Source organism: Leopardus geoffroyi, chromosome D1 (assembly GCF_018350155.1).
Source record: "Leopardus geoffroyi isolate Oge1 chromosome D1, O.geoffroyi_Oge1_pat1.0, whole genome shotgun sequence".
NCBI lineage: Eukaryota > Metazoa > Chordata > Mammalia > Carnivora > Felidae > Leopardus > Leopardus geoffroyi.
The window spans coordinates 86,764,057-86,908,235 of NC_059329.1; the positions used below are offsets into that span (position 1 = coordinate 86,764,057).

The 144,179-nt window shown below is 43.4% G+C and overlaps 1 protein-coding gene and 2 long non-coding RNA genes across 9 annotated transcripts in view; 2 read left to right on the forward strand and 1 right to left on the reverse strand.

Moving 5' to 3' along the window:
• Positions 1–7,137: 7,137 nt before the first annotated feature.
• On the reverse strand, positions 7,138–57,648 carry WT1 (WT1 transcription factor). Of its 7 annotated transcripts, none has more exons than XM_045484880.1 (10): positions 53,063–53,368; positions 51,157–51,279; positions 50,585–50,687; positions 40,108–40,185; positions 38,976–39,026; positions 18,570–18,666; positions 15,471–15,621; positions 11,675–11,764; positions 10,995–11,078; positions 7,138–8,526 (listed from the first exon to the last, which is right to left on the reverse strand). In XM_045484880.1, the coding sequence occupies exons 1-10, from the start codon at positions 53,070–53,072 to the stop codon at positions 8,405–8,407; spliced, it is 909 nt and encodes a 302-aa protein (XP_045340836.1). In that variant the 5' UTR covers positions 53,073–53,368; the 3' UTR covers positions 7,138–8,404. The 7 variants fall into 7 exon arrangements, with proteins under 7 accessions (XP_045340836.1, XP_045340835.1, XP_045340834.1 ...); XM_045484879.1 differs by having other exon boundaries at positions 10,986–11,078; positions 53,063–53,262; XM_045484878.1 differs by lacking the exon at positions 53,063–53,368 and adding an exon at positions 51,501–51,756 and having other exon boundaries at positions 10,986–11,078.
• A 227-nt stretch (positions 57,649–57,875) lies between these two features.
• Positions 57,876–118,529, forward strand: LOC123601546. The gene is made up of 4 exons (XR_006714155.1): positions 57,876–58,219; positions 87,627–87,774; positions 106,879–106,928; positions 116,333–118,529. It is a non-coding gene; the product is annotated as an uncharacterized LOC123601546 (long non-coding RNA).
• A 24,485-nt stretch (positions 118,530–143,014) lies between these two features.
• LOC123601547 overlaps positions 143,015–144,179 on the forward strand; it is a 9,784-nt gene continuing 8,619 nt past the window's right edge. The window contains exon 1 of the long non-coding RNA XR_006714156.1: positions 143,015–144,179. This exon is cut by the window's right edge and continues 699 nt beyond it. This is a non-coding gene — a long non-coding RNA (uncharacterized LOC123601547).

A 144,179-nucleotide genomic window follows, 5' to 3' on the forward strand; every position in this document is an offset into this window, starting at 1 on the left:
GTTTCTGGCGACTGGGGCAGCCGATGGTCAGATAAACCAGCGAAGGTTTCTGTTTCATCCAGGTTTGGTGGCATCATGCAGATGACCATAACTGGAGAGACGAATCTACTATTATGGATTAAACACACACACGCCATAAATTCATCTCAGAACCCAGCACCAGAAGTTTTTAATCACTGCTGCTTTGGGTCAGTGGAGCCACCGTTCTGCTCGTTTGGGGCGCCTCGCCAAGTCATGCAGCCAGCAACTTAACTCAGGAGGCAAGTTATCTGCTAACAGGCCTGCAAACTGAGACCTAACTGAGACCTGAGACCTCCTGACTGACTCCCAAACGGCCTGCCAACCGGGACCCGTGGAATTCCCAGTTTCCTGACACCGTCCCCCCTGGAGGCACACTCCCAGGGAAAAAGCTGCACCTGTGCTAAGTCTTCTGAATGCTTTTTCCCTCTCGTCTGGGAAGTTGGACCAGCAGGAGGCACTCTGATGGGTTCGGAGAGGACCTTTACGAGAAGGAGGCCGTAGGACACCCGATGAGGGTGGGTCCCTGCCACTCCCACCTGACAACACCCTCCTTCTCTGAGGTGACTGACAGGCGGGGAAGTGAACTTGTATCCCCAGTCCCTTCAATCTACTGACTTGGGCAGGTCAAAGGAGGAAGATGGAGACAACTGTGTGACAAGAGGAGTTTGGCCAGCTTCGCCCAGTGCAACCCACCTCCTTCTGTGCCATGGGGCAGGACCCTGGCCCACCGGCAGGGGGCGGAGGGGTACCCAGAGCCTGTTTGAGGCACAGCCAGAGACCTGGCTGCCCTTGACGGAGGGTACGTGGGCTAAGCATCCCCTTCCATCTTCTGGACAAGCCCTGGAAGTGAACAATTTTGTTATGAGTGGACACTCTGAGGTTAAGAAGGTGTTTGCTGTCTCACGGGTGTGATGGCAGGGCCTGTGCTCTTAGTGGCTATGTCACACGGCTGGGAGGTTCCTGCCTCCTGGAGGACGTGCTCACCCCATGGCCTGCTTCCACAGTCCTCATCCTTTGCTCTGGGCTTTTCTAGGCTGCTCTCGTCAGAGGGGAATGGAGGAGGGACTGGCCAGTGGCTGGATCAGCAAACAGAACCACGGTGTTGCCACTAGTGTTGGAGGTTGGAATGGGGGAATCTTTCAAAATTCACATTTCTTCAGCTGCTTCCCCTGGGGCCTGGGGGTCCCTGTCTAAAAGTGGTGGCAGCTTGTCTCCAGAGGGCAGCATCACAACACAAGTTGTGTTACCCACCCACTGAATTCAAAGGCATCTTTATCAAGAAGTCTCGGAGAAGAGGTAAATCCTGCTTCACTCAGCCTACCGCTGGGATGCAGGCAGATGCTGACCCATGCGGTCCCACGTGGTTATCTTCCCCCATGAGATCTCCGTAAGCTCTGACCAGGGATCGCCATGCCTTCCTCCTCTGCTAAAGGAACAGTTTGCGAGGGTGGGGGCTGGAAGTAAAGCTGTGCCCAAATTGAGTGATAAAGGCCACTGACATGGGTCATTATATTTTTAGACCTCAGAAAAATTGGGACAGGAGACATCTGTGACAGGCTCCCTGGCCCTCTTCACTTGGAGAGTAAGGACCCAACGACATCTTAGAAAAATGGAGGATGCCTGATGCTGAGACCAGGGAAGAGTCCTCTCTGTGGGACACATCCCCAAGATTCCCCCTCACCCACAATCACGAGACGCGACAGCTTCCTCCTCAGCCTGTTCCCTCTGACATGCAGCTCCTTGGGAAAGCAGGATGCTGCTTTTTAAAAGTACTCATTGACCTTGAACTTTAAAATGTATTTCTCAATTTTCCCCTTTTATCACTGTCCGGCTAGCATTATGCTATGTCATTTCTTAAGTTCCGGTATTTAATATAAAATACTGAATGAAAACATATTTTACAAAACAGCTCTACAATCGGATATGTGGGGAGAGAACACTTTGCCAATCGTTCCTAGCCTTTCTCTGGGCACTTGACAAACATTCCCGGTATCCAAACAAGCAGGCAAGGTATTGCTGTTGTTCCTCCGGTTTGTGGGGCCAACAGGCCCTGAGACAGGAGAATAAATATGGTACAATGCAGGCGTTAAGAGTCAGAGTTGGGGGGGACTGGGTGATTCAGTTGGTTAAGCGTCCAACTTTGGCTCAAGTCATGATCTCACGGTTTGTGAGTTCGAGCCCCACGTTGGGCTCTGTGCTGACAGCTCAGAGCCTGGAGCCTGCTTTGGATTCTGTGTCTTTCTCTCTGCCCCTCCTCCACTAATGCTCTCGCTCTCTCTCTCCCTCTCTCTCAAAAATGAATAAACATTAAAAAAAAAAAAAAAGAATCAGAATTGGGGGCGCCTGGGTGGCTCAGTCGGTTAAGCGTACAACTCTTGGTTTCAGCTCAGGTCATGATCTCATGGTTCATGAGTTCCAGCCCTGCATCAGGCTCTGTGCTGACAGTGCATAGCCTGCTTGGGATTCTGTCTCCTCTCTCTGCCCCTTCCCTGCTCACTCTCTCTCACTCTCTCTCTCTAATGTTTCTAAACATCAGCAAAAAAATAACTTTTTTAAAACGAGAGAGTTGGGTTAGAATCTCAACTCTGCCATATACAAGGTGTATGACCCCCAGTAACATACTTTCTAGAACCTCAGGTTCTTCATCTGTAAAATGGGAACATTCTCAATAGGAAAATGTGGACTAGTCCACACACAAAGGTCCGATAAATGGCATACATTATTAGCACTTGCATGTTAGCACGTGAGCATCTCCCATGTGGGAGAGCCCGGGTGTGTGTTAACAGAGCTGGCGTAGGTTCACATGGGGGTCAGGCCCTGTCAGACAGAAGTCCCTTCTTCCCGTCAGACCTCCCTGACATCCGCACTTCATCCCTCATCTGTCTCATCTTTCTTCCCAGAGTTTTCTGCCTCCCTCTTTCCATCTCTCCTTCTTCTTTCTCCTGGAGTCCAGCTGCCTCCTCAGTGGCCCTCAGAAGCCCTGCCTTGTCAGGCAATCCTTCTTACCCAGTGTCAACATCACCAATGCTCCTGGGACGCTTCGAGGGGAAAAGCCTCTTGTTTCAACCAACACACCCTCTGCATTTATCTCAGCCCCATCTCCCCCGGACCAGCCTTCAATCTCCCCTGCTCCACAAAAATATCTTGTTATCTCTTAAACTTGCATTTGCTAATTTCGTCTGCCTTAGCTGCTTCCATCAGCAATCTCTCCGTCTGAGACTTCCACTCATACCTGGATGAGTTTCAGTCTGACACAAAAGGCACCGACTCTCCAGAGTCTTAAGTTTTCAGCAGTGTGTTCTCTTCTATTCCTGAAAACCAACCTTTTCCAGGACCTGACTACACTGGCTGGGCTGTCTGCTGGCTGTCTGCTGGCTGGGCTGGTGGGTTTTTACCCCCTTCCTGTGCTGTCTGGCTCTCTCATTCCTTCTCAAGGCCAGTTCAAGAACTAACAGAATCAGGGGGTTGCTTGAAAAATGGAGAAAAGCCCAGAGGCCTCCACTAAAGCAGCTACTTTCTCAGTGCAAGAAATCAGACCAGGTGTGCTCTTCATCATCATAATCATTTAAATGTATTTATTAAGCTTTTTGGGGCGCCTGGGTGGCTCAGTCGGTTGAGCGTCCGACTTCGGCTCAGGTCATGATCTCTTGGTTTGTGAGTTTGAGCCCCGCACCGGGTTCTGTGCTGATAGCTCAGAGCCTGGAGCCTGCTTTGGATTCTGTGTCTCCCTCTCTCTCTGCCCCTCCCCCACTCATGCTCTGTCTCTCTGTCAAAAATAAATAAACATTAAAAAAATGTATTTATTAAGCTTTATACAGACTTCAATCACCCAATATATAAAATACTCTTTAGAAGCAAAGACCTAAATGAAAAGGACCAACACCTTTATATTTCCTTAGGGATTTGTCTGGTTTACTGGAGAAGCTTACTTTCCTTTATGCACTTACCTGTGAGAAATTCTTTTTCTTAATGTTTATTTCTTTTTGGCGCGGGGTGGGGGAGGGGCAGAGAGATTGGGAGACAGAGAAGCTGAAGCAGGCTCCACAGTGCCAGACCAGAGCCGGTTGCGGGGCTCAAACTCATGAACCCGTAAGATCACGACCTGAACCGAAGTTGGACACCTAACCAACTGAGCCACCCAGGCGCCCCTACCTGTGAGAAATTCTTAGAAGCCACCCTGTCTGCTGCGAAGCTTTGAAGAAAAACACCCCCAGTTGAGAACCACTGTTCCCCTCACACACACACCTCTCCCTGACACACCTATTGGTCCAAGACCAGAAGTGCAAATGTCCTGCAGGGAAGATAGTGTTCTAGAAGCCACTGCCTTTGCTTGTTGGTACCCAAGATGCTAAACAAGCGGTTCCTGGTAGGAGCAGGACATGGGGAATTCCTGCCTGCCAGCGAGGCTGGCCTCTCCAAAGCCACAGAATTCCATTTACAAGTGTCAGGGAGGTCGAGGCCTGCTGATGGGATGGGGACTGAGCAAAGTACAAGGGCTGGATGTGCAGGTGTGACCACAGGGCATACCTCACCTCACCGAGGGTGGCCTCCCTGCTTGTGGGAGGCCACCAACAGAAGATGGGGAGACTGTGTTGGAAAACAAGCTTCTCCGTGGACGGATTCACCAGGGCTAACACATGCAGTTCTTCTGGCCACGTTCAGGATGAACGCCCCCGCCCTCAGCCCCATGGGCCACCGCAGCACAGCCCTGGGCCATCTTCCCTGCCTGCTCTCTCAGGGCTGGAAAGGCTCAGTGTGGTCCCACGACTGGCAGGTGCAAATCTCATCAGTCACCGTTCAGCAAGTATTCATGGAGCCCACTCTTTAGGTCCTTGCTACATAAAGGGCGGCCCACAGCCCAGCTGGGAGCTTGGGAGAAATGAAGACTCTCAGGCCCTCAGATTCCTTCCAAATCTCAGCGTGCCCCTTAGCAACTCTGCAGGTAACACGTGTGGTCACTTAAGGCTGCAAAGGCCTTCATTAAGTAACATGGAAGGGGAGATTTTTTCCTCCAGAAGTTCACACTCTGGGAAGATAGGATTTAAAGATAGGAAACAATGCAGCAGAGTGCAAGTCAACATCATCAAGCGTGATTTGGTGGACATAAAACATCAAGTCCTGCCTCAGCCACTTGCTGTCACCAAGCCTCAGCTTCCTCGCCCGTTAAGTGGCAATAATACTTGCCCCGTCTACCTTACAGATTGTCCCAGGTGGGAAAGTGCTACACCCACATAAGGTACTATTTAATGTTCCATTCTTAGAGTGCTACACAAGTTCAGAGATGAGAGCGCTGAAGATGTCTGGAACAGTCTGGGAAGATCTGGCAAAGAGGAAGGGGGCCTTTAAGACACTGAACCACATACTGAACTAGACACTACAGTAACGCAAGATGGAAAAATGCACATTGTGACAAGTGCACCTAACAGAGCCTCTAGCCGGAGCCGCAGAGAGCTCCCACTGACCAACTTTCACCAGCTTTCATCCTCACAGTTGACTGATGGTCAACTCCGTGGCTCTCAGAAGCACAAAGTCAGGGCCACCCAGTGCTTTGCAAAAGACACAAAGCTAGATGTCTCTGTGGGGATGCTGGCAAGAGCCCTATTGCTGCAAATCTTAACCCTGGTTGGGAGTATATGAAAATGGATTCGTCATTTTGCAGAGCTGTGAAGATGGCTGGATAGTGTGAGAGGACGGCCTGGGTAGGGGGAGGTAAAGGAAATTAGCAGGTGAGTGCTTGGGTAATAGTTTTCCTAGGTAATGCTTATTAAGACTTTGCTATATTGTAGATGTTTTCTTTTCTTTCTGTTTTTAAAAATATATTTATTTATTTATTTATTTTGAGAGAGTGTAAGCGCACAAGTGGGGTAGGGGCAGAGAGAGAAGGAGAGAGAGAATCCCAAGCAGGCTCCACACTGTCGGTACAGAGCCCAACTCGGGGCTCAGTCTCACACACTGTGAAATCATGACCTGAGCCAAAATCAAGAATCGGATGCCCAACCCAATGAGACACCCAGGTGCCCCTCTTCTACTTTTTTAAATTTCATCTTCACAACAATCCTATCAGGCAGGGGAATCTTTTGCCCCCATCTTACAGATGAGGAAAGCTTTCCCAGCTTTCCAAAGCCCATGACCTTAACTGCAAGCTAAACCACTAGGGCAGTGTGAGAATCTCTGGTCTTCCTCCTGCAGTTGAAACAATGTGGCTTTGCTTTTGTTGTGAAACCTGGCTCGCTCTGACTTGCTGACGTTTGCCATGCTTGTCCTGAGCTTCTCCAGAGAAATGCTGTCTTCTGGCAGGAAAAGATAAAAACGGCTGATACAAATGAGTCACCATACTCGCTATAATTAACAGTGATGCAAGAGCCAGATGCAAACGTAGAGGGGCCTCAGGACCTGACTTTTAGGCGGCCCAAGCTTTGAGCTGCTGAAAAGTCTTTGCTGTCTGCTCAAGATACATTTTAAATGAAGAAATGAAACCTGGATGCATGCAAACTCCAAGCTAATGGAGCTGAGAGGGGCAGCGCCAAATTAATCTCCTTATTTACAACTGAAAACCCGTACACTAGAACCAGAAAGGGAGTTTATAGATAATGTATAATGTATAATGTGCTTTTACACTTGGCTGCCCTGGAAAGTCTAAGCAGTTTTCAACCTGCTGAGCTAATTTATGGCAACTACAGCTGGAAACTCCGTTGTGCTAGGTGTCCAACCTATAGCCTCCTGGTTGCAGTATATACCAGAAAGTCCTGGAAAATTCTGGAAAGTGAACTTTCCAGAAAAGGCCAGTATCATTAGCATCCCTCTTTTGCTGACTTGGAATAAAAAGTGATATAATAATAACCTGATTAAAATAAACCCTCAAACACACTTCCGACCATGCCATCCACAAACCCATCTGACTGCAGCTTGAGCATGATCACTTTTTGGTGCTGGCTGCTTCCAGAATGGATAATTGCCTCCTGAGGTTTGACAGAGAGAAACAGATAATAGTCAGGACCAGGATAGACTACACTAGTGCTCGTGATTGTCCATGTCAGTAGCATCTTCTTACCTGTTTAAGACCATCTCAACTGTCCTTAAGATTTGAACACAATACAGCCGATACAGTCTTGCCACTTTCCTTTTGAATAGACTTTAATTAATTGAGAGCGAAGTGAAAAATGCAGGTTACATTTTTAGTGTTATCATTGATACGTTGTAAGATCAACACCAAAACAGTGATGCATCTAACATTTATACATTTCCTAACTTCAGTTGTCAAAGAGCAAATCATTATCAGTATTTTTATTTACACAATAAGTTCAAGCAACAGTAAATAACAAACACCTTCGTTTGCACACACACATACACACACACGCACACATACACACACCCAACCACCTTTAAACAATGGATTTCCTCACACCAGTCTCATTTTTTTCACATACACCGGTAGACTCAAAGTTATCAGTGGAGATCCTGGACCAGCCCTATTTTCTTTCAGAGTCACTTTAATTTTTACAACTTGAAGCCACATAACCAGCGTGGTCGGTACACTCAAAGGACACCCCAAATGATAATAATGAATTCCACTTTTTTTGTGTGAGGAAATATGTACATCTCTGAAGATGCATAGGATTACCGCTCAAAAAAGTCAAAAATAAACAAAACCAAAATCTCAGATCTTCAAGCACAGTCTCTTAACAGCATTGTGCTAATGTTAACATTGTATTAACTGAACGGAAAAATTCTTTTAGGTTTCTCTACAGAGGTACTGGTTAGTTCGGATTCTTTTCTCAGCTGCTTGAAACACACGAAATTTTTAAAGTTGCATGGTAGTCCTACATCCTGCCTTCCAGGTTAGCGGCCTGCCTAACCTCCGGAATGTCGGACGGGACTCACCCCCGGTGCCTTGCTCTCTGATTTATTTCTTGCTGTTAGTAAATGGAAACCATGACAAAGTTTACATTAGCAGACACATACACATGCCCTGGCCTATAAATATTCTATGATGGAAAATGGTACAATGACTCCATTCCTAGTGAAAAGAGCGTAAAAGGAGAAGAAGAGGGCGGGGGGGGGGGGGGGGACATTATCAACAATGGCTCTTCTTACAGTGAAAATCCAGACCAAATGGCAGAGATGGGCTTTTAACTAACTGGACATTGTTAGCCACTTCTCCAGGGCCTTCGAGCTGACTAAAAGCAGGCAAAGCAGAGCCCAACTCCTCCGGGCAAACCTGGTAGGATCCAGTGGTACAGGCATCTTGTCTTGGAAGCTGGATGAAGATCACCTGCCATTTCCTTCTTAGAGAGGTGAGTGTGGAGGAACTTTAAAGTCAGATTGGAAAGCAGTTCACACACTGTCCTGCCTGGGCCACAGAACTGTCCCCGGGTCGGACCCCTCAAAGCGCCAGCTGGAGTTTGGTCATGTTTCTCTGGTGCATGTTGTGATGGCGGACTAGTTCGTCTGACCGGGCAAACTTTTTCTGACAACTGGGCCACCGACAGCTGAAGGGCTTTTCACCTGTTGACACAATTGCCAGTCAGAGACACTTGCAGCGGAGAGACTGGGCACAAGTTCAACTATCAAAGGCCCGAGTTAAATTATCCCAAGACACCCACTCCTGATTCCCTCTAGCTCTTTCCCTAGGCTAACAAATCGGGCTCATTTCATAGGCAGCCTTGAAACGGCAGCACCTCTGGGCCGTTAAGGATTAAAAAAACTGTAAAAATTATAAAATATTATTCAGTCAGAAGACTGGGGAAATGGCAGAGAAGGAATGAGTCTTGTTAATGAAAGTGTCTGGGCAATTCATATGTCATCAAGGGGGAGAAACATTTGTTTCGGCCTCTGCTATTAGGCCATTTTGGGAATTGTGTAAATGCTTCCCCTCCACTGCCTCTTCAGGGAATTGAGCTCATCTGGGCTGCAGGGGCTCAGGATCATTACTCTGGATACTAACGGATCGATTGCCATCCAATAACAGAGCTATGACTGTAACTTTACTGTGTCTGTCTGTGTAGATATTCTGAATGGGCTGGGTATTTTAAAATAAATCCCTGACACCAGTTTGCAGGATATTTGCTTCTTTAACATTAAAGTGTTACTCAGAGTATAATCCCTATCATAGTTTTAAGATTCTTAACAAGATTGCCAAAAGATTGAGACTTTTCCATCTAAGGAGCTCTCAGAAGTTCCTTCCAAGCTTCATTCTGGATAGGGAGGATAATGAGGGCCTTAAATTAAATATGCCCAGCCTTGTGCTAGGCATCATCTATATACATTATTTCATGTATTCCTTGCAACAGCCCTGTAACAGAAACATCGGTATCCCCACTCCAGATATGAAGCTGGACATCTGGTGAGGGCAGACCCAAGCAGGACTTAAATCCAGGTCTGTCTATTCCAAGGTTCATGCACTTTGCAGTATCCCACCTCCCAGACCTGGCCATAATGGAAATAGAGCTGTGGCTTTATCCTAAGTAAAAATACTACAGGAGCCTATCTCTGGTCCACTAGGGAGATCTTTCCAGTTTGCCTCTCCTATGAGAACTATTGTTTGGGACAAGCACCAAGAAATGTCCCGGGGGAGGCACTGTCCCAGCGTCAGGACTGGGGGCTGATCAAATACAGGGTGAAACAGTCTGCCAGAGACACAGGTCATTTTGCACACATGCAGATATGCACAGGGTTCAGTGGATGGAATGGGGAAGTGGGGCAGAAGGGGCAGGGTACAAGGGACGATAAGTTTCTCACCAAATTATGAGGCTTGGGACTAAGGAAAAGAAGCAATACCAAAGGCACCTGAGTAGGGCAAAATTTATGCCCATCCCACCAACTCGGGGGCACAGATGCCTTGAGTCTGTAAATGCAGCCTATTTGGGCTGAGAATCTGGGACTCATGATCTCACGTTTTCCTTCGCCTCCCACTCACTGTTCCTCTGCTCTTCCTGATCTAGCCCCTGCCCCTCCACCCGACCTCCAGCCAGGCTGTCAAAGGTTATCTCCTAATAGACACATCCCAACCCTTTCTCTTGTTGGTCAGTTACGCTCCTCCATCTCTCAATGCCATTCAGCTTTGCTGACATTGACTCTCTTCCTGATTTCTATATTCCCTGGGCTGTGAGATGAACCCAGGCTCTTTCTCCAACAAAGAAGGCTGTGGGATATTGTGGGACTGGGAGCAGACAGAATTGGGTTTGCTACTTACTAGCTTTGGGACTGTAAACAAGTCATTTCATGACTATGTGCCTCAGTCTCCTGATCTGGAAAATGGGGATAAAACATGCCTACCCTCCTCTTCTTACAAGGATGTTGCAAAAATACAGTGAGATAACCCTAAGCCTTGGCCCTCCTCCCAAATTTAGAAAACACATAACAAAGATGGAGCTATTTTCATTATGAATCACACCCGTCTTGTGGAAAAGCAAAAACTTTCAGCAGCCAGGGAATAAATGTCTTCTTCCCCTCTCTATACCAGTAGAAAGGAAATAGCAGCCATATGCTGATACAAGTCTGGCAGAAACCATGACTGCTCCTGGGACATTAACTTTTAGCACAGCAAGGATTCAGGTCTCTGAAAATTGTGTCATGAAATGTGAGCTCTCCAAAGAATAAATATCTGGCTTGGAAGAACTTCTGCTGTTTTTCTGTAAAGTTGATTATCCTATCAAACTGAGTAATGCAATGTGATGTGACAGAAAACTGGGCTACTTCAACTCTTCCTTTTGTTCTGGGCGCTCAGTAATAAGTTCTTTTCACATCTCCCTTTTGCTAGTAGTTCCCACCCCACCTCTTCTGAAACAATGTTATTATTTAAAGACAGCCATGCATTGTTCTTCCTCTCAACTGCCTCTAAACCTGCTCAGAACTTCTCCACTAGACTTTTCCAATCTCTCTCTCATCACAAACAACTTCATTCAACAGTATTTTTTTTTTTAAAAAAAATAATGAAAAATAAATGTGAAGAAAAGTTTACGCACTTGTTTTACCTGTATGAGTCCTGGTGTGGGTCTTCAGGTGGTCAGACCGGGAGAACTTTCGCTGACAAGTTTTACACTGGAATGGTTTCACACCTAAACGGACAGAGAAGGTCTAGCCGCAGCCCTAACAATGTGGGAGCATAACGAGGCCCACAAGGCCTGCTTCCTGGTGGCCCGAAGAGCCGGGCATTTCCAGCCACCTGTGATGTCTGTCTCACCCTCAGATTTCCCCAAGTCCCCAGGCCTAGCATGAAACCACCTGATTCTGCAACAGTAATCCTTGAAGACCTGCTTGTGTTTTGGGAACAACTAGTCCTTAACCACAAACGTCCAGCTTCTCACCAACGTCCCAGCTGTGTCCGAGACTGAAAAAGTGAATCACACACTATAAATTGGATTATGCTCTCCACCACCCTGCTCTTTACCGCTGCTCAACGTGTCATCAGCAGATGGCTGGTGGGATCCCACTGTTCCGCGGTTTGCTGGAGAAATGTGGGATGTTTCCTTTTCTTTCTTTCTTTCTTTTTTTTAAGAACAGGAAAATCCCCAGATATTTGAGGGGGAGGGAATTATTGGAAAAACTAAACAAATGGCTAACCCTCTCCCATCCATATTCAACAACAAAGAGAATCACAAAAGCAGCTGAAACCCAGAACATACTACCAGCAAGGAGAAGTGAGCCTACAAACCTGTGTGTCTCCTTTGGTGTCTTTTGAGCTGGTCTGAACGAGAAAACCTTCGCTCACAGTCCTTGAAGTCACATTGGTATGGTTTCTCACCTTGGGGAAGACACACATTCCATTTGAAAATGACACTGGAGATGGGGATGTCATTAAAGGCTACTTCTCCTCAGGGGACTGAAGGGATCCCAAAATGCCTAAGGCACTTGATGGACCTTGCTAGCGTGGTGAGGCCAACGGCAATGTGAAGCTAAAGGCCCACCTGTACTAAGCCGGGTGTAGAATGGGGAACCGGTTGATTGAGGATGGTCCCTAACCTGCAAGTTACAAGTGGACAGGAGCTCGGGTTCTGAAGTCTGACACTAGGGTCACATCCAGCTCTGACACTTAAAGCTCTGGGTGAGGGGCTATTTCCTTATTGAGAAATGGGGCTGATAATCTGACAGCTTCAAAGGATTTATGAGCAGATTAAACAAGACCATCCAGGGGCGCCTGGGTGGCTCAGTCAGTTAAGCGTCCGACTTCGGCTCAGGTCATGATCTCGCGGTTCGTGAGTTCAAGCCCCGAGTCAGGCTCTGTGCTGATGGCTCAGAGCCTGGAGCCTGTTTCAGATTCTGTGTCTCCCTCTCTCTCTGACCCTCCCCCATTCGTGCTCTGTCTCTCTCTGCCTCAAAAATAAATAAATGTTAAAAAAAATTAAAAAAAAAAACAAAAAAAAACCAAGACCATCCACATAAAGAGCTTAGCCCAGAGCACTGCTAAAAATAAATAAATAAATAAATAAAAATAAAAATTAAATTAAATTAAATTAAATACTGGTAGAGAATCTTTAGATCAATAATAAACCAAAAAAGTGTTAACTCCTAAACGGAGTTGGAGACAGAATTCTGGAATGGATATGCCTTGGAGCTGGCCTCATGAAATAAGTGTTTTATGTTTTATGGCCTAAAGATTTGGTGCTCTCCACTACTGACTTCTCATTCCTGAATCAAGCACAAAAAGCCCCATGGTTGTGAGACACCCAAGTTAAACCAGGAGCCAAAGCATTTAGAAAGATTCTGGTATCCCTTTATCCGAGAGACATCAGTAGTGGGATTACACAACCTTCTGCCTCAGAATGCAGAAGCCCCACCCCTGTCCTTGCTAGAGAAGGTTCAGCCAAATACTGGGAACTAAGCCCCATGAGTGCACTGAGCGACCTTGGGCCTTCCCACCTTCTTATGAGAATTCTGAGTCACCAGTGTTCTGGGATGGAGAGCAAGCTATCCCAGGACCAGTCAGTCTTTCTGTTGCAGGGCAGTCCTTAGTTGCCTTTCAGGCCTCATAACTTCCTCTATTCCCCCTGATTAGTCTGCATTCCTGCTATCCCAGAGCTCACCCTTCCCCAAATCTGCCTTGCACTTTGCTGACCCCAACCGCCATTTGTCCCTATCTCCATCCACGTTCCCACCCATCAAAAAGTCTGCCGTACATCCCTCTCTAATGCCCCTTGTTTCCTCTTCAATGCCTTCTTGGAAATTTCATGTTCAGATTGAAAGCCCTTCCTTCCCTCAGTACAGAATTGATCATAGAACACCTAACGTGGGAGGCTACGTCCAGGGCTGCCTTTCACCGTGGGCTGGAAAATCCTGAGGGCAAGAGCCTCCCGTTAACTTTGTATTTACATCTGGCCTGGTGCCTTATACTTCAACAACACTACTCAGTCTAGTATCTTTTCCCTGCCTTTCTGCTTCTGCTCCTTCTTGACTTCCTCTACCGTACCCTACCAACCCTCTGATGGTCAGCTTAAGCCCTTCCTCCTTCTGGGATGACTTTAGCTCAAATCAGCAACTCTCCTCAAGTTCCTCCAGCCTCTGTTCTAGTACATTATCCTATGCTCTCTTCATCTCTTTTCATTTGTGTGTAGCCTAGCTCCAAAACAGACTCTAAACTTTTGAGAAGGGAGTTTGTGACTTGGGAGTTAAAAGGCATGAGTTTGGGTCCTGCTTCCACTATATCCTACCCACCTGATAACTGTTCTGGTGTGTGAGGATTAAATGAAATAATGCATGTGGAGAGTCTGGCACATAAAAAGTATTTAATACAGAAGTACTTAACATTGTTACATATAGATAAGATGGCATTCTTTCAAGAAAAGGGCTGCAGGACTGTTAAATACCAGGCTGCTGTCCTGTCTTCTGCAAAGAAGAGCTTCTTAGAGCCTCAGGTGGCTCTGAGGGTCTTGGTTAGCTTGTCCACTGCTTTCCCTTCACACAGACATCTCCCCTTTACTGCTTGCTAAGTGTCTCTTCCCCATTAAAGGTTTCAACAACCATATTGCCTTCAATGCATTCTCTTGCATTTCTCCAGTCACAATTTTACTCTATCATTTTCCTTATAACTTTAACAGATACTTTTCAAATGATCATATTGGGGGAAACATGTAAAAATATAACATCCCTAGTTCTCTCACCTTTAGCCTCAAAGCATGTGGTCTACTGAGTGCGAACTCACTCTCTTCTTCAGCTTCCCCAAAGCAAAATAAGCAGTAATAACAAAACAGTAAGGGTAGTTGTAACAATGAAGCTGTCCTTCCAGTTATGGGGAAAAAATGACACCAACCCCCCTGCAGGAAAGGCTGTGTTCCACACTCTTGCCCTGCAGCCGACACTCAACCACACTCCCGTCCAGTGCCCACAAGGCCAACAGCAAACATCGGTGATCAATAATAAAACCACATCCAAGATGGCCAAGAACCAGACGAGGCCAATTCTCTTCCCTAGAGGGAGGCAAATCCCTTGACCTGTGGGAAAACCCAGCCTTCCTTGACACATCATCAAAAATCATGTTTGTTTTTTTTTTTAAGATTGAAAACAAAAATTAACCCTACAAATCCATTTTCCTATTCCTATCTGGTTGGTTATTACTAATCAAGCAGTTAAAAGTTTTTCTTTGGACCATCTCTCCTTAAGTCTTATGATGACCTTGCCCATCAATCCCTCAAACTGTCTTATTACCAAACTCCCAGAATAGGTCCTCTCTCTTTAGAGAGCCTAATAGAGAACCTCTCTCTTTAACAAAACAACAGTGACACTATTGTTTATTCAGGCCATTGACATAGCGTACTATACTACGTGCTTCATATCTAATGCCTTTAACCCAATTTTATTTTCAAAGATAATCTAGTTTGGGGGCACCTGGGTAGCTCAGTTGGTTAAGCATCCGACTTCAGCTCAGGTCATGATCTCTTGGTTTGTGAGTTTGAGCCCCGCGTTGGGCTCTGTGCTGACAGCTCAGAGCCTGGAGCCTGCTTCAGATTCTGTGTCTCCCTCTCTCTCTGACCCTCCCCCGCTCACACTCTGTCTCTCCTTCTCTCAAAAATAAATAAACATTAGAAAAAATTTTTTAAAGTTAACCTAGTCTTAAAAATTATATAAGGTAGGCATTGTCATTTCCATCTTCCACAAGGCAAAATGAGGACCAAATGCTCAATGTCTCACCATTTGGTCGTGTAGCCTGAATTCAAAGACAAGTAAGTCTCTTTAGTTCTGTGGAATTCTCTTTCCATCACTCTGCTCAGCCCTTCCTGAAGACAATTTACTGACTTTTTTATTAAAGGATGGACAGTCAGGATGCAAAATGCCCCTGCAACCTTTTTTTTTTTTTTTTTTTTTTATCACCTTGGCCAGACCTTTCAAAGCACTGCCTACTGTCAATCCAAGAAATCTCCTGTGTCCTTAGAGGTGTGACAGCCAGGAGTAGGAGCTCCTGAACCACCCTTGCCCAAAGGCCACCAGAAACGAGGCTGGACAGCGGACACACTTACCAGTGTGCTTCCGGCTGTGCATCTGTAAGTGTGACAGCTTAAAATATCTCTTATTGCAGCCTGGGTAAGCACACATGAAGGGGCGTTTCTCACTGGTCTCTGATGCCGACCGGACAAGAGTCGGGGCAACTCCGGGCACACGTCGCACATCCTGTAGGCAGAGTGTAAGAGAAATGGAGGCTTTAAGCCACATGTGAACATTCGTGTCAGTCCTGAGGGAAAGTGAGCTTGAGATTAAACCTGAGGAAGGGATGGCAGATATTAAAACCTAAAACCACTCCCATGCATACCCCAGATGCCCACAGCAAGCATCACTAACGGGTGACAGAGAAGGACATTCTACAATGCAATACTTCAACGTCATCACTATTGATCAATCAGAATCAGTACTTCATCTGTCTGTTTGGGGACGCTGATCCAGAGGATCTGGCAAAGAAATGCTGGTGCTACAAAAGCTCCCAATCCATCCCATCCCTCAGCTTCTCCACTTGAGGCAGTGAGGTCTGGAAGTCCAAAGTCCCAGGTTCTATTCTACTTCCTCCCATTTGGACACATGGCCACATGACCTCAGGCCCCACCTGCAACAGGTAGGGAAGTCCTTATTAGAGAGAAATATGGGATACTAAATGAACCCCAAGCTGACCACACTTTCCATGTGGGAGTAAATGACAAGGAAGGAGGAGCCCCTGAGATTTGAGGGTTCTCTTTGTGAAGGGGCTAAAACCACCAAAGGCCAATGGTGTAGCCAGTGTAAACATTTAGTAATACCACCAGAAAACACTGTCTGCCTTCTGTGCACTTTACATGTCCTTCATTGTTTATTCCCTTGATCTTGTGGCAGTGGGTAGGTGAATGGTCAGTCCTTCATGACAAGGTGCTAAAAGGACATAGTGAGGCAAATTTTTCCTGCTCTCAGGATCCATGACCCCTAGACAGGAGCAGTGGGAGTGCCCCAGGGGCCACTGAATCCTCCTCACTCTCTTACAGATGTGCAAAAGTCAAGACCAAAGAACACATCTACGTTTCAAGACCTGGAACTGCCTCCGAGCTTAACCCATCCCCTGCTCTGTGCATTTCCCACACTATGCTTATGTTTTAGTTTCTATTTCACACTGCCTTGCACTGTGAGAGCTTCTTTTTTGAAGGAAAAGTACTTAGTGACATACAACTTTGCTGTTGACAGGCCACAGTGTCTCAAGGCAAATGGTGGCGTAAATTTAAGTGGTGAGCCGGCTACGTTTGAATGGTAGACTCTAGGAGAAAATGAGTCGGTAGTGAAACAGCACCTGTGAGATCTGGAGTCTATCAGCAGCCATGACAGCGAGTCTGACAAACCGGGCTTTGTGGAAAGAAAGACAAATGGAGCTTCCTTCACTTCCTTTAATTCAATCTAGATGCAGCGCACACAGCACTGGGATATAAAACTGAGTTGTCAATGTCAGTCAAGGGTCCCGGCGGAGGATTCCAGTGGTATTTGTTGAAGGAGAGACTGGGATGACTCTTCCCATACTTCCATCAGATTTCCGTATTTCTGCAATCCTCGGCTTTATTCTCATCCCTGGAAGGTTTGGGCTGAGGGCACATGCTGTTCTGTCACCATGATGCTTCTGGAAACATCAGTCAGAACATCTCACTGCTACCTGCCCCACACGTCATGTGGGGACCTGGGTCACACACAACTTTTTTCTAGAGTACTGACTATGCTAGTGAAGTATAACCACAGTTACTCATGTTACAGCCACGGACTCACAAGTGAAAGCCACACACGCAAACCCTTGGTCACTGCGTGTGGTTCTGACCTCCCCAAAGAGGCTCTGCTGAGGTGGCCTTCCATTGACTTCCCCGAATTCTCCAGAATGTTTACCTTTTTACTTTTCTTTCCTCACTCTCCTTGGAGACCCCTCTCCTCCAAACTGTTCACAGCCCCGTTTCCCTAAGCAATGCAACGTGGTAGTTAAAAACAGGGGCTCTGGAGTCAGGCGAAGCTTGCTTTATAAGTAGTTATGTGACTGTGGACAAGCCACTCATCTCTGGCCTTCAGTCTCCTCATCCATAAAGTGGAGATAATAATACCTACCTCGTAGAGGTGCACTAAGGATTAAATGGAAAAAGAAAGTTTAAGTATAGAACCTTAAATGCCTACTGCTAAGCGGCAGAAGTGAGTCTGAACTGTGTGATTCCAACTATATGACATTTGGGGGAAAGGTGAAACTACAGACACAATGAGAAGATCAGTGGCTGTCCGGGGGAGGGGAAGAAGGGGGGACGGATGAGTAGGTAGAACATAGACATTTTTATTTTTAGGCAGTGAAACTATTCTGTGCAATAATGTAACGGTAGACCCGTGACATGACACATTTAACAAAACCCATGGAACCACACAGCAAAAAGTCAACCCTAGTGTAAACTATGGACTTTCATTAACAATAACACACCAATACTGGCTCATCAATTGTAACAAGTGTACCACACCAATGCAAGATATTAACAATAGGGAAGATTGTGGGGGAGGGTGGGGATGAGGGAGAACATGGGAACTCTGTACTTTCTGCACAATTTTTCCTTAAACCTAAAACTGCTCCAAAAATTACATCTATTAAGACAAAAAGCCCATTACAAAAGTCAGCACAATGCCTGGCACATAGAAAGGGGGCAGCACCAACAGAGTGGGCGCCATTACCATCATTATGGTTAGTAGAACACTCGGCAAGACAGAGCCTACCTTTCGGCACTTTACAATGCAGACCAATTCAAGGGTCTGACTTGGGAAGTCAGGAGTCCAGGTCATTAGTTACAAGAGCCACAAGCCCACCTGGAGGAGTGAATTAAGCAGTGAAGGGGGAAGGGACGGGACTCTGCCAGAAGCATCTTGGTCTGAGTCAGGGAGATGACCGCGTTCACAATGACCTGTGGACAGGAGGCTGCCCTCTCTGCCCAGTGGGAGAGGAGAGGTCTTTATTGTCAGAGGAGCCTATAATTAAGAACAGACTTACCAGGGCCAAATGGCCATCAGCAAGCAAGTGAAAGGCTGCTGAGAAGGAAAAGAGGCATTGACGTCCCCTTCCAGCCAGCCCCCTTCCCCTCGACCCGAGTTCTCACCTGAATGCCCCTAAAGACGCCATGAGTGTGTATTCTGTACTGGGCACCGCAGAGGATGGGCGTGGTGTGGTTATCACTCTCATACCCTGTGCCGTGGCTGCAAACACAAAGAGGGAAGAACAAGTCTCAGGTCGGTCCACAGGCACCCTTTAGAAATGAGCGTCTGCAGCAGAAGAATGTTTTTAAAAAGCTCACAGGACAACAGCCATTGGTTTTTGCGTCCTTCGCTGCTCTGGAAGCAGGGCTTTGTGAAGGGCAGGGGGCTGTTCAACCCTTGCATTACCACCACGCGGCCCTCCCTTGTGCTCAGGGAGGCCATCTGTGTCTATGCCTCTCAGACAAGCTGGGAAAAGTCACAATGGCTTTCATCCCCAGCAAGTTGTTTACCATCTAGCCAGCAGAACAGACAGCTGCGAGTGTCTCCGGAATGAGCAGATACCTCAAGTTTCACATTAAGTTCAATGGATTTTTGTTGGCACCTCGTGACTCAGTTTTTACCAGATAGCCCCAAGAAAGTGATGACACAGAAGAAATGTCACATTCTCAGAAGTGGGGATTACACATCAGTGACCCTTCTCCACTTAACGGACAGATAAGTTTTCCAGATCAACTTAACTCTTTGCAGCCAACCCGTGCCGTAAGCGGACACTGGATAATCTTCCCTAGCATTAGATTGCCTAGTCCTCCAGTTGGTGCTCAGGCTAATCCTGGCCTTCCAGCAAGGGCTGAGGGATGTGGAACATTGAAATGAACAACTTGAGAGAAGCGAATACTCTGAAAGTATTCTCTCCTTTAGGTCAAAGCTGGTATCTGTTCCGCAGTTATTTTACTTCCAAATGAGGCAGAGTAAAGATTCTTATCTACATGGGCAGGACATTATAATCACATCTAGAATCACCACAAGGAGCTTCTATGAAACATCTCTGTGAAATGGTGCAGCTGCTTTGGAAAACATCTGGCAGTTACTCAAAAGATTAGACATAAAGTTACAATTTGACCCAGAAATTCCACTTCTAGGTACATTCCCAGGAGACATGAAAACATGTATCTACACATAAACATGTACACATTGTGTATTAGCAGTATGATTCATAATAGCCAAAAGATGGAATCAACCCAAATGTCTCTCAGCTGATGAATGGATGAACGTAGTATATTCCTAAACTGGAATATTATTTGGCAATAAAAAGGTGGGAAGTACTGATACGTGATAATGTGGACAAGCCCTGAAAACACACTAAGTGAAAGGAGCCAGCCACAAAGGGCACACCTATTGTGTGCATCCATTTAAATTTTTTAAAAATTTTTTGATTTATTTTTGAGACAGAGAGAGACCGAGCATGAGCAGGGGAGGGGCAGAGAGAGCGGGAGACACAGAATCCGAAGCAGGCTCCAGGCTCTGAGCTGTCAGCACAGAGCCCGACACAGGGCTCAAACCCACAAACCAAGAGATCATGACCTGGGCCAAAGTTGGACGCTCAACCGACTGAGCCACCCAGGCGCCCCAGTGTGTGCATCCATTTAAACAAAATGTCCAGAATAGGCAAATTTATAGAGACAGAAAGTGGTTTGGTGATTGGCTGCCTAGGACTGGGGAAGCTGAGGGAAATGGGAGAGTGATTGCCGAAAATGTCCTAGAACTGTGGGAGCGGTTGTACAACTCTGTGAATATACTAAAAACCACTGATGTCTCTACTCCAAACGAGTGGACTGTATGGTATGTGGAATTTATAAAGCTGCTTTACAAAATTAGCTTGGGGAATAATGAGGTCCATGCACAGTCTTTTTCCCCCCAAGCCGCCAGGTGTAATTAACTCGCTGTCAGGGCTGAGAGCCTCCACCCTCTGCCTGTGTTACTCTAGGGATGCCAGGGGTCCCAGTGTGGGAGGCAGGCAGCTTGGCTGATCAGCCCACTCCATCTGAGAGTGTGGGGAAAACCTGGGGCTGGCTCAACTCCCACTTCCAAGGCCGGGGCGGGGGGCGGGGGGCCGGGTGGGGGGAGGTGAGGAACTCCTGGAGAGAAAGGGTGTTTGCCAGGATGACTGACATGGTCCGCACATCCCGCAGCCACAGCAGCTGTGGAATTTCATGTTTCATTCTGGCTCCAAGCTTTTTAGAAAGAATTGCCTGTCTCCCTTGCATAGATAGTGAGAGCAGTTTCAGGAACTGGGTAGCAGTTTACAGTTATACTATAAAAGCAGTGGGGATGTAAGAACTGAGCACAGTGGTGATGTGGTAGCAGAAAGAGGACAGGACAAGAACGATGTGGCCAGAACATTTTGCCTTGAAGGCCATGAAGACATACTGCGTCTGTGTGGCTTCATCATCTGTATGGAGCCAAAATGTGACTTACACATTTTCTGGGGCTGAGGGCTCTCTAGGGACACAATAGAAATCTGAATTATTTTTTAAATTTTTTTTTTTCAACGTTTATTTATTTTTGGGACAGAGAGAGACAGAGCATGAACGGGGGAGGGGCAGAGAGAGAGGGAGACACAGAATCAGAAACAGGCTCCAGGCTCTGAGCCATCAGCCCAGAGCCTGATGCGGGGCTCGAACTCACAGACCGCGAGATTGTGACCTGGCTGAAGTCGGACGCTTAACCGACTGCGCCACCCAGGCGCCCTGAATTATTTTTAAGTTCTGCTATCAAAGAGGAAGAATTAGGAATCTGTTGTCTTAGCAGCTGATCTCTGGATGTTACTTGGGTTCCTGGAGGGTGTGAGAAATAGATTTTCCTCAAAATGCTTGTTCCAGGAAATGAAGTGCTATACTACTCAAAGGTAACCTCATAGCCAGATATAAGCCAACACACCCAAGAAGCAACCAGAGAGGTGCCTGGGTGGCTCAGTCGGTAAAGTACCCAACTGTTAATTTCAGTTCAGGTCATGATCTCACGTTTGTGGATTCGAGCCCCGTCCCGCATTGGGCTCCAGGCTGACAGCACAGAGCCCCTCTTGGGATTCTCTATCTCTGCCCCTCCCCCACTTGCACACTCCCTCTCTCTCTCTCTCAAAAATAAATAAATAAACTTAAGGGGGAAAAAAAAAAAAAGAAGCAACCAGAAACAAGACTCTACCTGCCAAATAAACCCCTAGGTTCTTCTATCAAGTCCATGAAGTCCATGAATAAAAACTACAGCTGGGTCCTGCCTACTGGGTTTGTCCAGAAGACAAACACATCAATGTAATTCCACATTGTGGAAACCCTACAAAGCTCTTCCCAGTGTGGTCTGCCCAGAACACTAAGTATAATCCACAGGTATTTACTATGGTGACAACTCTCTCTAGATAAGTAAAGGAAATCAGGTCAGTGGTCTTGGGACTGTATACTAACAGAGGGAGAAACCGTATCTACTCCAACCCTCATTTCAAAGCCCTTCTAGCTCATCAACAGTTGCACAACACGACTGGTGGCGAATTTTTAAAGAATCCCATTCCATTTGGGGAGTGCTTTAATTGTGAAGAAAGGCCTTTCTGAGCCAAGCAGACATCTGCCGCCTCCTTTCTGTCTTCTGGAGAACCACAGCGTCAGTGTTTTACAGCCAACCCTGCGTGTCTCCTCTGCTCTGTGGTAAACTTGGCCTTGAAAACAGACCAGCTTGCCCCTCTCTGTATCCTCTCAGCTGGGTGACTGAAGTTAAGGCACAGAGTCCATAATGTCCCATAAGATGGATGGAATCTAACTCCTCTTCCACATGACAGTCCTTCAAATATTTGAAGACAGCTTTCCAGGGTACAGAGCTGGGGTTCTCTCAATGATCATAACAAACTGGTATCTAATTCCTTTAGTGTCTGTATCATCCACCTCTTGATTCCCTTCCTTTTGTAACGTCTCTCTCAAAGCATGGGCTTAAAATGGATCCCAGTGCCCCCAGAAGAGTGGGGAAGGAGGACCATCCATAAACACAAAAAGTTTAAGAATTATGAAAATAACATAAATGCGTAAGGCCAGAGAGTACATGCCTCAGCCAAAGAGATTCCATTGCAAATTTCTGAAAATCAGTATGCTAGTCAAACACAACACAATCAATGCGTTGGGCCCATAGGCTATCCGGACTCAATGAACGCATCTAAGGGGACATCGCTTCTAGCACTCAGGTCACAGTGGTCTTCCCCCCTCAAACAGAATCCTCATCATCCACAACAGCAAGAACTGCAAGTAAGGCACATGTCTCCAACCTTGAGCTTGAAGACATGATTTTTTTTAATCCAGTTCAAAACTACACAGTTATCCTTCAAATTCCATTTTATTTCTTTTAGGAAGTCATTTCCAACTGTTGAAATCTTTTTGACTCAATTTGGCTTCCAAAACATTGACTTTCCATCCCATTTCATATTTCCGCTACCTTTGAAAAATCACCTTTTCTGTGTTTCCACTTAAAAAAAAAAAAGGATCGGGGTTCCTTGGTGGCTCAGTCAGTTAAGCATCTGACTTCGGCTCAGGTCATGATCTCACAGCTTGTGAGTTCAAGTCCCACGTCAAGCTCTGAGCTGACAGCTCAGAGCCTGGAGTCTGCTTTGGATTCTTTGTCTCCCTCTCTCTGCCCCTTCCCAGCTCACACTCTGTGTTTCTCTCTCTCTCTCAAAAATAAATAAACATTAAATTATTTTTTAATTAAAAAAAAGGATCTTCCTTATTGTTGTGGGGAACTATTATATTTACAATATATATACTATACTTGTTCTCTGGTATTCAGGAAATGGTAAGATTGTAAAAGGTCTGTCCATGCAGCAACCTGAGGGAAGCCATCACAGAGAATCTAGTCATTTGGATGGGCAAATGTCATCAGTGGGAGTTAATCTGAGGCAGAAATGGAACAGTCACCACCATTAAGACCCAGCCGGTAGCTTAGATGGTCAGGTAACGCCAAGCTTTTCCCTGAGAGAATTAGCCTTAAAAAGTTCCAGTGACTAAGCCGTAAATGAACTAAATAGGAGTGAGGGTAGGGTTCTTAGAGGTCTGGAGCCATAAAGCCTTCCAAGAAGAGCAAGGAGCTATCTGCCTAAGTGAAGAGATTTCTGGAGCCGAAGATGCACCTTCCAAATAAAGCATTCACAAAGCCCTGGATAGTATGGGGTAAAAATTTATCGGGACTTGGAGACAAGAATGTTATCATTCATGGAGCAACTCCAGAGTGGAGAGTGAATCCCACCAGATCAAGCAATCGAGAGACCCAAATCTCTCATAGGGTAGAAATATATGCAGTGGCTAGACCTCCCCTCCAACCCAGACAGTGAGGAAGAAAGTAAGAACTCTGCTCTACCAGCCGAGGACTGGCAATCATACGAACCCAGTGTTTTCAGATATTTCCATTCTCCAGAAAGTCAGAAACCAAGATCTTTATGTGAGATCGTTTCAGTGTCAAATTCTGGCAAATAATTGAGATTTTACAGAATCACTGTCAGGTCAGACAAAAGATCTCTGGCCTCAGGGCCACCTGAGGTTTGCCACCTCAGCTTTAAAGGTTGTGCAGGAAGTTTAAGCTGCAAAATGGAAAATTCTGTCTTGATTTTGTTCTCTCCTTCCATATGGCAACAAAGTAGGGGTGGGGATGCACCTGATTCTTGAAAAACTGAGCACCAAAACCTTCCAAACCCTTGAAAGTGTGAAAAGATGCTACACCTATACAGCAAGCTTGACCAGTGCCACGATGGCAAAATCCAGAAGCACTCGTCATCTACAGGTATCAGCGGTTTACCTCTAAACTTCACTGGCCCACTTGCAAGTAGCTTTAAGCACTGGAGCTATAGACAGAAGACTGTAAATTCTAGTGTATCAGTTTCCTACAGCTGCTATAACAAATTATCACAAATCTGGGGTCTTGAAACACAAATTTACTCCCTTACAATTCTGCAGATCAGAAGTCTAAAATCAGCCTCGATGTCCTAAAGGCAAGATGTGGGCAGGGCTATTTTCTTCTAGAGGCTGAGGGGAAAAATCTCTTTCCTGGTCTTTCCTAGTTTCTAGAAATTACCTGCATTCCTTGGTGTCTTCCTCACATCACTCTGACCTCTTGCTTCCTTTGTCACATCTCTAACAACTCCTCTGTAGCCAAATCTCCCTTCTGTCTTCTTCTTATAAGGACACTTAATTCCATTTGGAGCCAACCCAGATAATTCAGTATAATCTCCCCCATCTCAAGGTCCTTAACTTTATCCCACCTGCACAGTCATTTGTGCTACAAAAGGTATCATTCATAAGTTCCAGGAATCAGGACTTAGATATCTTTGGGGGTTCATTATTCAACCTACCATACCAAGGGAATCAGACTTACTCAGTTTCTTACAGATAGATACATTTGAAAGAGCTCAGTTAATCTGGATCCTTTATCTCCAGATGAATCTAGATGACTAGTCCTGAAGAAAAACATCACCTCCCCATCAGACTAGGTGAATGAAACTAGGTAAATAAAGCACAGTGCTTGGCACATGGTATGCCCTCGGTAAATGTTTGCTATTACTTACTAGTAAGATCTGCATTTTGCAGCAAAAAATATTGAGATTTAAGAAGACATTGAATTATCTGCCCAAAGTCAGACAGATGGCAAGTGGCAGAGATGGGGCCTGAATGCAGGACAGCCCAGCTCTTCTTCCTTCAAAACTAGCTAGACAATTCTGGTGGTATAACCCCATCCTGGGTTCACGTCTATCATCATGACACTGGACTAATTCCCAGCTCTTTTCTCCAGTGGTATAAATGAAATCAGGCATGCTGAAGGCTTAAAAATGTTGTGGGAGTGGGTAAGATAAGAGAAGGGGAGCAGTGAGGAGGAACAAGTTTAAGATAGTCAGTCTTCAGTACACTCCAGCTTCTGCTCTGAGGCACTATTTTTATTATGGTATAAAGAAAGCACAAAGCTAACTACAATGGAAACGGCCTGCTTATATGTGACAGAGCAACCAAAACTGAGCACAATTGTTACAAAGAAAATTCTTTCCACATAACTGGGAAAGTACACTGAGCAGGAACAGTTATCAGTAGAGCATATACCTCGTGACTTTATTCTTGGAGGAGGTGTGGACTGTACATTTTCCTAAACAGCTTTAAAATGCATAAAAATGCATCCTGAGAAATTCTGCTTTTCCTAGACAGCTTTAAAGTATGTAAACATGTGTCCTTAGAAAGTTTACAAAAAGAGAAAAATGTCCCTCATAGAACACAAATTATGAACCCTCTTCATGCTAAAAACCTATACATTGAGGTTTGGCCCAGAAAAAAACGTAATGTTAGAAGAGTAGCTTCTTTAGAAATGATTAATTTTGATATTCCACAGGCACAAGGAGATTAATAAAAAGGAATTGAGGTTTTACAGATGAAGAAAACCAGAGCTGCCCTGAAATCCCTTATCAACAGAAGAGGTTTAAAAAAAAGGGGGGGGGGGGAGGAAAGAAAGAAAAGAGACTTTTGAAGGTAATTAACATTTGATATAAATATTCAAAAAGGGGAGACCTCCACCTGTGACTTCTCTCTTCCACCTCTAGTCCTTGGCCAGGTAGGCATCCCCCTATCTTCACCTCTGTCTTCTCACCTCTGCAAAGTTAATCAGGTTGAAGGAAAGCACCTGGGAAAACTTCAAACTCCTGCATATCCAGAAAATTGAATTTACCCATCAATCTCTGGTCTCTGTCCGTCCTTGATACTCAGGCTTATATACAAGATGCTTAAATGCGTGATTCTTTTTGGTGTTGAAAATCAACTTTGCTGCAAGCCTTGAGAACCATCACCCCTGTCCCATGTGCCACTTTTGAGGGAAAAGAGCACTGGAACCATGTTCAAAAAGTGTGCGTCTTTAAAGGTTAGACACAAGAGATAAGGCTAAACACACCAGTTTAAATTACTCTTGCTAAGAAAAAGAAGAAAGAAAAGAGCCCAAATCTAATCAGGCCTCTAGATCTAACTACTTTTTTATATAGGAAATACAGGGGATGGAGGTCTAAAGTTAAAAAACTGTAAAAGAAAGCAATCTGCTGAATCCAGGTTGTGAGATATTTTACCAGCCAACTGACCAGCTATCTCCAACATATCAATACCAGGAGGAGGGAAAAAAAAAAAAAAAAAAAAAAAAAAAAGAGGAGGTGGGAGGTGGGGGTGAGAAGGACAGTTACAGCATAAAAGAAACTTAAGGGAGGACAACCAAAGAAATAAAACCAAGCCCAAAGAAACAATAAGCCTGTGCACAAATGCTCAGCATTCACAAGGACACACCATGCACAGAGATAGTTGGGACTTGAACTAGAGGACTCAAACTAGAGGACTCAGAGCTGAAAGAACAGGAACTTCACCTAGGAAGCCTAAGTGGTCACACCAGAATGCTTACGTTTAAAAGCTTCACTGATTGAAAACCTAATTTCCCTGTAGCCAGGGTAATTTCAAAATTCGCTTTCACATCCACTTATAAGATGTGACTTGAGAAGATGAATACATATTGAATTCTCTTTCTGCACATAGTCAGAGGTGGTGGCAATGAAGCACAACCACCTCTAGCTCAGCGTGAGTGCTTTTTTATTCTCTGCCTGGATGTGATGTGCTAAGGGCAATATTTAAATAAAATTCTGCGCAAACATCATCAGCAATGCCATCTAGCCAATCTCTTTCTTCAAGTAATTTCACCTTTTATAGGGGGAATCTAACAAATCAATTGGTCAAAGGATTATTCTGTTCCTGCAAACATAATGGGAAAGAGCAAGCAATGCAGATTCTTTTATGAATCCAGCACTGAAAGTAGAACCTAAAAATAAAACAACTAAGTTAAAGTTGATTGAGTTAAAAAAAAAAAAAAAGGGAATGTCCACAATCTGGTGAATCATGGGTATATAATTTCCTCTGAAGTATAGTCTACAGAAAACAATCAGCTATTTTTTTTTCTTGAAAAATTTGTCTTCCTCCTCCCTTCAGGTGTTTCATTTCAGATCTCAAGAATAAGATGCAACAATAGCCAAATGATGGAAAGAGCCTAAATGTCCATCAACTGATGAATGGATAAAGAAGTTGTGGTTTATATACACAATGGAATACTACTTGGCAATGAGAAAGAATGAAATATGGCCTTTTGTAGCAACGTGGATGGAACTGGAGAGTGTTATGCTAAGTGAAATAAGTCATACAGAGAAAGACAGATACCATATGTTTTCACTCTTATGTGGATCCTGAGAAACTTGACAGAGGACCATGGGGGAGGGGGAGGGGGAAAAAAGGTTAGAAAGGGAGGGGGCCAAACCATAAGAGACTCTTAAAAACTGAGAACAAACTGAGGGTTGGTTGGGGGTGGAAGGGAGGGGAAAGTGGGTGATGGGCACTGAGGAGGGCACCTGTTGGGATGAGCATTGGGTGTTGTATCGAAACCAATTTGACAATAAATGTCATATTAAAAAAAATAAAATATAAGTTGTATGTATCAGATACAAAAAAGAATAAGATGCATTTTTGACTTTTAATGAAAACATAATATAGTTTGTGTCACTATTTTAATGGGTTTTTTGGGTTTTTTTGTTTTTTTTTGAGAGAGAGTGTGAGCATGAACAGGGGAGGGGCAGAGGGGTGGGGGGGGGGTGTGCTGACAGCAGAGAGCCTGATGTGGGACCCGAACTCACAAACTGTGAGATCATGAGCTGAGCTGAAGTCGGATGCTTAACCAACTAAGCCCCATAGATGCCCCTATGTGGTCTCACTTTTAGTTGGAAAGTATACTATAGTAATTCTAACTATTACACCTTTTAATGAGCACTTTTCCCATGAGCATTAGAAAGAAGGCTTCTCCTCTGCACATCCTTCATTTTATTTTCTATCCAGGTCTCAAACATCCCTATGGTATCCAGCTTCACATGTTATCTGGAAGGGAGGAGGACTCACCCCACTTTTATTAACTTTGTTTTAATTCTCTGTTGAGTATCTCTTGTTCTGCCCACTCCACATCCATCCCACTTTCCTCTGGAAACAGGGCCCTTTTCCTTTCTAGGAAACCATCCTTCTCTTCTAATCCTCCCCTCTGGCTCCAGGAGTGAGGACATGCTCAGGACCTGGCCAATCAGACCAGTGCATTCTCTAGCCACATGACCCAACCCAGGCCATTTAGAAACTTCCCTGGGTCTTTTGCTGGAAAAGAACCAATAGAGAGCTTTCTCCTTTTGAGGCTGTAATTGCCAAAAACCAGAGCTATTTTTGCCACAATGGAGAGAGCCTGTCTGAGAAGGCAGCCAGCACAGAAAACAGTAGAGATAAGAGACAAGGAAACCATGTCCTAATGACACCATCTGAGACCCTGAATCCAGACATGGGAGTTTTAAAATACAATACAGCAAGGGGTGCCTGGGTGGCTCAGTCGGTAAAGTATCTGACTTCGACTCAGGTCATGATCTCCTGGTTCGTGGGTTTGAGCCCCATGTCCATGCGGAGCCTGCTTGGGATTCTCTGTCCCTGTCTTTCTGCCGCTCCCCAGCTCTCTCTCCCTCTCTTTCAAAATAGAATAATCAACTTAAAAAAAAAATAAAAATACAGGGGTGACTGGGTGGCTCAGTTGGTTAGGCGACCAACTTCGGCTCAGGTCATGATCTCACAGTTCGTGGGTTCAAGCCCTGCATCAGGCTCTGTGCTGACGGCTCAGAGCCTAGAGCCTGCTTCAGATTCTGTGTCTCCCCCTCTCTCTGCCCTTCCTCTGCTCACGCTCTGTGTCTCTCTCTCAATAATAAACGTTAAAAAATAGATAAATAAAAATACAATATAGTAAGCTGCCAAATTTAAATTTTTCCTTTATCGATGCCAGTTACAACTGGGATTCTGCCACCTGCTATAGAAAAAGTCTTGGTTTGGGGCACCTGGGTGACTCAGTCGGTTGGGCATCCGACTTCGGCTCAGGTCATGATCTCGTGGTCCGTGAGTTCAAGCCCCGTGTCGGGCTCTGTGCTGGCAGCTCAGAGCCTGGAGCCTGCTTCTGATTCTGTGTCTCCCTCTCTCTGACCCTCCCCCTCTCACACTGTCTCACTCTCTCTCAAAAATAAATAAACATTGGGGCGCCTGGGTGGCGCAGTCGGTTAAGCGTCCGACTTCAGCCAGGTCACGATCTTGCGGTCCGTGAGTTCGAGCCCCGCATCAGGCTCTGGGCTGATGGCTTGGAGCCTGGAGCCTGTTTCCGATTCTGTGTCTCCCTCTCTCTCTGCCCCTCCCCCGTTCATGCTCTGTCTCTCTCTGTCCCAAAAATAAATAAACGTTGAAAAAAATTTTTAAAAAATAAATAAACATTAAAAAAAAAAAAAGAAAAAGTCTTGATTCATACATAATCTAGCAGTTATCTAAAAGTAATTGGATTTATTTTTTCAGCAAATTTCTTAGACCATGGTATCTATAAATGAGTAATGGTCCCTTCAAAGTGTTACCTTTTGGAAGATGCCTACTTGTTCCAAACATGTTATCATTACTAAAACCTAAGTTGTATTCCTCTTTTGAAAGTTCCTTTATAGTTCTGGCTCCTAGGTCTTCACTTCCCATGCAATCCTGTCATCAGCCGCTATTTAACAGGGGACACAGGCTGAGTGGTTAACAGCCTGACAACAACACTTGTATAAATCAGCCCTTATGAACCAACAAGCTTTCCTCACCACTTGAAATGGTACACAAACCTCCTTCAACTGAACTTTTCCCTCTTATTTAACACTCAGAGCAGAGCTAAGAGATATTTTACATATTTAAATCCAGTTTCTCACAACTTTTTGGAGAGAACACAGTCCAAAAACGCCAAAGTTTTCCTGGGCCCTACCACTCAGAAGGGTATTTTTAGGTGGGACTTACATTCCTACTTCAACACACACAAACACAGGAACTACATTTTCACAGACCACCTTATTCAGACCATATAATAAATAACTGATCTCTCCTTACATCGAGGTGATCGTTCATCAGAATCCCAATTTCATCTAACTCACTGGGTTTACCATTCTCAATGCTTTGGCTCTACGGCCAGAAATTGCCGCTAGGGTGTCCCAGATCCACACAAGAGACAAACCCAACAGGAAAAGATGGAACAGGATCTTTTCAGCCTAGATTCCTAAAGGCTCTTACCCAGCTAGCTTACATGCCCTTGAATCTGAAAAATTTACTCAACTGTGCTCAATTACTTAAAAAAAATTATCCTCCCTAAAACCCTAGGATTAAGCACAGGGCTCTTAAGACTAGATGTCCCCTGGGGTGCTTAGGTGGCTCAGTTAAGTGTCCAGCTCATGATCTCAAGGTTCATGAGTTACAGCTCACGTCAGGCTCTGCACTGACCCTCTCCCTCTGTCCTTCCCTGACGTGCACACGCCACATGCACTCTTCCCCCCCCCCTCTCTCTCCCTGTCTCTCTCTCTCTTTCAAAAGTAAATAAATAAACATTAAAGAAAAAATTAGGGGCGCCTGGGTGGCTCAGTTGGTGAAGCATCCAACTTTGGCTCAGGTCATGATCTCACGGTTTGTGAGTCTGAGCCCCACATCGGGCTCTGTGCTGACAGCTCAGAGTCTGAAGCCTGCTTCAGATTCTCTCTGTTTCCCTCTCTCTCTGCCCCTCCCCCGCTTGTGTTTTGTCTTTCTCTCTCTCTCTCAAAAATAAGTAAAACGCTAAAAAAAAAATTTTTTTTTTTTAAGGATTAGATGTCCTCTGCTTCTCCAGTTGAAATGGAGGCTTGTAGGTGGGAAGGCTGTGTGAATAATCATCTTTTTCACAGGCCCCACTCTCCAAACAAACGTTAGTAACACAACAAAGGATTTCAAGGTGAAGAAACAAAAGAAAATCCTTGTACTATATTCATGAGTGTAATCACATTCATTCTCAAAGAGATTTCGGAGCCAGAGGCATTACTGCTAAAAGTCTTGAAAAGGAGGAAATTCAAAATAGAGACATCTGACACAGAACAAGACTTGAAAAAATGTTGAGGAATACCATCCACGCTCTTGAAGAAAGGGTTAGATCTTTTTCAAAAGTCAATCATCTCCAAAATTACTTTTGTTAAGTAGGCTCCATGCCCAGCACAAAGCCCAACACAGGGCTTGAACTCATGACCCTGAGATCAAGACCCAAGCTGAGATCAAGAGTCAGATGATCAACTGATTGAGTCACCAAAATTTGGGTGTCCCCAAAGTTAATTTTTAAACTATCCATTCAAAATTCTAATTAAGACTTAAAAATAAACTTGTTATTTTAGAATTTTATATTTACAAAAATTTTTCTAAGATAATACAGATAGTTGCCATATATCTCATACCCAGGTTCCTCTGTGATTCACATCTCACATTAATATAAGTGCATTTGTCACAATTAATGAACCAATATTGACAAAGACTTTGAAATTAACAAGGTAAATCTAAAATTCATCTTGAAGAATAAACAAGAAATAATAGCCAGAATTAGTTTGAAAAAAGATCTACAATGCTAGTAAACTTTTCTATCAGATATTTAAGTAGACTATAACAGTATGATAGCTTGACAAAAAGAACCAGAATGATCAAAAGAAGAGAGTAGAGTCTAGAAATGGACCCAAGGAATTTGATAGGATCCAAGGATTGATAAAAGTAATATTTGAAGTTAATGAGGAAAGACTGGATTATTCAAAATAGTTTGGGAATACTGGCTAGTCTTCTAGAAACAAATCAAGGTGGAATCAAGTTGCCAAATAAATGTAAGATGAACTAAATGTTTAAATGTAGAAAGGTAAGGGGCATCTGGGTGGCTTGGTCGGTTGAGCATTCGACTTCGGCTCAGGTCATGATCTCGCAGTTCTTGAGGTCAAGCCCCGCATCGGGCTCTGTGATGACAGCTCAGAGCCTGGAGCCTGCTTCAGATTCTATGTCTCTCCCTCTCTCTGCCCCTCCCCTGCTCGCAATCTGTCTCTCTCAAAAATAAACAAACATTAACAAAATGTAAATGTAAAAAGGTAAATTAAAAAATAAACCAAAAAGATACTAATAAATAATTAAATTTTTAAAATCTTGAGATGGGAAAAATCTTTTAAAGAATTTTTTTAAGTTTATTTATTTTGAGAGAAAGAGAGAGAGCGTGCAGGCATGTGAGTTGGGCGGGGCAGAGAGAGAGAGAGAAACCCAAGCAAGCTCCATGCTGTCAGCACAGAGCCCAATGCTGGGCTTGATCCCATGAACCATGAGATCAAGATCTGAGCTGAAATCAAGAGTCAGACACTTAACAGACTGAGCCACCCAGGTGCCCTGATGGGAAAAATCTTTTTAGGCATGATATAAAAGCCAAAAACCTGAAGCAGTAAAACTGGTAATGTTTACCATAAAACAAAAAAAAAATTCTGCAAGGAAAAGATAAAACCATTAAAAGAATTAAAATACAAACCAGAGAAAATATCTGCAGTGCATACGACATATAAAGGGTTAATATTCTTATCAACAAAGAACCCTTGTAAATCAAGGTTACTAGATGAAATATCCCAGCTTTTAGCTAACCAGTCACCACTTTCCCATGGAGCCTCTTCTCTCTCAAGGACACCGTTCCAGCAATTCTATGCTCTCCCACCAATAACTTTTTCCCTCTTCTTGGTCATTCTCATTGGTAAACAAGCATGCAGGTACTTCTCTCTAAATATAAATAGGTGAAATAAAGCAAAACAATAAGAAACCACTTTGTCCTGACATTCTATCCTCATTGAGCTATATATAACATCATTTCTTTGCTCCTTTTTGCAGCAAAACTCCACGAAGTGTCTTCGTACAAATGCCTCCAGTTTATCTCCTCCTAGAATCTCCTACACACATCTGTATCGGGCTTTCTCTCTCTCCCTCTAATCTTTCCAGATACAACTACAGTTACTAGTTCAGTAAATGTTTCCAGGAGTTTCTCTTTGCTGATACAAACACACCCTAATATGTTGAAAAATTAGTTATCATTGGGTGGTGAGAGAAGAGATATCTTTTCTCCTCTATAACGTTTTGGTGCTGGCCTGAATTTTTAAATACATAAGTAAGCCTGTGTTACTTTTACAATCAAGGGGGGAAAAGTTGTTTTCATTTTGATAAAGTACCATCTTAGCCTTAAGAACATTGTATCTGTGGCTTTGCTTTTAAAATGAAGAGTTAGAAATAAAGCTAGAATGGGATGCCTGGGTGGCTCAGTTGGTTAAGCATCCGACTTCAGCTCAGGTCATAATCTCATGGCTTGTGAATTTGAGCCCTGTGTTGGGCTCTGTGCTGACAGCTCAGAGCCTGGAGTCTGGTTTGAATTCTGTGTCTCCGTCTTTCTCTGCCCCTTCTCTGCTTGTGCTGTCTGTCTGTCTCTCTGTCTCAAAAATAAATAAACATTGGGGCACTTGGGTGGCGCAATTAAGCACCCAACTTTGGCTCAGATCATGATCTCGGGGTTGGGTTTGTGAGTTTGGGCCCCGCGTCGGGATCTGTACTGACAACTCTGAGGCAAAGGCCTGCTTCGGATTCTGTATCTCCCTCTCGCTCTGCCCCTCCCTGCTTGTGCTGTCTCGCTTTCAAAAATAAATAAACATTAAAAAAATTTTCAATAAACATTTAAAATTTTTTAAGAAGAAATAAAGCTAGGATAAATGAAAATTTTCACTTTTAATAAGAAAAAAAAAAAAACCGTCACTTCACAGAAGCATTTATATGGATGACCTTTTACTAGCGTAGCTTCTATGTCGATGTTTTCCTAGTTGGAGGTTATAATTTTTTTCTTGGGTAAATGATAGTATACTTCTCCCCCTCCAACACCCACCGCCCCACACACATGCATGTGCTCATGTGTGCTTGTGTGCACGCACACGCACACACACACACACACACCCTTATCAACAGGCTGAAATCTGACTTCATCTTCTTGTGCTGAGTCTATCATACTCTTCATATCCATCTCGGACCCCTTCACCACCACTTTCCTTTTCTGTCATTCCTGCTTGACCTCTTTCTTCTCCTGAGCTAAACAAAACTGTCATTTTCTTTCACCTTTACAAGATGAAAATAACTCCTTGCTTAGAAATAAAATAGTTAGAAACATAGTGTGGAGAGGATGCCTATAAAGCTCAAAATATTTTTTTATGTTTATTTTATTTTTGAGAGATAGAGTGCCAGTGGGAGAGGGGTAGAGAGAGAGGGGGCCAGGGGATCTGAAGCCGGTTCTGTGCTGACAGCAGAGAGCCCAATGTGGGGCTTGAACTCATGAACGGTGAGATCACTACCTGAGCCAAAGTCGGATGCTTAACCAACTGAACCACCCAGGCTCCCCAGCCCCAAATAGTTTTTTAAATGAAGTATTTTCTTTAACAAGTTGAGAATATTTTCAAAAACGCTCTCTTGATGATTGAAACACAGAACTTTGCAATGGCCTACAGAGGCTGAAGCCCAATCATTTGTTATAAAAAAAAGAAAAGGATACAAATGTATATGTCTGCATAGAAAAAGGTCTAAAAGTGTATGCAACATAACATTAACAGTAGTTTCATCTGAAATATTGGGGGTGGGGTTAATTTCCTTCCCTGTATGGTTGTATTTTCTAAGTGTTCCATAATTTGTAACATTACTTCAATAATTTAAAAAATTAATACATTAATTGAATATATGGCCAAAGAGAAAAGGGTGGGAAAGGCGAACAGCAAAGGAGGCGATGGGGAAGAAAGAAGTAGCACGGAAGTGAGAAGTGAGGGCAAAGAAGCAAGTCCACTCCAGATGCAAGGAACAGGAGACACAACTCAAAATCAGTCTCCATCCCCATCCTGCTGACCCAGGAGTCCCATGTTTGTGCCGGCAGTACCACTAGGAGATCCTAGTGGAGTCCAAATCAAAGCAAAGAACCACTTTCCCTGGCATAAAGGTAACCATTTAAAAGAAGAAATTAACAAAGTTTTGCTGGGGGTGTAGCTGGAGAATTTCACTCAGGAATGCTGATATTCACAGAACTGCTTCTCTCTACCTTCCCTCTACATCCTAAGCTCCAGGAGCCACTTAAAAGCAGGCTATCTATTTTCAAGAAGTAAATCTCTTGGACGAGTACCTTATGTTTATGAGCTGGAATGGGAAGGTGCTGGGCTGTGTATTGGAACTCCCAGCCAGAGAAGACAGTTATCTCTCTTGGCATAGGTTCTCAGGGATGAGACCATGTCTAGCGGGGATTTTCTCCAGATTCGACAGCCTTGGCCCTACCAAAATGCACAGCTTTGTTTTCACCATACATCCATCACTCATCATGAGTCTTTCATTTTTCCTTTCAACCATCCACAGGTCAGATACTGTGTGTTCCCAACAGTCTGTGAACTTCTTGGACCAGCAAAGGGACATTCATTTTTCTCAGCACTCCTTCAACATTTCTATTGTATTCGATTTCCCACTCCCCCTGCCCAGCTCCCTGGAGAGTGACTTCTTCCTTGTTTTAATAACTTGGACCACAGTCAAGGCTGATGTGTTACTCCATTTTGTAGGATATTTTCTTCAGAAGAGACAAAACAGACTAACGGAGTAGCTGGGGCTTGTGAGCAGCTTTAGGAATTCAGCGTCCATTAGGAACACACAGGAAAGGTTTTTAAAGAAATAAAAAGTAGGCAACACAAAGGCCTCATAAACAGTATTATTCATAAAGGTAGACTAATGCTTTTCCTGGCAATTTTCTCTCCCAGTGACCCACTTTAAAAAAATCTAATTTCATTTGTGAGTGACGAAAAGGGTCGGAGTTAAAAAAGTGGGTTCATAAAGTACCTTCTCTGACTTAAATTGAAATACAATACTCTCCCATTTGAAGTCATAAAAGTAGTTCTGATCTCAATGGGCACACAGATATAAGAAAATGAATAGAGAGAGGAGTAAATCAGGGTCAAGAGTATCCCCTCCTCCCCATTATATCATGTTTTCATCTCATCTTGCCCATACTCTCCCTAAAATCCCATCCCCAACCATTGTAATAACACTGCTCCCTGACATCTAATGAAAGATGTCTCCAAGGAACTGGTCAGGGCACAGGGAAAAACCCTATTCTTTTTTTTTTTAAGTAAAATTTTCAAGGAAAAAAAGACATGAACAAATAGTTAATGGGGGTTATTCTGAAGTCCACATCTTTTTAATAAAAAATTTGATAATACTTCATTTTTATGAGTGATATGGAAATTATCTTTTTTTCTCCAAAACAGGAGTCAAACCTCCAGTTTTTCTGTTATATATCTATTGTGTCACCATGATTCTTCTTACCATTGATTTCAAACAGCGGCAAGACACTAGCTGTGAGTTTAAATAAAAAATAGTTATTTATCTTTCTTCATGGAATATCTTTATTCAAATGTGTTTTCCATATTAACAGTGTTTTCGTACCGTGACAAAAGTAAGTGAATATGGCATCAGAAAGAAGAATGACACCAACCCAGATTGTGTCTCCCCCGGACAAAAGCCCAATTTTCTACTGGAATAACAGATTCAACTGAATTCAGTTCTTGGCAATTCATGGGCTTGGAGGGTAGAACTAAGGAGTAGCCATTTTTAAGAGCCATAAGAGAGGCAAACTGTGGGTCATGACACATCAGTGGGTTGTAAAATCAATCTACACATCACAAGAAGCATTTTTAAAAATGAAATTGAATACAGTAGAGAACATCAGCACGCACAGCTTGGAGTAAGGGTAAGCACTGTTTTATGAAAACGTATGTGTATGTGTGTGTGCATGTGTGTATACTGGATCTTGGTGTAAAAGGTTTTTTAAGTGTCACTATCTAAATTAAAGTTTAAGACACTCTGATCAAGGGCTCAGACCCTGGACTCAGAGAGAAGTGGATTCCAACATGGCTCTGCCACTTACTTGCTGTGTGAACTTGGATTACCTGGCTTAGTCTCTCCACCCACCTCATCTGAAAGATGGACATACCATAGAATCTTAGGATTGTCATGAGATCAAAAGACCCTTACACAGGGCCCAATAAGGTTAACATCCACATAAGGCACAAATCACAAATGGAAACAGGCATTGGTTGACTTACAATATGTTCTAAAGGGATAAATCCAGTGTGAAAGAAGATGTTAGTAAGTTAGACAATTGAAACTTTTTTTGCTCTTCAAAGAGTTGCTCCTCTGTAGGACTACCTATAGGAGATATCTTATCCTTTTCATTCAGCTTTCTGAATAAAAATAGTATTCAAGAAATATATTTTGGTTTCAGAACTCCTTTTCCGAAATGCAAGCACCAGACAAATAAAAACTCTTCTAGTTTTTTTTTTTCTTAAATGGGGTTGAACAAAACAAACTTCATTTTGTGCTTCATCCTTACAATATAGCTTCTGATTCCCCAGCAAGTGACTAACATCATGTGTTTAAAGACCTTAAAAGGTATCAAAATTATCTCTACTATGGAAAGACCCAGAGTTAAACACATACCAAGATTCCTTATCTGTCATTTTTGTAATCAAGCAAACAAACAAACCCTGTACTCCAGCACAAAGAATTTTAAAAACTGAAACATACTGCTCACTTCACAATCATGTTCTGACTATTCTTGGCATTTAATTTGGGGACAGTTTCTGAATTCTGAGAATGGGAGAGAGAAGAAAAGGAAAGGGTCCAGAAAGAAAGGGTGAGAGCAAGAAGCCAAGGGACATCAGACAAGCTAAAGGACAAAATGCTGAAATTGTCAGCAGCCCCTTGGATGGAAGTGTGGAGATGAAAGTTTCAAGTCAATGGGCTTTTTTACTTTTGGGTCTAGACAGAGAAAGGTGAGATTTGGATAAAATAGAAAAATTGGGGGAGGACGTGGGGAGAAGGATCTAACAGTAACTCCTGGAAGACTCAAAAACAACTCTGCTGATCATTGAAGGGTGACTCAAAAGCCAGGACTGAGTAAACAAAAGAAAGAAGGATAAGAAGAGGGAGACCGGTGCCAGGGTTCCAGAAAATAAAATCAAAAGAAAGAGCTACGGGTATGTCCCAGGGTGCAGGCTATAGCGCTGGGAAGTCACAGATGTTGAGAATGAAAAAAAGTTTTTGCAAGAATTCTGGCAGACTTGGGGTAAAAATTAAGTTCTCCCTGAGAGATTTAAAAGCAAATAAAGAAAAAGAAAGTTATGTATGCCTGAAAGATCTGACTGATCTAACAGGAATATGTATAATACCCCAAATTTAGTATTTAGTAAAACATTCCAGAGGAAATGAACAGGGTTCCTGCTGCATCATTGTAAAAATTGCTTTCTAGGAGTATGTTGATGAGAATTGTCACCACCTCCATTTTTGCCCTCAATATGTCAATGATAAATAAGAGGGAGAAAGGGAGGAAGAGAGGGAGGGAGGGAAAGAGAGAGAGAGAGAGAGAGGGAGAGAGATTCTTCCCATCCCATTACACAACGCTACCCTGATTACCCACTGTCAATCCTAACTCCTGCATCACCCCAGGCGCCAGTCAACAAGGCCTACATCATTGGCTTTGCCATCATCGCATCATCCACTCACTTGCTCTGCCCTTCTGTCCATTTCACTGAGCTGGAGCTCCCAGCAGCAACTCTAGAAGAGAAGAAGAGGTGGGGAATGGGGAATGGAGCATGCGTGGCTCTAGCAAGCCCCCCCAGATCCCAGAATCCAATGAAAAGTCACTAATACACAGAGATGTGAAACTAGTTGTCTAGTCCAGAGTGTTGAGCTTAATCCCCAGTGCCACTTGGGTTGCTGGTGGGGTGGAAGGCAGCACATTGAGGCTGGAAAGAGCCTCTGCTTTGGAATTAGATCCAGACTTGGAATCCCAGCTGTACCACTTAACATGATGTGAACATGGGAAACAATGCACATCTCTGAGCTTGATTCACTTATTTGGAAAACAGGACGACAATACCTAAGCCCTACAATGTTGTCAGGAAGATTAAGTGAGGTGACCTAGAAGAGCACCTACTGCATCACAGGGATGTCACTAGAGTCACTAGTGTCATATCCTAATGTCATATCATGTCTTCACTAGAGTCCTATCCTAATGCTGTCAACTTAGACTTGTTAGAAAATGAAAAGTGAATCCTTGTGCTGTTGGAAGCAAGTCCCACCTGTTTGCCTTTTTAAATATTCAGGTGCAAAGCATTTCCCATGCCTATGCTGTGTTCTCCCTATTGTGACTGTACATCAAACAGGAAGAAAATCTTTTGGTACAACCAGGTGTGAGCACATCTTACTCTATAGTGTCCAAATCTTCATCGCTCAAATACGAATTTGGATCCTGGGCATTATAAACTGAAAGGATGTCTCAATAAGATAACGTAATAGTTAACATCTGTGATATCATTAACAAAACAAACATTAAATGAGGTTGAATTGACACAATTGTGAAGAATTCTAAAACATTCAATAAGTAAAGGCCACATTGCGTTTTCCTCAATATTCTCAATCCCTTGTTCCAGACACATACAAAAATCCCCTCTTTATGTTCCTGAAAATTTAATACTGTCCACAAGCCACCAACCGGGGGAGGGAGGAAAGTATTTTAATCCTACAGAGAGCCATGACTATTCTAAAGCTGCACTTTCTTCATGAGTTATAAGTACCTTTAAAACGGTTCAAGCAGGTGTACTTTTTAAGGGCCATGGAACAGAGAAAACCTTACCCCTTTAAGGTGGCTCCTAAGTTCATCTGATTCCAGGTCATGCATTCAAGCTGGGAGGTCATTTGGTATAAATTGTCACTGTTAGAAAAACATCCAGAGTTAAAAACACATAATTACAAAAAGATATACAGCTATTTCTTCAAAAATCAATGGAGGTTTACCTTTATTTTGCAACGAAAGCCTTCATGTTTTCCAAAATGACAGAATATGGGAGTCTGAAACGATTTTCACCTCACCCCACTGATTCCTGCACAGTTATTCACTTCACACACAGCAGAAAGGATGTGAGAGTAATCTGGAAGCCTTTTAAAAACCTGAGTACAGCAAACACAAGTTTCTAAAGAGGTATTAAACCTTTCAGGGGAAGAGGCTAAAGGGAGTAGAACTCTTGAAAGGCAACACAGGCTGGATAACTCAACATTAAAGTTAAAAGCCTGGAGCTGAAAGTAAAAAGATGGCAGATTAATTATTCGTGAAAAGGCCATTAAGTTGTTTTAATCAAGAGGATAAGTATCACGCGGATTATGAGGGTCTAAAAAGTCAAAGAGTGATGTGTGGTGGATGGTCTAATACTCAAGGATGTGACAAGCAAAAGGAAGAGGATGATAAAGTCTATGCACAACTGAAGGAATCACTCTCTAGAAATTTTATCACCCTAGTACAAGTTGAATGGAGTTAAAAAAAAAAAAAAAAGGCCCCAGCCCTTGTTCTAGAAAGTTCTAAGAAGGAAAACAATCTCTGATCATTTACATCATTTACATTAAGACTCCACAGGAGAAAGTACACTCTCATGTAAACCAACCAAAAATTGTTCTCTCCTCTCCTCTTATAGTTATCTCACTCCTAGAAAACCGGCACATAAATCAATGAGCAGAAATCTCCTTAATTACCAAGCTGTGATAGGAATACATTTAGTCCTGAACTGACATGGTCAATTACGAAATTTGAGACCTAGAGATGAATGGGTTGTCTGCGAACCCTTGGTCTAAACACATTACAGAGGAATACCTTCATTCTACCTTCACGGCAAAGAGAGAGAAGCTTTCAATATCTACTCTGCGGTATCAGACCCCAAACCTAGACAATCTCTGTCTTGTCATGGCATGCCTTTGGGTTGCTTCATTGGGCAGGGGCAACACCAAATTTTAATTAAGAGAAGGTATTGTCAGGCTAGCCAAACTGGGAACTTGTGGAGGGGGTAAGGGAGATTGCAGCAACTTGGAATAAATGGACACCGTGCTCCCTCTAGGCATAGCTTGATAAATCATGGCCCAGTCCCTCTGCCGTTCACATAATCACTCTGAAAATGATTTGGAACTCCTTCGTGGCGGGCACACAGGATAAGGGGAAAATCAGATTCCAGGAGGGAATTTTACATATGAAACGTGAAGTGACTTCAAACTCGAACTATGTGTCCTTTCATTAGTCAGTGTCTATCTGGACCCCATCATTCATCCTCGTGTCTGACTGGCTATTATGCTACTACAATATCCTACATATCAATGAAAAAACATGATTAGTTTCTCCTGCAGCTTCTCCATTTGCAGTAGCGGCCCGTGCTGGTCTGTGCCACTACCGTTTCGCAATTCCACAAATTCTTGCTGTAAGGCTGGTGTAATTAATTCCTGAAGGACCCCAATTTTTATTAGAAGTGCCAGCCCTGCTGCATTTAACACAGAAGAGTTTCGTGAACTTTCTTTGGGCTGACAGCTCATTAATAAGCAGCCTCCTCCACAATCTCTACTGGTTTTTGTTCTCTTGCGCCTTTTCATCAAGCAATCCATTTATTAATCTCGCCATTAATCTCAGCCAACAGGCATTGTATTCCCCAGGCAGCTCTGTATTTTTGTCACTGATTTTTAAAAAATTGTTCACCAACTAAAATCACTCAGCTCCAGTTGACAATTTTCCTAGGCCCTATTGGGATGTGGGGTCTTTCTGAAATTATTTCATCCTTGCATAAGACTAAGACCATAATTTTCAAGAGAGCTGGGAAGCAAGACAAGGGACAGAAGTTTATGCACACGGGTTAATGAGTCCCAAATATCTAACTTTATGATTTAGGAATTTTCTCACAGACTTAAAGAGTAGTCCAGTAGATTCCTAAGGGTCTCTATCAGGAAGTACCCCAAAGAGAAAATATTTTTAAGGCCATTTTCTCAGCCCCCAGAAAGCAAATTTTCTCAAATATTCGGTCTATGTCTTCCATGTATGTATTGTCCTAGTGTGTGCTTAATAAATATTCCATACTGCCCTAATAAGATAGTTACTAGTCAGACAAGGCTATATTGAGCACTTGAAATGTGGCTAGTGCTACACGCTGAAATAAGATTTTGACTATTTTGAATTAAATACAATGTATTAAAAATTAATTTCACCATTTTATTTTTTAATGCAGCTACTAAAAAATTCCAAATTATAAATATGGTTTGCATTGGTTTTATTGGACAGTGCTACTCTGTTAAGTTTTAAGACCTTGAGCCAATCAGTTCAGCTCACTGCACCTCAGTTTCCGCATCTGCCAAATGGAAATATTAATCTCAATCATTCTAATTTTACAGGGATGTTGTAAAGCCCTAAAAATGGCTCTTTGAAGACTATACAGATCATAAATTTTAATTTTTCCTAATCTATCAAATTTTTCACAGTACTTTTCACACATTCCCCAATATGCCCCACAACTTTGTGAGGCAGGTACAGTGATGATCCCCATTTATCAGAGAAAGACTGAGGCTCAGAGACATGCCTGATGCTGGCCTGCCTGATGCTCCCACCTCACCTGCCGCATCCCTTTGAAGGCATCCTGGCATTATTTGGCCTCTAAGCTCATCGTCTACCATTTAAATAATAGTAATCATTATACAATAATAATACAGACAAGTCTGGAGGTGAAAGAGAACATGTTCCAGGAAGCATTGTGACTTTCTCTGTCTCCAGAAAAGTTAAAACATGCAAGATGCCCAATATGTCCTTTTCAGCTAAGAATCCTATGCCAAGATTGCAGGAGGAGCCCCACTTCTTGTTTTAGTGGTCCTGATAGCTCAGCTTGCAAATCCTCTTGAAGGGAGAGAAGATGGGATGGGCCAATAGGGGAGAAGAACTTTTAGAAACCCCCCAACCTACTAATAGGTTTCCTGAGTCCAGTGATAGGATCAGAGCACAATTTTAACCACATCCTGCCTTCTGCTGGCTGAAGTTCCTCAGTGGTTCCGTCCGTCAGCTTTGGCTGGCACCACCTTTTTACTGGAAGTCAATGACAGCAATGACAATAACTCCTCTGATGGGGAGGAGACAGAATGTGAACCCGAGCTAAAAATACTGGACCCAAGCATGCTCCAGCTCTGATCTCTTTGGGCAATCGGTCAACACCCAGCTTTCATCGTGAAAACCCACAGAAAGAGGCAGCGCTGGTCAAGGAATATATGGCCTCTGACAAATAAAGCATCTAATTATTAAATAACCACTGTAGGTGTTGACCACCTCATTCCCAGAGGAGATCAGATAAGCAGGTGGTTTGGCTCAAAGCAACCACAGTGGTCACGTAGGCATTTCAGCTCGCCATCTCACCCTGTTCGGAAGTGAACTCTGCAATTGCAGGCTGCCAAAATATATTCCAAAAGTCATGGTATCCTTTATATTTTTTTAAGTAGACTTTTTTTTAAAGCCCCTTGTTTCCTATGTAAGAAATGTTTGAAGTTGGAAGCAAGGGAGAGAGGAAAAAACCTTCTGTAACTGGGATTAATGCAAGTTGGAGTAAAATAAAAGGAAGTCAGTCCTAGCAAGAAGAGGAACTTAAAAGGAAATCGGTAGTAGATCATATAGAGTTTGTTTTGGCCTGGACTCCAGTATTACTGAGTTCTCGACCTCCACACAAAAAGAAAGGAGGAAAGAAAGCCCTCAGCTAGTATCTGGGCTGGGACTCCTCCGCTCTTCAAATGTGTGTGTAATTCAAGTACATTTTCATCTTTAAGAGTGTTTACTATATATTCAGCAGAACAAGGTAGAAAAATTCATGTCACCAGTAGAATGGAGCTGACGAACCTGCTTAAGACCAGCGTTTCCTCTGCCAGATGGTTGCCAGCTGGCAAAGTAGCACCTTGGTGGAAGTAAAGAGTTTCCCCCAGAAGACTGACGGAAAAAATGAATGAATGGATGGATGAATGAGAAAAGAAAACACCAACCAAGAAAAATGCAGATATAACTGCCATCTGTGATCAGAATTCATGATGTCCAGCTTTTGCTGCAATAGGCCTGTCCCGCACCAACAGAGAGGCCCCTGTGGGTTCACCTCTCTACCTGATAACCACGGCTCAGGAAAAGAGGCTGCAGCCAGACTTCCACACTGCCCTTTTCCTGCGTTCTTCCCCCCAAGGCGCCATAGAGGCTGCCTGTTGAGAAATTTCTGCCCAGCAGGCCCTGGTGAATAATTATTTTACAGTCAATCTCTTGGTATTGTTATTTCTCTCCAGCTCACCAGTTCACCAAAGAAAAACCCACTGGGGATTCAATTTCTATTAATAAACACTTGGTCAGCACAAGAGTTGCAGGAATATTTGAAACTAGATTTTTCCCCCTCCCTGGAGACAAGTCCGTTTCAAGTCTTTGGTTTTGATACTGCCCACCCCTGGAAACCATTTCACCTTTCTATCCTCATGACTACCTATGTGGGAAACAAATATCAGTATTGTCTTAAGTGAAACTTGTACACCATGTAAATGTACATATGTTCGCAAGTGAAAAGAAGTGTTATTGAATATAATATTATTTCCTTGGGCATGAGCTGTCCTCTGGCGCATGTCTATGTTGAAAGCCCACCTAACTAGTATATAGTACACTTCCCAAAGACCTGGCTTCCCCAGAAACCTCTATGCCTGCTATGGAAGTCTCTCTCACATGAAAAACAATCTGCTGGTAAAAGCCTCCACTGTCAACTTCGTCGCTCATGAATCAACATTCAAGCATTTAAATTTTTTTTTACTTGTTAAAAATTTTGTTTATCAGTTTTGAAAGACAGAGAGAGTGTGAGCGGGGGAGGGGCAGAGAGAGAGAGAGAGAGAGAGAGAGAGAATCCAGAGCAGGTTCCAGGCTCTCAGGTGTCAGCACAGAGCCCCATGTGGGGCTCGAACTCAACGAACTGTGAGGTCATGACCCCAGCCAGAGTCAGACACTTTACCTGACTGAGCCACCCAGGCACCCCTGAATTGTTAACATTCAATTAAAAATATCTGAATCGGTAATTATTGCTTCCCAAATTGGGAGCAGTTTTACCTAGTAAGGGGCAAAAGCAAATATCCTCATTTAAATTGGTAGCAGATTTGCTAAAGAAGGATATGCAGGAGCGCCTGAGTGGCTCAGTCAGTTGAGCTTCCCACTTGGACTTCGGCTCAGGTCATGATCTTGCAGTTCCAGTGTTCAAGCCCCGCATGGGGCTCTCTGCTGTCAGCAAAGAACTCGCTTTGGATCTTCTGTCCCCCTCTCTCTCTGTCTCTCCCCCACTCATTCTCTCTCTGTCAAAATAAATAAATAAACTTCCAGGAAAAAAAATAAGGATATGCAAACCTAATAAAAGAGCAAGAAGAAAGGGAAAGGACTAGAATGTCTTTTAAAAAATAGTGTGGAGAGGAGGATTTTTCAAACACAGGACACAGAACTCCTTTTCACAAGTAGCTGTGAAAATCAACCCATGAACTGGGCATAGTCAGAGATCGGGGGCTCAACTGAGGTCAGCCAGCAGAAGAGGCAGAAAGCCTTATGGAAGAAGATTCAAAGGACGCGAGCAGAGAAGGCCCAGCTAGCTTCCTGTTTTACGCAGAAATCAGGGAAAGTTTTTGTGCTTAGTGAGTGTGAATTTTACTACTGTCTCCCCTCAGGAGAGCATGGGGGTCCAACCACTCCTGGAACATTGCCTGTGAGCAAGCACAATCACAGTGGCCCTATAAGCGGTCATTCCTCCTAGGTCTGGAGGGATGGGGAGAAAGGTCTTTAGGTGCCTTGACTGAACTTCACCCCCAGCAGTTCACCCCAGCAGTAAAGGCTAAGCTAGAGGTGTCTGAAGTATGAAAGACAGACTTTGTTGAATAAGGGCTTCAGGAGAAAGTCTGTTTCTGACGACACTCACCAGGGAGAAAACTGCCCCGAATCCATTAAGGGCTTTCTATTGAAAGTTATGGGTGGAACTAATGGATAATGGGATTTCTTTCATTACTGGGAAATAAAGACCTTTCTCTACTGAGGCCCCGGACAGATGCCACCTTTGGAAAGAAAATGGCACTTATTCATCAAGAGAGATAGCAGGGTGCACTGGGTAAGAGGATGGATTCTGAAACCTCACTACCTGAAATCAGGGACCTTACTGTGTCATACTGGGCAAATTCACCTCCCAGGACTTCCTCTATAAAATGGGGACGATAACCTATTACCTGGCTCAAAAAGTCATCATCTGGATTAAAGAAGTCAATCCTGATACAGTGTTTAGAATGGTGTCCGGATGAAGTAAGTCTATATAAGCATTTGCTCTTCACACTTATCAGCAACAGTGTTGTCACAGATTGTATAAGGGGAGTATTCCAGGTGGAGGATGCTGGTGGTCTGGAATCCGTCAGTGATTCAGAGCACAGATGTGTTTTGAAGTCAGAGAGACTGAGGATCAAGTCCTGGTCTTGATTCTGACTCGCTGTGTGACCAAAGCAAGTTACTTTGCGTCTCTGAATCTATTTCCTCTTCAGTAGGATAAAGATTAGAGTACCTACCTCACAAAGTCATCAGAAGAAGTTAAATGAGTAAACTGAGTGACGGACTTAGCACAGTGCCCAGCAACACACAGTCAGCATGCAATAAATCCTCGTCATTATGTTAAAAGGACTCATGCATGGTTCACCCAGCTGTGATCACGGCCCCTACGGAGAAGCCAAAATCTGTAACCTTTGGACAGAACTCTACCCACCTTCATATGGGGGCAGAGAGGATGGGAAAACCCCATCTCCTATCACCTCCCGTAAGTTAACTGTGAGCATTTTCTATTCACTACTGTTCACATCTACACACAAATGTTCACACATAACTCCCCAGATCTGTTCCCTGAGAGAGGAAAAAGACTTGTATAACAAGGAGAGAATTTTGAGAATTTCCTCAAAGCAAATACATGTTGTGCACTGCTTATTTAATATTAGTGTATGTACCATTACCTTGATTTTATTCTGGGAAGGGAGACTACATTAAAGACTGGAGAGACAGAAGCTTTGGAAAGCAGTGGGGAAGAGGCTGGGCAGGCGGCCCCAGGGGGTCAAGTGCAAGGAGGCTAACAAAATACAAGCAAGCCTTTCCCAGGAGGTCCCAATTTTAGATGGAAGGGAATGGAGCCAGGGGCCAATAGAGGCACCAATAATTATCTAAAACCCAAAAGTTAAGCCACTAGGTGATTAAAATTTAGTCTTGTTTCCTATGCTTTTTCAAACACTGCATTCACAAAAGCATTTAGGTACCCTCTCAAACTTTTTTTTAGGAGTAAGAAAAAAGGAAATGACGTAACTGCAGTAATTGCAGATGACCAGTTTTAAAATATCCTATACCTGTCTGTTCTATCATTATTACTGTATCTGATCTTTGAAAAGTGATTGAAAATGTTATGAATGTAGGGTGAATGGAATTTCAAAGACAGTACAAAATTCAAGGGAGCAGACTTTTTTTCCTACAGGGGTCCCAAATCCTTTTTTGGGAGATTTATTGCTTAGAAATCTTCTCTAACATGGGGCACCTGGGTGGCTCAGTCGGTAAAGCCTCCGACTTGGGCTCATGTTATGATCTCACGGTTCGTGAATTTGAGCCCCATGTCGGGCTCTGTGCTGACAGCTCAGAGCCTGAAGCCTGCTTCGGATTTTGTCTCCCTCTCTTTCCACCCCTCCCCTGCTCTCTCTCTCTCGTGCTCTCTCTCTCAAAAATAAGTAAACATTAAAAAAAAAAAAAAGAAATTTTCTCTAACAGAAGAAAATGGTATATTTGTGACATAAATATAAAAATGAAAACCAAAAAAAGGATCCAAGGCGCCTGGGTGGCTCAGTCTGTTGAGTGTCAGACTTGGGCTCAGGTCATGATGTCATGGTTCATGAGTTCAAGCCCCGCATCGGGCTCTGTGATGACAGTCTGGTCTCCCTCTCTCTCTGTCCCTACCCTGCTTGTGCTCTGTCTCTCAAAAATGGATAAATGGCAAAAAAAAAAAAAAAAAGAAAAGAAAAAAGAAAAAAGATCCAATTACGTAAAAGAAGAAAGGGATAAGCAAAGATTTCCAAAAGATGAACCTAACAAAATTGCTTTATACAGTGGCCGATCAAAAGCTGGATTAGAAAATGTGAGAGTTTCACCTATAAAATGCAACCCAAGTGACTTTTCCTACATCCAAGACAACCACAATTTCAGCACTAAGTCAGAATCCACCACAGGGGCAGAGAATTATGAAACCAGTGGCTGTGATCACTTCATCCCCACCTTCTTCACTTTCTAGGTTGCTCAGCCCCTCTGATCGTCCCCTTCCAACATCTCCCAGTCCCCAAGCCCCATGGACGTATCCCAGTGCATCTAAACGACACTCACTCCAGCAGCATCAAGGTCTTTCTCTCTGCCTGGGATAAGACACCAACCAGGAACCACGGAGGGAGGAGTGGGCTAAAGTCATTCCATGGGGAACCATTCCAACTGCGCCCCCAATGGCTACCAGAATAACAGCAATGCCACCCTGGCAACCGGCAGGAGCAGCTCCTCAAAGATGACGATGACCCTGCCACCACAATTTTGCTGGGGTGGGAGTAGGGGTGTCCACAACAGAGAATGGTTGTTGAGTTCTACACCCATTCCAGTGACTGACCCACCAAGGGGAAGCACAGAAACAGAGAGCTTGGGGCTGAACACTGGGCCCGCCGTGCCAAAGAATAGAACTCGATTCTAGCTAGTGAGAATGAAAAGGAAGACGACAAGGTGTGGTCATTCTACCTCTCTCTGTACAACCTTTGTGCATTTCTTTGCTTCCTCTCACTCAAAGAAAGAAAGAAAGACGAAAGAAGGGGAGGGGAAGGGGAAGGGGAAAGAAAGGAAAGGAAAAGAAAGGAAAAGAAAGGAAAAGAAAGAAAAAAAGAGTGATCTCGAATCCAAGATCCGATTAGGTATGCTGGATTTTCCCATCAAACGGAAAGGTTTCCGAAGTCCGTGGGTCTCAAGCATACATAATAGAAGGGGCTCGACCCTGTACTTCCACCGGATAGGGCAATCAGACCAGTTCCAGGCTCAAGTTCATAAGCACACCCGGCCTTTGGGATGCGCCGCCCGCTCGGGAACGAAGATTCCTTCCCCTCCTCCACCTGTGGGACTAGAAGTCCCCCAGGCGCGGCCATTCCCCCCACCCAATCTCCCAGGGCAGGCGCTTTTCCTTCCTTCATTACCTCACTACCTCCTTCCCTTGACGTCAGCCCCGGGTCCTCGAGCAGAGGGGGGAGGATGGAGATGCATTTGGGGGCAGTCGGTATCAGGATCCCCGTAGCACCGGGGTGGGGGGAGGGGGAGGGGCGGAATATGAGGTAATGCGCGCCCAATCCCCCGCCTCGAAGGCCGAGAGCGGCCACTTCCCTCCCCCCGCTCCACCTTCCAGCCCCGCGCGCGCCGGTGTGTGCACCAGTTACTAGGCAACGCTATCGGAGAAGCGGGATGCCGGCCAAGTTCACCCAAAGTTGAAGAATAAATTTGGGGGAGAGAAGGTGGAGGGTGGAGGGAGAGCCGGGAGAACGCACAAGGGACGGGAAAAAAGCTTGGAAGGAAAAAAAAAGCTGGTCTTCTGCCTCCCAGGAACAGGAAGGAGGGCGGGCGCGGGCTGGAGCCGTGTCCCCGGAGGACGCTGCTGCGACCCGACCGCAGCCCGGCACACAGTCCGGGTCCGGTCCCTGCCCGGAGCCTGGAGCTGGGAACCACGCCCACCGAGCGCCGCCGCAGCGGGACACTCTGGGGCACAGGGGTAGGGAGAAGGCTGCGGTCAGAGTGTACGCGCCCTCGAATTACTCCCAGAGAAGGCCGGCCCGTGTGGCTAGTGGGCGAGGAGGGGGCTGAGACGGGAGAAGACCGGAGTGCGAGTCGAGTCCATGTTTAATCTTTGGTCGCGAGCGAGTTCAAGTCCTTTAAAAGGGACTTTAAAAAATAAGGAGCCCTTTAAAAAATAACTTCTTGAAGCCCCACTCTTCTTCAGCTCAAACAGTAATCGCCCTCACTTATATTAAAACAAACAAACAAACAAACAAACAAACAACCAAGAACACCAGGAGACGAGGAAACCTACTTCTTTCAAATCAGAGCCTGGAGATCTGCTTTAATTTGCTTTAAGTAGCTAAAGGTGTCCTTTGCCTGCAGGACCCTGCATGCCCGCGGTCGGAGCTGCCCGCGTCGGACGTTCCCGCTCCCGCCGGCTCGCGCGCCCCAGACACCGTGGCGAGCGCCTTCCTACCTGCTGTAGGGCGTCCTCAGCAGAAGGGCCTGGCTGCCAGTGCAGCTGTCGGTGGGGGTGTGGCAGCCATAGACGGGGGGCGGCACAGAGTACTGCTGCTCGCCTGCGGAGAGCCGAGGAGAGCGGAGTGAGCGCGCCGCAAGGGCCCCGGGTGGGAGTGGGGACGCGCGGGGCGAGGCCGAGGGCAGGGGCTGGGACAGAGAGCATCCCCAGCTAGTCTCCTCGGCTAAACTGGGGGCAAGGGGTCTGGATGCCGGCGCGTGCCGAGAGAGGGCGTGCAGATCGTAAGGAGCTAATCAGCTTCTCACTGCACAGTCCTTTATTAGCCACTTCGTAGAACACGTAGACATATTCGTAGGCTTGTTTGAGTGGAGCTGTGCTAACATACCTGGGGGGGCGGGGCAAAACTCAATCTTTTCTTTTAAACTGAGTGAGATTGGGCTGATTATTTCTAAAAATCCCTTTAGATGTCCTCTTCTCCCTTTCCCGATTTGCTGTGGTTTGGAAATTATGGGGATGGGAGTGGCATGGAAGAAAGAGAGAAGGACCCCACCTCATTCCCGCCTGCTTACCCAGAGAGCCCTGCTGGCCCATGGGGTCCTCGTGCTTGAAAGAGTGGTTAGGGAACTGCGCCGCGTGGTGCGAGGGCGTGTGACCGTAGCTGGGCGTCCCGTCGAAGGTGACTGTGCTGTATCCTGCGAGCGCGGCGGAGAGAAGCACAGCGTCAGGGGTGAGACTGGGTCGGTGATTCTGAAGCAGAACCAGGGTAGAGAAGCGCCTGGCCCCCGTACTCGAAACCCCAGCATAGGGTGATGCCACCCCACCGGTCTCCAGAACTTTCGGCGGGGAGCCTGGTCCAAGCCCAAATGTGTGACCTCGGAGCGGCTCCCCGCCTTTTCTCAAGAAAAACCCTGACCTCCCCGCCTTTTCCAATTCATTTACGCCCTTGTCTTCTTCCACCTTGCCTTCTGCTTCTGAGCCGAACCTCGGGCAAGTGAAGTATGAAAACCGCCAACCGCTCGCCAGAGAAAGTTCTTCTTCAAAAACAAACACCGCGGCTCTTGCTCGGGGCAGCGCGGGCGAGCGAAATGAATCTGTTCGGCTGACCCCGAGCTGACTCGGAGCCGTAAATCAGGGGACCGCGCACCAACTTTCATTAATTACTCGGAGCCAGTTAAACGGCATGGGCTTTAAATGGGAAGAGTAATTACCGAGTAATGTTATCTGAAGCTGCGCGACCCTACACCACGACACCCACGGCCCTCAGGAAAGCTGGTGAGGCCCTTCCAGATGGCCCCGCCGGCCTCTGTCCTATGCCCTCCTCCTTACCCCCTCGGACCCAACTCGCGCCCAGTGCGTCCCTAACTCTACCACTGTGGGGGCCACGTTCCTTGCGCTCCAGGCGGGGAAGGGCGCTTGTTTTAGAGTGTGCCGGACTGTACCTCCGTTTCCCTTCATGGCAGTGCCCGGGCCCCCTGCTACAGTTTCCCTGCGGAAAAACTAAGGGCAACTGTGTTCTTCCCCAACTCCCCGAAGGCTGGGTTAAAAAAAAAAAAAAAAAAAAAAAAAAGTCTTGATTAGTGTCTTGATTGAAAAATGTAATCTCTTTCTGTAATTGTTATTAAATTGCTTTAAATCTATTCCTCACCAGCTTTTGGGAAACTGTTGCCATCTCTGGGGAAAAAGCATCCTCCAGCTAAGATAAAGATCAGTCCTGGAACCCTGAACAGACTGACTAGTGGGATTCCCTCCTTCTATACACGCAGTCCCCAAGAGTCTCAGGACTGAGGGTCCAGGACAGGAGGTGAATGAGATCTGCCCTGACGCTCACAAGGCCTTCATGCAGGGCCACAGTGCCGGCCCACCCCCACCCAGTCCCTGCACTGGATCTCTAAACTCCATTCAATTTCCGGGGAGTGGGTGGGTGAAAAGGCCCCTCACCCCCTACTCTTGCCCCAGGCGTGACAGAGGCTCTGTGACAAGTGTCTGTGAAGACTTAGAATGGAAAGAGGAAGGAGACCATTACCCCAATCTTTGAAACATAACCCCCCAAAGAAAAACAAAAACCCAGCCTCTCCTACCCACACCGGGCAGTGTTACGTGTTGGAGTGGAGTGGGGAAGAGGGTGGGTACAGGTCCCAATTACCGGATTGTACTAGGCAGGCCAAGTCTCGCACACTGCTTGGTGCCACAAGTTGACAACTTAAGAAGCTTTTATAATTTGCATGACCTCAGAGTCCTCAATCTATCGCCTGCTAAGTAGGCAAAGATAACCCCCCGCCCCATTAGCTGTCAGGGCTGGGTGAGAACCTTGGGCTTCCTTTTGGGAGCAAAGGCACAGCCCTGATTGAGGCCTGTCAGCTTAGGAACGAAATTTGGCTCTCAGTGCCACATTTTGCAGAAAAAAGGCTGAATTTTGAAAGAAAACTTTTTAAACAGGAGAAACAGAAGCCGCAAAGAAATTGTCCCTAGACAAACCCTTCTCCATTTCTGAACTGATGAGTAGAAGCTGTGGCCCAGGGCACGGTGCTGTTCTTGAAGGCGGGCTCCGCCAACTGTGGGATTGCAGGCTGCAGCTCCCGCACCCGCCGCGTCGGCTCCGCGTCCAGCGAGGTTCCCAAGGCCCCCCACCTTACAGGACACGAAGACCCGGGGACAAAGGCCAGCCTCCAACCCCCTCCCTCAAGACCCCCCAGAGGGGCCGAGGCGAAAGCGTCAGCGGAGGGGAGGGAGGGCTCTTTTAATTAGAAGCTTATCCGACGCGGGAGTGATTAGATCGCGCTGTCCTGGGGCCTCGTGCTGGTCTAGGCGTTGAGAGCATGGGGGCGGGGACCTAGGGAGGGACAGTTGTTGGCGAAAAAGGGCAGCGTATTCAAAGGCTCCTTGTACATGCCCGAGAGGGAGAGGCTCTAATCGGCCAAGGTAGCGCTTTTCCCACGGTTAGTCCGTGCTAGGGAATGGAGTGCAACCTTGACCGCAAGGAGAGGCGAGACACGCTCTGCACGTCTTTTCCCTGCTCGAGGCATTGGAGGAACCCAGGAACCGCCTGGCCGCCGGGCCTCCTGAGAGCTGAGGGGTAGAATGGAGGCTCAGTTAGGAAGGGGGTCAGAAGGCTGGAAATGATGACTCCATAGCTGTGGCAGAATAGGGGAAAATCTGTCCCCCAACGAAATACTCAAGTGACTCAAAGAGAAGTGCCCTTGGCCCTTCTCTAGAGCTGGTCTCTACACTGACCCTAGGGTGGCTTGGTGATGCCCCCTGCGCATTAAGTCTGAGACTACCCCAGTCCTCACTCCACTACTGACTGCCCTTACAAACCATGAGCCCTCACGCCCAGACCACTATTAATTAGTTCAGTGCCCATCCAACGGAGCAAAGGAAATCCATCTCAACAGAGGGGCCAAGATCCCTGGAAAAGGAGGTAGAAGTAACCTAATATGGTCTGGGTTCGAGTCCCAGCTCTGCCACAGAGGGACCTCTTGCACACATAATCTCTTAGAGCCTAGATTTTGTCATCCAGAAATAAGCAACTTCTCCGTCAGGCTGTGAGATATTTAAAAGATGCACTCTGGGGGCGCCTGGGTGGCGCAGTCGGTTAAGCGTCCGACTTCAGCCAGGTCACGATCTCGCGGTCCGTGAGTTCGAGCCCCGCGTCGGGCTCTGGGCTGATGGCTCGGAGCCTGGAGCCTGTTTCCGATTCTGTGTCTCCCTCTCTCTCTGCCCCTCCCCCGTTCATACTCTGTCTCTCTCTCTCTGTCCCAAAAATAAATAAACGTTGAAAAAAAATTAAAAAAAAATAAAAATAAAAAATAAAAGATGCACTCTGTCTTAATACTTCCCAGTGCCTTGCACAGAGTAGAGGCTCAACAAATGTTTGCCGAGTTAATGTTTATGATATTAGGAAACCACCTATACTATTTAAGAAATTATAAAAAAAAAAAAAAACGGGGAGGTGATGGTATGATCCCTTGGAGGGGGGGGCGGGAGAGGGTGCCAATTGTCCTCTCGTGTGGGCCGCGGCAAGGCTGCCTTACCTAGGAACGGGGATTCAGAGTCTTGACTCCTCTCTGCTGGAGTTTGGCCTGGGTCAGCTGATGGCCATTCCCATACTTTAGGGAAGGAGCTGATGCCCCTGATTCTCCCAACACACACACACACCGCCAGGCCCTGCATTCCTGGGGGGAGCCACAGGAACACCAGAAATCAAGAGGATAAATCTAGAATCTCAGGGTTCCCAAGGCCAGGGCTGAGCAGCTTCTGACATTCCCACCCCAGCTCCCAGCTGCCCAGTAAGTCCCAACAGCCAGCCAAGCATGACCCGTTTTACATTTTCAATGCAAGAAAAACCTAAGTTCACAGACAGGAACCTCCTTACAGGTTGTGGTACATGTCTGGGGGTGGCTCTCCACTGGGTTTTCCCAGAGTTGAGAAGAGAACTCCACCTGCCAATCCTGGTCCCAACTCCCAAGACTTTTATCTCTTCAGCGGCTGGGCCTACCTACTAGACAGGAATTCAGACGTTTCCCTTAAATGTAGTGCCTGCTGGCTAAGAAGCCCACAGTCTCACCGCCCCCCAACCCTATGCTAACCTGATGGGATCCCAGGCACCAGACCTGCCTATAGAAGGGGTCCAAACAAAGTGAGAGAGCCCTGGTTCCAAAAGTCATCACAGAATCTAGATGAACTCAAATAAATGATAACAGCATGGTAGTATTTTGAGCCCCAGAAATAGACCAAATGGCTTCTCAGACTCTGCAAAGAGCACACATCCACACACAGACTCACATCACACCCCTGCCTGCCAGTCTTGTGGGTTTCTGGTCCAGTCAATTTTAGGTGGTCTCCTGCCTTCTGAATTTAGAACCCCAAGTCAGAGGAAAGTTGGATTTCTGCTCCAGTGGCACAGAACTTCAGGTGAGGCCCAGCCCCCAAGTTGCCCATTTCAGCTTTCCTCTTACAGATGGGGAAACTGAGACCTGGAGATTTGCAAACGGTAACAACCTGCTAATTAGAGGTGACACGATCAGAGAACACAAGCCTCTGAATCGACACCGACTTGTTCCAACATCCCTTGGGGCGAATCAAGAACTTCACTTAGAAAGACCTTGAGTGGAGGGGCCCCCCGTGAGCCTGCCTGCGGTTGCTCCTCAAAACACAGATCCCAGATTCCCTGAACGAAGAGGGGAAGACGGTTTCGATTTCACCAGGGCTTCTGGCGAGCCAGGTGCTCCAGGCTGGGTTAAGTTAGGAACGGCCTGAAGATACTCCTTTAGAAGTTGCAGGAATCTTCGGGAAGCATAGAGCCCTTCAGTGCCTTGAAAGCCCTGGCACCTCTTGCAAACTGTCCGCGCTCTACTTCTCCCATCCCACGCATTCCAGAAGCATCCCAGTCCCTAAGCTAGCGGGAAATTTTGTTCCAGCAAAACCCTCCGCCATTGAATTCGCAAGGCGTTTCCTAAAACAGTGAATCAACTCAAATTGATATAGTTTCTCACACAGCACAGAAGTCCAATTAGGATAAATTTGTAAAACAAACTACAGGGGCTCGGCACGATTTGTTCCACGCTAGTTCCTGAGGGGAGTAGGTGTGCGGGCGCCAGAGAGGGATGAGAAAACTATTGGCTGTGTCCCTATGTGTACACCGACTGAAGTGGGCAAGTAAATTGTTCTTGTTCTAACTCCCATGCTTTGCAAAAATCTTTCCTCATCTGAGCCCCGAGTTTAACGACAAGAAGGAGGCAAGGCGCGCTGAAAGGAGGGCCTGTGCTTGGGCCCTACGGTAGGGAGGACCCGGTCCCACACAGCTTGGAATAGGATAAACAAGAGTTCTCTTCCAGCCCTGGAGCCCTCATGGACGTCGCCTGAGCTGGACGCCAGGAGACATCTGCTTCTTATACTACCATAGGGACACGGTTCCAGGAAAGCCACTGTTTACTTGCTAGCGGATTCCTTGCCTCGTTCTTTGCTCCGTGATACTTATCACACGTCTAATGTGTGCCATCACCGTATTAGGGGCTGGAGCGGCTCCTGACATTTTGGCTCAGGGTAGGAACACCTGCACACCCGGTGCTGGTCCCTCAATTTAAAAGCTAAAAAGGTCCAGTGCCTCCTAACAGTTTGGTGGTGCCTTGAATCACAAAACACCTTCCTGAGACAGCGCCAGACACCACACCCGTTCCCCCTTCCCACTCCCACAGAGACTCTAAGTCCCGGAATCTCCCGGGGTGCAAGGGGCTCCAGATGACCTCCAGGCTCTCGAGAACCAGTCCGGCTCCTGGTTCAGGAGGATGTCGGGGGCCTATGCCGGCACATACTCCCTCTCCCTCTCCCGGGCCTCCTCTCCCTTAGCCGCTGCTTCCGCTACCCACACAGTCCTTGGGGAGGCAGCCGGGTAAGCGCTGGGGTCAGGGAAGGGGTAGGACAGGGGAGTGCCAGCGCGGGACGGTAGCCCCGGCGCCACCACCCCGCGTATAGGGGGCGCTCCCCGGCCTGCTTACCCTGGTTGCGAATAGCCGGCTGGCTCTCGAGGCAGCTGGGCAGGTAGGGCGCATTGGGGAACATCCTGGCCTGGCTGGAGGACGCCTGGCTGGGCGGAGGAGGACCGAAGGGTCCGTAGCGACAGGCTCCAGCTGTGCCGGTGAACTGGCCGGAGAAATGCACGGTGAAGGCGCTCAAGCACTGCTCCTCATGCGGCTCCGCGCCGCCCCAGCTCGGCTCTTGTTTGATGAAGGAGTGAGGCGGCGGCGGCGGCGGGGGTGGCGGCGGCGCCGGCGGCGGCGCGGGTCCGCCCAAGGAACCGTAAGCCGAGGCGCCCGGGGGTGCAAAATCCAGCACTGGCGCCCACTGCGCGGCGCCGCTCACGGGCAGGGCGCAGCCACCCCCGCCACCCAGCGAGGGTACCGCTGGCAGCAGTGCATTCAGGTCCCGCACGTCAGAGCCCATTTGCTGCGGCTCAGCCCCGGACGCCCCGCCGCTCCTTCGGCCTTGCAGATGCTGGGCACTGGACTCGGCCGCTCCTAACTTGCCCCAGATGCCACCCGGGCCCCGGAGCCCCGGCTGTTCGGGCTGCGGAAAGCACCCTGGCCCGGAGCGGAGCGAGTGAGAAGACGCCGGCTCCGGGGCACACGTGGAAGCCGGTTCCTGCGGCAGAAGGAAGTCCAGGATCGCGGCAAGGAGGCAGCGGGGCCCCGGCTCCTGGGCTGCCGTCCCGGCTCTGGGTGGGTGGGTGACTGAATGAGTGGGAGGGAGGGCGGGAAAGGGGGAGCGGACTGGCGGTCGGGTTGCGGAGAGCCCCCGGGTGTGGGCGCTGCCTTGAACTCCTTACCCCAGCTGCCTGGCTGCCCCCAGCTTCCCAAAGCTCAAATAAGAGGGGCCGGCGGCGGGGGAGGAGGAGGAGCCAGGAGCCTCGGCAGTTTCATTCACACCGCAGCCCAAGCCTGGCCGGGCGGCGCGCGCGGCTCGGCGGGGGCGCCCTCGCGGCGGGGGTGGGGGCGGGCCTGAGGGAGCCTACCTCTAGGAAACACCCTCCTCTCCTACCCGCCACGCGCTCCCAGCTGGCCTGTGGGACACAGCCCTCCCCCCACCTCCCCTTCTCGGCCTTCTCAAGTGTGGGCGCCTCTGGGAGAGCCTCTCCAGGTGAGCAGTGAATGTCCCCACTACGTCCATTTGTGATGGGGGGGGGGGGGCGGGCGGGATGGGGTTGTTAATGTGAGAGGGCGGGCTCAAGGGAGGGGCAGGTGAGCTCCCAGACGGTGGGAACTTCAGGAAAGCACGGAAAACTTTCCCGGGCTTCAGAGAGGCGAATTCCTTCGTTCTACGCCCGCAAGCCCGGCTCTTGCTTCGTTTATAGAGCCGCCGGGCAGGAGTGGTGGCCGTAATCTCAGGTTCACTGGGGTGGGGGTGACACCTTGTGGGTTCCAGAGGCCAGACTCAAGGTGAACGTGGGTGACTTGGGGGGCGGGGTGCATCAGCTGTGATAAACGGCATGTTTCGATCGTTTGGTAGTTGGTTAACTTGGTGACATTTGCGCCCAGAGGAGGGCAGTTGCCGCCTGCCTAAAAATCGGTGCCAGCGGCACTTAATCTTCCTTTCCAGTGAACAGCGGCTAGTCTGGGAGGGAAGAATACCCTTAGGGAAACACCCAGAGCCTGCACATATTCTGACTGGAGAATCTCAGAGCCCGTTTTGGAGGGTGAGGGGTGGGAAGGATTCGAAGACAAGCACGCGGGGAGAGGTTGGATCCTAGAGTTAATCCCACCTAGCTCGGCCTCTGCTCACGGTCAAGAGTACCATTCTGGATAAGCAGTAACTGATAAGAAGGCGCAAACCGGCTAGGAGGACCACGAAGGAAAGCACACAGTGGCCCACAGTCGGTGGCAGCGTTCGCGTGGTTTGGAGCTCTGAGATCCGGGCATCGCCGCAACAGACTCCTCCCTCCAACCAGTCACTCTTTGGGAGCCCCGCGCCTCAGGGCAGGTGTTTGGGGTTTTGTTTTGTTTTGTTTTGTTTTTGGTTCTTCCAGAACAGTCAGGATTTAAGGGGATGCAGACCCTAAGCAAGGGGAAGCGCTGGGAACCCGGGTTGGAGTGCGTTTCGGGGCACGTGGAAAAGCCCGGGAGAGGCAGGGGGTAGCGGCGACGGCGCAACCTGGAACCGCCTGGAGCGCGGGCGGGCAGCGGCCGGTTGCCGCCAGGCCTCTTATTCCAGGCTGGCCGCGGATAGGGCCCGCAGCTCCAGCGAAGCGACAACCAAGGTAGCCGCAGTTTTACAAAGAAACAGAACGTTTTAAAAAGCTTTGACTTACTCTCCCTTTCTTGCTCTTTGCTTTTAATCTGCACTGAGTAAAACGAAGGAAGTGGGAGTTGCGTTAGCACGCTCAGGGCCCACACGCCAAACAAAATTCCCTCCTCTTGGGGTCGCTAGTCCTAGAGGCACAGGAGACGGTGAGGGCAAAGGTCGGGCACAGGCGCTACCGGGTTGTTCCCCAGGCCACCTACGAGGTCCTGCACCCCTCTCTGCGCTACTTTAGTGCTTGACTGTGCTTGTTTCCACTCAGAAGCTTTATGTATTTTTAAAGAAATGAAAAGGCTCTGGAGACCATCTCTTCCTCCCCCTACACTCTGTGGATTGTCCACCACGCTCCCACAAGTGCCATCTCTAAACCTGCAGCTGGGCTGAGGGCTAGGCAGAGGGCAAGGACGTTTGGTCCTTTTGGTGCAGAAAGGCCCCGCGAGACGAAACTTCTCAGGCCATTTTGCCCTTAGAATGCCCCAGACCCCTGTCTCATACTTCCCACTTTTATTTCTACTTCGAAGGAATTTTTCTTAACTAGGACTCACTCAGGCGCCACGAGGGAAGGAAAGCCCTTTATGAAAAGTCAGGGATTTTCATTTGCAAACGAAAAGATCCAGGTTGTTTCTCTTTCACGCAACATTGCAAAGTTTTTTGGTGGGTACTTGGGGGGAGGTGGTTTGAACGGGAGATTTTGTGCTTTTGAATCCCAGATAGGGCAGAAGTGCTTAATTCCCTGCCTTTATGTTTTGCAGAAGAAGTTCACCGGTGGGGTGGGGTGGAGAGGAAAGGGGGGGCCGAGAAAATTTAGGACTCCTCTCTCCACCGCCATTTGTTGTCTGAGATTCCTAGAGGGAGAGAGGAACCGTAGTGCGATCCCCGCTTCAATCCTGGGGTGCCTCCTTACCCCGATTTAGTAGTCCGAAGGAGTGGGAGGAGTTCCCTGCAACCCGCGGGGTCAAGAAGTAAGTGCTGTGCGTCCGGATCCGCTCGAAGTCGGAGGGCCTCACCCCAGAGGGCCTCACTCGAATGCCCCCTGCCCATCCCCACGCCCGGAAGCCCTGGAGCGCCTGAGCCACCTCTGGGGAACCAGCCAACTGAGGTCCCACTTCCTCCGTTGGGTAACGTTCTCTGCGGGAGCTCGGCGGTTAACCGCGCAGCTGCGCCCGCTACGCTGGCCTCGGCACCCTGAGCCTGCCGGAGGGAGAGACAGACAGTCTGGCCGGGAGGAACGTCCACTCTGTAGCCCGCCCCCGCATGTAGGCGCTGTCCTGCACCTCCGGAGCTCGAGGCCCAAGGAAATGAGGGCTGCGTAGACCTGGCCGCGCACTTCTCTCATCCACGTTCCCACTCAACGTCAGCGCTGAGACCTGTGGCACAGAGGAGCTGGTCTGAATCACCGTTTGGCAGAGATGGAAGTTCAACTCCCCGTCTACAGAGAAGTAAACTGAGGCCCAGGCAGCGGAGGAAAGGCAGCTGTGGAGCTCAGTGGTTAAGAGCAAGGAACTGGTGGTAGGAGAACGGAACCTCAGGTCCACCAGGTAACAGCTGTGTAACCCTGGATGAGTTCCACAGCCTCTCTGAGGCTTAGTTTTCTTATTGATCAAAGGGGAGAGTGGAATCCTAGCGTCCACCTCATGGGGTCATAAGGATTAGACAGGAGGATAGTGTTGGTTTATGCGTCCAATAAACGTTACAATTTTGTCACTATTCTTGTTTAAGGATGCGTAGCAAGATAGTGGCAAAGCCGAGCTTAAACCCAGGTCGCTCAACGTCTAGCTCGGGGCTTTACCCCCACGACCCCTCTGCCTCCCTAGAGCAAATGGAATGAGGAGTAAAGAAAGGAGGGGGAGAGAGAAGCTGACAATCCATATGGCTTTGGTACGTTGGTAAAACGCATCCTGGCCTGGAAAGTGCTTAATTATTGCAAGATCAAAAAAATCGCTGCTGAGTGGGAGGGGGTACTGAGGACCTCTAAACCCCCCACTTTGACCTGGGCTCTGACCAAGAGCCGGGCCCGGCGGAGCAGCCGCGGCCCCAGGGGGCAGCGCATACTCCCAGGCTGCGCTCCGGGCGTCACCCCGCGGCCGCCGACAACTGAATAAACACACCGAAGCACTGCGATCTGTCAAGGGCTGGGGCCGCAGACGCCGAAGAGGAGTGGCTCGACCGCCAGCCGCCCCAAGGAACTGGCGCTGGGTTAGCATCTCGCGCAGGAGCTAGAGCCGGGAGCTCCGAGCGCAGGACGGGCAGCCTTACCGGCTGCTCCTCTCCACCCTGAAGACTCCAACTCTTAGGTATCTGCTTACCCCCGGCCTCCCGGCAGGCGCTTAAGCCCGTTTCCAGCCCGGTGCTGGCGGTAGAAACCCCAGCTTCATTTCTTTAAATTAAAAAAAAAAAAAAAAAAAAAGTCAAGGAGGGACTTTTGTCGGAGTCCACCTTCCCCTTGCCCTCCACCCTGGTCTCTCCTCTGCTCCTTTGAAAAAATAACCCGATGTTTTTGAACAACCACTCGTCTACAGTTCAGACTCCGTTCTCTGACCCAGTTTGGTGTTCAGGACCGGCGAGAACCACCACCTGGGCCTTGCAAAAATATCCCCTCTCCCCCAGCGTGCAGTTCTTGGAATCGCCAGAGTTACCCGTCTGTTCTGATGCCACCGCGAGATGATGGTCCCCAAGCTCCCAGAGTCCCCATTGGAAGGATTCCGCAGCGCTGCCTCTATTATTATACCGTAAATCTTTTTAAATTCTGGAACTAATTATATAGAGGATATGTCTCAATTTGTTCTGCATTAATGCCACAGTGGGGATGGAGGCCGGGCCGTGGCCAGAGCAGATACGTAGGCCCATGAAATTGATGAACTGAGAGTTGCTCGCAGTCCTCAGCGCACCATCTGGAATTCTAGTCTGAGGTTACAATTAGAACTCCTGACCCCAGATTCAACTTTGCAAACAACAGGGGAAAAAATGGGGAAAAGAAAAAAAAAAAAAAAAAACCCAACTTATTCTGCACCTGTAAAAAAAAAAAAAAAATCTCCACACAATCTTAAAATCTTCCCAGCTTAGAAGATTCTTTCCAAGTATTCTTTTGTGTTTTTTTTTAACCTATAAAAGATAATGGAATATATTTTATAGACTGGATTTTATCTTATCCCTTTCCTTCTCCCGGCTGCACTCAGTTTAATAGTTGTCAGGGCTTTTTTTCCCCCGTGTTTTTCCTAAGTGTTGGATTTAATTATATGGGACCAAAATATATACCTCAGTAAATTAGCTTGCTAAATATTCTGTCATTTTGTGATTCTGCCTTTGAGAAGCAGCTTAATTACAGAAATCTATCTAGATCTAGGAACTTGACTTGCTCCAGCTAAACTGTAATCAGAGATTTTATTTGTGTTTAATTTTATTTGTGTTCTAAATCGGTTAGGCCAATTTCTTCCTTCTTTCTTTAGTAACATGCTGCTTTATTTTCCTCTCGCTTTGACCCTCTGAAGAAAATGAAGGACCAGGCAGTACTGGGGAATCTGTTAAATTTATTAGCATAAATGCTTAGACAAAATGAGATATAAATCATTCAGTGTATTAAGCCATAAAGTATCCCAATGAAGTCAGTGCCTCACAAGGGTCCTGGTGTATAAATGTTCATATAAAACAAAGTATCAGTATTATCTTTCAAACTGAATATATGCCGTAAAAATATCCAAATGTTGAGTAAGGAATATGGGGGCAATGGCAGGGCAGGAAGGGTATGTTCTTCAGAGCAGCCTGTTAGCGCTGTGGTGGCTTGAAAAGTGAGGCAGAAAGGAAAAAATCTCCACAGTCTGCATTAGTAATACTCAGTAGACAATTTTTGAAGAAAGGTATGCAGGATAGATTCGAAGAGAAGACAAGAAATAAGGAAAGAAGAGATGAATAGAGAGCAAAACATTGCTATCTGTAGAATGCTTCCCCCCCCCCCCCCCCCCCCGCCCCGAAGGTCAATTTAGCTTTAAAAAAAAAAATCTACTCAGAAAAGGCACTGACTCTTCATACAGATAACGGATGAGCCATTAGTGAAGAGCCACCTGGGCCTTCGTCTGTGAACCCGGATATGTAGCTGGTCGGCAGGAGAAGGATGTGTATTCACTAGAAGTGGACTGGGAGAAGAGGGGTGGAGGGGTGAGGAAGGGGAGTTGTCAGAATTCCTAGCAGAGGTTTACCAAGACAAAAAAATCTGACAATGTTTAAGGAGCAATGGCTTGCAAAGCTCATAATCACAGCTCTCTGTAAATTTTGGCAAACCAAGGCTTTCTTTGCCTTTTAGAAATGATTGTTCCAAAGCTTTCTCCCTCTCTCTCTCTCTCTCTCTCTCTCTCATCAAGGAGTTTACCAGAGAAAGGGAATAGTCCCCCTTTTTTCAGCAGGGACATCTCAGCTTTTGCGTGCTATCAGTTCATTCACTATGGGGCAAACTATTTACTGGCACTTTCGTTGTGCCAAGCATTGTGGCAGGGACCGGAAAGACAGGAGTAAGAGGACAGGCTCTACTCTGCTCACACAGAGGTTACATTCCAGTAGGGATGACAGAAAAATTACACGCAAACAAGGCAGATGCTTTCAGATAGGGATAACTGCTAGGAAGGAACAAGGAGATTTTCTAGACTAGAGGACTAAAAGTAAGACAGGGATGGGAACAAATATACTCCTGCTTCTTCCCATCTTTTACCTGCACTGCCCTATCTTAATGTGTTTGTTAGTATCCTACCTTACTGTCGAGGGGCAAGAAGGGCTTGAAGGATTTGGAATGTTTGCTCTGGACAGATCTCTGCCTATCAGGGGGCTGGACTTATGGAATCAGGAGGGTGGCAGTTTCTATAGGGCTGGATTAAAATCACCACCACCAGCTGAGTGTGAAAGTTACCTGTGCAACACTCCATTTTCTCCTCTTCAAGATAAAAACAACAGCACCTATTCAAGTTGAGAGAACTGGATGAGGAAAGGCATGTAAATTTCCTAGTTCATGGAGAGCACTCTATAAATGGTGACTGTTACCTGTATTCATATAGACTCTGTTTTCCTTTGCTTCTAATTAGTTGGTAAGTTCTACACTTAGTATCAATATTGGTGTGAGTTAAGAAAATCTGCACTGTTGTTGGATCAGGGAGAAGGGCAGGAAGAGAAGCCCTTTGCTAACAAGTCTGACCTTAAGCAAAGTGGTTGCCACCTTAAAGTGAATTGAAATCATTCTGTCCTACAGCCAGGCCTGAAACAGGAAATATATGACTTCTGCTTCAAAATCAAGCTTAGATTCATTCCTTTCAGTACAGAAGGCTATATAGGTCAGCATCAGCTTGAAAAGTTTAGGATTGTACTGTTCCTTACAGCCACATTTCAGATATACAGTGTGGTCCAGAATAAAGAATCCTGGGCTAGGTATAAAATTACCTTGGCTTGGGGTGCCTGGGTGGCTCCATTGGTTGAACATCTGACTCTTGATTTCCTCTCAGGTCATGATCCCAGGGTTGTGGGATTGAGCCCTGTGTAGGGCTCCATGCTGAGTGTGGAACCTGCTTAGGATTCTCTCTTTCTTTCCTTCTGCCTCTCTCTCAAATTAAAAACAAACAAACAAACAAACACCTGGGCTCAAATCCTGTTTCTGCCAATAACCCAATGGCCATGGCCTTGGGGAAATAGCTTAAGCTCTTGATTTTTTCAATACCCTTATCTGTAAAATGAGGATGCTTGTAAGAATGAAATAAAGCAAACAGAGTGATTTAAAAACTGCAAAATGCTAAGCAACACACACAGAGAAACATCAAGACCACTTGTAACATGGGAACTAACCAGGGCAAGAAATGCTACAGGGCGCTGGAGAGTATATCACTTTCTCTCCTGTTTCTCTGTTTGTAAAGTGGGCATAGTACCTTTCTCACAGGACTGTTGCAAGAATTAAATGAGACATATGTAACTACCTGGCATAGAGTGGTTGCTACCTAAATGCTGCTGTTACTATTATTGTTATCTTTCTCTGGCCATTCTCCTTGCTCCCAGAGCTGAGCTTTACGTTTTCACACTGATAGTTTTTTTACTGTGGCAGTATGAAATAGTATAAAGAGCAGGGCTTAGAGATCAGATGGCTCTGATCATCTCTTTATTCTTTGTTGTCCCTGAGGCTTAAGGTTCATAACTGTAAAAACGGAGCTAATGATACATTCATTTCACAGAGCTGTTTTGAGAACAGATTAACACAATGCTTGTCAAGTGCCTGCGTGGTGCTTGGCATGTAGTCAGAAATCAATAAATGGTAGTTCTTAAATTTTTAGTTTGTTTAATCAGAGAATATTAATTTACTTCAAAAAACAGATCAGCCACCAAGAACTTGAATTACAGCATGATTCTGAGCACACACAGAAAAAAAGTCCCATCTTCTTTTAAATTCACCTGTACCACATTGAAATCTCACTCCACATAGGAAAGACTTTGCAGTCAAGGCATTGGCAATGACTTTCCTTTTTGACTATGAGTCCTTTAGGTAATAAGTTAGAATCCCATTTATTTTCTCTGAGTTTCTTTGCAGAATGTCCAGCATATATCAAGAACTTTAGTGATCTCATGTTTTTCAAAATAAGCAGAAAACTGTTTCCAGCCAATGAAGAGAAAAAAAAATGGTTTGACTCTCTTCCTGGAGTTGCCACATAGCTTTTATTAATAGCTCTGTAAACAGGCTTGAACATAGTATCAGCTGGCCGCTTAAGATATTACAAAAGTTTATGAGAAGTTGCTTAGGCAAAACAAGATAGAGTCATTAGAAATCTGATACTGGTCAATAGTGCCTTTATTCCAAGTCTCCATAAATCACACACAAATGAAACTTCTATTGTGATCACTGTTCCAGATCTAAAGGATCTCCCTCTCCCTTTTAGTAGAAATTAAATACATTTAAGAAAGCCCAAGATTTTTTTCTCTCCCGATACAGTGGCTAATTACAAAATTTCCTAAGAGGTAATAAATATTAAACTCTAATCAACAGTTGTGACACACAATGAATGATAAACACATAACTTTGATTCTCTATTTAGGGCATATGTTTATCTTTAATTATCCCCAACCTGAGAATGGAATAACTGTTGTTCTCTGTTATGTTTATTATTTATTTCTAGAGTGACACCACATTTTTATCTTACCCCAAACAGTCTCAGGTTAAGCTGTTGTCCAGCTTAATCATTAATTGCTCTCTTTTTACTTCCCAAAGTGTCCTGGTTGGTAAGGACTCCACTTGCTTAAAATTTTATTTTATAAAAAAGACAGATTCGAGAAAGCAATCAGAACAAAAGTGAAAGACAAGAGTTAATTGTGGCTAGTGAGGAGAACAAAAAGTTGGATTAATATTAGAAATCAAAGGATGAAGATAATTACTGTAATTGAGCATAAAACTTAGTTCTGAGCTTCCCAACAGCCAAGTCAAAAAAGGAAAATAAAACTAGTTACACATCTCCCATTATGAAATAGTAAGAAGAAACCCAGTTTTTTCAGAAAAGATAAAATTTTCTAGTACTAAACTCTGACAGAAACTTAGCTTACTGGCCTTTCTCTAAGGGTCATCAGATAATGGTTAGTGACTTCAACAATAACGTTTCAAAAGATGCAGAGACATTCTCTGGTGGCTTCTCATTTCAATCCAATGGTGCAGTAACAAAATTATAGTTCTTTAAAAAATCAAACAAACAAAAAAACCCAAGCTTTTTCTAAAAAGAAAGAGGCAGTAGTGTAATTCCTTTTTATAGTTTTCTGAGTCTGGCCTGATTCAAACTAACCTAATGCATTAATTTTCAGAAACTGCCAACTGATAATTAAAAAAAAAAAAAAAACACCTTTTGTTCATTAATCATCAAATAAATTTCAATGTGAACCAAAACATTGCTAAGAACCTGACCCTTGTTCTCTTTGTGATCTGATTTGGGGAGAGCCCTAGGGCAGTAGTAGCTCTTAACTGGGGTGATTTTCTACCTCCCCCTGCGCAGGGCATCTGGTAAAGTCTGGAGACAGTGTGATTGTCTCGACTTGGTGGAGGTAGGAAGGCGGATGGTACTGGCATCTAGAGGCCAGGGGTGCTGCTAAACACTCTAAACAGTCCCCCCCACCACAAAGAATTATCGTGCCTAAAATGTCAGCAGTGCTGAGGTTGAGGAATTCTGCTTGAGAAGAGACCATCATTTCTAGCTGGGGTAAAAAGAAGCTTCATGGAGGAGGGGCCCTTGAGCTAGGTTCTCCCACCCCATTCCAGTGGAGCTGGAGGGTGCCTCTCCCCAGCCTCAATAAATGGTGGGAACAAAAACAGGCAGGTGAGAAAAGGCAAGGCATGTTGTAGGGATGCCTTCCACAAAGGCAACTGTGGGTTAACTAATTTAGCCAGAAAAGAGGGAGAATCTATGTGAAGCAATAAGAGAGAAAGCCAGAGAGTACACGTGAATTTAGGGCAAAGAGTTTCTCTTCTGATGTTATGCTCCAAGATCCCTAAACATTGCTAGTGTTACTGTGTTTTTTTTTTTTAAACCACACAAATCAAAAGCAGCATAAACTTTTATGTTCACAAAGATCATCTTTGGAATACCTACTTGTGCTGTATATATATGGATAAGTACATGTTTTTTTCTACTCCCCTACATCATTTTTCACCACTTACATAGTAGGGATTCCTTCGAACTCCGTTTTATATCACATTAAATTAAAAAAAAATTAGTGCCTACTTAAAAATACAACTACCAAGGCACAGAAAATTCTGAACCACTGCTGTAATTAATAGAACATTGTAGGAATCACCATTAAGAAATATTATTCTGACCTAGTTCTCCATGTCACGCTGCAGACTGCCCTTTTCTTGAATCATGGAATGCTTTGTGAGAAAGGACTGCAAAGCTGGGTCCCTCGGTATTAGCCATCTCACCCCTCAAAGTTCAGCCAGAAGTGGGACAAAACCCTCTTCACCATGTTGACATGTTTACTTCTGGGGGAGGAAAATATTACTGTTGCCCAATTCGGTTTTCCATTCCATTCACTTGCCTGGGAACATATGTTTTATTCTTTCCTTTGATGATTTACAAATAAATTAGCATGATCCACTAAGGTCTGCCAACATGTATGCGTTACTGGAGAAATCTGAGATGTTGAAAAATGACTGTAATTTATTGTATCCCGATACTTTCTTCTTACAGACCAAATAAATAGCATCAGTTAGTTTATATACCTGACATATTTATTGCAGTAGTCCCGCGAGCACTTCCCATAGTCATGTGTTCTCACACATTGTTTTCACGAATTGTGTTTTGAAAGAAGTCTAGGGAAATTCAGGCTAGAGAAACAAGATGTTATCTTTTGGAAAGGATGAGCCCACTCTTGGAAGAGGATAATCCATTCAGAGCTTTCGAAAGCCGATGTCCTCCAGTGGGTGTGATAAATCCACAGGATCTGAATCCAGTATTTTGCACTAGGACCTTGAAATCAGCAGGAACAATTTAGTTGTGCTCCAGATAAACACAGTGTGTTGTTGTTGTTATTATTATTATTATTATTAGATAAACACGAACATCTGTTAGGGCAAAATTGGCCTATTTCCTTAAGGCAATTGCATTCACTGAACACAGTTCTAGTTACGTCTGTCTTAAGTGGATCTGAGATGAGTGCAAAATGCCAAAGCTGCTCCTTGATCATCTATCTCTGTGTTTGAAATACAGATATAAAAAATAGAAAAATTCACCTGTCATCTCAGATGGGTCACGTGCTTGGAGACCCCCATGGAGACTAGAGTTCCCTCCTGAATTCCATCAATAGAACCATTTTCTTTTCTTTTTTTTTTTTTTTCAACGTTTATTTATTTTTGGGACAGAGGGAGAGCATGAATGGGGGAGGGGCAGAGAGAGAGGGAGACACAGAATCGGAAACAGGCTCCAGGCTCTGAGCCATCAGCCCAGAGCCTGACACGGGGCTCGAACTCCCGGACCGCGAGATCGTGACCTGGCTGAAGTCGGACGCTTAACCGACTGCGCCACCCAGGCGCCCCAATAGAACCATCTTCAAAAGACAAGTATATTTGAGATAGCTGGGCTTCTTCACTTTTAACTAAATGTTGGGCATGCTTTAAGTAATTTGGGGGAGGCGGAGCAGCAGGAGGATTCTAAATAGTTTCTAAGAAATTCTCGATCATCTCCTTTTCCTAATTCAATATGCTACCTTCCCAGGTAACACTCACTTCACACAGGATATGTAAGGTAATTTTTCTCTGGGTTGAAACAGCAGGGGTGCCTGGCTGAGTGTCTGACTTCGGCCTCAGGTCATGATCTCATGGTTTGTGGGTTCGAGCCCCGCGTCAGGCTGTGTGCTGACAGCTTGGAGCCTGGACCCTGCTTCACATTCTGTGTGTCCCTCTCTCTCTGCCCCTCTCCCACTTGTGCTCTGTCTCTATCTCAAAAATAAATAAAATAATTTTTTAATTAAAAAAAAAAAAGAAACAGCAGTTTGCAGCAGGTTACCACTGCAAGGCACTTTTATAAAAATAAAATGTTTATTTTTCAGATAAAACATTATATGACTTGCCCCAGATTACCCTGCTAGTTAGTGGCAGAGCTCTCCCTAAGGTCAGGCCCATGGGAGGCAAGATCCATCCTTCTGTCACAGCATTCATTGTTCACACTTACGGAGTACATATCGCAGTCCCGATAATCAAACAGGAGGCACCCAGTCCTTGCTCTCAACTTGTTCTGTCTGGCTGTGCTGTAGGACTTGGTCACTATTGAAACAGGGTGTGGAAGCTCCACTGTAAGAAATATCCTTGTTACAACCCTCCCTCGTACCAGGTCCAAGAATTCTGTTCAGTTCTCCCCGGTGGTAATCAGGGAGACTAAAGGCCACTTCATTAAGTTTTAGAGAGAGGGCCTATGGTGGGCCTGTAAATAATTACCTAATCACAATATTGCTAAAATTAAGAAAGCATCATTATAACTTATGGAGGACCTGACATCCGGGGATATCTCACACACTGACAACCATCTTTTTTGTTTGAATTAGTAAATGATGCCTTGCAGACGTTTAGCAACAAGGATGCCCCAAGGGGGAGCTCTTCTGGTTTGGAACTGAATTGAAGCGAGTGGCTCATCAAACCCAAAGCACCACAAGCCTTTCCAAACTGCATTTAGTAGCATAATCAAAGGAAGATAATCAGAAAGCCACAAAGAAACCGTTAATCCTCTCCACCCTGTATTTTTTGTTGCCTGTTTAAGGCTGACGAAATCCTGACAGCATGGGGGGGGGGGGGGGAAGTGTTACACAACATGCAAGCATCACAGACATTTATCAAAGATCAAGTTCCAAGATGTAAAACAAAATAAAACAAAGATTTTCTCCTAATTTGACTCCCAAAGGACTCAAAAAGCATTTCAAACGTGTCCAGTAAGGCATTAAAAATAATTATCCCATAGAGTAATTTCTCTCTTGGTTGTTTTAATATATTTTTGTCTACAAACAAGTGAAGTTTTCTAAACTGCTCCCTTGGCTTACTTTGAAAGGTCTCTAGAACAAAAGTACTTTGGGTGACCCTAGGATACCTGGCAACAGTAACCAAGGATGTGGATGAGGCTGAGAAAGATAAAAACAGATGATGCACTTTTTGATGTCAGACCTAAAATATTGTATACTTAAAACAGAATAAAATGTTGGAAGCCTAGAAACAAAGAATAATCCCATCAGGAAAATTAGTGAGTTTATTTAAGAGAATGTTAAGTAAAATTTCTCATAGTGTACTATAAAATCACTCTTATGCTACCCAGATGGCCCTGTGGGGTGACTTCTTTATGTAATTAGAATTGGCTTTCCTCCCCTTTTCCTCCTTCTTGCCTCCTCCTTCTCCTTCTCTTCTTTTCGTAATAATAGTTATTATTATTATTGGCCATCATTTACTGAGTGACTGGTCTCTCTCATACATTCTCTCTACTTCTCATAACAACCATTTTAATTAACGGTTATGATCTCCATTTCTGAGATGAGGAAATAGATGCTGAGAGGTTGGAACTGCCTGCTATTAACCACTGAGGATGTAATGCAGCCAGAACAACAGTCAATGCTCTGTGTGGTGTAGCATCCGAATTCTGGAAGGAAGTGAAGTAGATAAACTTCGGGGATCCACTTCTGCAGAAGCCCTTGGCCTAGCTCATTCTCAGATTCATACTTAGAGTCCAGCCCAATTATGACAAGATCCACAGACCCAATTAAAATTAAATTGCTTTTGTCACAGAAACTGTTTCCAACCACATGGTGTCAACCAAAGTCTACCCACCCGCTTCCTGTTTGTATCAAATTCTGGCATGCCCTACTTCATACAATGGCTGTGTCCCTGAAATTAATTTTTTTTTTGTTAAATAGTGAATAACAGTATTACTGCACTGTGGGGGAGTTATAGAAAGAACTTACTATTTCAAGGAATCCCAAGGCAATTTTTTTCCCTTTCTAAATGATTCCCCCTCTCTCTTTCTCTGCCTCTCTTCAGACCTGAATTTTCATGTGCAGGATTGAATCGAGAGGAGCAATGGCATGTATGAGTACACCAATATTGTGTTTAGATAAAGCAGGAGGAAACTCTATTGAAGGGTCCACTTAGGCTTCCAACAAGGTGGCTCACAAAAGATCTCAGGGCTAGCCGTTTTCTGATGGTCACAGGAAGAGGAAAATGCACCTTTGTAAACCCAGAGCTCACATGTACTATAGATGTTCACCTGTGCATGCACACACATGCACACACAACCGTTCCTGACATTTACTGAGCTGAGCCTTCTCAATTTTTCTTATTACAAGGGCAGCTTCTGTTTACATGTGTCTCCCCTCCTCACTTCCACTTGCGCAAACAATCCTGAAGTTGTGAGCTAAAGGGATATTACCAATTTAAAAAGGAAAATGGCTTCATAGGGGCAAATTGGCACCTTCTGGTTATATGAAAAGACAAGACTCCATTACAGTTGACTTTCTGGAACTTCTCATACAGTTAGTAGGAGAGATGGGTTAAATATCCCAGGGAGGGAGTCCCAGACTCAAAAGTTGAGACAGCTCTGGCTGGCTGAGTGCCTTAGGAAGACAGCTGTGGGTCCTCAGTCAGGTATTTGGGACCACCACTCTTCTCAGAAATGCATCTTGGTTCCAGTTTCCCCTTTATCTCTGGCAGTAAGCACTGTGATAATGAACTGAAGACTGTGGGTAGAACTTGGAGCCAGCTGCTGAAGGATGCCCCACCCTGCTGGGGTCCAACCCAGAAAGCAAGAGCAGCTCTCTTAGCCTAAGCCATGCTTCAAAGGCTGGGCATGAAACTTCTTGGTTCAGTTTTTTGTTGTTATTGTTTTGTTTTGCTTTGTTTTGTTTTGTTTTGTTTGCAACCTTTCAGGATTCACAAATGAAGCTTTAAAGCTTATAAGGGTGGTATTCCCGCCATTTTGGTCATTTGGCTTCTTTGAAGAGTGGACAGGTCTGGGCAGGCTAGCAGTGGCACAAGGATAGGAATAACAATAAATAATAATGGCTACCTTTTATTGGGTGTTTGTTGAATGACTGGCACTATGCTACCTATTTTCTTAGATTATTTCATTTTATCCCTACAGAAACTCTGAGGAAAAGTCATATAAACATCCCCATTGTATATATGAGGCATAGAAAGCGTGTCATTTGTCCAAAGTCCCACAGATAGAAAATGGCAGACTCCCTCCAAACTCTGCCAGTATTTCCCATTAGCCAAATCCTACTGGAAGTGGAAGGCAAGAAAGCCCATCATGGCAATCTATACAGGTCAGCCTCTAGTGGCCCAGAGCAAGGTGAAGAAAGGTGGACATGGACTCAGAGGGGGCTTGTAGGCCTGAGAATGACCTTATCCCAACCTTCACTTGATTCCTATTTGGCCGACTATATAATGATAGATTAGAAATAATTCTCTCTTGGAATTTTGAAGACATTGCTCTTTGCCTTTCAGCTTCTAGCATTGCTTTTGGGAAATCCAAAGCCATTCTGGTTTCTGAGCCCGTATATAAATTAGCTTTTTCTTCCTGAAAATTTCTAGGATCTTCAGGAGTCCCCTAAAATGCCCAATTCAACTCCCAATCGATCTATTAAATAAATTATCCCAACAGCTATTTTGAAAAACAATTTACAGAGACAGGAAAAGGAATTACTTATCCATTTTTGGAGAAATCACTTTTCCCTTAAGCAACATTTAGAGGCCAGTCTAATAGAGGTATTGAATTTTGAATTTTGTTTAAAATACATCTTCCGGGGAAAATCATGTCAGAGATGGGGAGGAAAAAAATCACGATAGTGGGAGTATCCAAAATTATGGTATTTCTACTCAACATCTAAAGATGTCTGTTATCCTGTCCTCACATGAAATAGCTGTTGAGTAAGATCAACCTAGGTTACCACTAAACAGCGTGTGTCTTTTCAATAGCCTGGGGCCGCAGACTCTTCAAAAAGCAGATTTATGAAACATTAATCTTGGAAAAATGGTAAGATTTGGTGCACGGTGCGCCTGGGTGGCTCAGTCAGTTGAGTGTCCAACTTCAGCTTAGGTCATGATCTCGCAGTTCGTGAATTCGAGCCCCTCATCGGGCTCACTGCTGTCAGCACAGACCCCACTTTGGATCCTTTGTCCCCCTTTCCCTCCACCCCTCGCCCCCCAAAAAATAAATTTGAAAGAAAAAGACAAATGATAAGCTTTATTTTTAATAAGCTTATTATTTTACATGAGATATCATAACTGGGAGATTACCCTGTTGTAGAAACCAGAATCCAATAAGTTACCCCAGCACAGAACAATGTGGGTGACAGAAATTCTTTTGTAGGTTGTCGTCTCCCAATGGAGCCAAAGTTGCTTGGCCCGAGATTATTTCCGTGGTCTGTTGGACACCAAAGATGAGGCTGGCTCTTGGCCACGAGCTAGGCTGCCCAGTCAATAAGACCTGCTTTCAACAACCCAAGGCTGCACTGACTTCTGATTTTTTTTTTTTTTTAACAATAGAAATGAAACTGCCACAGGGAAGAGAGAGAACAATGGTGTTTTGACAAATGGAACAAAGATCTAGCTTGACTGACAATTCAGGTCAGAAAGAAAAAGAAGGCACAGGAAGACTGGTGTGGGTCCTCCTTCTTGCCAAGAAGCAAGCACTCTGTGGGAGGTTTCCACCGACATGACGAACTGGCTCAGCAGTGGCCATTTGGGTTGAGCAATTGTGTTGGATGTTTTCTGGCAAAAGCGTGCTTTTTCTAGGACTTCAAATATAATTAGAGTAAAAACTGCGCAATCAACACGTACAGCCAGAGTATCTTTGAAACCTAAGGAAGGAAGAACCAGTGAGAACTTGTGAGATTCCCTGAAAAATGTTATTGTCCTGTTTCTTTGGAGATCTGCTAGAATAGGTCAGATGGAGTTCTGGCCTGTGGATGGGGCTTGGCTAAGAAACCTCTAGCTGCCCTTTCAAGACTTGTAATCCTCTAAAAATGGAAATTAGGAAGCATTCATTCATGACCTTGAAAAAAATGTTTATAAAAGTATATTATAATGTATCAGTGAAACGAGCTGGGAAAAGGGTTTATGTGAAAGTTCATGTGAGAAATGCAGCTATTAGCACGCATGCCATTCCCCACCTTGACCCCAGCAGGAATGTGTAAATTGTAACATATGGAATGTAAGCGTCTGTTGAGATGTTTCATAAATCTGCCTGGCAATGAGCATCACAAGGCCCTGCGTGAGAATGGGCCCCAGAAAGGGAGAGACGGTGAATGTCACATCTAACTCTAGGCTGCTAATCAGCCCAGAATCTGACAATCAAAAATGTGCAGACAATGTTCTTTAATAATATCGGTTACTTTCTGACAAAGTGAGCTTTTTTTTATGGGACCCGGCCTAGGAATAGGAAATACATTCATCCATTCACTCAAGAAATGTTTATCAAGAGCCTGTAACATGGCAGGCAGTGTGCTGGGCACCACAAGTACAGTGGGAACCAGAGAGAGAGACACTGCCTTGCTGCCTTACAACCTGAGGTGTGTAGAAAAACAGATGTTAAACAAGTAATAACAAAAATAATTTTATAATTACAATTTGGATAACTGCTAGAAAGGAAAACAATAGCTTATGCCAATAGTACACCCCCTTGTCCAAACTTTCTACGTGGATTATCCCATTTAATCCTCATATATCCTCCTGTGGTAGATGCTACTATTTGCCCCGTTTTATTTATGTTTGTTTATTTTTGAGAGTGAGAGAGATAGAATGCGAGTGGGGGAGGCGCAGAGAGAGAGAGAGAGAGAGAGACAGAATCTGAAGCAGGCTCCAGGCTCTGAGCTGTCAGCACAGAGCCCGACGTGGGGATCGAACTCACGGACAGTGAGATCATGACCTCAGCCGAAAGTTGGATACCCAACCGACTGAGCCACCCAGATACCCCTAGCTCCATTTTAAAGATGAAGAAATAGGGGCACCTGGGTGGCTCAATCTGTTGGGTGTCTGACTTTTGGTTTCTGCTCAGGTCATGATCTCACGGTTTGTCAGATGGAGCCCTGCATCAGGCTCCCTGCTGATAGTGAGGAGCCTGCTTGAGATTCTCTCTCTCTCTCTCTCTCTCTGCTCCTCCACCACTTGTGTGCATGCACACGTGCGTGCTCTCTCTCAAAATAAATAAACATCAAAAAAATAAAGATAAAGAAATAAAGTCATGAAGGTCTGCACATCTTGCTCAAGGCCACACAGCTAATGCGTGGTGGGCTCAGAATATAGTGTCAGTCAGCGTGAGTCCAGGCCCCCAGTTCCTGACTCTATGCCATTTTTTTTATGACCTTTTAATGAGGAAAGAGCACTGATTTAGATTTGCAGGTTAAAGAAAATGTCTCTCAGGATATGATTTTAGGCCAAGCCTAAGGATAAGTAGGAATTAATTGGTCAAAAGAAGTATTTCAAAATCGGTGAAATAGCACGTCAAAAGGTCCTGCAGCAGAAGGAGTTGGCTTTGGAGGCTGGCATAACTGGGGTGTCGGGGGGTGAAGGCAAGGCTGGAAGGTAGGCAAGGGTCAGAGCAGGTGGGACCTTATAAATCCTGCTAAGAGTCTTGAGCTAAATCCTGGTTAGCGTGGAGCTCCTGAACGACCACACTTTGTCTGGCCCTCAGTGGAGTTACCCCAGGCACAACTGCTACAGCTAGGAGAGGAGACGCGTTCTTCCCATGGAGGATAGAGGCTGCTGCTGAGCTAGGAACTCAACCCTCCTTCCCACTGTCTCCTGCAGAAGAAAGAGGATTCTACATAGTTCTGTTCTTATCAGCTCTCTGTCCTCTGCTGTAGTTAGAAGATGGCGATGTTCAGAAGAGACTGATGTTATGTGCTGAATGTTTATGTCCCCCTCCCCGAATTCATATGTTGAAATCCTGATTCTCAATGTGATGGTATTAGGAGCTGGGGCCTTTGGGAGGTAATCAGGTCATGAGGGCAGAGTTCTCGCAGATGGGATTAGTGCCCTCATAAGAAGAGACAGAGGGGGTGCCCGGGTGGCTCAGTCGGTTAAGCATCTGACTTTGGCTCAGGTCATGATCTCGCAGCTTGTGAGTTCAAGCTCTACGTTGGGCTCTGTGCTGACAGCTCAGAGCCTGGAGCCTGCTTCAGATTCTGTGTCTCCCTCTTTCTGCCCCTCCCCTGCTCACACTCTGTCTCTCTCTCTAAAAAATAAAATATTTTTAAAATTTTAAAAAAAGAAAGGGAAGAGACAGAGAACTAGCTCCCTGTGAGGATACAATGAGGCGTTGGCCATTTGCAAGTGGGAAGAGGGCTCTCCCAGAATATGACCGTGCTGGCACCCTGATCTTACACTTCCATCCTCCAGAAATGTGAGAAATTTCTGTTGTTTATAAGCCACCCAGTGTATGGTAATCAGTGATTACCAAACTGACTAAGACAGTCAGCCCAAACTAACTAAGACAACTGGAAAACGTGGGCACCTCAGTGGCTCAGTCTGTCAAGCTAACCAAGAGTCTGACCAGGCTGACCAAGAGTCTGTCAACATAAACTCTTGGTTTAGGCTCAGGTCACGATCTCACGGTTCGGGAGTTTAAGCCCCGCGTCGGGTTCTGTGCTGGCAGCACAGAGCCTACTTAGGATTCTCTCTCTCTTCCTCTCTCTGTGCCTCTCCCCTGTTTGTGCACTCTCCCTCCCTCAAAACAAATAAACATTAAAATTTTTTTTAAAAAAGACAACTGGCAAATCAAGAATTCATTCAGCACTACCTAATATTAACCTCAGGCACCACCATTAATTTTGGCATTGTCCAAACCACAGGAATTAAGATTAAGAAAACTATCCCCCCCCCCCCCCCCCCCCGCTCCAAATTTCCAAGTTAAAAATGGCAGCATTTCCTTACACTCCTGAGACAGACACTCTGTTATTCTGGGTGTTTCTTGAAATCAATTCTTTCATTTATTCATTCATCAAAGGTTTGTGTACCTATTGTGTGGCAGACATGAAGGATAGGAAAGCAAGTAAGACTCAAGCCCCCGTGGGAGGCAGAATAATGCATCCTCAAAATGTCCTGGAACCTGTGAACATATTACCTTATGTGGTTGAAGAGTGTTTTGCAGACGTGTATAAGTTAAGGACCTTGAGTGGGGAGATCATCCTGGATTAGGCAGGTCGCCCCATGTAATCAGAAGAGTCCATTTAAGAGTGAAAGAGGGAGACAGGAGGGTCGGAGTCAGAGAAGCAGTTGTAAGGACTGAGGGAGAGTAAGCGATGCATTTCCTGGGTTGGGGTCACAAGCCAAGGAACAAGGGCAGCCTCTGGAAGCTGGAAAAGGCGAGGATTGGATCCTCCACTGGAGCCACCAGAAAGCGATGGAGTCCTCCCAGCCTACCTTGGTTTTTAGCCCAGTAAGACCCTCTTGGGATTTCTCATCTTCATAACCATAAGATAACAAGTTTGTATTGTTTCAGACCACTAAATTTGTGATCATTTTTACACCAGCAGTAGGAAACAAATGCACTCCCCGTTCCAGCCAGAACCTGGCCCAGGACAGACATTTTAATCCCTCAGTTTCCCACTAGTGCCAAGATGCAGCCTCGTAGTCTCCCAACTCAGCAGTCCAGGGGGGGGACTCACTTACATCCTGCGGGGTCTGTGCAACCACTTACCCCTGAGTGTGACCCCACCGGCATTGCTGTATACCCAAATATTAATTATGCAGATATTTCTTAATAATTCTTCTAGAGTGGGGTTTCTAAATTGGTTCTGCCCCCTGATTGCTGTGTCTCCTCGGGCAAATTACCTACATTCATTCCCGGGCTTCAATTTCATTACCTTTAAGATAATAATATTTACGTCCAGGATTGTGAAGCCTAGGTGACTTTGGTATTAAAGCATTAAAAATCATAACCTGGCACACAGGATGTGCTCAACAAATTTTAACATGGTCATGATGACTGCTATGATTATTCCCTACAGTGCTTAACATGAGGCTTAAAAGTCCTTTGGGGGCATGCCGTTTACAGTGTGGACACACACTGGACGGGCAAGAGTGGGTGTCAGTGGACAAGGGCTAATCGGGGGGAGATTGAATTAGGGTGAGAGGGTCAAAATGGAATGAAGTGGGTGGGCTTGACAGATACGGCAGAAGTAAAACCACCAGACCGGTTGGTGAGTGGCATTTGGGGGTGGAGATGTGCCAGGAACGACAAAGTCAGAAGCCTTATGATGATGTGCTAATACGGCATGGAATGAATCTGTATTTTGCTTTTGTGCTCTCCTGATCCCTGGTTTTTTCCTACTGCGGTCCTCTTTCCTGTCTTCCCATAATAAAGAAACATCATACAAATTAAAAAAAAAAAAAAAAGAGCAAAAGGAGGCACCAGGTATAAAAATGTAAACTATTTGGCAACATGTAGCAAAATAAGAGACTTCTTGTACCTGAATTTGGGCTTTTTCTTGCCACTATGTGGAAGAGGCATCATAATTGGGAGGAAAGAGGGAGTATAAGGCAAAAGAGGAAGAAAAAATAAGTAGAATTAAAATGTAGGAATTGATTTTTAGAAAAATAAATTAACGAGGAGCATAAGAAAGTGGTTTTTTATTTTTAATGCCTGTAATGAGTTTGGGCTGGAGGTGTAGGCAGCAGGTAGCAGAGAAACCAAGCCCTCTGTGCCTGTGCAGGGTATGGATGGGGGGACAGGGACTGACCGATGGGGAAGAGGGAAGTGTTTTGGAGACAGAGGAGAGCTGGTTTCCAGGCCCCACTTTGCCACCAATGAGCATTTGAGCACGGAGTTTACCCGCAAGGATTCCACGAGGTAGCTCTTGTGTTCGTGGGATCTATAAAGTTCCAGGGAGCTGAAGGGAGGGGTACAGTCCCCAGAGGAGCCCATCTCGCTGGCATGTGAGTTGCCGCTAATATCTCACGGGCCTCACCAGCTGGAGGGTAGCTAAAGGGAACCATCTTCTCCCAAAAGGATGTACATGCCCTTCTGCCTCTGTCCTCCCAAAGTGACTCCTATGAAAGCTGGAATGTGTCTGAGCTGGCCCGCCAGGAATTGCTGAATGGTGGAGTTTATTTCTGCATGAAACAAAACACCTATTTTTCCCCCCTTTCTGCCTGGGTCCTGGCTGTATTTAGCAGAAGAAAGGCAGGGAAAAGGCACACTTTGAAATTGTAGCAAGGATTTGAGCAGATTGAATTTAATTTTGGATACAAATGTCCAGGAAAAGTCTCCCTTGGCTCCCGCTCGTGGTTCACTGAGGCGTAAGGTGATGCTCCATTGAAAGGCCTGCTGATCTCAGCCAGTGCCAGCTGATAATGACAAAGTGCAGGAGGAGGGGGCCGTAGGCTGAGCCCAAGGAGGGATGCTCTTCCCCAGGATGCTTCCAAAGACTCTGCCCAGCTCCACCGTGCATGGTGTGACAGAGGGCAAGAACCTGAGAGCTGCTCGAGTCCCAGCTTGGCGATAAACATGCTGCATAGCCTTTTCCCACAGCTCAGGTTTGATTTTCCTGGTCCATGAAATAAAGGGACTGGAATAGATGAGCTATAACATCTTTTCTTCCTGATGTTTTAGGATTCTGACATTTGGAGCATCTATAGATGCTGGAAAGGAATGCCAGCCAAGTGTGTGGGTTAAAATTTGGCACAACTATTTGGGAGGGCACTAGCTTCCAAATGTTTTAAGGTACATGCCCTTGGCCAGGTGTCAATTCTTGGGATGTATCCTGTGGAAATACTAGCATAAGTATGCAAGCATGGATGTTTATAACTGCAAAACATAAAAAACAACTTTTGTGTCCACTAGTAGGGAAGTGGCTAAATAAATCTACAATACAACCACAATAAAGAATGCACGTCCATATGTACTAAAAAATAAAAATATCCCAAATATAACTTTAAATGAAAAAAATTAAATTGCTGAGTAAAAATTATATATAGTGTGATTACATTTTTCTGAAATGAAATCCAGGTATGTGTAATGCATATTATATTTAGTTATATATTTATATGCATATGCCTAGAGAAAAAGTTTCACACCAAAAGTAATGTGGCTTCCTGTGGGGCTGCACAGTTCAGTATAGTAGTCACGTGTAACTACTAAGTTCAAAATGTAGCTGGTGTAACTAGGAACTGGATTTTAAAATTTTATTTAATTTTGGGATGCCTGGGTGGCTCAGTCAGTTAAGCTTCCGACTCTTGATTTTGGCTCAGGTCACGATCTCACGGTTCATGAGTTCGAACCCTGCATCGCGCTCTGCGCTGGCAGCATGGAGCCTGCTTGGGATTCTCTCTCCTCTCTCTCTGCCTCTCTCTCTCTCAAAAATAAATAAATAAACTTTAAAAATAAAGTTTAATTTAATTTTAACTACTTCATATTTAATTTAAAAACGGGTACTTCAACTGTATGTTTTGTGAAATCTAAATACAGATCAAGTATTTTCAATGAAAATTTAGCATCCAAATTGAGATGTAAGTGAAAAATACACACCAGATTCAGAAGACTTAGTACCAAAAGTAGTAAATATCTCCATAATAATTGTATATTTTATGAATAATTTGTTAATGTTGATTATATGTTGAAGTAGTAATATTTGGGATACATTACTTTAAATAAAATATATCATTGAAATTAATTACACCTGTTCCTTTTTACTTTTTTAATGTGGCTACTAGAAAACTTTAAATTACATATATGGCTCACATTATATTTCTACTGAGTACTGCTGCTTTGGGGAGTGGAATAGCGGAGAAGCTAGACTAACTTTTTATTTATATACTTTCATATTGTTTTCATATTGTTACAGTATTGTTACAGCTTTGCCATCACGTTATTATAAAGTGGAACTCTCATTGTGGTATCTCTGTGATTTTCCAGCATCTTCTGATTGCTTGACCCTTTTTTGGATGACTGCTATCCTCAGCAAGGATACCTCTGCCTGACAACCATCCCAGCTGTGTTGGAAAAGCGTTGTTTCTCAGAGAGTAGGAGTTAAGCCCAAGAGAGGGAAAAAAAAAAGAGAAATAATCCTTAAAGAAATCTCCCCTGTTCTCTCCTGCTCCCTCCTTCTCCTGTATCAAGATTCCCCAAAGCTTTAGGGGATCTTTAGTCCTAGGCTGAACTTCCTACCTCACTAAATGACAAGGCCAGGATGTTAATGTTCCCCACACAGACACGTCTGCATTATACATAAAGATGTCTGTGTTACACATAAACACATTATGGCTGTAACAATATCACTTTCAAAGGAGCACTAATCCGCTGAAGTCATCGAGTCAGAAAACATTTGTTTCTCCATGTCTTGTGTCTGAGCTGTGTGTGAGAGAGAATAGTAGGAAGGAGGGAAGGAGGAAGGATGGAGGGAAGGACAAAAAGCGACAGAGTGCACTTAATAAAACCCTTCTTTGCAGAGGCAGCTTTTCAAACTGTGCCTCTGGTTTCTTATTTGTTTGCTATGGTGTCACTTCCCTATACAATTTTCTGTTTAAAAACATTGATTATAATCTTTTCTTTTTTTTTTTTTAATCTTTATTTATTTTTGAGAGAGAGACAGAGCGTGAGCAGGGGAGGAACAGAGAGAGGGAGACATAGAATCTGAAACAGGCTCCAGGCTCTGAGCTGTTAGCACAGAGCCCGACGCGAGGCTCGAACTCATGAACCGTGAGATCATGACCTGAGCTGAAGTCAGCCCCTTAACCAACTGAGCCACCCAGGCGCCCCTGATTATAATCTTTTCTATACATACTGACAGATACACAGATGACCCTAGTCATAATTTTGGGTATGACGTTGGGTTTGAATGGATGTCATAGGGTGATGGTGGAGAAAAACCCAGCTGTGGTTCTCCAGGTCCAGGAAATAGCTCCATGCTCCCCCAAAACCCCAATTACCCATATCTCCCTAGATCATGTCTCCCTAGATCATATTCACTTGTTTCTATTTGTCTTCCTTGCTAGGCACCTCTGTCCCCAGTACTTAGCACAGAGTCTTACAAAGAGTAGGCTTTTAATAAAAGTTTGTTGGTTGAATGAATGGAAGAATGAATGAAGAAATAAACAGCCCTACCCGTCAAGGGTCAGTCTTATTTAAAACATTAATGAAATTAGAGTTTCATCTCAAAAATGGACTTTTAGAATTTTCCATCTTGTTTACACTGTGTTTATTAAATACCTATTATGGGCTAAAAGCTTGCTAAACAAAGCCATATTTTACCCACACACACACATACACACATACACACATACACACAAGGTCCCTGCCCTTACAAAGTTTGCAGTCTGGGGAGAGAGGGAAGGCAGAGGTCAGGCATAAATACACAAAATTAAAAATTACAAATGGTAATAAGTGTTCCCAAAGATATGATCAGGGATGATGACAGAGAATAAAGGAAGGGGCTATGCCAGTTTAGCCAAGCCAATTTTTCTCTTCTCTGAAAAAGTGACATTTAAGCCAAAGCACTGAGGATTGGGAGTCAACTATTGAATAAACAAGTTAGGGTTGGGAGGGGTACAGAAGACAGGAAGAGTCTTCCACATGCCCAGGAGCAACACTTGCTGCTTCTGTGACTTGCCATCCAAATGTGCTCTGTAATTCGAACGTGACTTGATTCATGTGGGTGTTAGGGCCCATACTAATTTGCACGCCTGGCTAGGTGTGGGAGTCTGTTGGGACCCACATGCTCAGAGTGTAAAGAGGCTGATTTCCCTTATTAGAAGGGCCATGTGATTGTAAGGGGGGGTGTTCTGGCAGTGAGCTGAGGAGTGGTTGGCATTAGGCTGGTAATTTCATTCCCTTGTTTTCAAGGTTGTCTCATACTTCTTTAACGTTAGCTTCTGCTTTTCAGATCTCTCACTAATCAAGTTTTATTTTATTTATTTATTGAAAAAATTTTTAATGTTTATTTTTGAGAGAGAGAGAGAGAGAGACAGAGCATGAGTGGGAGAGAGGGGGACACAGAGTCTGAAGCAGGCTCCAGGCTCTGAGTTGTCAGCACAGAGCCTGATGCGGGGTTTGAACCCATGAGCTGTAAGATCATGACCTGAGCCGAAGTCAGACGCTTAACCGACTGAGCCTCCCAGGTGCTCCAAGTTTTATTTTAAATATGTATATTCCTGTTGTCAGTAGTTAAATTGGATTCATAAGAGAGAGAATTCTTACTTTTCACCTTATACTCCTTATCCCTTTTGACTACTTTAAGATATGAGTTTTTATAACTTATAAAACTAGTAATACATACAATTGTAAACTGTATATACAGTTCTGTTTAACATGTAGCCCTATGACTATGGATGGGAACTAGTTTTCTTCTGATTATTAATGCAATATAAGCTCAATGAATTTAGATTTGGAAAACTCAGAAAAAAATAAAAAATAAAGTAAAATTCTCCATAACTTCATCATGTAAAGATTACCACTGATAATGTCTTGTTATATTCTTTCCCAATGACTTTTTAGAAATAGGATCAAATTCTACTTGTTAATTTCTAAAGCTGGCTTTTAAAAACTCAATATATGTAGAAACCTTTCCATGACAATAAATGCTGAGCTTTTGTATGGAGATATCGTAATTTAAGTTAATGGACATTTAGGTTGCAATTATTACCACACAATTAACTTCTAATCTAAATTTTTATGAAATTTTATGTGTCTGTCACCATCCAGAGGTTTTGCCTGATTCCTCACTATTCAGCAAACAAAAGTGATTCTTACTTGGCAATCAAAAAATAGGATTTTCTTTGCAAGTACATAATTAAGTACTTCAGGTAAGTTCCAATGAGTGCAAACTAGATGTTTGAAAACCTAGATCAAATTCAGGACTGTTTCCTAACCAAATCAAATTCAGGACTGTTTCCTAACATCGCTAAGCAATTTAAACTGCAAGTTTCACCCTTTCAAAATTCCCTTCAAGTTTCCCTAAAAATTTCCTTTCTTAAAATATCAACTTCTCAGAAGGTTGGTGGTGAGGGGTAGGGAACCTTGCCCCCTGAAGTATCTCATGCTTTAAGACTAGCTCATGTCTGTTGCTTGGAGGTGGTGGGGTGAGGCGGGGGGATGAGTACTCCCCCAGAGTCCATTGCTCTCATCACAGCTGTTACCCTGTGACCAACATGTCAGGCAGGTGAGGAGGGCAGGACAAGAGGCAAAGTTCCATCCACATGCCTAGGAATCAGAAGTGTGTAGGTTGGAAGGATTCTAGTCGTTGGAAGCCCCCACATGGCAGGACTTGAAAAAGAGAACCTCAACCAGTCTCTCCAGCAAAACAGAACATCAGCCAGGGCTGGGATCTTGCAAGATCTTCATGCAAGATCAGCCTGTCTCAAGCCAGGGAATACACAACGATCCGCCCCACCTTCAAACCTGATGTTCCCCTTAGTTACAATCCTGTGATTTCCAAAAGACTATTTTCTGTTTCTTTTCAGCTATAGCAACCTGCTCTCTTAAATAGCTTCTTTATCTAGTGGGGCAATTACAGTCTGTGACTAACAGCTGTGGTTCATAAACATGAGTTTCACTGTTTGGGTCAGTAGTTCTTAGCCTTTTCCGAACGGCAACTCCCCCAGCTGATCTTGGCATTAAGAGAAGCACCTCTCCCTCAGCACTCTGATGGGTACTCAATAGTGCAGTTTACTGGTGGAGGGTTCTGTTTTCCCATTATAAAGGAGGTGACATTTTTATTAAGTTGCAAGTCCTGGCATCTAATACCAAACATATTTCTGGATGTTGGTTTTATTAGTGGTTTTAACTTTCCCCATTGAGTTTTTCTTTGTATTCCAAATAGCCATGTCTTTCTTTTAGAAAAAAAGGTCCTTTCAAAAAGTAGTTCTTCACTGTAAAACTTGAAGGAGAAAATCTGCAAGATCTAAGGCTTGATGGTGAGTTCTTAGACCTGACACCAAAAGCACATTCCATAAAAGAAAATAAAAAGATAAATCACACTTCTAAAGAATTAAAAGCTTTTGCTGTGTGAAAGACTATGTAAAGAGGAGGAAAAGACAAGCTTCAGACTAGGAGAAAATATTATTTGCAAACCACACATCTGACTAAGGATTTGTATCAAGAATATATAAAGAACTCTCAAATTTCAACAGGAAAAACAAACAACCTAATTAGAAAATGGACAACAGAAGAGCCATAGCATCAAAGAGGGTATACAGACAGCAAATGAGCACATGAAAAGTTGTTCACCATCACTAGCCATTAACGAAATGCATTTGACCATGATGAGATACTACTACACATCTATTAATGCAGCTAAAGTAAAAAAAATAACGACAATGCCAATGCCAAATGCTGACAGGGAATCAGAGAAATTGGATCTCTCATACATGCCTGGTGGGAATGTAAAATGGGACATTGACTCTGGAGAATAGGTTGGCAGTTTCTTAAAAAAACTAAACATAGGGGCGCCTGGCTGGCTGAGTCAGTGGAGCATGTGACTCTTGATCTCGGGGTCATGAGTTTGAGCCCCACATTGGGTGTACAGATTACTTATATAAATAAAAACTTAAAAAACCTAAACATAGACTTTCCATATGACCCAGCAAATTATCCCTGGGCAGTTACCGGAGAGAAATGAAAAAAACCTGAATACAAATATTCATAGCAGCTTTATTGGCGATAGCCAAAATGCGCAAAATGCTAAAACATCCATCAATAAATAAACTATGGTCCACCATACCATGGAATCAAACTCAACAACAACAAAAAAGCCAACTATTGATATATGCAACAACCTGGAAGGACCTCGAGGGCATTATGCTGAGTGAAAAAAGCAAATCTCCAAAGGTCACATACTGTATGATTCCATTTATATCACATTTGTGAAATTATAGAGATGGAATTCTAGAGATGAGCAGGAGGTGGGAAGGAGGAAGCTTAGTGTGGCTATAAAGGGTAGTATGAGGGAGATCTTTGTATGTGGAGATCTTTGTATGGTGGAATGGTTCTGCATCTATATTGCAGTGGTGCTCACACAAATCAACACATGTAATAAAATCACACACACACACACACACACACACACACACACACACACACACACTGTACCAATGTCGATTTCCTGGCTTTCATATTGTACTATAGTTAAATAAGATGTAACTACAGAGGGAAATGGGTAAGGGTATCCAGGACCATTCTGTGCTATCTTTGCAACTTTCTGACTCTGGAATTGTTTCAAAATAAAAATTTTTCTTTAAAGAAATTCATGCTTAGTGTAGAAAATTTAGAAGGTGTAGGAAAAAATATGAAGAATACGGTTTTAAAATTCATACCCTTTTGATATATGTATTTGTTTTAGAATGTTAGAGTTTATTGCTTAATTTTTGATTTGAGATAAAAGTCACTTAACATAAAATGTCATTTTAACTTTTTTAAGTGTACGATTCAATGGTGGTTTTGGTTTATTCACCATATTGTGCAACCATCACCATTGCACAGTTCCAAACATTTCCATGAGCCAAAAGGAAACTCCATATCCATCAGGCCCTTTTCCCTCCCTGCGATAACTAATCTACTTTCCACATCCCGTATGATTTTACATTTACAAAGTGTGCCTATACGTGGAATCATACAACATGTGGTCCTTTGTGACTGGCTTCTTTCACTGAGCATAATATTTTCAAGGTTCATCCATGTAGTAGCCTGTATAAGTACTCCATTGCCTTTTGTGGTTGAATGATATTCCACTGTATGTATCTATTTAATTTTTATTTTTGATAAAATTTTTCTTTGTTCCTTTACTTCAGGATCTTTTTTAGATAGTGTAGTGAACTCTCTCCAGCCTGGACTGCTGACCTGTGACCTCCCACAAACCAAGGCTGACACATGTGGGCATCTGGAGCTTTGTTCCCTCACTTCTCAGCCTCACCTCCTAAAATAAAGATGCTCCATCAGGTAAGTTGTTAACTGGGACTCACAAGGTCTATGCAGGGGAGGATGTCCTTGTGGCCCATCAGAGATGATAAGCCAAGTCAAATGAATGGTGTCAGGGCAGGAGGGATGGGAGACAGCCAGCCTGTCTGTGAACAGCAGAGCAACTTTAGTAGCTCCTGGTCACAGGCTTGACCCACCTCTCTAGAACAAGGAGCACTAAATATTTTTCCCAAAGCAATATTTTTCTAGCCTGTTTTGGAAAAACAAACGTGTTGCCAGAGTGTCCCAGCTCTCCACATTGTGCTCCTGAATCTAGAGCTGTCTGTCCTACAGTGTTGCGGTCACCTGCTCTCTATTAAGCATTCTTTCCTTCTGTCACTGGTGTCAGAACTGGGCTGAGTTGACTCTGCCCATAGTACATTGGTGTCTTAATGAATGTGAAGCCTATTTACTGAGCCCTTTCAATGCGTAGGCCCTGGACTGAGCCCCTTTTTAAAATTTTTTCAATGTTTATTATTTTTGAAAGACCGAGCGTGAGTGGGGGAGGGGCAGAGAGAGAGGGAGACACAAAATCCGAAGCAAGCTCCAGGCTCCGAGCTGTCAGCACAGAGCCCAACATGGGGCTCGAACTCACAAACCATGAGATCATGACCTGAGCCAAAGTTGGATGCTTCACCAACTGAGCCACCCAGATGCCCCTGAACTGAGCCGTTTACATTTATCATCTTGGTTTAGTCTCACAGCAATTCCATCAACCAGGAGCTGTTCTTATTCCCATGGTAAGATTCAGAGACAGGGGCTTAAAGAGTTTTAGGGTCCAGTCCAAGATCATCTCACCACTAAGTGGCTTGGCTAGGATGCAACAGTGTCCTATTAATCTTCCAAGTGTGCTGAGAGCATAGATCCTGGAGCCAGTTCAAATCCTTGCTCCCTGTTCATTAGCTATTTGGATTTGCCTCCATTTCCCTATCTGTAAAATGGGACTAATAATAATACCTACCTCATAGCGTTGTAAAAATTAACTACATGTATCTGTGTACAGTCTGAGAGCTATGTGCCATGTGAGTGATCACTGTTGTCATAGTCATTGTTAATATTACAGTGACTCTTAAAAATAGGAGAGTGAGGCAGGAAACAAACAGATGACCCAAATAGACACCATTTCGTGTTGCTTCATGAGATTTCTCCTGGCCAAGTAACACAAGATGTGCTGCCTCCAGACTGCTGCTCCCAAACCCAGGGGCTTTCAGCAACCAGCAAAGTGAAGCCAGCCATTTGCAAAGCCAAATTCTTTAGGTCAGCGATGAGTCTATTAACAGGAAAGGGGACTAAGTGGGGATAACTCTTTCTCATGAGAGCCAGCAATGGATTTCCTTTGAAAAAGTATATTATGTGGCCACCCAGAACCTTGCCTTTTGCATATATTTGCTTAGGAGCATCCAGTGCTCGTATTTTGTGTATCTCTATTATTACAACACACCACGGATTATCAGTGCTACAGGAAATACAGCCATTAGTGCCTTTAAATCTAACCAGATTAGAGAACCAATTCCAGAAACTCTACAACCAATACAGAAAACTCATCTTTAAGATTTGGTTCTTCTAGAGGCACCTGGGTGGCTTAGTTGGTTAAGCATCTGACTCTTAATTTCAGCTCGGGTCATGATCTCACAGTTCGTGAGTTCGAGCCTCACATTGGGCTGTGTGCTGACAATGCAGAGGCTGCTTGGGATTCTCTCTCCCTCTCTCCTTCTCTCTGCCCCTCCCCGACTTGTGTGCTCTCTCTCCTCTCTCTCTCCCTCTCTCTCTCTCTCTCTCCCCCTCTCTTTCGCAAAATAAATAAGTAAATAATTTTTTAAAAGATTTTTAAATCTAGATAGAGCAGCTCTAGATATCTATAGGTTCAAAAGGATAACATGAGACATTACCTGCCTCACAGTGGGTTAGTTGCAAAGATTAAGAGCCCTGGTGTTGGTTGAGCCTTTCCTAACTCCTCTAAATTGGCGGTTATCAAGCAAATGATCGTTTCAGTCAGGGCCCAAATCGGGTTCAATCTGAAATGCCAGTCAACGGCCCTGTGAAGGACTTCTTTTTGAGAGGCCCTAACTTGGCTGAAGGAAGATAGGCCAGGCTTAGCTGAACCAGATGGGCCTCACTGAACTCAGGGAGCTACAAAGAAAGGACTTTTCGGGCAAGCTTCAGACTAGGGTCTTACATACAGTAAGAATGTCCTGCCGACATAGGGTCATGTGCCATCTTTATAGCACTGAGTCCCTCCCTGCACAAACTCCAGGCTCCCATGGCCTTCAGGAAGGACAGGGTTTACAGCTGATCTCATTTAGGAAAGAGAGGCTCTTACCAGAATCCCTGAGTACAAGCAATGCCTGGTTTTTGTGGGAGGGGGGAGGCAAATATACACTTAGGACTGGTGTCCAAGAGAAGTGCTCTTAGAATTCTCAGGATCTTTTTTTTTTTTTTTTTCATCTCTATTAAGAACGATATGTCTTTAAGATTTTGGAAACTTGTCTTTATGTGGTTTTTATCCGTATTCCCATTCCATGTACTAGTAGAAGATACTAATTGAACTCTTTTATCTTATGATGAAGAAGCTGAGGCCCAGTGTCAGACAGCCATACAGTAATGAAGGCCCAGAACCCAAGACTGCTGACCTCAGTCCAGTTTTCAACCCTCAGAGCCACACTGCTGAAAGATGATTCTAAAAAGTCCTTGTACGTAGTTTGTTCCTCCTCTCTGCCAAGACTGGCGGGTGCCCTCCTGGCAGATAATTTTATCCACACACTGTTCAGAGTGCTCTGTAGCATGTTCCACCACAAACTAGAGCTTCTGCCCAGATGGGGAGGGAGTAACTCAAGGTCGGTATGAGAACCGAAGTGATTAAAAGCCTCAACAGAGCAATCCTGCTGATTCAGAATGACTAGAGAATGGTCTTTCTGATTATCTAATGTTTCCACTCATGTTTGTTCAATGAATGAATATATGGGATGTTGAAATATAAAACCAGCAATGCTACTGAATTTAATTCGATCTTTCTTCTTTTCATGTGTCAAGGTCATCATGATGAGTATGGGTTTACTGTTCTGGAGAATTCAACCAATAGAGAACAGGGTTGGCCATTTTAGGTAATTTTAGGTAATTTGCTGACCCTGTTGTACAAGGTGAGGGTGACCAAGCTGGTTTTTCTCTCTCTCTTTTAAAAAGTGAATCCTCGGGGGTGGGGGGGGGTGCCTGGGTGGCTCAGTCGGTTAAGCCTCCGACTTCGACTCGGGTCATGATCTCACGGTTTGTGAGTTCGAGCCCTGCATCCGGCTCTGTGCTGACAGCTCAGAGCCTGGAGGCTGCTTCGGATTCTGTGTCTCCTCTTCTCTCTGCCCCTCCCCCACTTGTGCTCTGTCTCCCTCTGTCTCTCAGTAATAAATAAACGTTAAAAAAAATTTTTTTTTAAAAAGTGAATCCTCAGACTAACTAACTTGGATATAAATTAAACATAAAACAAACAAAAAAGACATAGAGGTCTTAACAGAAAAATATCTAAATAAAATAAAATATCCCCAAAGATTTAAAAAAAAAAAGTGAATCCTTGGAGCACCAGGGTGGCTCAGTTGGTTAAGTGCCCAACTCTTGATTTCAACTCAGGTCATGCTCTCATGGTTCATGGGATTGAGCCTCGAGTTGGGCACTGTGCTGACAGTGAGAATCCTGCTTAGGATTCTCTCTCTCCCTTTCTCTCTGCCCCTCCCTTGATCACACTCTCGTGCTCGCTCTCTCTCTCTCTCTTAAAAAAGTGAATCCTCATATCAGTCCACTTATCTTCCACTTATCCTTTTCTTCATAATAACATCTTAAGGAATGTACACACACACACACACACACACACACACACACACACACACGCCTAGTATCTGAGCCTTTAGTTGATTGGACCATAGTTAGCCAGTTGTTAGGACCATCACACAGAGGATTACGTCTTAAACTTTCCCCCTGAATTCTCTATTAACAAGACGGGAGACATGCCGTGGGTCATGTGATTCTTTTTACTCCCTTTAGGAACATGAACCTTGAAGCCAAGAGGCAGAAACCAGCCATTGACACAACTGATGACTACACACAGAGCCACTTGGTGATGGCTTCAAGAAAATGATGTCAGTTTTTAAAAAATAATTTTTTAAAATTCCAATGACCAGTTAGTTACAGCTTCAATTTTTACATGTTTTTTTGAGCAGGCAATGAATTAAGCACAAGGAAGAGTAAGCAAAGATATATGTTCAGTAAATTAAATAATAGAGGCTTTTACTGACACCATTCTTTTAACTTACTGCTTTTCAACTTAAGCTAAATGTTTTAAACTTTTTAAAATAATTTTTATACAAATCGAGATTTTATCTACATTCAGGTAGATTCTCCTGGCTTATGTCCAAAAGACTTGGTCCTTTTGAAAGTAGGATTCTTTGCTTTTCTTCGAGTACTTATTAGCATCTTTTGCTTGTCAGGAATTATGGCAAGTATCGAGGCTGCAATAAGACACAGCCCCTGTCCTATGGGGACTGACATGGAAACTAAATGCTCAAACTAGGGGTGCCCGGGTGGCTCCGTTGGTTAAGTGTCCGACTTTGGCTCAGGGCATGATCTTAAGGTTTGTGGGTTCGAGCCTCACGTTGGGCTCTGCTTTGACAGCAAGGAGACTGCTTAGGATTCTCTCTCTCTCTCTCTCTCTCTCTCTCTCTCCCTCCCTGTCCCTCCCCTGTTCACACACTTGTTCTCTCTCTCAAAATAAATAAACAAACTTAAAAAAAAACATGACAGGAGAAAGTAGCATCGTTCTCTACATGAACGTTGGGCTCCGTGCTGACAGCCTGGAGCCTGCTTCACATTCTGTGTCTCCCTCTTTCTCGGCCCCTCCTCCACTCACACTCTGCCTCTCTCTCGCGCTCTCTCTCTCTCTCTCTCTCTCAAAAATAACATTAAAAAAAATTAAATGCTGAAACATTTTCTCACTGTCACATCATTTTCCTTCTTCGTCTTCAATCTACGCTTTATAATCTTCCTTACACGTCCTACGGTTTCTCTACAGGGTTTATACATACTTTCTCTACTTGGTTCTTTTTGGGATGTACATGTCATTCAATTTGACCAACTTTGGTTAACCAATTTAACCAAAAATGCTGCTGTGCATTTTTTCTTTCTTTAACTTTTTTTTTTCCTCCTGGAGTCTTCCTTTGGCCCTAGCTAGCAATCTGAAATATTGAGGAGCTAAACTGAGAAGGGTCTGCTTGTCACAGGTGTCCCACACAGGTCTCACTGGTAAGGGTTTTATTATATCTTTCTTTCCCAAGTTTGTTCTAGGCTACTTATCCCTAAATTGTCTTCTTTCATATTAATGAACCATCATTCGTATCCACAAAGCATTATTCATAATAGTTAAGGAAAAAAAAACCCCAGAAGTAACCTGTATCTTCATCTGTAGGGAGGTAGTTAAATAAACTATGGCATATCCATGCAATAGAGCCCACTTCATGCTTTAAAAAGAATGAGAGGTCCCTAAAACTGTGGAACACGTGAAAAGCAGAGGTTAAAATGGTGGTTGTTGGAGGCTGGGGCTTGGAGGAAAGGGGGAGATGTTGGTCAAAGTGTACATAGGTTTATGTGGGATGAGTGAGTTCTGGAGATCTAATGGACAGCATGGTGACTATAGTTAATACTGTATTGCATCTTGAAATTGGTAAGAGTGGATGTCACCACGTGCAAAAAATGGTAACCATATGAGATGATTGATATGTTAATCAGCTTGATTGTGGTCATCATTTCACAATGTACACATAAACCAAAACAACATGTTGAACACCTCACGTATATGCAATTTTTATTTGTCAAGCATAGCTCAATAAAACTGGGTGGAGGGGGAAATGAGAGGTCTGTATGACCAGGTATCTGTGATACATTGTAACATTTTTAAAAAGCAAGTTATAGAACAATATGGGTTGTATGACCCATTTAAAAATACATATGTGAAACTGTATAAAGTGTATCTGAATGCCCGCATATGTACACACACACACACACACACACACACACACACACAGTATTTGAATGAGAAAATTCTAGGAAATAAACAGATGTAACAGTGGGGAGTCTAGCAAGCGAAGTAGGTGAGGAACAGATGAAGGAGGGATGCACTTTTTAATAATACACTTTCGTATTCATTCTTTTAACAATGAATAGATATAGTTGTTATAAGTAAATAAATAAAAAGAAGAATATAGCATTTTCCTAGGTATTTCAAAACTATGTATTCTTCTAGGCTTGCACAGCTGGTTTAGTTTTCATTTACTTTGATCATACACTTACCTCCTCTCTTATAGCTGGAGGGCATTAAGGCTCCCAGACTGACAACTGTGTCCCCACCTTCCCCTCTGCTGCCTCTCCAGATTCCCCATCCCTCGGGATAATGCAGAATATGTTTCGTTCGGACTCATTGTCTGAACTGTACATTGTTCCTGGAAATCTTGGTCACGTGATAGATGGACTTGTCCCGGAAAATCTATCCTCCAGTCCCTGAAAGGAAGCCAGAGTGGTATTGTTCTCATCTCACAGATCAAGAAACTGAGGCACGGAAAGTTGATGGGGGCTACGGGCTACCTAGGCCACATGAGAAGTTAAAAGTAATGGGATGTTGTGGAAAAGGTGTTGGGTTCAAAGCCTGGAGTCCCAAGTTAAAGTTCTTGACATACTACATTTTATTTAAGCAAAATTTTGACTCCCTAAGCCCCAGTTTTCTTGTTGGTGAAATGATTATAATACCTGCCTCCCAGAGTAGTATTATTACATGAGAGTATTTAAATTTTTTTTTTTGCATATAGTAAAGCACCGTATGTATCATAGAAGGACCAACCACAGGAAATTAGTTATGAGTAAGTCAGACCACTGTAGTTGCATATACAACTAGGCTTTTGTTTGTTTGATTTTCTTACACTCGAAACACAAATTTAAAAATGTCTTTCAAGAATCTTAGAAATCTTGTTCCTTTAAATTCAAGCTTTATTTTTTCCCCACCCCAAATATTTCTCCTCATGCCTTTTAAAAGAGGCACAAAAGTATCAGTTCCACAAGGAAGGCAACAATGCTCTGCTAGAATGCCATACCAAATTGGAAAGAAGTCTAAAAGCAGATTAAAGTTGTTTCAAATGCTTCAAAGAGGAGGAAAAATCTAATCCCCCAAGCCTTCTTTAAATCCATATTCCTTAATATCAGAAAATTTCCCAAGTCTTTTAAAAGGCCCAAATATCATTTTACAGTTTGGAGTAGTAATGGAAAACACTTCCCCATTTTTAAGAACATTCTTCCTTCCCTAAAAAAGGGCTCAGTAAAGCTGGGTCCCCCTTGTGAAGGAACTGGGCCCAAGCGGATGATGAGTTGCCTGCCTTAGCAGGGAGTGGGGCAACCATCCCCAGGGCCCTGAGCCTGGAGCTGAGGGCTAATTACTACCTGGAGAATTCCTTCAAGAAGCAGTGTCAGGCATTTCCCTGTTATTTCTGGGCGAGATCTGCGTGTCTGTCATTGTGTGGAAGAACGCCCAGTCCCTCCACTATGTAACACTGAAGGAAAGAAAGTTTCCAAATGAGAAGAAAAACAAGGCTTGTTAAGACAGAAGCAAGTAGGACCATTCTCACTGCTTTAGAAAACTTCTTCTTAAGCTGTCTTCACCTGCCCAGAGAGGCCAACTCTTTTCCTGAAACACTTTTCCACCAGGAAAAGAATCATCTTCCCTTGCTGACCTATGGAAACAATTCTAAGAGCCCCAATTATAACAATGAATATTGATTGAGATTAACCAGGTATCAAACACTTTGCCAAAGGTTTTACATGCTGTATCTCATTCAATCCACTCAATAGCCTTGAGACAGGTAACGATTATTAGCCCCATTCTAGAGATGACAAAGTTGAGGTCTAAAAGGCTAATGCAGCAGCCAAGTGACAAATAGCTACTTAAGTGATTGAGCAGGTGCACAAGCCTAGATCTTTCTGACTCTGAAGTCTATACTAAAACAACAATGCACTGCTTAAATACAGCTCCCAGGCAAGTAATGAGAGGGCCCATATTGAACACTTCTGTTCTACGTTCTAGCTGAAATTTTACTACAATTAACAATAGCAGCCTGTGTCCCTGGTAAGCGTGCTGAGTGATTTACATGCCTGGTCTCATTTAATGCTTTCCAGCAGGTTTAAGTGGAATAAATAGGCTACCCTGACGCTAGAAATACCTTCTGCCTCTTCTTCAGAATTTTCTTTTCTCCTTTTCTCCTGTCTTTTTCCCTCTCTCTCTCTTCATCTCTGAGATGTTGAGTGCATTCTGGTTGCATTTTGACCTTGCCTCCAGCCTGGCCTAAATTGCAAACCTTGTCATGAAGAAGATAGTGAAGGGAAACATCTTTTCAGGTATCTTCTACTTTAGTAGAAGAAGTTTGGGGAGGGGTGTGGGGGTGGGGGGGGGTTACAAGCGTCCCTCTCTGCCCTCCGTCTTCAGGACACCTCCCTGTGGACGGTGCCAGAACGGTGACCTCAGGCCACAGCCTGAACGCTGATTACAAGTAATCCAGCTCCCGAGGTGATAGAGTGTCCTTTCTTAAAAAAGGAGATAAAAATAGCTAAGAAACAACACTTTCCTTAGTTCTCTGAAAGGTTGGCATCCTTCCAGGATAGACTTATGTACTTTTTGTACTTGGAGGAAAAAAAGAGATGGGATTTGATCCAAGAATGGTCCTACAAACGAGAGAAATATGGAGCGAGCAGCTGGAGCTGGGCAGCCAAGTGGTACCACCAGCTGCAGGCCCATTAATTAACATTCCCTGGTATGTAGCATCTCCAGTGACCTTGATCCTTGTTGAATTCACAGAGATAATTTTTACAGAGCCTCTACTTTTCTCGCTGCAGTGTATTTATCCAAGGAGTACCTTGCATATTTCCCCCCATATCTCCCAGCAGTAAATTTATTCTAATTGCAAAGAGATATAGCAAAAACCTGATTGAACACTTGGCAGTTTATAGAGATTTATTTCTGAGGCTTAAGGGGGGTTTTTAGAGTGTGTGACTAGAGCAGGATTGAGGGGAGCTAGGGAAAGGAGCCCGAGAGAAAATGTAGATTTAATGGATCTATAAAATGACCCCTCTAGATAAATGCTTGTTCCAAAGATGCTTAAACAGCCTGACCCAAACCGGGGTCTGTGACAGCGAGTCTGACATGAGGTGTCTGAAGCATCGCATATTTCTCTATGGGTTTTCAGGTTTCCATATGAAATTTGTTATTCCCCAGGCAGAGGTGGGAGAGAGGTGAATCTGTTTTCCAGAGGGAAGAAGTATATTTAACTAAAAATTTCTAAGTACTAAAGACTATGAAAAGAGGTAAAAATAAACTTCCAGCACCTGCCCTTAAAATCGCTCTGCTTGTGTCTGTCTAAGCTGCATTCCGAATTTTAAACGTAGGATCCTAGAAGGCAAATCACGAGAGCCTAACAGGGGTTCTGTACTAGAAAGGACAGCCTTCGGAAACTTCCAGCCCGTAATGAGACGGGCGGACACTCTATCCTCTAATGGGGCCTTATGCTCACAATAGACTTTGCATGCACACACTACTGAACTTTTCCACGAAACCCTTCTAGGCTTTTGATCCCACGGGTGGCATTCATCTTTTTTTGCAGCTGCTTTGCAAGTTTTGCTGAGGATGAATTTTAGGACTTTCAACTGTTAGATTTGTTATATTATAAATCTACTCACTGTACTAAAATGGAGACATTTGTTCTGGAGGAAGAGGCAAGACAGGAAAGGGTACAAAGTAGACACTAGTGAGGAAGAAGGCTGGAAAGTCGGTGACTGGACACTTTAGCCAGAGTCTAAATGAGGAGTGGGTCAGAGGTTTATGATGTCCCCTGCATGTTTGCTTTTTTTTCTTTTTTTCCTTCAGGAATTGGCATAAGGAGACCTTGGGAACATCTTTTTTAAGTTTCTGATTGTCAAGTTTAACACACAGGGGAAAAAAGCCATTTAACAAGTTGTTTTAAAGTTAATACCCAGAAGCACCTGGGTGGCTCAGTCAGTTAAGGGTCCAACTTTGACTCAGGTCATGATCTCATGGTTCATGGGTTCAAGCCCTGATTCGGGCTCTGTGCTGATAGCTCAGAGCCTAGAGCCTGCTTCGGATTCTGTGTCTCCCTCTCTATCTGCCCCTCCCCCGCTCACACTCTGTCTCTCTCTCTCACTCAAAAATAAATAAACATTAAAATTTTTAAAAAATAAAGTTAACACCCAAGTCAAGATGTATATACTATTGCTAACTTTCCCCCATAACCCCTCTCATGCTCTTAGAGATAACCACTATTGTGGCACTCATAGGGACCACTTCTTTGCTTTTTTAAGCAAAACACCAAGTGTGCATCTATATAGAATATAGTTTACTTTTATGTCTTGGAACTTTATATAAATGGAATTAATGTATTGTTCTTTTGTATCTGGCTTCTTTTGCTCCATTATGTTTGTAAGAGTACCTTGTGTTGTATGGAGCTCTAGTCCATATTCATCACGGCATGATCATTGTGACAGAATATTTTTTATTTACTGAACTGTTACATGTATTGCTGATGGACAATGGGGTTATTTCCACTCTGGGGACATTGCTAACAAAGCTGCTGGGAGGGTTCATGTGCGTGTTTTCAGGCACACTTGAGAATTTGCTCGGCCTGCCTGGCTAATGTCAAAACAATCCAAGCTTGAATCGAGATTAGTCCTAGGTTTAATGGCAAAATGGACAGAATTTGTCATTTGTTCATTCATTCCATAAGCATGAACTAAAAACTTCTATTGACGGAATAGCAAATAGATGACACAGGCTATCTCTCCTCCCTTCTGTGCTCAGAGCAGACGTTACTAGTTCACCGGGGTGTTCTTTCCTATTGAGTCTGAAGTGGCTTCAGAGTCATTTGCAACGTGGTCCTCAAGGCAGCCACTGTTAAGGATCAGAGATGGGGGTGTGATGGTTAATTTTTTGTCTCAACCCAGCTATGTGGTCAAACATTATTCCAGATGTTTCTGTGAAGGTTTTTTTTTTTTTTTTTTTTTTTTGGTTGAGATTATCTTTTTAGTTGAGATTTACTCAGTCGGTAGACTTTGTTTAGTCTTTTTATTCAGTAGACTTTGAGTGAAGTAGATTACCCTCCATAATGTAGGTGGGCCTCATCCAATCAGTTGAAGGCCTTATAGAAAGAAGACTGATTTCTCCTGAGGAAGAAGGAATTCTGCCAGAAGGCTGCCTTTGGATTCAAACTGCTCCTCTTCCCTGGGTCTCCCACCAATGGGTTACCCCTGCAGATTTTGGACTTGTTATTCTCTGCAATCAAGTGAGCCAATTCCTTAAAAATATAAAAATCTCTCTCCATCTCCCTCTCTCTCTGTCTCTCCCTCCCTCCCTCCTGTTGGTTCTGTTTCTCTGAAGAACCCTGACTAATACAGGTGGCATGATATTGACATAGGATGGTCTGATGGGAAAGGAACAGAAAGCCTCTCAAACTAATTTAAGTAAAAGGGATTTATTGTTGATAGAATAGAACCCCCTTAGAATTAAGCATCAGGGAATACTTTTAATATTTAGGATTATCCTCCTCAATATCAAATAATTATTGCACTATTTTTATCTGAGATATTTTCCAAAATAAAAATGTGAGTGTAGGGGCACCTGACTGGCTCAGTCAGTAAAACATGTAACTCTTGATCTCAGGGTCATGAGATCAAGCCCCACATTGGGTGCAGAGATTACTTAAATAAATAAAACTTTTTTTAAAAAAACATGGTGAGTGTATATACAGTTTCTCCCCAGTCTCTGAGTGTCATCAGATGCTCTCAGCCAATGAGATCTAGAGTAAAGAAACCATTCTGACTTTTCTCAGCCAGTGAGCATTAATTAGTACTGCTTAATTAGTGGCTGCTTCCAGCCAACAAGCTGAACTCTTTACTACACTACCAGAGTTAGATGTGTCCTGTGATGTATACTGTTTTTTCTGCCCTGGCCTCCCTTTGTGCCATCATTTTGTATTCTGGCAAACAAATTTGACCCAGGATGGCTGACCCAAAGGGTCTAGGTAATAATACGGGACCTACTGCAAAGGAATAAAAAGGAGAGTGTTGTGTTAGATGTTAGAATACAAGTTTTCCAGAGGCTGTAGACCCCCAAGTCATTGGATAAAAAAGCAGAGAGTTTAGCTCAGCAGATAAATAAGGATATAGATAGGAGTCCTTTGACTCATGACAGGTCAGCGAAGCTCAGAAGGATGGACCAACAAATACACGAATAGGAGCGGGGAGAAATTATGGAAGAGAGGATGATGGAAGACTGGTGGCCAGCTGCAAAGCCTGTGTCATATCTCTATGGGGACTGTGCCACGTGGGCCTCTTCAGGCTGCTGCTAAATAGAAAGGGTGATGGCCAGACCTCTGCTCTGTGTCTGTGACTGTGCTGTCTGTGCTCTCTGCTTCTCCTCCTTCTCTGCCAGCTTCCCTACCATTCTCCTCTCTGGGGATCAGCCCCCTCTGTAAGGCTCTTGGCTCCCACTGCTCCATCACTTACGCTTGGTTTGGCTTTGGGTGACTGTAGCAGGTGTTGTTGATGTACTGCCCAGGTTCTCTGGCCCATCCTGGCCCTGTTCACCTGCAATAGTGGTAGACCATCTTTCATGGACTGGCAACTCCCCGCCTCAAGCATCCACATCTCTATGCTCCTCAAAGAGTTGTTTTCTTGTACCAGGAAGCTTGCTGGGCTGCAGGAATGTGCAACCCCAAACAGTAGACACCAGGAGTCACTGCAGAAATGCCCCAGCCTTCTGGTTCTTCAGTGGGGCCGTTCTGAGGTATGTCCCTCACAGTTTCTCAGGGCATCTCAAGCAGGATTAAACCACAATTTCCCATGGTCACAACCTGCTTGTTAATACACCTTATATGGGCTTTTCTCCCTTCTCTGCCTCACTTTCCCCACCCTCATTTGTACTTCCTTGAATAACCTCCCAGATAAACTTCCTGCACCAAAGTTCTTGTGTCAAGGTTGAATTTTGGAGGTCAGAGTTTTATGAGACCTTCCAGTGCCAAACTTTCTGAGTCTTAGCCCTAACTCTTATTTTTTTGTTTGTTTTGTTTTGTTTTGTTTTTTTTGTTTGTTTTTTTCAAGCAGGCTTCATGCCCAGCATGGAGCCAAACACAGGACTTGATTAATTACCTTGAGGGCAAGACCTGAACTGCGATCAAGAGTTGGACACTTAGGGGTGTCTGGGGAGCTCAGTCAGTGGCGGGTCCAACTCTTGATTTTGGCTCAGGTCATGGTATCTCAGTTCTTGGAATCTAGCCCCTCGTCAGGCTCTGCACTGACAGTATGGAGCCTGCTGGAGATTCTCTCTCTCCCTCTCTCTCTGCCCCTCCCCCACTCTCTCCCTTTCTCAAAATAATAAATAAACTTAAAAGAAAAGTCAGATGCTTAGCTAACTGAGCCACCCAGGCACCCCTCTTATACTCTTTAGTTCAAAATTTTGTAAGCAAATCTGACTTGTCCAGATCAAGGGCGACACATGTGTTCCTGGTTCGCTTAGCTACGGGATAGGTGGGGAGGCAGTGAGCTTAGTGTTATTTAGGACATGAATGACATTTCTTGCACATCTGACTTATCCATGCCGCGTGTTGTGCTGGACAATGGGACACGGAGAACAAAACCCAATCTCTGTCCTTAAAGAGTTCTAGTTGGGAAGTAGACTTATAAATAATACTTGTATCACCAAATGGCAAGTTCTATAACAGTGGAGAGGGGAGGAGTAACAAGTGTTATGGAAGTAAAATAATTACGGGTTGGGGCATTGAAGGATGGGTTGAAGGTCATCAGGAGAAAGGGTTTAGAGAGGATGTTCTGGGTAGAGGGCAAGGTATGGAGCAATGAGAACACAGACTGCTCCCTGGCTGCTAGACAGTGTCTTACCTTAGCAGCTTCTCTTTGTGTTTTGTTTTCTTCCTGAGAGGAATGATGAGGCTTCATGGGACAACCCCAGATGCTCTGAGTTTAAGCCTTCTTTTATTTTCCACATCAACGGGGAAGGTTGAAGTTTTGAAGTCAGGGAACATATCACTTTACAGTAGAGGGAGAAAAGTATTAGAGGATGGTGGAAAATGGAAAATTGGAGCACAGAGCCAGTGATAAGCAGTTAGTTTTATATGGTTCATGATAACTGTTCTTGGAGTCATCAGGAGTAATATTTATAATCAGATAAGTTGATGCTTTCTTAAATTTTTTTATGTTTATTTATGTTTGATAGAGACAGAGTATGAGTTGGGGAGGGGCAGAGAGAGAGGGAGACAGAATCTGAAGCAGGCTCCAGGCTCTGAGCTGTCAGCACGGAGCCTGACGCGAGGCTCAAACCCATAAACTGTGAAATTGTGACCTAAGCCGAAGTTGGACACTTAACCAACTGAGCCACCCAGGCGCCCCTATAATCAGATAAGTTGATGCTTTGGATGAGTGTCTATGGCTCTCCTGCTTCTGGAAAGCCAAATTACCTGTCTTCTGCAGACCTGTAAGAGACTGTCTTCACATGGAAGAGACCTGACAGTGAGGATGACATTGAAAATATTTAACCGCCAAATTGTAGATGCTAAACCAGTCAGAAGACACAGTTCCATAGACATCGGGATGGTTGGACAAAGTGTGTGCGGGCTGAACCCCAGCCCTATCTTGGGGACCATCAAACCTGACACTTGTTTGGCAGAAGAGGTTAAAGGGCTTACCCGAGACCATGTGGTGACAGGGCTAGGAGTGGGACCCAGGTCTCCTGCATTTACCCTCCAACCCTCTCCACTGCAGCCCCTGACCTCAAGGCCTAGGGGAGACAGGTGGAGGCCCTACTGGTTTATCCTAGACTTGACTCATACCCATGGCTGTCCATGGGCAGGATGTCTGATTCTCTAGAGATCCCAAGTGGAAAAAGCTTTTGTACCTCCACTCTGAGAATTACAGCTCTTACACTGTTTATGCTAGTGTTGAAAATTCTTTATCCACTGGTAAATGAACATCTACCATTTATGTAATTGAAAGCATAATTTATTTGCAAATAAAATATGTTACATAACATATGGCAAAGGATGCAGGGAAATAGCTTTTTTTTTTTAATATTTATTTGTTCTTGAGAGAGAGAGAAAGAGCACAAGCAGGGGAGAGGCAGAAAGAGAAGGGGACAGACAGAGGATCCGAAGCGGGTTTTGTGCTGATAGCAGAGAACCCAATGCAGGGCTCAAACCCATGAACCACAAGATCATGACTTGAGCTGAAGTCAGACACGACTGACTGAGCCACCCAGGCACCCCTGGGAAATAGTATTTTTTAAAGTTGCCTATCAGACTTGTTATGATGAGCACCAGGTGCTGTATGTAAGCAGTGAATCATGGGAATCTACCCCCAAAACCAAGAGCACGCTGTATACACTGTATGATAGCCAACTTGACAATAAATTATATTAAAAATAAATAAATAATAAATAAACATTGCCTATCATATGTGCAATATGTCACTATTATTTTCCTTAAATCCACCTAATTCTGACTCCAAGTCCCCCTCCTGCCAGACTTGTGAGAAAGGTAACTATCCACCTGCCTCTTTCCAATCCACAGGCTTGTACAGAAGTCCAGGGGTCTTATATAACACCAGGGCTCGGCCTTATCATTATTATTCATTTGTTCAACAAATATTTATTGAACACATACCATGTGCCAAGCCTGACTTGTAGCTGATAAGTAGTGATGTACAAAAGAGATTAAATCCTTGCCCTCTCTGTTCCAGGCTGAGTAGTACTCTGTTCCTCACCTGGGGCCCAGGAGGCACTCATTGGCCATGCTGGGACTGGGCTTTGCTCATGTAGCCTCTCCCCACTGGATGCTGCCTATCTAGACACTGCCAGGAAGCAGGGAGAAGACACCCATCTTAGATGATTCTGCACTTTTTCCTGAAGGGGACCTCTTCTCCTAGACTCATCACTTCTCAAAGGCATCCTCCCTGAGCCCTCCCTCTCCAGACCACCCTTCATGGTGCTTCAAGGCACAAACATTTTTTTTTTAAGATCATAAATGTTACATTTATTTCTTGTTGTAATACACATGTATCAGAATACACAGAACAAAATTTACCATCTTAACCATTTTTTGTGTTCTATGGCTCTCCTGCTTAGTACCAAAGTGCATTTTACCTGAAGAGGCTGTATCCAATTTTGAGCTTGGCTCAAATTTTCCAGGCAAAGCATTGCAAAGCCTGGAAGTCAGTTTGAATGAAGGGAAAGGGAACCAATGTAATATTTCAGGCAACCAACCTGACATATAAACATCCCAACTGTCAAACCAAGCTACAGTGCTGACTTGTCCATGCTGAACTTTATACCACATTCTCACTATGTACATTTGGCCAACAACATGTGTGTGTGTGTGTGTGTGTGTGTGTGTGTGTGTGTGTGACTGTGTGTGCACATGCATGTGTCCCACAGCTGGGTCTCGAAAGACTCTTGAAAGACTCAGTGGTTTGGTCTAATACCAGATCACTTTCCATTCAGATTCCTGCTGCCTCTTCCTGATCTCCTGAGTAGGAGATCAACCTCCACAGCACTTCAAACTAATGCCCACTGTCAGCTGAGAAAGTCCATGATAAACCCATGCTGGGTAAAGTATTTTCTGATCAACTCCTAAGGATCATTCGGGGATATCGGCATTGTAACTGGGGACACTGAAAACTAAAAAGCTCCCAAGACACAGAAGAATGGATCCATAAGGATGGAATTTCATTCATTGTGACAGGACAAGATTTTTGGATGGAAGAATAGTTTTGTGTTTCACTCTCTTATAAGGATAATCTTGTGATTTTCACATGTTTATCCAGCATTAAGAAGGGAGGGGTGTTTTACAGTGCTCTTCCTTGGCAATTTCATCTTCTGCAAATGGTATAAGCCATGGACTCTGATTTCCAATTTCTGTTTTCATAAATCCAACTTCCATCAGGGTATACTCATGGAATCTCAAATTCAATATGTATACTACCAAAACACCTCTTCCTGGTGTTTCTAGTTCTATTAATGGGTTTTTTCTCCCTGTCCTTTGTGTTTACAATCTTCAAATGATCTCTGGGTCTTTCCTTTCCTTGCTTCCCATATCTAGGTAATTAGAATATTCTACAGATGTGATCTCCATAAGATCTCTCAATGTATTCCTTTCCATCTCCACCATCAGCCTCCTCATCCTGTATCTCCTGAGATTTTACCTGGACTATTGCAGTAATTTCGAAGTTGGTTTCTTCACATTGGTGTCTGGTCACTCCTATGATGGCCTAGATTAATCTTCCTAGTTATGTTTTCAATCATATTACTAGATGGTGAGGACTGCATTTTATTCCTTTTTATATCCCAGTGCCTTTACATAGTAGGTGCCCAATAAAGGCTGGATTGAATTTATGTTGTTTCCAGTGGCTTTCAATTCCCTCTATTCAACAGAAGGGGTTATCATTTAACTAAGCTAATTGCTTTTCTGCAAATATTCACCATACTCTAATACCCACACTTTTGGTACTTTCTTTTCCATTTGGAATGTACATCTATTAAAATTCTGGGGGCGCCTGGGTGGCGCAGTCGGTTAAGCGTCCGACTTCAGCCAGGTCACGATCTCGCGGTCCGTGAGTTCGAGCCCCGCGTCGGGCTCTGGGCTGATGGCTCAGAGCCTGGAGCCTGTTTCCGATTCTGTGTCTCCCTCTCTCTCTGCCCCTCCCCCGTTCATGCTCTGTCTCTCTCTGTCCCAAAAATAAATAAACGTTGAAAAAAAAATTTTTTTTTTAAATTCTGGTCATTCTTCTTTATCTTTTAAAAAAAAATTTAATGTCTATTTATTTTTGAGAGACAGACAGAATGCGAGTGGGTTAGGAGCAGAGAGAAAGGGAGACACAGAATCCGAAGCAAGGTCTAGGCTCTGAGCTATCAGCACAGAGCCTGACGTGGGGCTCGAACTCACAAGCTGTGAGATCATGACCTAAGCCAAAGTCGGACGCTCAACCGACTGAACCGCCCAGGCACTCTTCTTTATCTTTTTTATATCAAAAAATTTTTAATGAGAGGTATATATTACTTTTTAATATAAAAGCTCTCAACATTTTAAATTTAGTATGTTTGAAATATTTCATGATAAAATGTATTTGAATCCTCCCCATCTAGACTATTATTCAGATATTTAAAATTGTAGTTATGGGGTTTATTATTGTTTTCTTTTTTAAGTTTATTTATTTTTAATTTTTTTAATGTTTATTTTTGAGAGAGAGAGAGAGAGAGAGAGCATGGGGGGAGAGACAGAGAGAGAGGGAGACACAGAATCTGAAGCAGGATCCAGGCTCTAAGCTGTCAGCACAGAGCCCGAAGCGGAGCTCAAACCCATGAACTGTGAGATCATGACCTGAGCTGAAGTTGGACACTCAACCGACTGAGACACCCAGCACCCCAGTTTATTTATTTATTTTGAGAGAAAGCAAGCATGAATGGGAGACAGACAGAGAAAGAATCAAAAGCAGGCTCCATGCACTGTCAGTGTGGAGCCTGATGTGGGGCTTGATCTCATGAGCTGAAATCAAGAGTCTACACTTAATTTACTAAACCACTCTGGTACCCCTATATGCTACTATTTTTTATAGTTTTTTGCATTTGAGATTTTCATAATAAAAATTTTAAAGATACTTACCAAGTCTGTATAAGAACATAATAATATTTATAATTTTAGGTGGAAAAAAGAAGCATGTAGTAATTGTTAGTGATGGTCACTGATAGTTCCCATTCTCCTTCCTAAGCACTTCCTTGGAGTTATGTGTGGTCCTTTGTGCTTCACTCTCTTATAAGGATAATCTTGTGATTTTCACATGTTTATGCAGCATTAAAAAGGGGGGGGGGTGTTTTGCAGCGCTTGCTGCAAGCAAGCGTGACTTGCTTTGGTCAAGTAAGTGTGATGGGAATACTGTGCATAACGTCTAGATGGAAGCCCTGAACAGCCACAGCATGACCATCATATTTATTTTCCCCTGTTACAGGTTCTGACAATGTGCCAGATGGTCAAAACTCCATTAGCCTGAGTCCCTGAGTAAGTATGACATGGAGCAGAGGCTCTGCTGACCTAAGATGGATGTGTAGCATAAGTGGGAAAGAAACTTTTGTTCTTCTAAGCCACTGATGTTTGGGGGTTGTTTATTGCTGCAGCATAAGCTAGCCAATTCTGACTGATACGAAGCAGGAGGTAGCTTCAGGCATTGTAGATAACCAGGTACTCTGAAGGCCTTATAACCACAAAAGAACTGAATCATTTTTTTTAATGTCTATTTATTTTTGAGAGAAAGGGACAGAGTATGAGCGGGGGAGGGGCAGAGAGAGAGGGAGACACAGAATCTGAAGCAGGGTCCAGGCCCTGAGCTGTCAGCACAGAGCCCGACATGGGGCTCAAACCCAAGAAATGTGAGATCATGACCTGAGTTGAAGTTGATCACTCAACTGCCTGAGCCACCCAAGCACCCCAGAATTGAATCACTTTTTAAATACATTGCTGGGCATGTCGGTAGTGAGGGAATTGTCTAAGGACAGCTCTTCTCCCCAAAAATGCTTTGAAACCAGAACTCGGAGTCAGAGTGCTAGGAAAATAAGAAAATTGGGTTGTCCTGAGAGCCAGTGCAAATTAGTAGCAGTGTTAGAAGCTCTAAAGCATCACAAGATGGGGAAGCCAAGAATCTGAGACTTCTGCATTAGGCCAGGACACCCCAAAAGGGGCAGAAGGTCTCAGGTTGGTATTTTCCCTCTACCCCCCCAAAAAAAGCAGAAACAAATCCTCACAATAGGAAGGCCATTAAGATCCATGTTTGAGTTCAAATCTGAGATCACCAAGCCCAGAAGGAGGCAGTCCACTGAGAGAGAGAGAGAGTTGGCAGAAAAACAAACATCCAGTCTGACCCCAAGGACTTCAAATACTGGAATTCTCAGATATAGGATATATTTTTTAATTTACAAAAATGGTCAAAGCAATGATTTAAGTGCTAAGCACCACTGCAAAAATGTTTTTAATTTTAACTTATTTACTTGTCATAACAATTCTATGAAGCAAGTATTATTATTATCATCCCCATTTTATTTTATTTTTTTTTTAAGAATAATACTTATTTTGTTAGGTAGGTTTATTTATTTATTTATTTATTTATTTATTTATTTATTTTTGAGAGAGACACAAAGAGAGCACAGGGGAGGGGCAGAGAGAGAGAGAGTGACAGAGGATGCGAAATGGGCTCTGTGCTGACAGCAGAGGGCCCTGTATGGGGCTCAAACTCCTGAGCTGTGAGATCATAACCTGAGCCAAAGTCAGGTGCTTAAGGAACTGAGCCACCCAGGCACCCTAGTCACCCCCATTTTATAAATGAAAAAGCTGAGGCACAGAGAGATTAAGTAAATTGTCCCAGGTCAACATTTCTTAAGTGGTAATGCTACGATTTGGATTTAGGTAGTTTGATTCTAGAGTCTGCAGTCTTCACCACTACGTTTTGCTGCCTTTCTAACGTAGAATTGGAGCATACGAAGAATTTAAAGAAATAAGGGGTGGGGGGAGGGGAATACCAAAGATAAGCAAGCAACAAAGGACCCTCAGGGATGACCAGGTAGATCTGAAGAAGAATAAAAGAACCCGTAGAAATGAAAATAAAATGGTTGAAAGTAAACATTTGATGAACATGTTAAATGTCTGAAGAGGTAATTAGTGAATTGAAGAACTGTCTGCAGAAAATATCCAGAAGGTGGCATGGGAAAGAAGGGAATGGAAAGTATGAACGGGAAGGTTAAAGATATGGAAGATAAAATGGGAGTGTCTAATACATATTTAATTGGAGTTTTGGAAGAAGAGGATAGAGAAAATGGAGGGCCTAATATGTGAAGTAATAGTAGTTGAGAATTTTTCAGAACTGATGAAAAGACCTAAATCCACAGATATAGGAAATAGCATATCCCTAGCATGATAAATTAAGAAGAAGTTTATGTCTTAAACATGTTTGTAGGGAAACCGGAGAACACCAAAGACAATGAGAAAATCTCCAAAGCAGCTTGGGAGAAAAGAAACAATCACCTACAAAGGACTGACACAGACTGTTAGTGGACTTACCAATACAACAGTAAATGCAAGGAGACAGTGGAATAATATATTCAAAGTGTTGAAAGGAAATAACTGTCCACTGTATATCCGGAAAAGCTAAGGTTCATGAATGAGAATAAAATGAAGACATTTTCAGATGAACAAAATCTAGCAGAACTTTACTAAAAGAACTCACCTCATACCCATCCTTTAAGATTCATCTCAAATGTTATTTGTTGCATTGGTGGTATAGAAGTGAGCACAGCAGCTGCCTTTCAAATGTTATTTCTCCCATGGAGCTCTGGCCTAATTCCCCTCTTTTGAATTTTAGTAGCATTTTATTTGATCCTTTCTCATGATGCTTATCAAATTCACAGACGGAGATTATACGTGCCTTTTCTTAAGAGCTCCCCCCGCCACCCCCACCACTGCTCTTACCCTCTCTCGTTAAAGGCCCCTGGAACACTTTGGTGTCTAACTCACCTTAACTTTTTGTATAGTTCCTATCATAATACATGCATGTAATAGGTGTTTAATAAGTATTTGTTGAGGCCCACTGGTCAGTCTTTTCCAGTGTTTCATAAACTACCAGTTTACAAAGATGTTCCCTTCCAAGGGGGTGTTATGGTCAAACCCTCTTCAAAAATGCTGCATAGAGGACCATATCTCCCTCCTGGAGATCCATGGTTTAATTTGTTTTACTCACCAGTTCCTCAAATCATTTGATTATAGAACAACTTCTTCTACTCTTTACTCCATGAATATTGCAAGAGACTGGTGTTTTTTTTGTTTTTTTTTTTAATTTTTTTTTTCAACGTTTATTTATTTTTTTTGCGACAGAGAGAGACAGAGCATGAACGGGGGAGGGGCAGAGAGAGAGGGAGACACAGAATCAGAAACAGGCTCCAGGCTCTGAGCCATCAGCCCAGAGCCCGACGCGGGGCTCGAACTCCCAGACTGCGAGATCGTGACCTGGCTGAAGTCGGATGCTTAACCGACTGCGTCACCCAGGCGCCCCAAGAGACTGGTGTTTTTAAGAACACATTTACTACAGAAGACAATGACTTATTTGAGTGTCCAAGCCAGAGAGTCAACATTTTGGATCCTAGCTCTATTAACAACTAACCACATAATTAGGTTTTTAAAAAATATTTTATTTATTTTTGAGAGCTCAAGTGGGGGAAGGGACAGTAAGAGGGGAACAGAGGATCTGAAGGAGGCTCTGTGTTGACAGCAGCAAGCCCAATGTGGGGCTCAGACTCACAAACCACGAGATCATGACCTGAGCCAGAGTTAGATGCTCAACCGACTAAGCCACCCAGGTGCCCACCACATAATTAGTTTTAAGTCATGTGTCCCCTGGCTCCTTATTTGTTTTTTTTTTTTTTTATTAAATTTTTTTTTTTCAACGTTTTATTTATTTTTGGGACAGAGAGAGACAGAGCATGAACGGGGGAGGGGCAGAGAGAGAGGGAGACACAGAATCGGAAACAGGCTCCAGGCTCTGAGCCATCAGCCCAGAGCCTGACACGGGGCTCGAACTCACGTACCGCGAGATCGTGACCTGGCTGAAGTCGGACGCTTAACTGACTGCGCCACCCAGGCGCCCCCACACAGGAGGAATTTAATATGTGTAGAATGACTGACTGATTGACAATGCCCTTTAATTCATGGAACTTGAGAGTTTGAAGGGGCCGCCTGCTTATGATGTGTCACAAATAAGGAGCCAGGGGGGGCGCCTGGGTGGCGCAGTCGGTTAAGCGTCCGACTTCAGCCAGGTCACGATCTCGCGGTCCGGGAGTTCGAGCCCCGCGTAAGGCTCTGGGCTGATGGCTCAGAGCCTGGAGCCTGTTTCCGATTCTGTGTCTCCCTCTCTCTCTGCCCCTCCCCCGTTCATGCTCTGTCTCTCTCTGTCCCAAAAATAAATAAACGTTGGAAAAAAAAATTTAAATTCCTCCGGTGTGTCAGTGTGCAAAATACTGTGCATATAATGGTGAGTAGATTGGCATGCTTTCATTTTGCTACCAGTGGAGAATGATTTTCTAGAGCAATTGGAACATTGTTCTTTGACTTCCAGAGTCAAATTTCTTCTTGTTAAAAATTGAGCATTTACCTTCTCATTTATTATGTGTATCAGGTTGTGGAATGAATGTTTAGAATCTAGATTTATGGTCTATCTAGGCTTATGATTCTATTTTACCCAAGAGCTACATTGTAAGAATCAAAAATTTAACATCATCGGGGTGCTTGAGCGGGTCAGTCAGTTGAGTATCGGCTCAGGTCATGATCTCATGGTTCGTGGGTTTGAGCCCCGCATCGGGCTTACTGCTGTCAGCGTGTAGCCCGCTTTGGATCCTCTGTCCCCCCCTCCCCGGCTATCTCTGCCCCTCCCCTGAGCACTCTCTCTTTCTCTCTCTCTGAAAAATAAATAAACTTAAAAAAAATTGAACATGATCACTTAAGTGATCTTTACATTTTCATCTGTAACTCTAAGTTTGCATCTTTAACTATCTTTGTAAAAGTACAATCCTCTGTAGTTTAAAAGGGAAATTCTAGGGGCACCTGGGTGGCTCCGACTTCAGCTCAGGTCATGATCTCACGGTCCATGAGTTCGAGCCCCGGATCAGGCTCTGTGCTGACAGCTCGGAGCCTGGAGCCTGCTTGGGATTCTGTGTCTCCCTCTCTCTCTGCCCCTCCCCTGCTCATGCTCTGTCTCTCTCTGTCTCAAAACTAAATAAAAACATTTAAAAAAAAATAAATAAAAGGGAAATTCTAGTGATATGGCAGCTACTGAACACTATTTTGTTCTAAGCATTCACATGTAGTATCTCATTTAATCCTTACAACAACCACAAGACCCAAGTACTAGTACTATTCCCATCTTACAGAGGTTCAATAACTTGCTCAAAGTCATACAGCTGGTGAAGCTGGATTTTGACCCAATGCAATATGGATCTTGAGTCTGTGCTCTGAACTCTAATATTAAACTACCACTGTTCTTCAGATATTGTCCAGAAGGTTTTCTGCTGGAAATTTAAGGGTTAGCATCTCTGAAAGGCTGAACAATCATATGAGATTTTTAAATGTCTAACTCCAGCCAGGTAGTATAGTGAAGAGGTAATGAAAAATTAAAAGCTTTTTCTTTTCTTGGCTAGGCACTAATCTTTGTGGTTATGAATATATCCATGTGCCAGAGAATTGCACTTTAGATAATAAGTTAACATAAAATTGTTGGTACAGTTCAAACCTGACAGCTCTGTGTGTCTGATGTGTTCTCTGAAAGTAACTTTAAAGATAAGACTTTACTCTCAAATCTGAAATAGGTTCTTTAAACATTTCCAACACCATATGGTATTTATGGAATTGTTTCAATTATATGGAGAAAAACTATAGTGCTAGGAGTAGAGGAATACTTTAATCATAAAATATTGTATTGTCAGAAAAGAAGCAAAATATAATCAAAGAAATGTGAACCAAGCACTGTCAGTGAGAATTCTTGGCATTTAATTTTAGAAGCCATCTTGCATGGAAATGAATAAAATATAAACACAGTACTTTATCTAGGATATGGCAAGAAACTTCAAGATTGTAATGTGCATTAAGATAACATTCCAAACGTATCCTTTCAAGTTTTCAGCCAAGAATTTGTTTTTACAATTTCTTTGCAGTTGGTAAATGGCTAGACTCTACTTGAGATATCAGTTTTCATGCTTATGGTCTCAATCCCATTGTGTGTAACTATTAACTTACTGTATGACCTTGACAAACTCACTCTCCTCCACCCCAACCCAGATGAAGGAGGTGGATCTCTTAGGCCCCTTCTGATTTTAAAATTCTGTGGCTCTAGCCTATGGATTATGACATAAACAACATAAAAAGTGCTTGCTAAAGGGATTGGATTTTAAAAATTTGGGCTAGTTAAGCATCTTTAAGTGATCGACCTTAGAGCCAGTTATAAAGAGAATATAAACCATGGCAGCCAGTGCCTATCAGTGATTTACTTGGTTCTTGTGCTGGTTAGCAGCTACTGCGCTTGTTTCAAAACACCACGCACGTTCTGTGGTTCATAGAGACAGTCTGTTCATGTGCTTCCTTGGCTCCTCAACATGAATGGGGTCTGAGAGAGTCTGGGCAAAAGAAGAAGTGATCACAACTGCCATGGTCCATGAGATGACCTTTAACACTCTCCTAGGCTGCAGGAAGGTGTGGACCCTGTGGTACACTGCCAAGATTCTCCCTGGAGACTGAGCTGCTTACCCCCCTAGCTACTTTGAGTGTTGACAAAGCTGCTGGCAGTTCTTTAGCTCAGACCCTCTCAGGAGATAGCCTTTGGATGAAGAGAGCTGCTTTGCCCAAAGCCACCCCACTTCGGGCCAACCTACATCTAAAGACTGCAGATTCCATGAAGAGGCTGGTTAACGGCGAACCCTCTGCCCCAGTGAGGTCCAACTCTTAAGGAGCCATGTCAGAGCCTGAGCTCCCACAGTGTGGGCTGAGGTCTTTATTGCAACATCGGGGGCACGATAGTGCAGCTTCTCCTGTGGCCCACAGATGTCGCCCCTGAGCACTCTTCAGTTAACTTCCTGCCCCAGATAACTCTTTCTCAGAGTCCACTTCTGGGGATCCAGACCTGCCACAGAAACTTATGGACCTGAATTCAAACTGGGCCTCTGCTTATTTCAACGCTGTGTCTAGGGGAAAATTTCCTTTTTAGTAAAATGGACATAATAATAACTATTTCACAGCATTGCTTATTCTAAGGAAATGAGGAAATGCACAAATGAGTCTAAAGCACATAGGAAATGATTAGTACCAATAATTAAACATTTATTGAGCCCTTATATGTCATGGTATGTACTTCACCACCACAAACTCCATGAGAATAATATCCCTATTTTACAAATGAGAAAACTGAGGTACAAAAAAGTTAAACAATGTCTCCAGCATCACACAGCTAATAAAACAGTCAAGAATTCAAGTCCAGGCAGCTGGACTGTAGAACCAGCACTCATAGATAAAACCCTACAGCTTCCCATTGCTAAACAAAAATTTTTAAAGTATTTGGGTGATGACAAATAAAAGCCCAATAATGTCACCTGATTCTAGAGGACCTTTAAAGCAAGGCAGTTGTAAAAGAAAAATTTTACAAATAATTTTGGTATCCCTATTGTTTATATTTTTGTGTTGCTATAGATTATGCTTATTTATGCTTCAGATCAACCCTTTTTCATCAGGAGAGTAAATGAAACAGTTGGAAGGTAGGGGCTCCTACCCTGTGATGTGACGGTAGTTGATCTGTGAGATCATTTATTTTTGTTGTTTGTTTCTATTTTAATGAAATGTGAACTGAATTTCTATTTTACTGAAAATATACTAAGTACAAGGTGAAAAAATAAATAAAGCAATGACATGTTTCACTATTAGGTAGTAATTTTGTATACTAATAGGGTTTTTGTTATATCATATTACCTAGGATTTTAAATATCTCCCTCCCTCTGTCATTGGGAAGTACATTGTAATGGGGGAGGGGGCACTCTGGCAAAGGCCTCTGCCATGCCCTTCCTGACCCCTCATTTACAGTCTACCCTTGTGTTCACTTCAGACTAGTCTGTTATTATCCAGTGGAAGGCCTTTGTTTCACATTTCACTTCTAACCTAAACACATTTATGCCATAATTTTTATCTTAGGGGATAATGTGTTAACAATGCTTGTTTGGACCCCTGTTATACTTTTAAGGTCAGGGATGTCTGTTTTACTCTTTAAGGCACAATCTGTTAAAGATTTTATGATTTGCAAACAAAGTGGTTTTTCATCTTCTGCTTTTAGATAACTAAGGTATAAGAGAGATCCTTCTACACCAGATACATTAAACATCTAAATAATTTATAGCTCCAGGTATGTTTGCCAGACTAGCATAACTGAATAAAGTCAACAGATTAAATGTTCCCTTGGCAATCAGTAAGGGTATGAGATACAGCACCTGGGCTGCCCCATTGGGTCTCGTTATTAAATCACAAGCAAGAGCTCAGTATCCCAGGGTCCCAGGTGACAGGTAGGAGCTGACTTTGGAGGATGGAGTCATCGCAGTCATTAACCATGACTTAGGAAGAGGGACTCTCTTAGAACAATTGAGATAGAGAAAGAGAAGGGGGGGGGAGGAGGAGGAAAGACAGACAAAGAGAGGGGTGTTGGGGAGAGACTATATGTTTCAGTGAGGAATATTCTAGTTATTTATATGTCACTAAATTGGGAATTCATCAACATAATAGTGTGTATTTGTGCAATCTCAGAGAAAAAGTTAAAAAGAGTTAGGGAATATTTTGTATATGTAACCACTATCACTATCAAGGTCAGAACAAGAACTTGCTAGAAAAATAGACAATATTTCCCTCTTTCTAATTTTTTAGAAAGGTTTTGACCAGCACCTGGTCAAACGTCTCTTTGCCTAGAGAAGGGACGTTTGGTCTACAGAGCTGATGGCAGCAAGAGAAACATCAGAGCACAGGATCCGGGGAGTTACATGTAATCTCCAGTCTAATTCTTGAGGGTTTTAAGTGTCAGAGACCAGTCATCTCATCTTTAACAAAGGGAATTTATTAACCAAAATATATTTTTAAATTTGCACACCTAATGATGGGAGAGTTCAGATGATCTGTGAAAAGTTGGGGTGAGGGAGTAGCAAGCATACATTTAGTCAGTGGAAATCCTATTTTTAGATCATATTCATTGCACCCAGTGGACAAAAAGGGTCTCATTCAAAAATAAATAAATAAATACCTCTCTCCTCTCTAAATGTCTCATGGGAATTGTATGTGCTACAAGGAAAATACGAAAAGCAGAACTGTGCTTATACTTTTTTTTTAATGTTTATTTACTTTTGAGAGATAGCATGAGAGTGAGGTAGGGGCAGAGGGAGAGGAAAGAGAGGATCCAAAGTGGGCTCTGTGCTGACAGCAGCAAGCCGATGCAGGGCTCGAACCCACAAACCGCGAGATTGTGACCTGAGTTAAAGTCAGACACTTAACTGACTGAGGGACCCAGGTGCCCCTATGCTTATACTTCTTAACTATTGTCAGCACAGCTTATCTGGAGATGAATGGGATAAGAAAAAGAAAAAACAAACATTCCAGGTGTATTGTATACTGTTGGCTTTAGTAATCACTAGACTTGTGGTTCTATGATCGCTCCTTTGGGGTGGTGTAAGAATTGGAAGGAGAGGGGAGAAGGGTGTGTGTGTGTGTGTGTGTGTGTGTGTGTGTGTGTGTGTGTGTATGATGATTTAGAGCTCCTAACCTACAAAATATCTGAATTTAAGGTAAAACCATTAAATCAGGTTCATTGCTGAATCCTCACAGGGCACACTAACCTTTTCATTTTCATTTAGGAAGAAAGGGTGGAAGAGAAGCTTCCCATGCCTGGTATATAAATATGGCCTTGAAAATGTCCACAGACATGTTGTTGTCTTGTTGAGTCTGCAGCCAGGAAGGCAGAAATCTCTGCAGCAAAGCAGGTGTGAACGTCCCCCTATTTCAGAGGCAGCTCTCTTTGAAGCTGGAAAATCAAGGACGCTGGTACCTTCAAGGAAACAAGGATATAATTATCACAAACCCCAACTGGCCGGTGACCTTCCATTCCTCAGGCCACCCTACTCCCTTAACTGGCCCCGGCCCAGGTCCTCACAGACTCAGAGCTCTGTGTCCCAGACCGCTAAGACCGAGGAACAACCCCCTCACGCACCCTTTGAAAGCATTCTTAATCTCTCTCTACTGCACTGCTCTTTCAGACATAAATCCGCCAGTCCAGGGGGCCTCTGAACCCCCCACGGAGGGAGGCCCATTCAGGCCCAGTGGAGTCTGAACAGCTCAGGGGTAGAATTTATGCTTCCTCTCACCTGTGCCATCTGTCTGTGGCCCCTACTCTAGTCTGCTTTTGAAGGTTTGAACATGACCCCCCAGCTTTTTGCCAAGTCTGCCATCATCACCTCAGTCACAGAAGCAGACTTCTCAAGGCCATTGGAAGCTAATAACAGTGACTCTCAACTTCATTATTGTACTTGAAATGTTGAAAGCAGAAGCCTAATAAAATGAGCTCAGAAAAAACAAACCAAGCTATAAATTATCATGTGAAAAGAGTGGCTGAAGAACTCATCTCGTCGGAATACCTAAGGACTGTTTCTCAGCTACAGCAACAATCTGGTATTTGGTTTCCTTCCCTTCACTGTGCAAAAGCCTTGGCTGTGTTCTCTTAGCACAGATTCTTTTCTGCTTCTATGAGTCGACTGTCCAGAATCAGGAGTTACACAACACTCCCCACCCAACTCCTTCACACACAAACACACACACACACACACACACACACACACACACACACACTCCCTACCCAGCCTTGGTCCACTGAATTGTAATAATTCTTTTTGACCATAAGGAATTTATCCTACATTATCACCAATCAGTACTCATTGCAATTATTTATTTTAAGATAAGAGTAAAAGTCCACTTCCTTAACTTCATAAAGACTATTTATGCTAAACTGATGTATTTAATGAAAAAACACCAGAAGCATTATTCCCTGTAAAATTAGAAGCAACTTAGGGATGCCCCTATCACTGTTACTATTATACAATGTTTTGGAAATTCTAGACCTTTTCAGGGGATATTTAGCAATATCTGGAACCATTTTGTCATCACAACTTTGGAAACTGGAGTGCTATTGGCATCTGGTGGGTAGAGGGGAGGAATGCTGCTAAATATTCTGCAAGGCCCAGGAAAGCCCCCACAACAGAGAATTCTCCAGCCCAAAGTGTCAATAGTGCTGAGGGTAAGGGACCTTGCTCTATACAATGCAACAAAACGTGAAACATAAGAGAAAAAAGTTTAAAAAATAACTAATTTTTATTATCATTAATTGCAAAGAACATGTATCACCTAGAAAAGCAAACCAAAAATACTGAACTATGCATTATTAAAGTTCATAAAATAGTAAATAATGCAGCTGGCTAAAAATTTTTTCAATTCTGTGAGAGACTTAAGAGTCTTTCATTTTCCTGCAGGTTTATTTATCTATTCTACAAAAATTTCCTGAGAACAAAAGGGTTGGTTTTATAAAAGAACACTTAAGAGATATAAGATGACTTTTACACTTTAAAACATGGAAGAGACTAAGAAATTTTAAAGACCAAGTCTATTAACACTGTAAGACAATATTATAGGAAACCCAAGTGGACATATCTTCCCAAACTATAAGCTAGACTGGAGACTTTTTAAAAAAGATTTGTTTAAAGTATGAAAACATTATTTGGGGGTAGTAAACACACACACACACACACACACACACACACACACACACACACAAATACTCCTTTTAGCAGATAAAAACTTCCTCAGTATTTTTTAATGAGGGTAGTACTCTAATGCATCATTGGAAATCTAAATAGTCCATCACAATACATAATTACGGTCCAGTAGATGAAGCTTCTTGAGGGGACAGCCCATATCTTATTCATCTTTCTATCTCCATAATTGACACATACCAAGAACCCAATGTTTATGAATTAATGAAATAAATAAAAACATTAACAGTGAGAGATGGTCTTTGAACTCACTATTCAAAAAGTTAACATAGAGCTACTGCAATTGTAATTAAGGATCTAAGAACCCACATCTGAAAGGCTGAATGAATGCTCAAGATTTTAATAGGAACTTTTTGCCTCATGTTGCAATTATAAAAAAGTACAGGCTAAAAATAGGATGAGTGAAGTGGAATCAACCAGCAATGTTTTACTACAGTAAACTCCATTTTTAAATGTTGAAGACTTGAAAGAACCTATTAATATCTATATGCACATAACCTAAGTCTCAGTGATTTCCTTGATCTTTTGTTCATTTTCATGACAAGCCTTCAGAACTTGAGAGGAAGGGAGGGAGGAGAGAAATAAAGGAAGGCCAGGTGGAAAGTCACAATCAGGAAATAATCAAAAGCTTTTGCTTTATCCCTTCCATCCAATCTCACAGGCTCTCCTGAGAACCTTTCCTCCTGAATGTTTAATAACATTAATTCCACAGTTTCAAAGGATTGAAAACCCAACAATCCAGTTTAATATAAGGTCATCCAAAATGCTCTATTGGGATAGATTCAGGAAGCCTCAGACAAGTTCACCAGAGAACATATTCCAGTAAGTTCTCTTGTTCTGTTTGATATAAATTTCAAAGGTTAAGGATGAGAAAAATCACAGTTACTATTCAATGAGCACTTGCTATGTGCCAGACATCTTCCTAAAGAACTTTTCATACATCTTCCTGGCCAACCCTCACTACAGCCCTCCAGATGAGAAGACTGATGTAGTGGAGGTAAGACAAGAGGGCCAGGCCACCCATAAGCTGGCAAAGTCAGCTGCACCTGCCAGCCCCCAAATCTAGACTTATAAGTACCACACTGCAGGTATCTCCAGAACATGATATTTCTCTCAATTGCCCATTTCTCATGGATCAGTCATAAAATCTTCAGGTCAGCAAGCATTAGTGGGAAAGTATTAGCACACAAAGGGAGACAGGGAACATAAAGGGAGTACATGAACAGTCTTTGTCTAGAGGACATGCTATCTTCTTGGACAGACATGATAGGGAGCAGGCAGTGAATAATACTATCTGTAGAGAATGCTAACGGACAGTTCAAACACGGGTCAGAGTGGATGGTATAGCCAATAAACATGCGGATGATCGAGAAGCGGAAAAAGAAAACACCAGATGGCATTGTTAGGGAAAGTCTTATTGAAGCCCTGAAGATTTGATAGGACTCTCCCAGGATTTGGACAGGTTGCTCAGGTCAGTTTCTGCCCACCTAGGCTGCCAGACCAATGGTGGCCAGGCATGGGTCTGTTCAGGATGCAGATCATGGAGCAGAGCTTGACCAAGAGACAGGACCCAGGGTGGCCCCCAAACCAGAAGCCAGGAAGACCATCCTGAAGTGGAAGCACTAGGCCAAAGGCAGGAAGCAGGAGCAAGGCAAAAGGGAGGAACTAGAGAGCTCAGACCAAAGTCAGGGACTTGGGGAGAAAGGCAGAAATGAAATCTGGAGAGCCTTCCTAAGCTTCTTCATCCCAAAGGCAGACACTCCTAATGGGACGTAGACCCCCAGCTATGAGTGGGGAGCATGCCGTGAAGGATGCTGAGGAGGGCTGGAGAGGAATGAGTGTGTGAGTATGGTCTGGGGGATTAAGAAAGAGCCAGCCAGTCTAGAATGGAGGGTGCATTTGTGGGGAGTAGTATCAACGGGATAGGCAAGATGAGACCAGCTGAGAGACGAGAGGACCAAGGGCAACAGCTTATCAAGATACATAGGCAGATCTACAGTTCGATGGACAAGTATACATTCACATGATCAATATGACTGTTTGGGACTGGTTAAGTCCTATTTCTTATTCCATCACCTGCCAAATTGTGAATCTCAGCTCTGCCACTTACCAGCTGTATGACCTTGGGGAAATTACCTAACTTCTCTGTGCCTCCATGTTCTCATCTTTAAGATGAGCACAATAATAGTGTCTACCTTCTAGGGTCATTGTGAGGACTGAACAGGTTCATATATGTCACCTGTACAGCATGGGGTCTGGCATGTGCAAGTGTAATGTGAGGGATTGCTGTCTATCATTCCTTCCCCATATTCACCATTGTAGATTGAGGACTCACAATAGAGGGGGGCATAGCGGGAATGGGGGGAGGGTATCTCACAGTCATATCTTCTCTTAATCACATGAATTATAAATGCATCTTTTGGAAAGTGCTCAGCTCCTGAATATCTTCCCTGTGTCCAGAATAGTACAGAGAAAACCATCGTGTTTGCTATAAAGACTGTACCTTGAGGGGCACTTGGGTGGCTCAGTTGGTTGAGTGTCTGACTCTTGATTTTTGCTCAGGTCGTGATCCCAGGGTTGTAGGATTGAGCCCCGAATCAGGCTCTGCGATGAGGTTGGAGCCTGCTTGGGAGTCTCTCTCTCTGTCTCTTTCTCTCTGCCCCTCCCTCTGCTCTCTCTCTCTTAAAAAAAAAAAAGACTGTACCTTTATAACAGCTTTGGATTTCAGTATCCCTGCCTGGCCTTCCCCCTCACCGTCAGTGGTATTCTGGGCTGATGTCTAGTGAGCAAGTTCCTTTCTGAAATTCTAACAATTATAAGTGCTGGCTCAGGGCCTCCACCATGCTTTCCATGTGATGCACATATTTCAGTGTTATTTGTGCATTATTGTAAGAACAATGAAGACAAGGAATAAAAAGAAGATGAAAGAGAAGGAAAGAGAAATAAAGCAAGAGAAATTATTTCCTTGTACTTGACTGTCCTTTTCTAACATCTCAAGGCTTTCTGCCATTACTCGAATTAGAAAAAGGCCAAGGGAAGAAACATTTATTGAAATCAGCTGCAAGCCCAGCACAGTCCTGTGTATTTCACACACTCCAAAAGGTTAAGCCTCTTGCTTGTACTCACTCAACTATGAAGTGGGAGAGCCTGGCTCTAGATCAGGTCCACATTTAATTCATGGAGCAGCTGTATAGGCAGACTCTGTCCTAGGAACTAGGTATACTACAGTGAAGAAAATGGACCAAAATCCCTGCTCTTGTGGAACTTAAAGTCTAGTGGGGAGACGTGATAAACCAGATAAGTAAGTAAAATATAAAGTGTTTTAGAGGCGCCTTGGTGGCTCAGTCGGTTAAGCGTCTGACTTCGGCTCAGGCCATAATCTCACGGTTCATGAGTTCGAGCCCCGTGTCAGGCTCTGCGCTGACAATTCAGAGCCTGGAACCTGCTTTGGATTCTGGGTCTCCCTCTCTCTGCCCCTCCCCTGCTCATCTCTCTCTCTCTCTCTCTCTCTCAAAAATAAATAAACATTAACAAAATTATTTAAAAATGTATAAAGTGTTTTAGACAGTAATAAGCATTAAGGAGGAAAAAATAAAATGGGAGAGGGGGTAGGTTGGGACGGGGAGAGGGCAATTTCAGAAATGATGATGAGGGAAGGTCACAACTGAGCAAAGATAGGAAGAAAGTAATAACGCCACCAGATACACTTGTGTGTATCTGGGGCAAGAATCTTCCTGGCACAGGGAAGAGCCAGAGCAGAGGCTTTGAGGCGGGTGTGTGCTTGTCATGGTATTGGAAGAACAGCCAGGAGCCCAGTGTGACAGAAGTGGGGTGAATGAGGAGGAGAGCAGGAGGGAAAGCTGGCAAGTAAGGGGGCTGGAGCACCTATGTCTCAGAACCCTTAGTAAGGACTCTTTTTAGGGATATGGGCTGCAGCTGGCAGGTGTGGACATGATTTGACCTGTACACCTGAATAGCTTTGTCTTCCTGCTGTGTTGAAAATAGACTGAAGGGACAAGGATAGAACAATGAAGAGGATATTGTAATAATCAGGTAAGAGGTAAAGGTTAAGACCCAGGGATAGCAACAAGGGTAGTTAAAAAGGGTCAAATTGACTTGGATATATTTGGAAGGTACAGCCAATAGGATTTCTTAGCAAATTGGGCAGGCATGAGAAGAAAAATGAGGCAAAACAAACAAACAAAAAACCAGGAGACAAGAGGGACCCCAATGTCTTTGGCTCCAGTAAGTGGAAATGGAATGATCTCTACCTGAGATGGGCATGTTCAAGATGCCTGTTTAACATCCAGGAGTGAAGAAATCTAGGCTGCAGGTAGAAATCGGTCTCAAAAATAGGTCTCAAAGCTCATGCTCTAGCTAATATCTAATGAACATGGAATTTGGGAACTTGTATCTATTTTGTATGGGGGTGGGAGGAATAGATTTCCAGAAGTAACAAGAATGAAAAACCAAATTAGACAATCTCAAAACCTAGTTTAAGGTATAACTTTCAAACTCCTGATCTTCCCAAACTTTATCTGATTATCTGGGGCCTTCTCCTACCCTAACTTCTCCCCACTCCCACCTCAAACAAAATCTATCTATGCCCAGGTTGGTTCTGGCATGATAGCAACAGGGCCACCACTCCCAATGGAAATGAATGTACCTTTTCACAGCAAACTTTACAGAGACAGTTGTTCTCTGCTTGTTAACACTTTCTTACGGCCACCATGAACTCGTGTACCATTTCACTCATCAGTTCTTTGGACTATTAGCTGCCTGGACCTCTTGGCCATTTCAGAATTTTTCTAGGTTGGCAAAGGAGGAAGATTGCAGGTCAACCTAATTGTTCAAACAACTCTGCAAGGCATCAAGAGATTCATCAGGGCCCTTGTCACTTGAGTTTTCTTATCCAGGTTATAAATTAGGGTCACTGTGATTCTTTAAGACAGCACATAAAAGGGAGAGGTAATTGATCATTGTAGGAATAAAAGACCTAAGAGCAGATGTCTTTTGTCATGGATGTATGTGCTCATATCTGTACTATTCATTGCTTAGGAGGTGGATATGAGATTTGGATTTAACAAATTTATTGATCTACACAGCACAGGTTAAGTGCTCTTGCTTATGTTAATCTCATTTACTCCTCACATCAGCACTGAGAAGTGGTATTGTATTATTTTGCAGGGGGAGAAAATGAGGCTCAGAGAGCATGAGCCACCTGCCCAAGCCCATGCCACCTGTGAGTGGCCAGAGCCAGTTTTGCAACCCAGGTCTTTATGGCTCTTACTCCCACGCCATATTTTTGCCTCATAATCTGAACAAATAATGAAAGATTTAAGACAAAACAGATAATCTCTAAGCCTAATGTTAGCCAAAGATGACGTATCTTCTCTTTAGAAAGGAAATATCCATGTGGGAGAAATTTCACCTTCGAATGTAGAGATTACACGCTTAGTTGCCAGGAGAAAGTGGGTAAACACTTTATTTAATGCCTCAAAGATGTGATAACAGAGGCGAGAATTTTCCTTTTCTCATTTGCTTAAGAGACTGTCAAAATTCACAACCATAAGATGCACACACACAAAATGTGTGTGTGTCTGTGTGTGTGCATGAGACAGAAGGGGAGGGGAGAACACCAATCATTACTCTGGTACAGACTGTCCCCAACTATGATCGTTGGATTTATGATTTCTCAAATTTACGATGGTGGGAAAACCATATGCATTCAGTAGAAACTATACTATACTTCAGATTCTTAATTTGGATCTTTTCCTGGGCTAGCGATGTGCATCCGATCCTGTCTTGTGATGCTGAGCAGGGCAGTGAACCACAGCTCCCAGTCAGGCACACAACCATGAGGGGTCAACAACAGATATGCTCACAACCATTCAGTACCCACACAGCCATTCTGTTTTTCACTTTCAGTATAGTATTTAATAAATTACATGATATTCAACAATTCATTATAGAATAGGCTTTGTGCTAGATGACTTTCCCCAGTAGTAGGCTAAGGTAAGTGTTTGTTTTTTGGTTTTTTTTTTTAACATTTATTTATTTTTGAGACAGAGAGAGACAGAGCATGAGCAGGGGAGGGGCAGAGAGAGAGGGAGACACAGAATCTGAAACAGGCTCCAGGCTCTGAGCTGTCAGCACAGAGCCTGACGCGGGGCTCGAACTCAGGGACCATGAGATCATGACCTGAGCCGAAGTCGGACGTTTAACCGACCAAGCCACCCAGGCGCCCCTAAGGTAAGTGTTTCGAGCACATTTAAGGTGAGCTAGGCTAAACTATGATGTTCCACAGGTTAGGTGTATTAAATGCATTTTCAACTTACCATATTCTTGACTTAGGGTGGGTTTATCGGGACATAATGCTATCAGGGGCGCCTGGGTGGCTCGGTCAGTTAAGCGTCTGATTTCGGCCCAGGTCATGATCTCGTGGTCCGTGGGTTCAAGCCCTGTGTCGGGCTCTGTGCTGACTGCTCAGAGCCTGGAGTCTGTTTCAGATTCTGTGTCTCCCTCTCTCTCTGCCCCTCCCCTGCTCATGCTCTGTCTCTCTCTGTCTCAAAAATAAATAAATGTTAAAAAAAAAATTAAAAAATTAAATTAAAAAAAAGAAGTCAAGGAAGGTCTATATTCTGTTAAGTGCTTTCTATATGTGATTGCTCTTAATCCGTGCCTCAGTCCTTTGAGGCATTATCTCCTTATGTTACAGAAGAACAAACTGAGAATCTTTCAGGTTAAGGTTTGTGTACTTACCTACAGTCGCCAAAGCTATGAGAAGCAAAATTCCAACCCCAGTGGGTGTGAGTCACTCCCATTTCCCCTATAGCCCAAAGTACACCATTGGAAAACAGTACCCCTCCTGAAATGGCTACTCTCAAACTTCACCCATGGGCGTGTCAACTGATAGCTTTCAGACTGACATCATGGTACTTTTGATCCAATCATAAAAGTAAGCATATTCTTTTGGCCCACTAATTTCATGTCTGGGAATTTCCCCTAAAGAAATATTCAGGTATACATGTGCAAAAATTAATGTGCAAGTAAGTTCTATACGTTGTTATTTATCATTAAATTATTAATATTATGGGGTGCCTGGGTGGCACAGTTGGTTAAGCATTCGACTCTTGATTTCGGCTTAGGTCACGATCTCATGATGGTGAAATGGAGCCCCATGTCCAGCTCAGTGTTGAGGTGGAGCCTCCCTAAGATTCTGTCTCCCTCTCTCTCTGCCCCTTCCCTACTTGTTTTCTCTCGCTCTAAAATATATACATATATACAAAGATAGATATATATATGTATATATATGTACATATATATATTAATAGTGTTACTAACTTATTAGATTCAAATGTCTAATAGGAGATAGGCTAGATCCATTATGGTCCTTCATGTACCATATTTACTGGAAATGTTAGGAAGTCATTAAAAATCACATTGTAGAAGAACATTTGACAACATGTGGACCCTGCTATAATACATTCAGTGAACATGAGCAGATGCTATCCCGATTGTATTGTACAACTGTATAACTACAGCGTATATAGTATGCATTGAAAAAAATACTGAAAGAGATACACCAAGCTTTCTGAAAAGGTATGACCTCATTTAATTTGGTTCGAGGCTGGCAAGAAGCCTTCCCAAACCAGAGGTTCAGTGCTGTGTCTTTGTGAGGTTCTATAAGGATCAGCATGTCTTCCCACCTCACGAAACAAAATCCAGATTTCTTAACTTAGGCTGCAAAGTCCTAAATGACCCTGGTCTTCTGAACATCTATCCACACTCTCTCTGTGTTGCTCACTATGCTTCAGCCATGCAGGTCCTTTTTAGCTCCTAAACTGCACCTGCTCAACCCTCCTGCTGTGTAGGGACTTTGCACATGCTGTCCCTTCTGCCAAGAATGTTTTCTCCCATTCTAATGGCTGGTTTCTTTCTTCAGCTCTCAGCTTAAATGTCATATCTTCAGCGGAGTCCTTCCTCGACTACCTCACATAATGTAAGCATCCCGTTTCATTCTCCCCCCTACAGCATCCTGTTCTTTTTCTTTTTTCACACACACATGATAATTTGTAATGACCTGTTTATGTGTTTTACTTATTCACTGTCTGCCTTCTTATAGAAGCTAAGCCGTATGAGGATAAGACCCACATCTGTTTTACTCACTGTTGTGCATGAAATGCCTACTTAGAGGCTATTCAGGATAGGCGCTCAAGAAAGATTTGTTGAATGAACGAATATGTGAACAAAGATAATACAAAGCTCTTAGGCACTGACTGCACCTAGCAAAGTGCCATGGATGGTTTAGAAGAAGAAGGCAGGAACTAGAGAGTAGGTTGCTGGTAATCAATGTAAATCAGTGCAACACACAGGCTACAAGAATTCATGCAAGGAAATGTTTCACTTTTTTCTAAAGCCATTTTCTAAGAATGGCTCATTGGATATGAACAATGTCCTACATCCTAGAAGTGATATGAAATAGAGAGAAATATCACTGAGCACAGGTCTCCCATGTTTCTAAAGGTATCTAGTACCAGACACATACGTTGAAGTGGAACCTGTATCACTTTGCATGTGATCAATTTTGTCCACACAGTCCCTCGAAATCTGACTTCCTTCCTTAAACAAGGTAAGAGAAATGGGGCACCCGGGTGGGTCAGTTAAGCTTCCAACTCTTGATTTCGGCTCAGGTCATGATCTCCCAGTTTGTGAGTTTGAGCCCCACATGGGGCTGTGCACTGACAGTGCAGATCCTGCTTAGGATTCTCTTTCTCTCCCTCTCTCTCTGCCCCTCCCCTGCTTGGTCTCTCTATATATATCAAAAACAAAAAAAAAATAAATAAATAAATAAAAATATTTTTAAAGCAGGGGAGAGAAGCTACTGCACTATAATCAGAGAGCTTATCCCAAATCCCTAGGGCTGTGGTTCAGAAGCAGAAGTCATCGTGTCTTCTGAAGAACCACACAAAATACTAAAATGGTGGCAAAAAAAAAAAGAACAAATCACTCTTGTGTTAAAAACTTTGCACATAAAATCTTGCAGAAGGCTTAAAAACAATTATAGGGAAAAATAAAGCAGATTATTCTACACATTAACTTTTTATTTTTCCCCCTGCAGACTAGAAAACAGCAACCTTTATCAGACTCTAAAAACAAACACGTAGGGCTAGTCTAGGGCCCATCAGTGCTCCCAGGGAATGTTGCCTGTGGACATGAAATTGGGTGTTTGCAGAGGGGGCTGGAGTGGCATGAATACTTTCCAAGCCTTATTCAAACAGTAACTTCTATCTGCTACCATGCTATCAATTTTTCCAACAGTGGATTGCAAATTCACCTCATAAATCAATCTGTACAAGAGGTCAGAAGCCAACCACAGCCAATTAAAACCTCTCAGCAATAATTCATCTAAGATCTGAGTAAGGATTTTTTTTTTTTTTACAAGTCCTAGGAGGCTCTTGTTTATTCTAATCAGATCAGTAGAGGAAGAACTAAATTGGGTAGAACCTGCATTTTTCTCTTATCCCAGAGCACAAACTCAGATGTTTTTATAGGGAAAGGAAGAGGAAAAGGAGAAAGATATGAGGAAAGAGTGGGCTGAAGAATGAGCACACTTTCTTCACATAAAGTAGTATTACCCAGGCTCTCCCAACACCAGACCTGCTTCTAACTGACTCATCCTGGAGAGCTTCGATTCCAACCTGTTTGGGGTCTGATTCCTTTCAGTGTGGAGGCCACCAAAGAAATACAACGAAACTATTACTTAGTGAGTGTCTGTGACACATCAGGCCCTGTGGAAGCTGGAAGTAATCCTCTGTGTTTGTTGCTTTTGAGGAGACTATAGACTACAGATTATCCAGGTGTGAGAAAGTGCTGGAAAAATTAGGAGGCTATAAAGCATGTACATTCTATAAGTGTACACAAACATATTAATATACTACAACTATACAGCTGTAATTATATTTTCACTGTAGGCCTGTGTTGAAAGCCGAGTGAATTTGGACAAATTGACTCAGCTTTCTGAGCTTCTGTGTTTCATCTGTAAGATGGGTAATAGTAACAGTACCAATTCATAGGAATGTGGTAGATTAAGCATTATGCTGGCAAAGCGTCGGCTTGCTCTCTGGCCCCCAGAGCGGCCGCTCCATGCTGGCTGGAGCCAAAACAGTGGGAGATTCTAAGCCCCATGACAGTGCTCCCTGGTTATCAGCTCACTCGTTTCAAGATTCTCCCTCCAGGCGCAAGTCTAGCCTGATTCTTGATTGATCACCTGCAATGACATGTCCTTGAGGTTGGGACTGAGGAAGCACAGGCTCCCGGAGGCGAGTTGCCCACAGCCTCAGCCTCCTCCTGGTGGCAGAACAGCCCACTGGGTAGCCTCTGCTTGGCTGGGGGGGGGGGGGTGGGGGTGCTCAATGTGGCCCAACACGCTCCCTCTTGATTCACAAGACTGGTTTAATCCTTCTCTCAGACAGCCTCAGGCATGCAAGCAAACCTTCCAGCTACCTTTTACAACAAAATGCTTTATAGGGCACCTGGGTGGCTCAGTCCGTTAGTCCGACTCTTGATTTCGGCTCAGGTCTTGATCTCATGGTTCTGAGTGTTCATGGGTTCGAACCCTGCATAGGACTCTGCACTGATGGCATGCAGCCTGCTTGGGATTCTCTCTCCTGCTATCTTTCTGTCCTTCTCCTGCTAATGTTCTCTCTCTGTCTCTCAAAATAAATAAACTTTAACAAAAGTAAAACAAAATGCTTTATTTCCTAATTATAAACATAAAAGTAAATGCTTATCATAACAGTTGGAAGAGATTTGAAGTGTATAAAGGAACACAATTAATAGTCTGGTTGTCTCCACCCTCTCTACCCCCCAATCCACTACCCCCATACTGAGGGTAACCAACAGCAATTGTTCTGTAAATATCCTCCCATGACCTGTAAATACTTAAAAAAATACAAGGCCAATATTTTTAAAATACACATGCCATCCTGTAGACATATGATAACTATTACTCTGCAAATTGCTTTCTTTTCTCCCAGAGTCCAAAGGATTGAGGACGTCTTTCCCAGTTATTATTTAGAAACTTTAGACAAAACTGTGAGGCCTTTACCCAAGTTCTGCAGGACATTCAACAAAGTAAATAGAAATATTAGTGTTGTCTTCCTGGTTACTATCTTTTAGATTTCATCCAAGGAGTTCCAAAGAGTTAGGTTTGGGATGAGGAAGTATGTCAGAGAACTCCTAACTGTTTTATTTCTCTATAAAACCAGAGTCGTTTAGCTTCCGTTTCCTGGGAAATTCTCTTTGGCTTCAGCTCTTTCTAGATTTTGAGACGTGTCAAAGGAAAGCTGGCAACAAGAGATGCTGTCTTCCTCGCCAGAGGTCTCTCTGCACCCACCAACACCACATGGTCTTATCTGAGGGTGGGGAAATGGTGTGTGAACTTGGGCAGACAAATTTTGTCCACTCTGTGGTTACCCTGTGCAGGGTTACCTTCAGCCACACCAGCCAGGCGTGCAGAGCCCGTCAGAAAACATATCCCAATAAACAGGGTACACTTAAGTCTCTTAGCTCTTAGAACAGTTGGCATTTCAATTGAAACTGCCCAGGGTGAGCCTCAGAGTAGAGGTAGAAGTCACTTTTCTCGGGGTGCATGGGTGGCTCAGTCGGTTGATCGTCAGACTCTTGATTTCAGCTCAGGTCATGATCTCACAGTTTTTGGGATTGAGCCCCACCCTTGGGCTCAGAACTGATAGCACGGAGCCTGCTTGGGATTCTCTCTTTCCCTCTTTCTCTCAGCCCCTCTCCCACTTGTGTGTGTGTGCTTGCACGCATGCACTCTCTCTATCTCTCTCAAAATAAATAAACTTAAAACAAAAAAGTCACTTTTCTCATCAAGTTCTGTGCAATTCCTGAGAAAATAGAGCCAAATCCTGTCCCACACCCAGGACTTCAGAGAGGCGGGAGGAGAGTGGAAGTTCACAATGGATGTGGTCAGCCCCATTGCCCTCTTCTCTTGTTCTGTCTTCAGAACAGGGAAAACACAACCAGAGAGAGGGGGACGTTCTTGGGATGATGTACTCAGGTATCCCTCTCAACTCTGCTGGGAAGACAAGAGACCAACACTCCCTCACTCTCACCCTGTGTTGGGGCAAGAGTATAAATAGACACCACAGAGTGAATCAAGATAAGAGCTAGGAAAACGTAATGTATCCTGAGAGAGAAAAGGTACTGTGACACCAAGCCTAAACCCCTAAATCCAGTCAGGCACTAACAAGGATAAGGAGGCTCCTTCCAGCTGGAAACAGAACAGCCCTCATAGAGTTATTTATCGCTCGCCCACCATGTTTATTATTGTTTGAGAGCCAGAGAAAGTGGCTGTGTTTACAGCGGGTTAAAGGGATATCAGAACACTCCACACAGGATTCGTGAGGCTCCTTAGCCTGACGGAGATTAGAAAGCACAGAATCACGCCTCCTAGACACACACACATATTCTCTAATCACACTCCATGTGTGTTTATCCGTGGACTGTGAGCTTCTTGAAGATAGGAGTGATGCTTTATTCCCTGTACATCCTCTCCTAATCATCCTTTACAGGAAATGAGACTTATGAAGCAGGAGCTCAATAAATATTTGTGAAATGAACTCAGAGAACAGAATCTGTTCTGATTGTCAGTAAAAACAACTTAATCTTCAGCTAATACTATTCAGAATCTAGTATACGAGGAACTCGATTCGCCAGGACAGAATGAAGAGTGGAGCAGCAGAGACGCTGCTCCCACCCCTCCCAGTGGGGTGAGGACAGCAACATCAGCCTTCCCAAAACGGGTGACTCCACCTGTGAAAATAATTTTTTTTAAGTTTCTCGCTAAAATGTTTGGAACATGGCAGTCAAATCCCCACCATTCCTCATGTTAGACATAAGGCTTAGAATATATTTTTTTAAAGGAGTGTATGTAGATCCTCTCACACAGTGCCTGGAATATTCCCCCAGATGCTGGTTTCCTTCTCATCTTCCCTGTCCTGTGGGCTTTAATTCACGGAAGTTGGAGTAACCTGATGCAGATTCTTTCCTGAAAGCACAATTTGGCAGGAAAAAGGAGGACGAGGGCCAAGCAAACGTGTCAGTGAGGAACTCAGGGAAAGGTGCTGTCTTGGTGAACACTACAGTTTGCTAGTAAAAAAGTATGTGTGGGATTATCAGCGACATCAAGGCCCCTGGATGCTTAACAGCCAGGATGAACACACTCGGGAGAAACCCAGCCGGCAGGAATCTTACACAGACTGCTCAGAAAACACGTTCTATATTCTAGGCTGTTCTTGCTATAATGTATCTTGTTCCTCATCTCCCCACTTTAATAAAGAAAATAGGTGGGGCGCCTGGGTGGCTCAGTCGGTTAAGTGTCCGACATCAGCTCAGGTCATGATCTCAAGGTTTGTGGGTTCGGGCCCCATGCTGGGCTCTGTGCTGACAGCTCAGAGCCTGGAACCTGCTTCAGATTCTGTATCTCCCTATTCTCTGCCCCTCCCCTGCTCGCGCTCTGTCTCTCTGTCTCTCAAAAATAAGTACAAAAACCTTAAAAAAATAAAAAAAAAGAAAAAAGAAAATATGTTTACATACTTTATGAAGAACCTTGTGTTTACTTTCTTTTGAACAGGACCCAGAAAAAAAAAAATGACAGTGGAAGGTATCGTACAACAACTAATAGTAGAAGGAGGTGAAAACTTCCCCCAGTCCTCTAACACCATCCCCCTGAAATTTAAATTATTTGGGAATTTAAATTTGTTGTGGCCTGTTATGGCATTTACTTAGAGGAAACATTAGGTTTATAATATGAAAATTATTAACTGTGTTCTTTTGTTTGAAAGTTCTTTAAATTCCTTGTGAGACACAGGAGGTGGAAAGAAGACACCAGGTTCTATAGAAAAAACATATATATATGAAGATATGAAAATAACATTATGGGTACCTCTGCTTTCTAGCTAACTTAAACTCTGATATGGGCATAACCCAATTTTTGAGAAAAATTTGAAAAATTCCATATTTCTTAAATTTGTGTGAAACTCCTTATAAGTCCTGATTGAAAAGTTATAGAATTCAGTCAAAAAAGTCAAAGTGAGACTCTGAGGCTATTTTTCTGTCTGATTTTGATAGTTTCTTTTCTAAATTTTTTTCTTTCCCAGCTACGTTTTTCTAATGCCATAATTTTAGCTTCAAATACTATTGTAACTATACTTCTAGTTCATCATAATTTTGTATTTACATATAAGCAAAATCTTTTAATCAATAAATACTGATTGAATTGCCAACATTGGGGGTGCCTGGGCAGCTCAGTCGGTTAAGTGTCTGACTTCATCCTGGGTCATGATCTCACGGTTTGTGAGTTCCAGCCCTGCGTAGGGCTCTGTGCTGACAGCTCAGAGCCTGGAGCCTGCTTCGGACTCTGTGTCCCCCTCTCATTCTGCCCCTCCCCCACTCACACTCTGTCTCTCAAAAACAAATAAATGTTAAAAAATAATTTAAAAAAAAGAATTGCCAACATTGTACCAAGAACTGAGTTTAAAAAGACTAATAACATCTCTGAGTCTATATTTTCATTAGCCCTTCTTATTAAAAACATAGTAATATTTCAATATACCTTTCATATGCCTTAAAAACTAAACAAACAAAACCAACCAGAATATAGAGGGAACTTACAAACACTGACATTAACAAACACCAACAAATGACTAACATAACTACACTAAAAAGGGGGGATGAAAAGAATCGACTTAAGTAACTGTGGAAAACAGTTATCTTGACTAGATATTGTCAGGCAAAAGACAAAGAGAACCACCCATAAATGCTGTCTTCTATTTAGAAATGCATTTCTCATTAAATGTTTACTAGAACATTTAATAGTAAGTAAATAAGTTGTAGATAATCACAGCCTGGTTTCTCACTGTCAGAGAAAGAAGTTACAAATAAGGAAAGTGGAAAGGTTAAAATGAACACTGTGGATTAGAATTCAAGGTATCAATATAAGCTCATTATTATATACATACACACATATATATACACATGAATATATGTATGTCCATATATATGTATACATGCAAGCACACAGATATATATGCATAGAAAGATACATACAGAAGTATAGATGAGTATAGTTGGTACTGATAGGTGCATATGCATAGTTTATAGATATGTAATTTTCTAGCTCTGCTAAAATAGCCTAGAAGCAATGGTCCTCAGTTGCAGTGGGCACAACCAGTGCCCTGATCTTGGTTTCTAAGCACTGTTCTCTAATAAAAGGAAGCAGGGCTTCTTGCAGAAATGGCAGGGCAGGGGCAAGGGCAGGGAAAATGTTAGGATGAATCTGGAGAGTGTTGTGGAGCCAGAAAGGAGGGAAGTGCTGTAAATAAGATGAGGGCATGCCAAAAGAAAACAAAAGTCTACCTATGGATGTTCCTAGTGAACAAGTTGGGACACTTTGAGCAACACAATAAGTAATGAAACCATTGGATTTTGCCCATAGAACAAAATGAATATTCATGAGTCCAGATTGAAAAAAGTATATAATTGAGTAGATAGATAAATAAACAGCTTTTTAAAAAGAGACAGCTTTTTCCTGCAGTAGAATTCCAATGAATAGGTATAGAAGGAAAGAAGAAGTAGAAAATCACCATTAGGTAAATATTACAGTAATTCTTGTTGTAGACAAGATCTACAGATGGATGTTAAAAAAAATCAGTGGGAAAAATATTGAAGACTTGCAAAGTCTCAAAGTATCTCCTTCAAGATATTTGTTAACTACAAAGGGAACAACAGTAACTTTATAATGGATAAAGTTGCAGACGCCACCTTCACCAAGGGACCAAAGTCAAAACCACCAATAATAAAACATCTTGACATCATAAAACTTTTGATTTGAGAAGGACACAACATCATTTCTGTTGTGTTCCTGCCGAAAGTTTATAACCTTACTTCAATTGTGAGAAAACATCAAAAATCCAAATTGAGGGAAAATCTACAAAGTGAGAAGTAAGCTTCACAACTGTCAAGAGACATGAAAAGCCTAGGAAACTGTTACAGATGAAAGGAGACAGAATTAACAAGTAGATGTAATGGGGAAGCTGCATAGGATCCTGGGACAGGCAAAGAACATTAGTGGAGAAAGTGTTGAAATTCAAACTGTATCAATGTTAATTTCCTGGGTTTGATAATTATGCTAGGGTTATGTAAGATGTTAACACTCAGGGAAGCAGGGTGACGGGTATCCAGGAACCCTCTGCACTATTTTTGCCGCTTGTTTTTATAAGTTTAAAATTAGCTCAAAATAACAGTTAAAAAAAGATTTAAAAATATTTTAGTCCTCAAAGAGAATTTAATAGGAAAAGCTAATAGAGGAAATTGAAGGCTAGGATGCCCCACCTACATAGTAGTGCATTACCATTTCTGACTTCTCCCTACTCTGCTTTCCTGTAGCACTTACCACCTTCTAACATCGTATATAATTTACTTACTTATTATAGTTAGTGTGTATAGCATCTTCCCCTGCAGAAGATGGGAGGGAGGGTCTTTGTTATGGGCAAAAATTTGCAAAAGAATAAATGCAAGACAGCATATATTAAGTACATGCTACAAACTCAGATGCCTACAAGGGTTGGCCAGGTAACTTAAATATATGAAGGGGTGTCTGTTTTGTTCACTAATGTATAATGTTGTGTGGCACAAATGGGGCCTGGTACACTTCACGTTTTCTAGAAAAATTAATATAAGATTTTTTAATTGGGTGCAAATTATTTGTCTGGAATTTTAATAGTGTTTTGATTGTATAATAACTATGACTATCTTGACTTATACAACACAAAAGAAGGAATAAACTAAATTTACTGGTCAAAGATATTCTGGATAATACTTTTATCTGCTCCATACTAAACATTTTACTTTCTTTTTGATTCAAAACCTAAATTTGTTAGAGAGAAAAGGTATTTCTTAAAAATGCTGTACTAAGAGTGATGGTGTTACATTTGCTGGGTGCAATATTAGTTGCTGCCTAATTTCTAGATTTCTAGAAAGAAATTAGGCATTATGTATCAAGATTCTAAAAAAATAAATGTGCTTAGGTTTTCACAAAGCAATTCCTTTTCTGGAATCTATCTTGCAAATTGAACTGTATAGATATAGTCATCACAGAGTTAGTTATGAATTAAGAGATAGTTAAGAAATGAAAAGCTGACCAAAAAAGCATATCAATAATGCAAAAATGAGTAAGTACATAACAATATATTCAAATTATGGATTATTTTGCAGGCATTAAAATGCATGTTTATGAATTGCTTTTAGTACCATGGAAAAGTGTTTGTCCTAGAATGTTAAGTGAAAAAGAAGAGTATACAAAATTATACAGACAGTATTATCACAATAATATACAATATAATTTTAAAAAGTGGAAATACGCACATGTGTAAACACTTTGGAATTTCTACCTCCCCCCTCTGCTTCTCTGTACATTACTTTTCATTAACATGTACTACTTTTAAAATCAGAGATGTTAATGATAAAATTTTAAAATATTTGATTGATTGATCTTAAAAGTACTGTGAAATAAGGAAAAAGTCAAATGCCAAAATAAAATTTATTTAAAACCTTACAGTATTACCAGAATAATTGCTGAATGGACCCAAGATCTAAATGTAAAAAATAAAGCCAGAGAATTACTAAAAGGAAACCTAATACCACCCTGAATGCTCCCGATCTCGTCTGATCTAGAAGGAAATGTGGACAAATTTCTTCATAATCTGCAGTGAGAAAAGCCTTTCTAACTATGTCTCAAATCCTAGAAGCAATAAAAAGAAAAAAAACAAATTTGAATGCATGAAAACTTTTTAAGGAGAAACAAAAAAAAAAAAAAACAAGCAAACAATAACAACAAAAGACAAATGGTGGGGGTATTTGCAATTCTTAATATAAAGGGCTAATTTCCCTATTGTATAAAGGACTCTTAAAATTGAGAAGAAAAACAGCAAAACCTGATAGAAAAATGGGCATAAAACATGACCATGCAGTTTACAGGAAAAAAGACACAAATGACTGTGTTGATGCTCAACATAAGTTGATGCTCAACTTGTTTCATAATAAGAGGACTGCAAATTAAAACCACACGGAGATACCATTTCTTACCTATTAGCTGGCAGAAACCCACAAGCTTGATAACACTGAGGCTGTGGGGGAACAGACCTCTCAGACATTACAGGTAGAATATAAGGGTACATTCTTATGGAGGAGAATTTGGCCATAGCTATCAAAATTACACGTGCATTTACCCTTTGACCCAGCAATCTTACTCTATGAGAGTGCCCTTCTATTTTACTTTTCATTTTCCTTGCTCCCTAACCATGTGTGCAGTTTAGGGCTAGTGTGCTCTAAAGACATTCTAAGGAGACTGAGTCTTACTCTTGCCACTTTCTACAAAAAGATCTTTCTGGGAAAGATCAGATGGGTCTGTTTAGAAGTCAGAGCTGTTTTTTTCCATCACCAAGGGGATTGCTGCGGAACGCCGCCCCCAAAGTTCATTATCTCAGCATTTAATGTTTTGTTTTTGTTTTTTCAAAATACAGAAAAGTAATTAGAAGACATGATGGGCAATAACCTCTGTGCCAAATTACCTTGTTTTAATTTGATGATGCTTTTGAATTGTTCAAGCTCAAATAATTAATTTAAAAACTGCCAGTCTCTTGATAGGATTTTTTTTTTGGAATGTGCATGCCAAGTATTATAAAGAATGTTTTTCACGGTAAAATCTTAACCCCCTAAGACACACAATGACCATCAGACCACTGATCTGCTTCAAATATTCGAAAGATAATAAGCCACAAGTTCACAGGAGGAAATTATTGCCTGGCCAGCCTCTAGCAGTCTAGGTCTGACTATTTCTTTAGTGACATTTATAAAACCCCATTGCTTTAATCAGATCATAAGAAGACTGAATCAGGTTTCAGATTCACTCAGGGTTGATAATTGAGCTCATTCCTGAAGGGCCTGAAGAGCACAAAAGCACTGAAGTGAAACCATGGAAATTAGTGATTTGAATAGGAGAATCGTGAACTTTGGTAAAGAAAACATTCCCCATCGGGGCTCTCACGGAACGTGCTTTGCCAAACTCTAATAAGATTAATGAAGGTAAAATTAAGGAAAACACTGTGAATCTTGTTTTCAATGGAAGGAAAGAAGAGAGAGGGAGAAAAAAGATCAACCTCATTTATACTCTTAACTATGTAATTACGAGCCTACGTGGAGGGTCCAGCAGCACGTTGCTTTCTTGCTGAGGGAATGCAGTGTCTAGTTCTCTCTCGAGTTGTGGGGTTTGTCTTTGGAATAGTTGGCTTCTCCAAATGAAACTGGACCAAAATTCTGGGCCATCTTTTGTAAATGTTTGTTCTTCACAAGGGCAGGGTGACTTCCTAAGTGTGTAAGCTGGCTGGAGATCTGAGCGAGTTTAGAAAAGAGAGCCAGGCCTGCCCTTGAACTTCACGGGCGCTGCGCACAACAGCGCACACCCCCTCCACCCTGGCTTGGGGCCCTGACATGCAGCCCCAAGGAGCCTCCTTTCCATTCACTCGCATCCCTTAACCACACTGGCCTTGGGGGACGTCTGCAAGCCTGGTAGGCACGCCCTGCCTTAGGAACAGTCTTCCTTCAGCTATCTGCATGGATTCCTCCCTGTCCTGCTCAAATGCACTCAATGAGGCCTTCCCTCAGGCCTCTACTTCCCCCAACTTCCCTGCCCATCTCCATGTTTCCTCTTTGCCATGGTTATTGTCTTCTAACTTAGTATACAATTAACTTATTTATTGTGTTTACTATATGACTCCCCTGATACAACATAAACTCCCTGAGAGTAGGCTTTTGTGTTTTCTGCTGTGCTATCACTAATATAGGAACAGTGCCCCGTGCACAGTAGGTTTTTAATAGTTTTTGGGTGAATAAATGAATGAATTATCCTGCACGTGCTTTATCATGACCCTAAACTTCTTCACTGCAATTGTTTATGTAATTACATTTTCCTTCATGGATTTAAAGCTCCGTGCAAGCAGAAATGGTATATATTTCACCCAGTAAATACTCCCAACACCTGGCATAATCCTAGGTACACAAATAGGCCTTCAACAATCACTTACTGAATGAAAGAATTAAACCATTCTGATAATCTTTCTGAGGATACTGAAATGGGAACAAAGAGCCACAGATTCTCAGTAACTTTGGGAAAATTTTTTGACTTGCTGGCCTCAGCTTCTCCATATGAACAACGACGGGATTGGGCCAGAGCAACAGTAAGGTCTTGTCTAGTCTTTGGAGTCCATTGGACCTATGCCCTCATTCCTCTCTTCTTATCCAGTTTATTTATTTATTTTTTATTTGAGTATAGTTGGCACACAATGTTACATTAGTTTCAGGGGTCCAACTTAATGATTTGACAAGTTTATACATAATGCTATCCTCACCACAAGTATAGCTACCATCTGTCCCATTAGATCGCTTTTACAACATCATTGACTACATTCCTTATGCTGTGTCTTTCATTCCCATGACTTACTCCATTACTGGAGGCCTGTATCTCTCACACCACTTCACCCATTTCTTTTTATTCACTTTTAAAAGTCCAATCAAGTATGGTTACTAAGATGTGTGCTCTTGAAAATTGTTTGCTGTGATAGTGTTCCCAATAGACATTTTAGACAGTCTTAGGGGGTTGAGACATGTAAATGGGATAGAAGAAACTGACTCATCTCTTGATACTGGTAAATCCCATGTGATCTGCCAATAACTCTTGAAATCATGAACTAAACTATTATAAGTTTTCATGGCAGCTGTAAGAAATGGCATAATTAATACAGCATGTAACAAGATGCCTTCATATATTTCTATCCTTAGTCTGTATTGTAATGTTCTCACTGCTTTAAAAACTCATTACAAACATTTGTCTTTGATTATTCTGTACTCCCAAACCTACCAGTTTTTTTTGTGGGCTAGGAATACCCATGCTCTTATTGATCCTATGTTCTCAATAGATAAAGTGGCATTAAAATATTCTGAAGCTGACTGCATTTTGTTTTCTATGTTTAAATTCATTCTAATACAGAAAAGGCTAGGTGTGAATGATCCTTGCTTAATAGTGACCAGCGTACCCTGGCTCCTCCAAATCATCAAGTCTGTCCCATGATATGCCACCAAATATAGCAGCTTCCTCAGGATATGGGCAAGTTCCCTCACACAGGTGACCCATCATAAATTGAATCCACCCCAGTGAGGTCTTCAGTAGAGACTCAGCCTTGCTGGAAGTTGATAGGAACCAATGTTAGGTGGTTGAGGAGATGACATTTGAAGACTCAAGGCAGAGGAATTCTCTGGAGAGGGAATTACATGTGCAAAGTTCTTGAGGTACAAATATGCTTCGCATGTACGAAAAAATAAGAAAATACTGGTGAGACTGATATAGGGTAACCGAGCAGTCACATGGAACAAACCAATCTAAGTAAGTTTTATTCTTAATTCCCAAGTTTCTCCTTCAAAGTTTGGTCTAAATGGCAGCCCTGGAAAGACTGATAGGACTGAAATTTTGCACTCAGGTTGGGGCTCCCCAAGACAGAGATTGGATCAAAATCCTACTTCTGGACTTCTTAGACTGACTAATCTTTAACTGGTGGTTGTTTACATAAAGTTTCTCTACCTCTGATCTAACTACTTTGATTCTAACCTCTTCTGTTTCCACCCTTGACCACCTTGACTTCCAACACAGCTACATAATGTCCATAGTCCAGGATCACCTGGGCCCATTCACACCTCTCTTCCTGACCTATCAGAGCTTCTCGACTTGTCACCTAGCAAGTCAGCTTCCTGATTGTTGGCTCTCCCTTCCCTGATATCTGCTAGTTTTCACCCTTTGTCTAGCTTCCACTTCTGCCTTCTCTTTGTCTGGTTCACACCTCTGGCAGCCCGACATCAATACTCTGTCAGGTCCAGACTGCTTCTTGCTACTCTACACTTTGATGGAGGCTTTGTGCCAGGAGCTCACTTCCCCAGTCAGATGGCAACATTGAAAGAACCAGTGTTGGGGGCACCTGGGTGACTCAGTTGGTTGAACATCTGACTTTGGCTCCGGTCATGATGTCAGGGCTCATGAGTTCTAGCCCTGCATTGTGCTCTGTGCTGACAGCTCAGAGCCTGGAGCCTGCTTCGGATTCTGTGTCTTCTTCTCCCTCTGCCCCTCTCCAACTTGGTCTCTCTCTCTCTCTTTCTCTCTCTCTCTCCCTCTCGCAAAATAAATAAACATTAAAAAAAAATTGAAGAACCAATGCTGGCTTATAAACACTGCTGGCATCACATAAGGAGTTTGGGCTGCAACATCTCAGAAACAACCTACACAGAATTTGCTGGCAAACACTCACCACCTCAATGGCAAAAGTTTCTGTAACTTTCTTCTCTGAACTCAATACCTCCTTATTTTCCAAGCCATACAACTTGATATTTTGTGATAGTTCTGCATTATTTTTTGTTTTGTGAATATTTGAATATTGAATCCCAACAAACTATGCAGTTCTTGAAAAGCAAGAACCATGCCCTGTATTTCATCTGTAAATTTTGTATGCCTTAGTAGTGTTGTTCATCCATACAGTGAGTGCCTAGTAAATACTGGCTGATTGATACTTCATTGTCTTAATTCAGCTAGGAGTTGTGGGCACTAGAACAGAGGTGATGGAAAGTGTAGTCCCTCCTGGTAGATCTGTGTTATTGGAGCTAAATGCTACCTCTAAATGCTGGCTAAAGTTAGAGCCTGCGAGGCTGCGCAATACGACACTCCCACATCCCCGGAAGGTCCACAGTTTCACAAATCAGGACAAAAGGGCAGCCCTTCCTGCTTCATGTGATAATTAGATTGTTCACGCATTTGTTAATTCAGTGAATATTATTATTCTTAGAGTTATGCTCATGTACTATGTGTGGGTTATGCTATGTACAATATGCAGTACAATCATGGAGGATGCATAAAAAAAATTCTGAACCATGATGTCTGAGGTGCCCTAGCTCAGCCTGAATTACAATCAGATAAAATCTTGGCTCTTCCTCACAGAGGAACATTGGGGGCAGAAATCTGCAAACAATGGGTATCACACGTCAGTATCTGGGCTGCTGGCTGGACTCCTGTATCTGCTGGAACGTGCTGTCCGGGTGGAAAGCAAAACCATGGATCAAGACCTTTTGAATCCGGACCTCCACACTTCAGAACTTCCCTCTTCTTTTTGCAGCAGGATGTCAGATGCATTCACCGCAAGATTTTCTGATGTGAGCAAAAAAGAAAGATTTTAACTGCTTCCTGTGCACAGACCTTATACTAAAATGGACTTGTAAATTTTATCAATGACCACAAATGTAATGGGAAAAAAAGGACTTAAAAATCTCTTTCACTACGCCATGCCTACTGATGCTGTTATGCTTAGTATCTGTGCTAAACAGAGGTTTCATTAATTCATTAATTCATTCATTCACTGGGTTGTTTGTTCTTTCCTTTACATATTCATTTATTTAACAAATGTTTACTCAGTGCATACCGTGTGCCAGGCACTGTGCTAGGGTCTACAACTGATATAAAGATGAATAAGATACTACCTTTTGGCCTTAAAGCACTCAGAGGAAAAAGGAGGAGATAAAACATACACTTAAACTATGGATAAAAAATGTGATAAATCACCCAAGAGAATTAAAGTGCTAGGGGAACAGAGATCTGGCTTGGGAAAAGGGCTTCATAGAGGAGGTAGCTGGGGCCTAGGAGAAAGGTAGGAGACAAGTATGTAGAAATGGGAATGAGGTTGAGGATGGGGAATTATCGCCACCAACACAATTAAGTTATAGAATATTTATATCACATCACGAAGTTCCTTCGCACCTCCTGTAGTGCCACTGCCCCATGCACCTTCGTCCCACAGAGCCAGTGATTTTCTTTCTCTTCATGTAAGTAACTGTTGCCTGTCCTAGAGTTTTACCAGGTGGAATCATACAGTATGCAGTCTTATGGATCTGGCTTTTTTCACCCACCATAACGTTTTGAGATGCTTTCATGAAGGTGTTCATTACAGTAGTTTGTTCTAATTGCAGAGTTGTATTCTACTGTATGGATATGCCATAATTTATCTATTCACCTGTTTTCCAGTTTTAAAAGACTATTGGGGGCACCTGGCTGGCTCAGTTGGTTAGTTATCCAACTCCTGACTTAGGCTCAGGTCATTATCTCATGATTTGTGGGCTTGAGCCCCTTGGTGAGTATTGTGGGTCAGGCTTTGCACTGACAGTGTGGAGCATGCTTGGGATTTTCTCCCTCTCTCCGTCTCTCTGCCCCTCCCCAGCTCACTTGTGCTCACACTCTATCAAAATAAACTTAGTAAATAAATAAATAAACAAACAAATCAATGAAAATAAGATTATGGGAGGACCTGGGTGGCTCATTTGTTAAGGGTCCAACTCTTGATTTTGGCTCAGGTTATGATCTTACAGTTTGTGGCATGGAGCCCCGTGTCAAGCTCTGTACTGACAGCACGGAGCCTCCTTGGGATTCTCTCTCTCTCTCTCTCTCTCTCTCGCCCTCTCTCTCTGCCCCTTCCTTCCTCTCTCTCTCTCTCTCAAAATAAATATAAATAAATAAATAAATAAATAAATAAATAAATATTTTAAAAAGATTATGCATAAAGCTGCTATGAACATTCATGTACAAGTCTCTGTGTGGACATATGCTTTCATTTCTCGTGGATAATACATAGGAGCAGAATTTCTGGATTATGTAAAAAGTGAATGCTTAACTGTATATAAGCAACTGCCAGACTGGCTTCCAAAGTAGCTGTACCATTTTACACTCCCACCAGCAGTGTATGAGAGTTCCAGCTACTCCACATTCACTCATACTTGGTGCTGTGATTCTTTCTAATTTTAGCCATTTTAATAGGTGTGTAGTGCAATCTCACTGTGGTTTTAATTTGCTTTTCCCTGATGACTAACGGTGTTAAGCATTTTTTTATATGCTTGTTAGCCTTTATATTTGCTTTAGTGAAGTGTCTGTTTAATCTCCTGCCTATTTTTAATTGGGTTTTTGTCTTATTATTGAGTTGTGAGTGCTCATTATATATTTTAGGTACAAGTCCCTTATCAGGTTTTTGTATTGTAAATATTGCCTCCTAGTCAGTGGTTTACTTTTCCTTATTATAATGGTACTTTAGAAGAGCAGAAGTTTTAAATTTTGATGAAATTCAATTTATCAGTTTTTTCATTTATGGTTTGTATTTTGTGTCCTAAGAAATCTTTGCTTTCCCAAAGTCATAGTTTCTTGTTATGTTTTCTTCTAGAAGATTAATTGTTTAGCTTTGACATTTCAGCATATGATGTTTTCATTGTGATTATGATTAATTTTTATACAAAGTTTGAGGTAAGGGACAAGGTTTATTGGGTTTTTTTTTTTTTCTGTATGAATATCCAGTTGGAACACTTCCACTTACTGGGGGAAAGAAAACTTTTTCACTATTGGATTACTGTGATGCCTTTGTCAAAATCTCCTGACATTATATATGTTGGTCTGTTTCTGGGTCACATGTTCTATTCCATTCATCTATGTATCCATTCTTATACCAAACCTACACTGTCCAATTTATGTAGCTTCATGGCAAGTCTTTAAATCAGATAAAGTAATTTCTCCAACTTTTTCATCTTTTACAAATGAAGAAAGCCAATTTGATTTGATTTCAGAACAACCTGTTGGCCAACAACAACCTCACAGATACAATTCTGAATGATACGCACACTACCACCAATTTCAAATACTTTTCTACCCCAAATTAAGTTTCTTCATTCA

Excerpts from the sequence above, each read along its gene's own strand:
- WT1 (XM_045484876.1), bottom strand. The coding sequence starts at position 57,526 with ATGGGCTCTGACGTGCGGGACCTGAATGCACTGCTGCCAGCGGTACCC. Across the intron at positions 50,688-51,156 it reads GGGCCAGCAGGGCTCTCTGG|GCGAGCAGCAGTACTCTGTG; the intron begins GTAAGCAGGCGG and ends GGCTCTCCGCAG. Across the intron at positions 15,622-18,569 it reads GCGTCTTTAGGGGCATTCAG|GATGTGCGACGTGTGCCCGG; the intron begins GTGAGAACTCGG and ends CTCTGCCTACAG.